This window comes from Oryza glaberrima, chromosome 11 (genome assembly GCF_000147395.1).
Source record: "Oryza glaberrima chromosome 11, OglaRS2, whole genome shotgun sequence".
In the NCBI taxonomy this organism is placed as follows: Eukaryota; Viridiplantae; Streptophyta; class Magnoliopsida; order Poales; family Poaceae; genus Oryza; species Oryza glaberrima.
The window spans coordinates 910,559-1,052,167 of record NC_068336.1 but is presented as its reverse complement, the minus strand read 5'-3'; the positions used below and the strand labels follow the sequence as shown (position 1 = coordinate 1,052,167).

Sequence of the window (141,609 nt, the reverse complement as noted above, 5' to 3'; positions counted from 1 at the left end):
CAAGAAAAATAACTCATGGAGCAAGACTACTTCTTTGTTTGCCTTTTAGTTGTATGTGAAGTTTATCAGGCTGCAGTTCACCCCCCCACTTTGGTAAAAAGACACCAACAGCATCTTGTATCATCCCATCATCATTTGTTAAGACGAATAATGGCAGATCAACTACTTGTCCTAAAAAGAGAAGCGCATTATTTATAAAATTGTCTTAAGAGCTTAATTTGTTTCAAGTAAGAAAAATGATGGGATGAGTATTAGGTTCAGACTTCAGTCTCAGAGAGGTGCAGGCTGTTGTCACAACAAGCTTTGTAGAGTACATTCAACTAACCACATGAACGTGGAGCCCAGGGATTTGCCAAGATATGCAAGGCACACCTAATCCAACATAACCTACTACAGTTCTCTGTCATCAGAAAGTTGAAAGTGTTTCTTGTGTTGTATTTATACCCCCCTTTTGGCAGTAGAATAGTCACAGTCAAAGTAATTTGCTTGAAATTTATTCAACAAAGTATATACAAATTTCACATAGTGAATTTGATATTTTATCTTGACTGATACCTCCTCCCTTTCATCTGCGGTAGTCTTTAGTGTACAACACATGCTTTTAAGACCTTAATGTTTTTAGGAAGCAAGTTGATAATTACAATTGTTTATACTTGTAACAACAAGGCTTGATTTTAGCATTGAAAGTATCTTTCCAGAAATAAAAACCTATTGAACAAAAAGTGGTCACACATAGGCAAACTGTCAAACATGGAGCAAGTATCTCAAGACAGTGATCTCATTGAAACTGTCCTTATTTCTTTTTCGTAAGCGCACAGGTCCACTTTTATCTTCCTTCACATGCTTAAAGGCTTAAAGCTATCCCTGCTGTTTCTTCCTACAATTCTCAACGAATCTGACTCTAAACTCCATTTCCTTTACTTTCCCCTCGACTCCTCTTGGTCTTTCACCCTACTGGAACGACTATACAGATTTAGCCATTAATCATCCACCTCTTCCTTCCTAACATAGGCCATCATCATCTGACAGTAAGAATCCAGAGGTGGGTGTGACAAGAAGATGCTGAAGAAACTGCTATCAAAGCCTAAGAGCAAGAAGAAGGAGGCTGCCTCCTCTGCGCTCCCCACTTTGGATCATCTCCATGAGGTTGTTCATCCCTTTTCTTTTATTCCTTTTCTATTCTCGATTACTTTGTATTCTGTGTTGTCTGCGCAGAAATTTATCAGCTGTGGGACTATTATCAAGCTATCTAATGTTAGCATGACGGGGTTGGGAGTTTATGGCTGCACAGTTTGAAGAGATAGCTAATTAGTTTTAGTATCCCCGAAGAAAAGCTTTAGTAAAAAAGAAGGGTTTATTTTAACAACTGACCACCTTGGAAATATATGGAAGCAAAACCTCATGACCATGCATTGCCCAAGTAAATAGGCAAACCAATCTCATGAAGCTACCCTGACCATCTTATGTTGAAGGCAGCAATGAATGTGATTGACTGTGTTTCTGTGTGTTCTTAAAATGGATCTCTAGAAGACAATACTGAATGAAAAAGCAATATCTTAAGTTCAGTTTTGACATGGCCAAACTTGCTAGCCAGTTGTATATCTTGACTGTTAGTTGCGCTGCATCTAGAAGAATATACTTGGTTGAATCTGGGATTGCTCTAGTCATTTTTATAAAGCACTTTCCTGTTAAAACTTACAAGGAAATAATAAGCTTATAAGCTACATTGTTGATGGTGACACTTCTGATGTACTCTTGTTCTTAGTCTTTATCACTATGATTCAGTCTACCTCTCAGTAGACATATAATAACTTTAAAAAAAATAGTAAAGTGTGTTTGAGGAAAAAAATCATTGCCTTATGAAAAGGAAAAACAAACTTCATATTAGGGTGATCGCTATTGTTCCAGCCTAGTCCCTGCTGAAGTGGTATCAATATTTATGCCTTCGGTTTGCTATTGCTGCATATAGTATCACAACAAAAATGATGTATAATGTTGAAGAGAGCCTTAGTTTAGCTAAAGAAGATGGAAATCTCTTATATTCTAAGGAGCTTTCAGCTGATACTAACGAGATAATTGCTCTAGTTATAAATAGAACTGATTTTTTTTATCTTATATGTACCATTTACTGCGGCCTAATTTTAATACAATTTGCATGTGCAGACTCAAGAAATGCTGGAGAAGAAAGAGTGCTTTCTTCAGAAGAAGGCTTCTGCAGAAGTTGAAAAGGCTAAGGATTATACAAAAGCTAAGAACAAAAGCGGTAAGCATTTCTTTCAAGAAATTTTTTTGTTTGTTAAGAAACATTTACACTTATATCACATTTTTTATGTAAATGTATATAATACATAAACTTGTTGAAGTTGTTTGTTTGTTATGCATTAATACTTGAAGAACTTTGCAACTAGGAGATTAAGAAGCCTGTAAAGAACAATAGCAGTTACCCTGTTTTGTTATGGCCAAATACAAGCTTCCTGGTCATGTCTTACATTACCCATCAACTCATGTATGATAAAGAGTAGAAAATATGTGGGTCAGTAATCTTGCACATCAACTCATGTATGATACAGAGTAGAAAAACTGTGGGTCAGTAATCTTGCATGTGTAGCTATGGTAATGGTTCCTTAATGATGAGAAAAATATTTCTCAAGCTTGTGACACTTCTATAAACTATATGAGAGAGTACCTGTTTGTTGCAGCTGCAATTCAGTGTCTAAAGAAAAAGAAGCTGTATGAAACACAAATTGAGCAGCTAGCAAATTTCCAATTGCGAGTTCATGATCAGGTGATGAGATATATGGGCGCATATTCAATCTTGACTTTTGAAGCATTCTGATATTCCAGAAGGTTGTTATAAATTCAAATTGACAGGAAATTGTTTGTTTTGGTAGATAATAATGCTTGAGAGCGCAAAGGCAACCACAGATACCGTTGATGCTTTGCGCTCTGGATCATCTGCTGTCAAAGCTATTCACCAGTCAGTGTAAGTCTCTGATTGCCCTCCATTCATGGTTTCTGAAATTGAGTCGTTAATACAATGAATTCAGAAGCATAAGATGCTCTAAATGCCAAATGTGTGTACATTTCTACTGTATTGTTGTTCCTTTTGTCTTTCACATTATGAACTTAAATATAGATACAAACTTATAGCATGTAGTTAAAATCAGCAAGAGTGTCAGTTAATCCATACAGGAGGCAACAGTCTAGTTAGCATCAGGCATGTGCTTGGATCAACTGATAACAACATTTCTTTCACAGGAGTATTGATGACATTGAAAATGCCATTGAAGAGGCAAATGAACACACAGAAAATATGAGGCAGATACAGGAGGCACTTGCAACACCAATTGGCGCTTCTGCTGATTTCGACGAGGTACTGTTCATCTATCTCTTTCCCCTCTGGCGTCAATTAAAACGTGTGCAAGATGGTATGATCTAACTCGAAATAGGCATGCCACCAAGACACAAAATACATAATTGCACACGATGCCAATTTTCTGAAGATGTTTGACTCTCATATTTTCTATTTTGAAGGATGAACTAGAAGCAGAGCTGGAAGATCTGGAGGAGGAAGAGCTCGACCATGAGCTGCCTGAACCACCTCAGACTACACGCATGGAACCATCAGCGAGAGTTACAACTTCATCTCAACCAGCCAATGATTTGGCTGAACTGACCAAACTTCAAGCAGAGATGGCGCTTTAATCACAGTTTGGAGGGATTTGTTTGTATTTTGCTGACATCCTGTTTGTGTAGTGTACTCGGAAATAACATGTTGTAAATTCAGTTTGTTGTAGAAAAAAACCCTTCCTTTTATAATTTGTTCTTTTCTGTTACCTTGCTTCCTAAACGCACGATTTTTTTTTTGCCTGGTACCCCATAAATGAGTTGAAATCGAAACCCTATGCCTGTGAATGAGGGAAGAGGAAGAAGCAGAGGTTTAGTAACAACCACACAAAATGCCCCGATTGGACTGGCTTCCAAAGTCTTATTAATTTTGTGTTGAAAAATTAGTTTCCAGTTTCATTCGTAGTTTTCTGTATAGTTGAGATATTTTTGCTATTATTCTTTGACCACTTGCTGGAATTGGTGTCAGCGTCACACTGTCACTCATACTTGTCCCAGGTAACAAGGAAAAGAAGAAGAGGAGGAAAACCTTAGTCATTGTGCTGAGTGCTGACTATGTTACTTGTATCATTGGGTCATTCAGATCAAGTTTCCTTTTGCATACACCACCATCACGAAGGCAAGAAATGCTAGTACTCCGTATTCAATATCAACAATAGACAGTAGTAGCATCTTTAAGCTAGAAACAGAACCAAACACGTACCAAAAATGTCATTTTCAGCTTCATCTTCACATTTGAGGTGCTCCACCTGAGTGTATGGGGCTCGCATCTGATGCTGGCTGCAACTGAAGCAGCATATGGGCAGCATATCCAACGTCCCAATCAATCAACAAAAGTTCCATCCGATGATCTTAGCTAGACAGCCCATTGGTTAGAATTTCCTGCCATTGAGTTAATTAATCATCCTTCAACACGAAAAAGCACAACATCATTTGGTCGGTCGGGCGGTTAGCTGAACCAATCCATAAACCCCCATTCTCATGCTAATGTCGTGTTAGTGTGTTGTTATTGTCGTTTTTATTTTCGACGCCATACGTGGATTAGTACAGAGTACAGACAACAGTTCCCTCCCTGACGCGTGGGCCAAACCTGGCAACTTCTTCTTCTGCTATGCCACGTCACACCGCCATGTGGGACCACGCTGATTGACTCATTGGTCCCACGTGGCAGCGAATCCCCCTCATCTCTCTCGCGGAGCTCGGAGAGACGAGAGAGAACCAGAGGCTTCTCTTCTCCCGCATCTCCCACCCTGATCTCCTCGCGTCGCGCCCTCCCCTCACCTCGAATGGCGATACCTCCTCCACCCACGCGCCCCAATCCCTAACCCTAGATCCCTCCTCCCACGCCCTCTCGCGCACGATCAATCTCCCTCTTCCTTCCTGTAGTGTCTCTCTCGCACTGTCCAATCTCCCAATTCATTATGGAGGCGGGGGCGGGGAGCAGCAGCGCCAAGCTGGTGGCGGCGTGCGTCATCGGCGGGATCGTGCTGGGGGCGTCCGTGGTCGCGCTCCACCTCGCCGGCCCCGTCGCCATTCCCGCCCTGCCGCCCGTCGACGCGCTCCGCCGCCGGTTCCGCCGCGGACGCCGGCGCCCCGTGCGCGTCTACATGGATGGCTGCTTCGACATGATGCACTACGGCCACTGCAACGCGCTGCGCCAGGCGCGCGCCCTCGGGGACGAGCTCATCGTCGGCGTTGTCAGCGACAACGAGATCACCGCCAACAAGGGCCCGCCGGTCACGCCCCTCCACGAGAGGTTCACTCCAAACCCTTTGTCATTTTCTTTTTAAAAAAAATTCTTGAATGATGCACGATGTAATCCTACCAAACTGTTACCTGATACTGGTTGTGCGCTTTAATAATGATTTAGGCAAATCAGCCTATAGGTAGTGAATTTTCCTCTACATATCTTGCAGTGTTCTGTGGGCATTTCAAGTTCTTAGGGGTAACTGTTGTGGGTTGTTCCTTATGGGCGATCTTTTACTTGGGTTAATGGTTTAGTCGAGAAGCTGTTGCATCAAACTTCCTATCTTCTGTTTCAATTTCAGCTGCACACTGATTCTGTCCTAATCATGGGGAATATGTTACTGCTTTTACTATTTCATAACTTAATTTGTATCGCACACTGATTTGTTTCAGTTTCGACTCTTTAGTTGCGTTCAATGTACTGTTGCACAATACAAGTTACTAGTGGAGCACTTTTATAGGGATATCCTTAGATTAGTTTTTGAAGCTGCGACGTTTTCCCCCCACACATCATATATGTGTCTGTCGGTCTTAATTCGAGCACTAGTCCAGTAATTCTATCTGGAAACTTGAAATTGCTAAGGGAAATGTTGTGACATGTGGGTTGTAGTTAGTCGTCGGACCAAGTTTCTGATAACTTTGGTGGTGGATGAGCTGCTTATGTTTCTCTAATTCATTTGAGTACGGATTCAATATCTGACAGTAACGAAAAAGATTAGCTCTATTTCTTTTGGGTGCCTGAAGGAGAAACTCAGAAAAAAAAAGGTTTGCTCTGCTGAAAGTACTAAACAATGAATTTTTGGTCTGTACATTCAAACAAATCCAAAAAACTTATTAATTCCTAACGATAAACCATACTAGACTTGCAGGTTTGGTTCTGCTCAGTTTGCCTTAAGTACCTGCTAAGTGATTCCTTGCTTTCCTTTGTCTTGTTGATAATCACAAGCTGCTCACATATGACATGGTATGTGTGGCATTTTAGATGTTAGGTGCTGCAACCTTTTTTTCCTCATTTAATCATCATCATGGTGGTTTAGCAACACTATAAATTTGTTATTTTTGCTGGTTTTCTTTTGTTGTTTACTGACTTTCATTGTGTCTGGTTTTCCAGTTTAGGAGTTACTGCACATATTGGTTTTTTTTTCTTTCTATTTTTAGTTGTGTTACCAATCTTACGTGTGACCTCATGTCGTATGGAATTTTAGGCATTTTTGTTCTTTTAGATTTGCAGTTTTGTTTCTTTGATTGTATTATGTATTATCATATATCCATATTTTCCACTTTAAAAAAAACCATTTTGTCTTGAATGATTTTTTTATGTTTTTTTTTCTGATATACAGGTTGATAATGGTCCGTGCTGTAAAATGGGTACACGATGTTATTCCAGATGCACCTTACGCCATAACTGAAGATTTCATGAATAAATTATTCAATGAGTATAATATAGATTATATCATCCATGGCGATGATCCTTGTCTGCTCCCAGATGGTACTGATGCATATGCTCTTGCCAAAAAGGTTGGTCGATTTAAGCAGATTAAAAGAACCGAAGGAGTGTCAACGACAGACATTGTTGGTACTGATTCTGTTCTTTTCTATTTTAATCATTAAAGTTTTTACTCATAGTGAAATTTAACCTAAAACTTCCATCGCAAGGGAATATATGGTTCTTGTTATGTACTACAACTTTACAAGTTATTTCTTTGGCTCAATACCATAGCAATTTCCAACATTACAATTATTTCTAGGTCAACCAAATAATTGTTTGTAGACAAGATCAGTGCCCACCTGATTTGTCCTGAAGTGGTACTTTAGGAAAACATTCAAACTATTGCTTTATTATTATATGATGAACTGATAAGCTATTAAGCTCTCCAGACAATTAACTACATAATTCCCTTCTGTATCAATAAATTGCTTATGGTCATGAATAGGTTTTATTTTCATGCTAACTGCCCAGCTCATCTTTCTAGTAAATAAACTACAGGAAGAATGCTTCTTTGTGTTAGAGAGAGATCAGCTTCTGATAGTCACAACCACTCTTCACTACAAAGGCAGTTCAGTCACGGGCATGGCCAGAAAATTGATGATAGTGGATCTGGAAGTGGAACTAGGATATCTCATTTTCTTCCTACATCTCGGAGAATAGTTCAGTTCTCAAATAGCAGGGTACAGTTCTTTACATTCTTTCACGGAGGATCATTTTCTGAACTGCTCATGTAAAACTTTGAATGTCATTTTTTTTTGAGATATCATATTTTTTGAAGGCATGAATTAAACATTGACAGCATAAAAATGCCTCATAGATGTTTTTTTTTTGCCTTTAAACAGTAGAGCGCGAGTTATTTGGCTTTCAGGATCCTGTTACCATTTTACTAATACTTTTGCCATTTGAAAGACATTTGTTGTTTGGTTGCATTCTTTATCTAGTAAACATTGAGTTGAATGACCTGACGACAAATGGATTATTTCACAACTTAGATTTGTTCTGAGGTTATATTAGTAAAGAATATAAGTTATATCCTTGAACTTCCAACAAGAACTAACATGCTGCTAAGCTCAACTATTAATTAATCATTGCATTAGTCGTTTATCATTTATTTCAAGCTGTTTACATTTGATACTATTCACTAGATAAAACTACTTGCTGAGTACGGCCACTTATTCTTTCTGTTGACTGTCAGCTTTACCTATGCAGGGTCCAGGTCCAGATTCTCGGATAGTGTACATAGATGGTGCATTTGATCTATTCCATGCTGGACATGTTGAGGTAAACGCAATGTCAAATGTCTGTCTCAGCATGTAGAGCAACTTGGCTATGCATTTGTTGGTTGTATGGTTTTACCTGTGTTTTTCCTTTTCCTTTTCTTTTTCTTATTGCAAGGGTGCAAACTGAAATGATCTCTCTAAGACATAGTGATTTGGACTTCCTGTGTATTTATAGTTTCTTCTACTTAGATATTACGCCTCGCTCGAGAGCTTGGAGATTTCCTGCTTGTGGGTATTCACACAGACCAGACTATAAGGTAATAATGATGGTTTTTTTTTTCCACTGTCTCAATTTTTCCAAGTTACAATGCTTGGTACTGTTTTTCAGTTTTGCATCTTAGTTTATAGTCAGGTTGTATTTGTATTGAAGCATAGCATCTCTACTCAATTCCGTCGTCATAACATTCTGTTTTTGGGGGCACTTGGTGTTTACTGTATTTGCCAGTTCAACAAGAGGACCACATCGCCCAATCATGAACCTCCATGAGAGAAGTTTGAGTGTTTTGGCTTGCCGTTATGTTGATGAAGTGATCATTGGTGCTCCATGGGATGTTTCGAAAGATATGGTTAGTTTTCTGTTCTACTTCATCATGATGCTCTCTTACTGTAGTAGGAATTGCTTGATGCAACTGCTAGTAATAGTTCATTGAACATGGCACAACTATGCATGCACAGTTCAAAGATTGAACATGATATTTATGCTACGCCAGCAAAAGCCTTGCTCACAGCTATTATTGATTTTAGATACAGATTAACAGATATGGTCGGATTTGTGCTTATCCATGATTTTCTGCAGATGCACGATTGCACGTAGCATTAATTTTATGTCACAGTCAAATAAACTAAAAATTTAGGAGCTGGCTTGGTTCCAAAAGTTTAATTTGATGTAGTCTAAGTTTCCGTTAGATATGTTGTTAAGAACCAGATTATGTATTTGTATGCAATATTATCATTGAAATTGACCATCTGAAATTCATACCCTTAACTGTTACTTATGATTATCAGGGTATGTGTCTTTGCAGTGTGGCTGGAGGTAGCTAATTTCCTTTTTCTGTGCAGATTACCACATTTAATATTTCGTTGGTTGTTCATGGGACAATTGCTGAGAATATGGACTTTATGAAGGTTACTTACTCAATACATTTTCTTAGAATATAAAGATGTATAGCATTGATCATTAACAACTGTTACTTGTGCACCTATCAGGATGATTTAAATCCATATGCTGTTCCAAGGGCTATGGGCATCTACCATAGACTGGAGAGCCCTTTAGACATCACTACTAGTACTATCATAAGGAGGATAGTTGCTAACCATGAAGCCTACCAGGTATGTTATCTAACATGGTATATTGGTGCTACGTCAAATTGGCAGGTGGGAGTCTGGTTTTTCTGTTTGGTGCATGCAGCATGTAGTAAAGTACATAATCCCAGTCAAATAAATGCGATTTGCCTGTTGTCTACTTCATATTAATGATGTGTGTACATGATTTATTATAAACCGATGTTTGTGATAATGTGTTAGTGTTTTCTTGAAGCCCTTTGCATATGCGCATTAAATATTTGTCTGTTTCTCTGGGACCAATTTTTTCATGCTATAACTACGCTCAGCAACATGTTGTTTGGTGTGGGGACTTGGTGTAGTTTGCATTTATTTATTCTGGTCCATTGATGTGCTGTGGTTTTGTTCATTTTTAGTCTGTGGTTTTGCTTTTGCAGAAACGGAACGAGAAGAAAGAAGCCAGTGAGAAGAAGTACTACGACAGTAAAAGCTTTGTCAATGGAGAGTAACTTAGGAACAGGTCTTGCATTAATGCTATTGCCCAGAAGTTTAGTTCACAACCTTCTGGCACAAATGCAGCGGTTAGATGGTCCACAATTTTACAGTCTTGTGGTAACTATTCTCATGTTGCTGATATAGCTCAGGAAACTTCAGATGCAACCCTGATGATGGTGCTGACTTGGGTGATGCTGGAGACCCTATTTTCCTGTATATGGGGCTTTGTGGCTGCCAATACCAGCTGTGTTATTTTGAGATGGGTAGTTTTTTTTTTTGTTTTTTTGTTCAGGATTGTTGTAGAGTATGAATGTTAAGCTTGATTAACTATTCCTGATGCTTTATTTCGGAGTTGCCAGGTATATGTGGCATCATCTTATGAGAGTCCTTTTCTCATATATTTTGGTACACTTCTGTTATGATCTGGAACTGAGCAACTGATATTTGTGTGGGTCGGTGACAGCAACTGTCTGGAATCTGGATGTTTTTTCAAGGCTGGGTTGGTGACACGTTGGGATCTTTATTATGATACACATTGATGTGTGAATCACTGGACCTTGACAAAATGGTTGCAAGCAGTGGCTGGCTGCCAAATGGTCGCAATCTGCTGGTTCAGTGTGGTATACGTTAATCGCCATGGAAAGGGATATGCTACCTGTGATCTCCAAACAGTAGCACACTGATGAGCAGCCGGGGCACGAGGCTCTGGGGCAGCCTGTGCCTGCTCTCCTGTAAGCAACTTACACTGTTTCTGGCCGCTGATTACTTGATTTGCCTGCCAATATATGTTGGCTTGGTTTGGCTTGGCTTTGATTTTGGACTGTGACACATGTCTAGTAGCTTTTGTGTGTTTATCACTCTATCTTGCTCACATGTGAATGGACCTGCAGAGCTATGGTAAATAGAACAGTACTACGTGTTATGAACACGCGTGACTTGATGGACTCGAGTGTCTGTTCTGTTTGGTACACCATTTCATTTTTTTTTTCTTGGAGGAGACATGCACTTTCTAGCTCCAGTTGTACAGAGTTTAGGTTTTATCCTTTGCTAGAGATGAGATCCAATCTGTTTTCATATGAATTTTTCTACTATGTTCCAAGCTGAGTAGCTGAGAATGTAGCTTGCCCCTGTGATGAATTAGAATTTTGGAATACTGAACTGTATATGGAGTGGAGTTGAAACTTGAACTTGAGGTAGAGCGTGACATGAAAAGAGAAAATGAAGAAATGTGCAAGTGTTTTGATGGTGTCGCCATGCGAATGCGATCCTGTGGGGCAAGGTGAAGAGATCGAGCTGCTGCATAATCCAACGACCGCATCTGACGACTGTCGCAGAGCCCATGGTCACTTATTATTTCAGAAATGTCATCTCGTCTCATCTCACACCTGGAATCCTGTACTACTGTTTGGTTTGGTTTCATTTCATGGGGCCGGACCTGGACTGGAATGCAAATGGAATCCTCAATCACTCACTTTGCTGTTTTTTCCCTTCCGGTCCCATGCTTAATTAGCATGTAGAAATAGACAGGATGATGCTGCTGGGGCCAAGTTGTCATTGAGGAAACCGTTGAGAATCAGGTTGGCATGGCTACCTCATCCATGGATCATTGTCTGTCTAGTGTGTAGGTTAAATGGGGGCCTTTACCACATCAGAAATGATCATACACTATGATATCAATTCATGGACCAGCTTCACACCCGTGAGCTTCTGAATGGGTATGGTCACATTCGATATGTTTTGGAAGAAGATTATTTTTTCTAATGTTACTACTATCTGTAAAATTTGTAAGATTGAATACAGTTGATTTGATTTTTTAGAAGTACAAGAACATCAGTGCTGAAAAGAGTTGAAGCACTATCTCATGTAGCATTTATCTTTTCACATCTTGGATTTTTATTTTGATTTTTTCAGATGTAGAACATATAATCCCTATGAGTTGATTTTTAGAAATGTTCAGAAAATTCTGTAATTTTTCACCGCGGCACTGTCAAGCTCCACTAGTGTACCAACTCATGGAATCTATCTCTGTCATTTCTATATTACTAACCATGTTTATAAACAATTTTACAGTTGATCAGGCCATCAAAGGATCCCTCTTTGCATGCATGCACAACTGAACTGAACTGAAAAAAATAAAATAAAATGCAGGTCAGCTTTAGTTTGTCCTGTGGCTAAGAGCAAGTTTAATAGTATGCTATAAGCCAATTATAAGTTTATGTGGAGGACAGAGAATTTGAAAAATAGAGAGAGTTGGTCTCATGCAAGAGCTAGCACTCACATACTTCAAGATAAATACATTTAATGTATAGGTGAGAGATAGAGAGAAGGAGAAAAATAGAGATAACCTTATAGCTAATCTACTGTATATGTTAACTCTAATATAAGTTATAAACCCATAGTTGGCTCTATTATTAAACTTGCTCTAAGCATGCACCTCATAACTCACAAAATTGGAGGGCCTAAAAGCCTCCAGCGAAGAGCTTTTTGGCGTGGATCGATCAGATTAGTTAATTATGATATCACATCAGTTAATTACTTCACTAATAATTAACGTATCCCAAGAACTCTCAAAACTTGCAACCATGTGCGGACACGCACTTGCAGGCCTAATTAATTCCTTAATCGCGTACTTGTCGCTACTAATCCATCACAAGGAGGTACGTAGCCGCTACCGTCCAATCGCTTCACGCGTATCATGACCCTTCTCATTACATGTTGACATGTAGCTAACTAGCAATGCATGCATCTAGGGATGATTTATCTACAATAATCGCTGACAATCTGTCTGATCGGCTTGAGAGATGGATTCCCACATGTTTAATCATGAGGTAACTACTAGTTCCTTTTTTATATAGGAGTAGAAAGCTTAAAATCACTCCCTTCAATCACAAGTGACGCTTTTACATTGATAAGGTTTCTAAAATGCAACTTGATTTGCATACAATTGTATTGTAGAAAATTTTACGAAAAAATAGCATATCTAAATGTTGAAGCAGATATATGTGTTTCTTATAGGTAGTGACAACTAAAACATGCTATGGCTGCACTGCCGATCGACTGCCGCCTATGGTCCGTGTGCTGTAAAAAGTGGCTAACCACCGGAAAATGGTACTCCATTAGTTGAACGTTCAAACTCGATAATGCCGGCCGTTGGCTGCACTACTAGGTTCAATAACGATAGGCATTTCTTTATTCGGTTATCTTTTTATTTCTTTTATCTCGCATGGCCAGCTTAACCTTTTGCTCTGGATCATACTCTGGATTACTACTGTATTTTAAGCCTGACAGTTAAAGGCCATGAGCTACTAAACGTAGTGACAGTTTTGGTGCTAAAGTTTATTCATAGTGTGATCTTGTGCCAAGTGCCATGACCAGGGTTGAAAATTTCGGACCGAAATTTCGGTCATTTCGGTCCCCTCCGATACGATATTACTTCGGCCGAAATTTTTCATTTTTTCATTTTTTTATGAATTTTGGTAATATTTGTTCAAATTCAACTAAATTTTATTCAAAATTTTCGAAATTTCAGAATTTCGGTGAGGTCCGATCAAATCGGCCAAAAGAAAGAGAAGAAAATGAAGATGATATATACTGCAGCCTGCAACCACTTGGCTTAGCTTGATCAGTCCCCAGTTGCTGCTGCCTGCTGCTGGTGTTTGGTGGTAGGCTCGGCCTGCAGCTACACACCCGTGTGATATGGTTGTGTGCACATGCTGCTGGACATGCATTGCATATTTGCATGGACAGATATTAGCCTATGCCCACCATCTTATCTTTTTCTGTCTGTGGTCCTTCCTCTTATAATGCTCCTTCTACAAGCTAGCATGAAGCACATTTCCTCAATCTCCCATTTTCATGCCAACTTGTTCTTTTTTTTATTGTTATTTTGATAAGATTTTTGTGTGTGCAAAGATAGGCAGCATGCTCTTATGGCACATTTTAGAACATAGGATTCTCAAAACAGGGAATAAAAAAAATGCATAGTATAGCGCTTCAAATCTTATGAATGGCAAAATACAGGAAAAGGAAAATTACATGAATAGTCGTTTAGATGGAGCGCATGAGATCAATAGAGATAGGCACAAAGGAAGATTTTCATGAGGTTGAATCTCATGTTAGGAATCCTCTAAAATTCCAATGATCTTGCCTATTTCTAAGGAATTTTATAGTATCTGTGGGAGCTAGTAATTCTTTTGTTCCAAAGGACCATGTTAGAAAATTTTTTGTAGAATTAATTTCTTAAAAAACTCCTTTTAAAAAAATCCTTTAATCCAAAGGAGCCTTATTTTATATTCTCTATTTTGTGTAAAATTAGACAATCTACTTTGTTGGTAGTAGAAGTAGAGTTTTAGTTTTGTTCAAGTGTGTGTTGATGCGAAAAACACACACTGGCATGAGAGATTTGCTTAACTCTAGTACTGGACCTAAATCTTGCTTTTGGGTTTAAGGGCGTGCCAGTTGGTTTGATCCTGCAACCAACAAGAAACAAGAAAACGAAGTTAAATCCTCAAACGATAGCTGATCGGCTAATGGCCGATGACGTCTCGTTTATAACCTAGCCGATGGTACGTAAGGTAGATCGGCAATGAAATATAAAGCAAAAGAAAGTTAGATCTATCCGACCGGCTGTAGATATTAACAATATATAATATGTATATCGAAATATGTTTAAACTAAGTGATTGGGATAGATCGGACAGCTTGCCGAGACAGTATAAATCACTTATGTCTAAAAGTACTTCAATATAAAGATTATATATGTTTATAGCATAGCCGATGTTGTAGATCTAACATGTATCGGCTAATACTCCGATACAACTTTATACTAAGATATCAATGCAAGTGAAATATATTAAACAAATATCAATCGATTGCTAAGATAACTTAACAGATTAACAACAAGCTCAATATATTTTACTATAGTGAGATCTTAATATAAAGAGCAGATTTAGCATATCAAATACATAAAATAATGAATAAGATAACTAAATCAGGTAAGATCGGCTGAAACTCCAATGCTATCTCTAATAGCAATCATAAAACAAGTTAGATATTATAATTCTAAATATTACTTAATAGGTCGGACCCAACCGATGCAGCATTAAGCATAAGGAGATGTATAAGATCTATACAAGTCGATGAAAGCCTTTCAAGATGGTAGATAAACTATATAATCTAATTCAACGTTGGTATCTAACCCTATCGGCTACCTTCTAGAAAGAGATGTTAGCCGATTTGAGGCTAGATAACAATATTAGTCTAGATTATATAGAATATATGATAAATCGACAACTTATATAAACAAGACTAGAGTATCATAGAGATGGAAGCACTAATCCCGAGAACACAAGCCATCATAACAAGTTTTACCTTGTCGTCGGAGATCGAACCGATGCAGTCTAACTCAAAAGCAAGAACTCGTCGAAAGTAAACTAAAACGAAAGGGTGGCGATGCACCGAGATTGTTATTGAACTGATTGTTAATTAATTACATGGGTTTGGGCTACTTTTATACCCAAAGTACATAATATGTCCCTGTCGGACACGACACCTATCTCTATTACAACTCAAAATGCAAACAAGTCCCTAAGGCGGACTCTTACCGACTTGAAACATAAGGAATTTACATAAAATAATCTAATTAATAGATACAATTGCCTTCTTTGGACTCAATCCATGCATGGCTATCCTCATGAGGCATATCAACCCAATCCAACAATGACTCCAATATCATATTGTCGGAATCGGCTTCATCGGCTACCCTGTCCGACTCGACTCTGCCGATGTAGATCGTAGCCTATTCGGACTTTAGTCCATGTGCACTCTGTTTCCGAAACATTCAATTTCTTTTGATTTTGCTTCGGTTTTATCTCTATCTCCAATGCTTGATTTACCAAATTTGATCGTTAACATATGCCCCCCAAGTCCGCGATATTTGGTAATGTTGTGGATTTGCCCAAATCTTATCTCCAAGAAAATCTAGGGCTTTCCGTTTTTTGACCGTTATGGCCCCGCTATAAGTACTAACTGTCACCCCCGAGAAATTTCACATCGTCACTTTTCGTTTCACCGCTTACATCACACCTGTCTTCTCTCTCTCCGGCAACTCCCTCGAACCCCTTTGGTGATCCGGAGGCGACTTCCCTGCAGTGGCGACCTCACCCGCGACGATGTCAACTTCCGCTGGTCCTTCTGCTGCACCATCGGCTGAATTCCCCGAGGTAAGTCCCCATCGGCTAGATCCCTTGTTCTTGCAGTAGATTAGTTCTTTCTTCGCTCAATCTGCCTTTTTCCTCTTTTCTTCTATAGAACCTTTCTCATCAGATCGCAATCCCAAGTTTAGTTCATCCCAATCAGTACTTTCTTGGTCCGATCGACAATTTGGATCCAACCGAGTTCATTAATGCCGAAACCAATAGGATCCCCTTTAGACTAGCCAATCCAAACTTAAGTCTTTGAAAAAATACCTTTAAGTCATGGCCATCAACTTAGAAGAGTTAGCCGGCTTGGTATAAAAGGGTATCGGCTAGCAAGGGTTCTCACTAGGAGGAAATTGGGATAGCCCAAGCCCTAGCTCTGATTGTAGCCAATATGGCTAAGGATGAACCTCTGATGTCGGTAGCTTCTTATTTCTGGTCCAATGCCATGAATGGCTTTCTGTTTAAACAGGGACCAATGACCCCAACTTTGCTAGACATAACCATGATAACTGGTTTAGACATCACTTCATCGGTTAATCCAGTCGGCTTGAATACCAAAACAAGTTTGACTTCAAAACCAGGAGCATAGGTGGTTGGTCAGGGTTTGTCTCATCAAACATGGGGAATGGAGCTGTTACTCCAAGAGAACACACCGCATTCCTTCTGATGTGGCTAGAAAAGTACTTGTTCTGTGGTCCAAGCTGTGGCCCAACTGTAAACTGGCAACACATAGCCGAGTCCCTAGTAGAAAAAAAAAAGGATTTCCATTAGGAAAATATCTATTAGGTTATTTATACCAAACACTGAACTCAACATCGGCTAGAATTGCTTCTGGATCAGCAATCGACATAGGTGGCCCTTGGTGGCTTCTTCAAATCTGGTCGAATTTGCATACTATGAAAGTTGTCGATAGACCAGCCCTGACAGAAGCAGATTTCCCAAGATTCGAACCAATCACCGATGAAAATAGGGAAGAAATAACCACACGCCGATGCATGTCTTTTGGAGAGGTAGCATCAACTAATGCTGGATCCAAACTGTCAGCCGATCCTTTCAGAGATTGGTTTGCAAGCTTCTACAATGGGTTCCCCAGGGATTCAATAGTTTGGTTTGCATATGCCGATTCTGATAGCTTTGAACTTCCCTCGGACTTCAGATTTGATGACATTAATTCTGAGAAGTTTGATAAGTCTAGAGAAGTTTTCACTACTGCTATCAGCCCTTGCATACTCTCAGTCGGCATACATCAGGGTAGAAACATCCAAGTTTCTTACGAATTCTATCACCCCATGAGTGCTGCCAGACAACTTGGATTGGGACAGCTGCCAATTGGTTTGTATTTTGCCGACAAGATCCAACATAGAGGGGAAATTATATCGGCATTAATAATGGATCGGCTGCTAAGCATCCAAGGACCTCCCCTTGGAAGTATTGATAATATTAAGCTAGCTTTGCTCAGGAGCACAGCATTTGACCGATGGTTGGTTGAATGGAAGAAACATTTATTCCATCAATCGGTTTCCATGTATCTCACTGACATATTCCCTGATGTTATCCCTCAAGTAAGAATTTCTACTTTTATCAATTTCCTTAACTATCTGCTGATATAAAAATTTATCCAATTTATTTCTTTGATTGCAGACCACAGAATCTTCACCTCCTCATTAGTGAAAGTGGTTTGGAGATCAATTATGCTGCAGGCCTTCTTCCTAATGGTGGTGGACTGGCTCCTCCTATCATCGGCTTCCATGCCCCCCAAGACAACAAGTTTGCTTCAAGGACAGATGAGAGAGCCTATCCCAACGGATACCGGAAAGAAGAAAAGAACCAAGCCATCGGCTGTAGATCCATCGGCTACCAAGAAGAACAAAACAAAGAAGCAAAAAACTTTAGCAACCGATGATCTACCAACTGTTGATCCAGATGTCGACAAATTTCTGGATGATGAAGCCATGGAAGAAGACATTGATGCAGCTGCTGCCGAAGTCAGTGACACTAGAGAACAAACACCTCCTGCCGATACCCCAGCTCCACAAAGAATTCCTCCGGCACCACCTCAACTAGCTCGGCATCCCAGGGTAAGTATTCTAATCAAAACTTGATGCTTGCAAGAATTTCATATCCCAATTTCATCATAACACTTGTCTCTGTAGAAGAAGAAATCGGCTGCCAGAAAGAAACCAATACTGCCTCCATCGGTAACTTATATTTTCTCATTTCCTTTTTATTCATATAAGCCGATTCCTAATAACACTTTTCTTTTTAGCCTCCTCATTCTCCAACTCCTGTTCAGCCTGAATCAAGTGAACACACCCCATCGGCTGTAGGAAGTCATCATGTAGAAGAAGCAGCAGCTCCAACTCCTGCTGTCCCTGTAAGTACTCATCTTGATCTTATATCGGCTGTTTAAACATTCGAACACTTTAACCGAATCTGCATTTTTCTTTCTTGCAGGTTTTAGCCGATATGTTCTCTTTTGACATAAGGCAATTCTGGGATGAAGAAGAAGAAGACACCTCAAGCAAAGCCTTAGCTCCTCTAGCCAATGATGTTAAGAGAACTCTTATGGAAATATCAAATCGGCTAGAGAATTCCTTGGATGTCTTGGTAGTCGATTGTGGATCAATCAGGGCCTGGTTCCACGAAATTCAAAATATGATCCCAAAAGACTTAGCCACTACGCTAACTCCAGCTTTTTATCTTGAACAACATCAATTCAAGTTGGAGAAAGCAAGACAAAGGATAGCCAATAGGCGAGAAAGAAAAGATCTAGAGGCAACCATCCAAGTCAATCGGCAATCTGTCAATGAGGAGAAAGCCAACCTAGATCAGCTATCTTTTGGCCCTTGTCGGGACCCCAATTACGATCCCTCTGTGTGTAATGTGCTAGTCCCAGATCAACGCTAGCACACACAGTAACAAAAGATAATATCACAATCACATCACGATTATATTAATAAATAGGAAACAAATATAATTTTTACATTGGTCTTATGACCAGATTTTATAATTTCTTTGCCACGCAGGGTCAAACAGAGATAAACAGAGGAAAAAGAGGCGACAGGCACCAACGACACACCACAGGCAATCGACTGGGGCACACAACCTATTCGACATTCTCAGCAACAGAACTTCTAGAAACAACTGACCTTCTCTGAAATTTGGTGAGACAACAAGGGTGAGCACATAAAGTACTCGCAAGTGTACGGGAATATGCAATATATGATACAAGGCTTCAAAGGACGGTTAGGGTTCATTTGCATAAAGGCATTTGCAAATTTAAATATAATAAATAGATATAAATTTAATTTAAGCAACATTTGCAATCACGACATTTTTAACCAACCAACCAACCCAAAAAGGATACTGTGTCCACACAGGACCAAAAGGTTCTATGTCCACACAGGACAACACATCTATATTCATTAATTCCTGCACACAGCTCTTTCCCAAAATTAAAACTTTCACAAATCTACCCCTCATGTGAAGTCACTGAGCATGTCCATAACCGAGGACGCGGCTATTCGAATAGATTGATACTCTGCAGAGGTTGTACAACTTTACCCACAAGATACAGTTCGGTGCCGCTAAACACCAAAGTGTAACAAAGCGTTTCCCCTACCTCGCCCTAACACCGGCTTCCCCCATGGGCGGTCCTCCCTACACCACACAGGTAAAAGGTCCCATGGTACAAACCAAAAACCTATCATCTAGCCACTTGGGCCGCCGGTGCCAAAGCTAAGCAGTGTACTAAGCTAGGTCCTTCCCATGAAAACATGTGGTTGCACGGTAAGGCTCAGATCAATGGCGCACGAAGTGAAGTCCTTAACTGACCAGGGCGACTTGCTTAAACTAAGGACCTCAAGCACACAACAAAAATGGAGCACACAGCTCTGGAGCACACCGCTCAATCGACCACACAGGTCAATGATAAGCACGCACACAGATGGCTTACCTCCCAGGTTCACACAGATCCACCATCGCCCCGGTCTAAAACATTTTCCACCATTTCATTACTACACACGGTGCAACACATGCCACCAAGAAGATAGCACACAGCCACACAATTTATATAAAAACAGTGATAAGTAGATCATTAGTCAATATTATATTTTGCTTGTAAACTAGTGTGAGTAGGGCTAAGCAAATCTAAGTACCCGAGTCCATACCCATATATGACTCACATGAAAACTAGGGTGACATGGCATGAAAGGTAATCAACAATAATTCAAAGGCATGGAATAATTAACAAGTAGGTTATAACTACCCACACAATAATTTGTGAAACAAATCATGCATATAATTTAAAACAATATAATTTTTCAAGTTAGGATCAACATGTTCAAGGGTACACTTGCCTTTACCCACAGGATCTTCAGACGAAATCTTCACCTGCAGCAGCAACCTCTTCGGCAACGGCGTCTACACGATTGCAAAAAGGAGAAAACAAATAAACAAAAGAAAAAGGCAGAAAAATAACATCAAATGAAGTAACCAAATAAATCAGGAAGTAGAGCTCAATTTCAGAATAACATAGGAGAAAGAATGGGTTGAATCTGAATTTGGACGGAGGAGATAGGACCAACGAAAGATTGAATTTAGAGAACATTTTCATGGAGAAGTAAATGAATGTTTCTGGAAAGTTTATTTGGGATTTCTGGAATAAAGGAATTATTTTTGGTGGACTAACGGGTGTGGCCCATCCATCAGTGGGATGATCAACGGAGAATTTGTTATAGGGAGTAGAGTGGTGGACTGATTACGTAGATGGCCGAGATTTATTTGTCGGGAGGGATGACTTGGATTGATTTGGGTATTAGGAGGTTTGGTCTAACCATGAGGTGTGCAACATGGTGCCGTGGAGCGAGCACATAATAGGCGTGGTGATGATAAAGCACCGGATGGTGGACGGATAGCTAAAGGGGCTTCAGGAGTCGGTTTGGAGTCAGGGACATCGAGGTGGAGCTCATCGGGATGCTCGATGGTCGCTCGTGGTAGGTTGGCGCGGGGGGAGGAAACAACAGATTTTGTCACAGCGGTGCAGCTGCTCACCAACCACGATGGTGACATGGCTGTGCACGAGAAGGAAAGAGAGGTGGCAACAATGGCTCAAACTCCTAGGGACAGTGGCAGCGAAGCGAGGGAGGATAGTGCCTGGGCATCAGCGTCTCAGCATACGTGAATAAAAAGAAAAAGGGCCAGCACTAGTAGGAATAAGAAGAGAGACAAGGCGCGTGGCGGAGGAAGATTATAGAGGCAGTACAGGGAACAAGATAGTAGAAACGGTTGCAACAACGACGGGTAGTCGACGATGTGGTGTTGGCGAGGATGACAGCGGTGGTAACTCCAGTCCTTCGCTTGTTTGGAACAATGATGATGCAGCCAACCGCTTGGTCGGCGTGGGAAGAAACAGAGTTGTGTTCCATATCGATAGTGGTATCGGAAGATAGAAATTTGGTGGAAAAGCTGAACGGATTTTCAAGAACATTTTTCTGAAATATTCGGAATTCCAACGATGTATAATTTTGTGGATTAACAAGTAGGGTCCATGAGTCATTCTCAGAGGGAAGTTATGGTGATGGGCACACTGCAGGCACAGTGACCACGGGCCATCCACTAGTAGTTTGGTGGCGCCGAGAACAAGAGGAGACACCGGGCTCATGGCGGAGGACGGCGATGATGCAGCGTTGTGATGGAACCGCAATGACCATGGAAAAGGGGACAGCAACAACGCTTTGGCAACCGTCCATAAGGAAAAGATAGCAGCAGCGGCATGAGCCCCTAGAAATAGGCGCTGCCAACAGGACAGGGAGGATTTGGCCAAAGTCGACCTCGCGGCAACATGTGTTTTTCCCGACTTTAGGAGGCAGCGAAGCAAGGAAGAGGAGTAGCAGCACAACGGCGTCTTGGCGTTGGTGAAGCAACGGTGTTGCATTATGGAGTGTTCTGACTGACAACGATGGCACAACTACGAGTGGGCGACGGCATGGAAGAAAGCAGCGGCACTGATGTTCGTTCACCCGAGGCGGCATTGGTGGATGTGATGGTATAGCATCACATATAGATGACCAAAAGGCCCGCCCGGCACGGCCCGGCCCATGCACAGCCAGGCACGGCCCACCAGCCATCGGGCTGGCACGGCCTGATCGGCACTTCGTGCCGGGCCGGCCCGAAGGCGCGGATGGTCCATCGTGCTTTTTTTAAATAAGTCTATTTTCCGTCCCTCCTCTTTGGGCTGTGACATATATATAGTGAAAATAAGTCTATTTCCGTCCCTCTTTGGGCTGACATATATATAGCTAAAATAAGTCTATTTGACGTCCCTATTCTTTCGACCGTGGTATATGATATGTCTATTTTTACTCCCTATTGTTTATGTGTCGGGCCTGGACTGCGGCCCATCGTGCCGTGCTAGCCCGGTCGTGCTGGGCCGGCCCAACGTGCCGGTGAAGAGGCCCAGGCACGGCCCGGTGGTTGGGCCGGGCCAGCACGGGCCCAACCCCTGACGGGCCGTGCCGTGCTTGGGCCGGGCCAAAACACCGTGCCGTGGGCCGGGCCGTCGGGCCTCGGGCCTTTTGGCCATCTGTAGCATCACACCAACAAGATGAAGAGTCTCAGTGTGCATGAATAAAATAAAATAAAAATTGGAGGGGCAGCGCTGCTGTATAGGGAAGCCAGAGCAGAGAGCATCTCAGCATGCGCGAGCAAAAGAAAAGGATTGCAGAGGTGTTGGTAAATATGTATAGAGGAGAAAAGGGGAAAAGTACAAGCAGCCATAAGATGGAGAGATGGTGAAAACAGAGCTAACCGATCGACGGTGATAGTGATTTAGTTTTTGATAAATAAAGGAGGAAATGATTATAAAAAGTGGAGGCAGTGCAGGTCCTTACCAACCACGATAGTGGAGACATGGCAGCAACAATAGGTGCTAGACGACGAGGCAGTGGCGTCTTTATGTGCACACGACAGCAACCCGACATGGAAGAACAGAAGAGCAACAGAGTGATGGCCTCTCAACCTGTGCAAACACCGGATGATGAATAGGAAGGAGGAAACGACCAATGGACTTGGATGCGGTGCAAGTGCTTACCATGACAGAGAAGTGGCAGCATGATGCTCGTATGATGACGGCACAAACTCTAGAGATGGTGGTGTGATGGAATGGGAATGACAATGATGAGGTGAAGACGACAGCGCAGAGGAGCATAGCAGCGGCGCATCGGCGGTTGAGGAAGCTCCCGACGAGGTGGTCATGTCCTCGATCATGCTTTCACATGGATAGCACATGGTGTGGCTGTTTGCAAGCGCTACCGTGGCTGAACTCCACCGGGCTGTGATGACAGAGCCTGCAAAATCTCCCAAGGCGATGGCAGTGAAGCGGTTTGGCAGGGCGCTGACCTATCCATGTAAAAGAAATAGAAGAGGGCATGGCACTGGGCAATTATACAGGACACGGGAGGTGGACGGTAAAAAGTGGAGGAGCCATATGTGCTGGAAAAATGGATCTAGCTCATCATGGTGATTCAATTTTTGTCATTGATGGAAAAAAAATGATTTAGGAGAGGAAGGAATTAGTGAGTAGATTGGAAGAAGAAGAAAAGAAACGGCTAATCATCCTCAGTGGTATCTGTGGAGGAGGAAGGTAAACTAGCTGGGAGATGAGAGGTCACCGGAAATTTGGGAAACGGATTCAGATCATCAAGGTAGTTTCATTTTTTGGCATTAAACAGTAAGATTGATGAGGGAGATGATAGATCTGTGATGGGAATTGGAGGATACATTGCTGCTTTCATGGAGAAAAAAACGTCGGATTGAAGACGAAGCAGAAACGGCGTGGCCGTGCGTGGGCAGTGGGGAGTATGGCGGCTTGGGTTGGGCTGGGTTTGGCCTGCTCATCTGATTGGGGTTTTTCTAGGCTCCTGCCCATGCACACCGAGAGGAATTGATTGGATCGACAGAAACAGAACCACAGGAGAAGAAGAAAGGAAGGGAGGAAAAAGGAAAAAGGAAAAGAGAAAATAGAAAGGAAGGAAAAAAAATAAAGATGGGAATTTTCTGGAAAATTCAAACATTGGAGGATTTTGGAATGTTTGGAATTTTTTTTTCTGGATTGGACACTTTGGAAAATTCCAGGAATTGAGCTCCACTTCCAAGACCCAAAGATAACCAAATAACTCCAATTAACAAACGATAAAATAAATGGCGGCGTTATTAATTTATTTAGTCAAATTAAACCCTTTTTCATTTATGAAATTTTCATTAAGCTATTTTAGGCGAATAAACACAAATGCTAAATTTCAAAATTAAGAAAATTAGAAGACACGAAAAACGGAACGTGACAGCCCTGGTCCAATTCAATCCAACACAGATCGGCTGGAATCTCGAAGGATTGAGCTCTTGGCTCAACTTGAGGAATGTAATGCTGAGCTTGCCTTAGCTAGCCGATTTGCCCAAGGCTATTGAAGAACAGAAGTCCAAGCTGAAAGCTTCCATTAAGCATCTAGCTGAAATGACTAAGTCCTTTAAGGTGATCCCTGAAACCGATGCTCAAGACGCCCAAGTAATTGAAGAAGTGAAGCAGATTAGGCAAAGGGCTATATCGGCTATCCAGAGATATATTGCTGAGTAATCAGCTTGTAATAGGACTGAAACACTTTTGTAATCGGCTCTGAACTTCTGGTGATGCCTATGTAATATATCTTCTCCTATGAACTTGTGCCGATTAATATAATTTTTTGCTTCTAAAGTCCATATTTTTGATTTGAAGTCCATATTTTTTATATGCATATGCCCCCTTAATTTTACAATGTTGAACAAACATTGAGAAAATTAAAAATTTTAACTAAGGGTGATATAACAAATATCGGCCATCACACATCGGCACAATCCAACCGATTATGATAAGAAAAAAAAAAACTTAGAGCGATACAACACATATTGGCTATCACACATCGGCTACACATAACAGATTATGATAAAAATAAAAAGTCTAAGGGCGATATTAATCATATCGGCCATCTAAAGGCGATGTCACAACATCGGCTATCATGCATCGGCACAACTTAACCGAATCATGAATTGATCCAAACACTTGGATAATATTTCTTCAAATGCTTCTCATTGAGAGCTCGACTGAAAACTTCTCCATCAAGTCCTTGCAACATGTAAGCTCCTTTACAAACAGACTTATAGATTTGAAACGGTCCTTCCCAATTCGGCAACCACTTGCTGAATTTGTTGTCACGGGTCCTAATCGGCAAAATCAACTTCCAAACTAACTCGCCTTCTAAAAAAGATTTTGGCACAACCTTCTTGTTATAATGACGAGCAATCCTTTCCTTATCTCTTGTTACCTTTTCCAAAGCATGCAATCTTGATTGTACTAATTCTTCCGACTCATCCACCATAAGATTATGATAATCATCGGCTGGCAGCTCATCTTGTAATTCAATCCTTCTCGAGCCGATTTTAATTCCCATGGCAACACTGCCTCATGTCCATAAACCAGCTTATAAGGAGGAACTTAAATCGAACCATGACAAGCCATCCGATAAGCCCATAATGCCTCAGCCAATCGGTTATGCCATTGCTTTGGATAATCGGCAATCTTTCTTTTTATCAACTTAATCAAACTTTTATTAGATGCTTCTGCTTGCCCATTAGCTTGCGCATAATATGGGGAAGAATTTAACAACTTAATTCCCATGCTTTCTGCAAATTGGACAAACTCATCTGACACAAAGATAGATCCTTGATTGGTTGTGATAGTCTGAGGAACGCCAAATCAATATATGATATGCACTTTGACAAACTGAATTGTATCCCCAGAATCAACTTTCTTCAAAGGAATTGCCTGAACCCACTTTGTGAAATAATCAGTTGCTACCAATATATATTTATGTCATTTGCTAGATGGTGGATTAATCTAGCCGATCATATCAATTCCCCAACCTCTGAAAGGGCCATGGCTTGATGATAGGATTCATAGCCGATGCTGGTGTTGTTTGAATTGTTCCAAACTTCTGACAATCTTGACAACCCTTGTAATATCTAAAACAATCCTCCAACATTGTCGGCCAAAAATACCCAACTCGCCGAAGTAACCACTTCATCTTGTGAGCCGATTGATGAGTACCACAGATGCCCTCATGCATTTCTCCCATGACAACTTTTGCTTGATCAATACTCAAACACTTGAGCAACACCCCATCAATCGTCCGATAATATAATTCATCCTCCAGCAAAACATATCTTAAAGCTTTGTACCTCACTTTCCTTGAAGCCGATTGAGAAGGACTTTTTAAGTAATTATAAACATCATACCTCCAATCATCGACTGTAATTGTGGCAACCTCTATATCAACATCCTTGACCATCGGCTTATAACCCGATGCTCCTTGAGCCAAATCATTAGCCTCAATATGTTGTTCTTGAGAAACATGTTTCAATGTCACCAGCCGAAAACCACCCATCAACTCTCGGCATTTCTCATTGTAGATCATCAATGTATCACTCTTGCACTCATATTCTCCAGCTAATTGACTAATGACTAGCAAAGAATCTTCCATGATTTCAATAGCATTGGCTTCAACTTCCTTCAAAAGTTGCAATCCCTTGAGCACTGCCTCATACTCAGCTTGATTATTGGTAGCATAAGGTTTAATCGTGTAAGCAAACTCAAAACATGCCCCCCTTGGTGATATAATAACCAAGCCGATACCACAACCATGAGTGCAAACAGATCCATCAAAGAATAATGTCCAAGGCACTATATCAACCAAGCCGATTGAATCATCTCGATGTTCAACAATAAAATCGGCTATAGCCTGCCCCTTTACTGCCTTGGGCGACTCATACCTGACGTCAAACTCTGTCAAAGCATAAATTCACTTTCCAACTCTCCCTTTTAATACTGGAGCCGATAGCATATATTTGACTACATCGGCCTTGCAGACAATAGTGCACTCGTTGGATAACAAATAATGCCTTAACTTAGTACATGAAAAATATAGGCATAAGCACAACTTCTCCAGTGGTGAATACCTTGTCTCTGCATCTAGAAGCCTTCTACTAAGATAAAAGATTGCTCTCTCTTTGCCTTCAAATTCCTGGATCAAAACCGAGCCGATTGACTTCTCATCGGCTGACAAGTATAACTTGATAGGCACCCTTTTCTATGGAGGAATCAATAATGGAGGGGAACTCAATTAATTTTTGATATTATCCAAGGCCTTCTGTTGCTCTGCCCCCAAGTAAATTCTTGATCGGCTTTTAACCTGAGTAAAGGTGTAAAGGGCTCCATCCTCCCAGACAAATTAGAAATAAATCTCCTAATGAAATTTATCTTGCCGACCAATGACTGTAACTTGTTCTTGTCCTCTGGAGGTTCAATGTTCTTGATTGCATTAATACTTCTTTGTGTAACTTCAATTCCCCTCTCATGAACAAGAAAGCCCAAAAATTGTCCAGCTGATACACCGAAAGCACACTTTGTAGGATTCATCTTTAGACCATTTTTCCTTGTTCTTTCAAACACTTTTTGTAAATCAGCTATATGATCATCAATTTCCCTAGATTTAACCACCACATCATCAATGTAGATTTCAACCAACAAGTCGATCAAGTCATGAAAGATATAATTCATAGCCCTCTGATGTAGCTCCAGCACTCTTCAAACCAAAAGTCATTACAACCCACTCATACAAGCCGATTGCACCAGGACACCTGAAAGCAGTCTTGTGGATGTCCTCTTCTGCCATAAAAATCTGATTATATCCTGCATTACCATCCATAAAACATATAATCTTATGTCCTGAAGCAATCAACCAATTGATCGGCAATCGGCATTGGGTATTCATCCTTAGGTGTAGCTTTATTCAAATATCTAAAATCAATGCACACCCTGAGTTTACCGTTTTTCTTAATAACTGGAACTATATTAGAAACTCACTCAGCATATCGACATGGCCGAATAAAACCATCATCATACAAATGAGTAATTTCGGCCTTTATAGCACCATACATATCGGCTTTACATCTCCTAGGTGGTTGTTTATATGGTCGATACCCTGGTTTAATAGGTAGCCGATGTTCAACAATCGATCGGCTAAGTCCTGGCATCTCAAAATATTCCCAAGCAAAACAATCTCTGTATTCTTTTAATAGCTCTATCAACTTGGTTCTAAATTCAGATGACAAATTCTTACTTATATATGTCGGCCTTGGTCTATCTTTTGGACCAATATCAACTTCTTCCAAATCATCGGCCGAGATGAAACCTTGTCCGAGCTTGCCATCGAGATCATCTACTATATCCTTGGTATAGAAATTTGAACCCTCCACGACGCCCTCAAAGCAACAATTGGGGCTCTCCATCTCCAATTGGCTGTATATCACAATCGGATACATTAGAAAATCTCCTTTCCAAACCTTTCCAGATAAACAATCGGTACTATCTATCTCCCAAATAGACAAATCGGCATTAGCAATGCTAACTGACCTGTCGGCTGGTACAACTTCTATCTTGTCACCTTGCCATTGGATCAAACTCTGGTGCATGGTTGAGGGAATACAACAATTTGCATGAATCCAATCTCTTCCAAGCAACAGACTATAGGAGCCCTTCCCATCGATGACAAAAAATGTTGTAGGAATAGTTTTGTTGCCGATTGTCAATTCTACATTTAAAACTCCCTTGGTCTCTGAAGGATTACCACCAAAATCTTTGAGAACCATGTTAGTCTTAATGAGATCATCCGAATTCTTGCCCAATTTCGTAAATGTAGCATATGGCATTAGATTCACAGCAGCCCCACCATCAACCAACATCTTGGACATCGGCTTGCCATTAACAAATCCCTTGAGATACAATGTCTTAAGTTGCCGATTTTCTGTCCCCTCTGGCTTCTCAAAGATAGCTTGTTCTGGTGACAAAACCAACTGAGCCAAAGATTCTTCAACTACATCTGCATCGGCATGGGCTTGACTAATTCCAAATTCAGCTGGTAACACAAAAACCATATTAACTGATGTAGATGCAACAGATTTTCCTTTAGCCAACCTCTTTACTTTGTCAGCCTCAATCTCATCGGCTGATACCACCTTGCTCTTCACACGCCACTCTTGCTTTGGCTTGGCCTTCTTCAACCGATGATTAATTTCCTCTTGTACCTCTTGGAATTGCTCCCTATTCCTCATCCTTTGAACTCTTCTCTTCTGGTTCTTGGTGAAAATACTAGAAGGACACCATTGCTTCTTGGTTCCATCTTCATCTTTAGAATGTTGAAAATAATCTTGATGAATTGGACCTAATCTCTGATGAACAGGCAACTTCTTCTGAAGCAACCGATTTTCCCTAGGATAGGATCGACTTGAACTTACAGCATGTCCCCTGTTAGAATTGCTGCATCCTGGGATCAAAATTGTTATCATCCCTTCGTTCCAGCAAAATCTGAAAAATTCGCAACTCCAATGGGGATCAAAACTGTTATCATCTTCATAGTACCTTTCTTCCTGCCGATCATGCTTTCTTTGATACTTGTTGATAATCCTAACATAATTGAGCTGTTTAGACCGATAATTCTTGCTATCGGCTGTTTTCCCACTTGTACGAACCATGTTCACAGGAAAAGGATTACCATCAACCTTCATCGGCTTCTAGGAATCATCAAATTTGATCTTGCCGTTTTCAATGGCCGACTGAATCTGCTGTCTAAATACCTTGCATTCATTGGTACTATGAGACCCAGTATTATGCCACTTGCAATATTTCTTCTTCCCCAATTCCTCAACCGATGGTAACACATTATTGGCTGGAAGTTGAATTTTTTCTCCTGAAGTAGCAAATCAAAGATCTTATCAGCTTTGGTGATATCAAATCATATTTCTCCTCTGCATAATTTTTCACCCATTGACAAGTAATAACCTTCTTACTTCTAGCCCACTCGGCCGCTGCTACTTCAGAATCATCTTCAGAATCAGATTCGGAAGCAAAATAATGGACATTGTTCACCTTCTTGAAAGCCACAACCTTCTTTGCTTCCTGAAATCTTTGCTCATGTACTCTTACCTTCTAGGCTAGATGAGCCAAACTTTCAAAGTCCTGAGCCGGAAACTTTTCTCTGATTGGAGCCAGCAAATCCTAGAAAGCTAGATCGGCTAACTGAGAATCTGACAAAACCAAGCTGTAACACCTGTTCCTCATATCTCTAAATCTTTGAATATAATCCTGAACAGATTCATCATGCTTCTGCCTGACTGATGTCAGATCAGTTAACTTCATCTCATGAACCCCACTGTAGAAGTAACTGTGAAATTGTTTCTCCAAATCGGCCAAACTATTGATAAAATTGTATGGCAAATTAGAGAACCATGTGAAAGCCGATCCAGACAAAGACAAAGGAAACAACCTAACCCTCAGAGCATCATTAGCCGATGCCTCACCACATTGAGCCAAAAATCGGCTGACATGTTCATAAGTCGACACATTATCTTGTCCTGAGAACTTGGCAAAATCTGGGACCTTGTATCGATGTGGCAGTTGAATTCAAGTCCAGTACGATAATATCATGCAAGTCCAGGTTGCACAGCAAAAATGTACGATAATATCATAGCCACACTACGTGGAGCCGGTGCAGCTGAAGGCACACATGCCACTGTCTCCGACGTGCAAGCAACTGGCCCATCCACGACAAGCGGTGCAAACTAGGCTGTGATGGCAGCTACCGATTCCATCGAGGCATGCAGGTCACCAAGGAGGCTGCAACGCTCACTGCTGCCACTTACCGCATGTAGCCCTCGAAGGAGGTAATCCCTTTACTGCACCATAATTTTATACACAACTATCACAAAGCTCTCTGATGACACAGTAAATGCATTACCACGTGCATTATCACATTGTTTAATTACCTTACATCCATTTGTTTTTTCAGCACATGCATCTATGTTTATCTCGTCAACATTGCAATTAGTGGGGGTACTCTATATTTATAATTATTCCTACATTTATTACATACTACCAGGGACACCGGAAGACAGGCGACACCACTAAGGCGGTCCCCCAGGACAGCTACAGCATCACCACCTACAACAAAGTCACCTGTTACCAGCCCCAAGAGCACTGATGAACACAAGGATAGGAGTACATCGCCACCAAAAGCTATGAAAAGGTCACCAAGGTCCTCGCCGGCTAGCAATGTGCACCCATCATCCCCACAGCAGGCGGACACGCAACAATCGGGGTTGGCATTGGAAAAGGGCACGCTTGAATAGCAAAGCCGACCTGCCGTCAGCGCAATGCAAGGCATGCAGACCGACGGAGGAACACTGCCATAGGACCAAGGCGGATGCTCGTTTGATGCGACTGCAGGCATTATACATGCAAGTAGCAGCCCCGAGCGGTCGAGCCATGATCCATCGGCGGCAGCCAATCCTGCCCTGTCAGCATCTGCACAAGAATACACTGAAGAGGGAGCGCAACCGCTCACAGGTATGGCCATGTTGCATGCATGTTATTCCTGCCATATATATTCACCGAGATGACCTTACATTCCATCGCATGCAGGCTGCCATGCAGGCACAGCAGGCCAAGGCAATGATGACCAGCAAACCATTGATCCTGCTGGAGTGCTGGAGAACACAACCCCACAGCCTACCTAGGTTACAAGCCCTACTTGTTTCTACACCTGAATTTGCCCTAGTAATCCATTTACTCTACCCTGATCCCAGCAACCATCACAGCCTGAACAAACTACTCAGTAATTGCATTACCCAGACATGTTTGCTTGCTTGCAATAATACATCCGTAGTACTATTAGTAATTGAATTACCTTTCACAATTCCAGTGACCATTTTCTCTACCCTGATGTACTTGCCCTAGTTATCCATTTACTCTACTTTAATCCCAGCAACATCACAGCCTGAACAAACTACTTAGTAATTGCATTATTCAGTCATGTTTGCTTGCCAGCAACAATACATCTGTAGTAATATTAGTAATTGAATTACCATGCCCTATTCCAGTGACCGCTGTAGTCCAAATAAATATTTTGGTAATTGCACTACTCTGACTAGAATTACCTGCTTGGCTTGAAGCAGGCAGTGGTGTTTCAAGATACAGGTGACATTGGGCAGCACATCCCCTCGTCAGAACCTGTACGCTGTCCTCGCAGGCCGGCCAGGTTTGTTTCACCGCTCAAGATTGGACACACACGCCCCCTCCCGGATAGCGTGAAAGTTGTTGCTCTTCGTGAACGCATTTTGAGTCCGGCCAGGTTTGGGAGGTAAATTTTCCTGTTACTAGTGTACAATTCCACAACCCTTATTTTTTAATTGCGTTATATATTGGGTCACGTGATACGATTGTGTACAATGTAGCGCCAACATCATTGAAGTTGGCATATCTGCTGCTACCGCCAGCGATATTGCGTCCTCGTTCACTGATGGTTCAATGAAAAAAGGCCTCTTCATCATCGATGCTTTCATAAATTTGATTCTGCATGATGAGCAGGAGTTTAGCCCGATGTCAGCTGGGGACCAAATCCTCCTGCCAACCAGTGTATCTGTAAGTTGTGATTTGTATTAGCATACATCAACACCTAAATTCGCATGTATGCATGCATTTTCTTTTCCCTTTACACTCATACACACCATGTGCTCAATGCAGAACCTGCTTAACTGTGATTACCTGGACCCACCACTCAAGGCAGACTTTAATGAGCAGTGTCTGGCAGAACACTTGCGTGAAGTCCTCCCACCAGCCAAAGACCTCCAATCCTGGAAGATGGTATGTTCTACGTGCAGGTTATAGTACCTGTTATACACCATAGCCACTGGACTCTGTACTGCGTCAACCGAAACCATGGGCGCATAGATGTCTTTGACTCCAACAATTACCCTGCTTTGAATACGGAGTACAAGGATCACCATGGTGACCTAGGGAGGCGTGTTGTGAAACGGCTCAGCGATGGGCTCTATGCAGCAGCCAGGACTGCCTTCAAGAGGTTTGGGAATCAGAAGCTGGTCAGGAACAAATGCCCAGTCATGCTAAAGCCCAATGATTGCGCATTTTTTGTCATGAGGTACATGGAGCTATATGACGGCAATGACTCCCCCCTGATACAAGCCGCTGAATCGGTAAAACCGCTACAACCATTTACGCTGCCGGGGAAAACCTTCAGCCACCTTATTTACCCTGCTGAATCTATTCTCATTTTGTGCAGGAGGAGTACAACGACTTGCGTTCGCAGATGCTGTACTACATGGTCTTCCACTCCAAGAATGCGCCTCTGCCACCGGAACTAGAAGAGCTATGACCCAGCAGCCCCTGCGCAGACTCAAGTGAATGATCAATGCATGTCCCTGTGATGTTGCCTTGTGGTCTTCTGTTTTTTTGACCAACAATGCTATTCATGTGATCCCAAGTACTTGCAATGGAACAACATACTGTTGCTCAACTAGTTGCATTTTGCTTTGTGTGGTAGCTTTAGTTCCTTCAAACTTGCTGTTATGCATTACTGACATTTACAGTGGAAGGCCCAGTAATCGATTTACTTCATGCACCTCATCATATCATGTGTGATTTTACCCTGTAAATCAATTACTTGAGACACAATCCATCATTCTGTCAACAAGTTTAAACAGCTAACGATGATAATAATTGCTTTACTAAAGATTTTACACGCATCATAACAACTCATGTAACCTAATTACAACAATCTCTCTGCCGAGCACTTCAGTTCCTTTTTAATGCGTGGAAATTGACCAGTAATTCGTTTACTGTGTTATGCCATTCAGTGTGCATGTCTCATTACCATCCTTGGCACACGTAGTAAATGGATTACCATCCTTGGTGCACGTAGTAAATGGATTACCACACTACTGTCATCACTTTCATCACCCCTGTTGGTTCTTTGCAACCAAACACGATAGTAATTCAATTACCAGAAGATCTCCCCCACACCCAATAACCTGGAGTAATCCAATTACAACAGCCCCACATGCGCTTTCATTTGTTTTGCATGTGTCCACTGATATGCAAACCCACAAAGTGTATAATTCCACAAGCCACACCCACACATTACACACAGCACCCAAAATGTATTCAACGTCCTGTTTTCAACAACTGCGAAACCATCTACACGGCACACATTTATATTCTGAAACCTGCTATTATCAAGCTGGCACTTAAACTAACATGTACTACATAACAAACATTTGATGTTAGGTTGGTGGCTTAACAATGCTATTGGCACGCTACACAAATTATGGCACATACGTCAATATGGACAGTGTGGAGCGTACACATCATAGGTCGGCGCCACTTCCAGAATCATCCTCGCCATCAATCATCTCTTCATCCTCGTCAACCCCATCATCCATTTCCTCTTCAAGCCTCCTCCTAACATTGGCTGAAACCCCCGCTATATGCTTACCACTGCCCCTTGGTCGGCCCCTCTTCCCTTTACCCCTATTCAACACCTTCTGTAGCTTGTCGAAGTTGTTGGGGTTCTTTGGGCAGGTAGTGCTGTAATGACCATCCTTTTTATGACACCACCCACAGACCCTATTGCAAACCTTCTTGCCCTTTGTGCCGAGGACCATCCCCTGTCCTGGTTCGGTGGCCATACCCTTTGTTCGTGACTTAGGAGGTGCAGTTCGGCTTATCTGGCTAGCGAGGTCATTTCTTTCCCCCTCTCCTTGCATTGTTGTTTGATCAACAGCAATGGATGATCCGGAACTGGACGGGACGCTTTCGACATGTATTCTCAAACTCTTCAGGCCTTTCAGCACCTCATCATATGCGTCCTGTGATTTGCTCCCAGCTTTTGCAACAGCCATAGCCTCGGTCATCAGTACTTTTGTTCTGTAACTCTCCTGCACACCGTCCGAACCAATTGTATTTTGGTCCCTTCTATCGAAGGGCATGTCGCTTTTCGCTTGCATAGTGTACCTACGGAGAATGTACTTGGCCGGGATGGTCTCAACCTGCACGTGGACAAATGCCCTAAGCAAGTGAGGGCAGAAAAGTCCTGTTACAAAAACACGAGCAAGCCAAAATTAGTGCGCTCAAATAAATAGTCTATCTCCACTCGATAACTAAACATAGGACAGATGTACAGTTCCACCAAACCTGTATGCTCCCAAAGCATGCACTCGCACTCATACTGCCCATCATCAACATTTGCAATTACTCAGAACTCCCGCTGGCACCAGTTATATTTTAGCGATCTCTTTGTGTGCGAGACGATCCATGTGTCATTGGATGCTTCACTTGACCTAATTTTGAATGACTTGCTATCGCCCAGCACCCCCTCAAATTTCTTGAATACTGCCCTAGTATATAGTCTTGCCAACTGCACCTCGAACAGCCAACGATTTGCAAAGCTGATTTCGGACTACATGAATCACATTTAACACTGTTAATCACTGCATTTTCTATAGTTAGTGACACGCTGATAGTTTATGCGCATATATATTGTTTCTTACCGTGCAAGCCCACTCCTCCGCTGCTTCCTTCTCCTTCCTTTATGTGAATGCATCGAGCATTCTACGCGCGAACCAGTGTAGCACTGTCTGGTGGTCAACAAACTTACGCTTTACCAATCTGTTTGTGCTCTCGCTCTGCTGCGTCGATGTCATCCGACCACAATAGTCTTCCGAAAGTAAGCTGGGATCCATTTCTCCCGGATTTCGTACAACCACTCCATTGTTCCCACGCCATGTAGTTCATATTTATCAATAAATTCTGCCCAGGCCCCTTCAAACTCCATTGGGGTATATGTTTGGTCAATACAAATCTCCATGTCACCCTCTAAATCTTCATGACGGGCGAATATAATCACGAGGGCATCTGCATGTTTGTGAAGTATGTGCCACCTGCACAGTCTATGTATGATGTTCTTGAAAACAAGAGGTATGGCAGCTGCCATTGCTGCATCCTGGTCTGCAAAAATATTTTACTCATTTACCACACAAGTTCACCATCATAGTAAAGTGCAAATATCATTGCATACTAGTAACCACACAACATCGCACTTTTTGCTTAATACATTACCTGTTAGTATGCATCGTAGTTCCGGCCAATCCGCCATGCAAGTCTTGAAAGTATTGAACAACCACTCGAATGACTCCTTCTCATCCCTAAGCAACGCACACCCAAACAACGTGTTTTGGAGATGGTGGTTTGAACCTACAAACATTGCCAATGGCATTTCATATATGTTTGTTTTGTATGTTGTATCGAATGTGACAACATCCCCAAAATCTGCATACACCGCCTAGCAACTTGCATGGCTCCAAAATAAATTCTTCAGAATGCCATCTTCGTCAAGTTGGGCATCCCAATAAAACTGAGGGTTATCTTTCTTGCACTCCTTAAAGAATTCTAGTAGCTTGTTTATGTCGTCTGCATTCTCAGCTCTCACATTAGTGGCTTTCCTGTTTAGTAACCAAATTACAAAGGACAATTTATTTCAACACGGTGCCACGATGTATGGATGTTTAATGCAATTCAATCGGCAAATGACATATGCAGGATACAAATCTGTTCTCAAGATTGCGTGAAGTGAATGGGATGTTCTCTTGTCCACCATGCATGTCAGCAAGCACTCCAATTAGGTTGTTCTGTGCCACCCTGTTTTCTTGCATGGTGTTCACAAACTCCATTATCGTGTCATCCGTGTGCTTATGGGATCTCATGTGCTTTACCGCTGCTAGAGAGGGCGTGAGCGGGTGGTTATGCTCAAGCACAACAACATCGTACACAACAGACGACACCTCACCATCAACCATCACATTTTTCACCTTCATGTATGCCTTGCAACCAGTTTTCTTTGTCCTATGGTTTCGCTCACGTTCAGATTCATCGCCTTTATAAAATTTATGATGCCCCTCCCTGGAGCAACATATTTCTCTTATAGTCTTCTTAGTTCTACTCTTCCTTATGTCAAACCCAGCATGGTAAGCATATTTCTCATAGAAATCATATACACTGTCATAGCCTTTGAATACCACATTTTGCTTCGGCACCATGTCATCATCCAGCCCACTACACTGCATTTAGTAAAACTATTACTACCCACCCGTACTGCATGCATAAATGCCATAGAGCATAGATCTGTTCATCCACAAAAATTTGTCCTTACAAACAACATATTAACTACTACTTACATGGGTGTACACTGCTGGCCGTGTTGGAGTAGAAATCTCATGCTCACGCAGAGATGGTGGCATACGGTTCGCATCCCGGCTGGTACAGACGACTGCCCCTCCTCACACTAGCTCATTGTGTGACTACCTAACACACGCTGTGGCGATGCAGATGTTGGCGGCAATTCACCAAAACGAGCACCACTGGAGTTCATCGTTGGAGGTGTCACTATGGCGCTTCAATTGGTCTTCCCACCGCATGGAACCGCACCCCTCCAAAATTGTGAAGTTGCCAAAGAATAAACCCACCCACACGCAATGGCAACAACCGACCAGATCGCCAACACGAAACAATCTTGTCATAACTTCCGTAGTAAATCACCATAATACGATAATTCATTTACCGACGAAAATGCCTACTTACAATGTGGCAGTAACCCAATTACTGCATTATGCGAACCACCTCATCCCGAAACAACAGTAACACATTTACAACAAACTCGGTCACTAACTATGGCAAACAATTTAACTACCCCGATAAATCGATTACCATATGCCTGGCTGTGAAAAGGAGCCCAATTAACCCACCAACGTAATAAGTAATCCATTTACCACCAGAAGGGAATGGGACACGTGTCGGTAATTGAGTTAGGTTAGAACCCCGTTTTTCAGAGTAAATCGATTACTATCGATTTTTTACACGCAGCGGTAAATCAATTACAACAAACTCCTTCACACAATTTATCTATACAGTAAATCAATTACCACAAGACTGGTTGCTAGAAGGTGTCCCTATATCCAACACTAATTGATTTACACGCAGAGGCGTATCTTTAACAACTACCCGGATTCAAATAGATCTAATCTACTTGGCACGAACGTGGGCAACCGAACACGGTTTTTGCGGACACTGGGCTTGACATGCGGTGCTCGAAACAATGTTCTGTGCGCAAGCACGCGGAATAGCGCTACCGCATAATATATTGCATTTCAATAAGGAAATTTACAGAATTATTGTTTACATCTTGTAACAAAGAAATTCATAGGCATATCTTTTAAAAAGAAAAAAGTACACATTTTCAGCGGCAAGCTCTGCTAGATAATTGTGCAATATATCTATTCCTATATCATCTTCGCAAATTCCTTCGCTACTTCCTTAGATCTTGAAGTGGGATTCAAGTGTCAGAATTCAGCCACTGATAATTTGAATCTACATAAGAAATTTATTATTACACTTCACAATTGCAATGAAATAATATTGACCATATATTACTTCAGCATATAAAATGCTACTATGAACATACATGAAACAACATAGCCATATTGTCCATTGTCTTGCAGTACTTCACACGGGTCTTACCGGTTATCGTTTTCCTTGAAACAATGATTTGTAACCACTTTACTAAACTAGTTCAAAGACAAACAAAAGTTGCTCACAGATCTAGCATTAAAGTGAGGCCAATTGCCACCTGAAAAATAGATTAGGAGTACTAATGTTCATCAAGATTATCAATGATCCTGTTAAGAATATAATTATCTGATAGTTTCATCCTCTATATATCTGAAACTGGAGAATTCTAATTGGTTTTTGGACAGATCATTTTATTACTAAGCTTCATGTTCCAAAAACAGAGTGGCACTAACCTTTGATACCATTGGAAACCCAGTGTGGTAGTGTCCCAGTCATCTTAAATATATTCTTGCAAACCTGCTTCAGAGGGGAAGAAAGACGATGTAGCACCAAAGAATCAAATAATGTATTGAAGCAAGAAGCATTAGTATTTAAGTCCATCTAAAGTAAACTATCTAACGCCATGTTTGTGGAGTGTTGACTGTACACATCATGCTTTCATGATTCCTCCAAACGTGCCTACACACCACAATAATTTCCTCCATACTACAGTAGAACATCTATAGTATTTTATTTTACTGTATCAGCAATAGTGTAATACAAGATTTTGGAAAAACACAGTGCTCAGGACTACCCAAGTGCAATTTATCACATAGTTTGCTGTTGAAAATGGAGGAAAATAGTTCGAATGGCACATTTCTTAACATTGAAAGCTACAGTTGACTGAGATATACAAATCGGATATCAGTATCCGCCACCACCATATAGAAGAATAAATGATTACTACTCCTACAATGGAACGAATACAGTGGGTAACATATCAAACTTTGGAGCCACACACCATAGAACAAAAACATAATATGCTATATATGCACTGGATATGTCAACAGTTAAACATCAAATATTTTTGCAACAGGAACTTCCCAATATGCATGTGAGCATGCACTTCTAAAAGATCTTACTACTCTTGCCAATGACAGTACAACTTCTATCAATCATCTGTGAAGGAAAATAAAAAGTAATTATGACCTTTTCCTATATAGCATTTCTCCAATAAATTGGAAAATACCCATAGAATAATTATGACTAACCAGAGAAGGCTGCAACCATAATTACCTTGCACCAAATGATGTGCTCTGTGAGTTCTTCTCCTGTGGGTCCATCTTTACAATCTTGTGAGCAGTCACATATAGTGATATAGAGTTGCTTTGCCTCATTCTCTACACTTAAAGCTGCAGTGTTAGTTTCTTGTCTCAGAACATCATTAGACAATAATATGTCTGTTTTACTTAACAAGTCATGGAAGAAAATAGATGACATGCAGAATAGTAGCTTAAGATTTCGTTCCCAGAATTTAAAGATATAGCACATGTTATTTTGAACTTTCATGCACAAACCACAACATGCTGATCCAAAATATTCTTCAAAGCTAGTGTTTTATCAAACAAGTCAACATTTTTTTTTTGCAATAAGAAATCAACTCGTATTATATTGGTTTTGCTCTTTTGGCCCTCTGTTGTGACCTTTAAGTAATGATCAGACATAACTCTGGATTTTATCGAAAAAATCGGTCCATATATACTGCCTGCTTGTCGGAGTCAACAACTTAATCCCCTTGAAAATACTGGCTAGCTGCATAAAAAGCTGTTCTGTTGATGGTGATCACCCAATGCGTGCATGAAGCTGAAAGCAATAAGCACTACTAATTCACAGATTTAGGGTTTTTTTTTTGTGGATGATCATGTTGGCAATAAGAATTTTGCAATTTCACGTGATCAGATAAAGTATGGAGAGGTGTGAAGAAAACATCAATAATCTGTGTAAGGACAAAATTTTCCTTTTACGGAGCTGGCAGGCAACTGTACACAATGAAGCTTCTCAAACACATGATGTGCATATCTGTGACAGAGAACTAACCATCCACTCTTACTGAAGAAGAATTTAGTCAGACAGTACATAAACCACAAAAAGGGTTCCTTTGGGTTCTTGTGATGTGCTCACCATGCGTACACGAGAAGGATGCAACAATCATACGTGTCTCGACCAGGGGCGGATCCAGGATTTTCAATCACCGGTGTCATTAGGTAAAACATATTTTATTATAGCCTAGCTTGATATAGTTCTAGATCCTTAATCGACGACTGGATTTGAAGTGTATATGTTAAACTATAATGGTTTAAATTTTTATAGTATTTCATAAAAGATTGGGAACAAAATAATTCATCCCAATATTATCAACATAATCATAAATCTAAATCATATATTTATGAAGCTTAGTTATCTATAATGTCCTACACGTGTTCTAACACTAGTGAATTACTAGTATAACATAGAAATAGATATCACTGATTGATAACAATTCGAGCAACTTACCATGTCTTCTAAGTATTAAAAAACATTTTTGCAAAATTTAATGCATACATGTAAGCTTTTTATCTGTTGCGCACTATTTCTATACCTTATTATTCTACATTGTTATCTATTAAACCTAAAAAGAAGTAATGACACATTTCACCGGGTTAAATTACTAATTGTTTAACATATCAGAACAAAGTAAAGTAACCAAGCAAGTTAGTTCTAACAATCACTTAGCAAAACTATGAGAAGTTGATTAATTAACTAAAGGAAAATAGGGTGTTTGCACGTGTAATGCTAACAATAGCATAACTGTTTTGCTTTCATAAAACAACGCACGTTTTTATTACCTGCTAATTGCATGAGCTGTAGTGAATTGGTCAATCTACCGGTGTCAGTGAACTTTCACCGATGGTGTCATTGGCTAAAAACAAATAGCATCGTGTAGGATTTGCAGAAGGGCATCGGTGTCAGCTGACACTGGTAGGAACACCGTAGATCTGCCCCTGGTCTCGACTCTCCAGCAATCAGATGTGTCTCGATCTTGCATCCTGCAAATACCATGAAGAAAGGGATGGGTGAGACAGGCTAGATAGATGGCCAGTTCTGGGGAGAGCCAGCGTGTGCGGCTGAGCACTTTACTCCTTCTCCCCCTTCCTCCGTTGCCGTTGGCGTCTATAGTCCCTCGACATCGCTCACGGTTCACCTGACGAGATCGATGTCGCTCCACCGACGAAAACTCCCCTTTCTCCCCTGCCACTTGCCACCGTGGGGGCTGCGACGAGCCGTCCCCTTTCTCATCGCCGAGATCTGAGTAGTTGAGAATACCAGATTGCAGTAGATGGGAAGCATAAACCTCAGTTGCTCGGGTGATGACTGATGAATCGTGGGTTCCTCCTGGAGTTAAGGAGGTGATGGGGTAGTTGGTGTTGGGGCTTATTATTAGGGGTGAAAACGGAGCGGATATTATCCGATCCGATCCGCTCCGAATCCGTCCGATGTGAGGATATGGTAAGGATTTTTAGATATCCGGCCGGATGCAGATGCGGATGTGGATATGGTATCAACGATATCCGACGGATGCGGATTATCCGATATTTTAATCGGATTATCCGATGTACTGTTTGGCGGATAATCCGCAACTTTCAAGCCACACAACAACTCTATTTAGCCCATTTTACATCAGGCGGCCCATCTAGCCCATCTAGTGTAACCTAATCCAATCCTCCCCTAAATCTCTCTCTCTCTGTGACTCATCTCTCGGTCCCTTCTCCTGCTCCCACACGCGCTGCCGCATGGCACCATTACCATAGGTGCACCGCGCCGCCGTTGCAGCCTGTTGGTGCCACCGCCGCCGCTCCTCCTTCTAGTCCGCCGACAGTGTGTTGTGTGTTGTGTGTTGTGTGTTGTGTGTTGTGTGTTGTGTGCTGTAAGCAGTGTGCTGTATGGAACTAGTGTATTGTGTGCTGTATGCAGTGTGCTACTGTGTTGTGTGGCTGTGTGCTGTATGCCTAGATAGCTGTATGCCTCATTGCCTCATGCGTGTCGTACTGATGAGTGAACTACTGAACTACTGAACTGAACACTATATTTTTAAATTTTAAGCAACACAGTGAACTGCTGAACTGAACACTTATATTATGTTTTTGATGGATGTGTTATATTAAGCAAAATTATATTATTGATGTGTTTTGGTTGGTTTTTCCTAGAGAGCTGAAATCATGTTCATATGTTGTTTTGCCATCGTATTGCGGCTAATTGTATTGCCGCCCTCTTGTTGTACGGATTGAATACAAACTTAACATCCGACAACTTTTTGTCCGTTTCCGAACCGAGTCCGCACCGACTCCGCACTGAATCCGACATCCGAAATAATCCGCTCCGCATCCGCATCCGCACGTCATCCGCACCCGCTTAATAAAAATGGTTTAGGATATGGTATAGCTATTATCTGTCCAAATCCGCTCCGCTTTCACCCCTACTTGTTATATCGTGAGCTGAAGATGTGGAGATAAATTAGCCGGTTCGTTAGATGTGAAATTTTGGCGGCAGTCTCTAGACGGAAAATCGAGATTGGCGGGAAGTATTTTCATGTAAATTGCTCATAAAAAATAGTACGGTATTTCTTTTTCAAAAAACTACGAGAGCCCATAAGTTAAAAAAATTGGTCCACATGTAAGTATTAAATTAAGGTAATTTTGATTTTGTTTATATATATAACATGAGATTTAATTCTACATTCTTGTTTTTGAGATGGAAGTTTGATCACAATTCTTTTATAAAATATAAATTTATAGAAATATAATAAGTTTATGAGATTAAGAAATTACTTTCAAAACAAAAATGTACATGTATCATTTGTTATGTGTGCAAACTATCATTTTCATTTATATTTAAAGTTATAATAATTTAGTTGGAACTTGTCTAAAACATTATATATTTTCTTGATCAAACGTATTAAATGGTAAACACATCCATTAATTTAATTCTATGTTATTTGACTTTACCATGCTCTACTGTCTCAATTGGTTCCTCGTCTATTGGTCTATTTTAGTCTGGCTATCTTCATAAATAGCTTGAAGTGCGAGTCCAAACATCTCATCACTACTTACTTCCTATGCTTTTCACAATCAATTATAGCTGTCTCTATTAGACACTAGCCATTCAAGTCAGCCTTATGTCTTCAGCGTCCTATGTGTAAGCTAGGGAAACCACGTGGCTACAAACATAGCATTTAATGGAAGATGATTTTTACAAGTTAAATGAAGCTTGTTTGTGGTTCGCATATTTTGGCTTAAATTTCATTATCAAAGTGCCCTCTAAATTCTTTAGAAAATTAATAAAATTGTTGCTGATACGAAGTTAATTGTCCATCCCATATACAAGCTTGTTTATTTTTCTGGTTATTTATATACAAGTAGCCTCTATATGTTTGTACCTAGATAGCGTCGTCAGCCGCTGCCATTGCTGTAAGGAATAACTAGATATTATCACTATGTGCCTCCTTCCATTCTCCTTCGTCATATTACATAGAAAAACGATATGTATACTTTTTCGTAAAATTTTATTTTCCACACATTATAAATAGCACCGTATATGAAAATTTGATATAGAGGGGAAGATTTTGTTTCATTAACATGGATTAAACTAATTTACTGATAAGGTGCGTACAAAATTGTTAAAACTTTATAGCATTCCAAATAAAACTACTAGTAATAAAAAAAGTTATTTCTAATTATTCTATTCCATTATCTAAAAAAAATAAAACTACTACTAATTTATTTCTTTATAGGTCCACCCTGTCAGATTTCCATCAATCTAGCTCTCTTGTGCCTGAAAAACAGAAACGAACTGATTTTGCCGCGGGTTTGCTCCAAAATTTTGTGTTCGTACGCTTCCTCCCTCAATTTGCCGGGTTTTCTTCTCCACTCTCGGAAGCAGTTATGGTCCTAACAGAGAACAAAACCCATCTCATCTCCTTGACTCCTTCCCTGTACATACCGACCCAATCTCTCCAGCCTTCGCAGCTTCTCCACAGAGGATGGCGGGGCCCGCCGCGGCCGACGGCACAATCCCTTGCAGCCCAGGCGACGTCGCCGGTGCGGCAGTGCCTCAGCCCTGGTCGCTCGTCCCCAGGGCAAGATCACCCGCCTCAACGCGCTTCTCCACGCCGTCATCGAGGTCAACTCCGACGCGCTCCAGCAGCCGGCGCGCGCCGACACCGCGAGCGCGCCTCTAGCCACCGCTACTGCGGGCCGCTCCATGGCGTCCCCATCCTCAAGGACAACATCGTGACGCGGGACCGGCTGAAAACGACGGCCGGGTCGTTCGCGCTGCTCGGCTCCGTCGCCTGTCGTGACGCCAGCGTGACGGCCGGCCTCCGCGCCGCCGCTGCCACCATCCTCGGCAAGGCAAACTCCTCCAAGTGGTCCAACTTCCGCCCCGTCCCGAACGGCTGGAGCCAAGACGCTGGTAACCCCTATCACCACCCTAAGCTGTCGTTTTTTTCTCCAGCATCTCGTCTTGTATGCAATGTGTTTGTGAAATTGTCCATAAAGAGCCCCATGTTGTCAACTGACGTGATCCGGTCCAGCCGCGCGGCGCTGGCATGAGTGCATCATCCGTGTTGAACGGGTGGTCCCTGGCGGCTTTGCCCGCGCGCATCCCCTATGTTTTCAGTTTCAGCACCAGCAGCAACCACCTCACCGTGATGGATTCACTGGCTGAATTTGTTCCTGCCAATCAACGACCGCTTATCATAGTAAGAACTTGCTGAATTTGTTTCTGCCAATCGATGGCAGGTTACAATAGTTAGCACTCTATTTCTTTATGCACACCACGAGTTCGATACTTTGGGCCAGTGCAAAATCGTTGGTCTTATTGTTTCATATTCTTGTGAACTGACTCACCGCTGTATACTTTTGTGGATTTAGGTAGCTCCAGTTAGCTACTCACAGGAAGGTCATTTGCATCTACTAGAAGCTGCAGCATGGACGTGGTATATATATTTGCAAGATCTGGTGAGAACACTATTTAATAATCCCAAACACCATATTAGTGCTGGCAGTGATTGTCATACTATGTGCACACGATCTATTAGAATTTGTTGAACCCAAGCTTTGGCTATCTTGCTCATGCCATAATTGTTTGGAATGTCAGATTACATTAGGAGTTGATGAAGTAAGTGTTCGAAACGTGCAAATCCATGTCATCATCCACCAGCACTGCCCCCTCACTATTACTATTCTCTACCATATGTACTAGTAATTATTATAGTTATACAGATGAAGTAAGATTTCATGCTGGAACTTTCTTAGGAATAATATGCAACTTGTGACCTTTTTTTGCTAGAATTATTGTTGTTTTGAATGAAGAATTGATGGTTGCAATTGGCCGATTTCTGCTAACCAGTGAATCAGTAAGGTATGAATGGATGCAAATTCTGCTAAACACATAGCTATTTTTATTCAGGATAGAGCTGCGAACTACGACATGAATAATACTCATATGTACATGAATGTACATGTTAATACATACATTAGGATAAATATAATAAATAACTAGATGAATGGGTAGTGTGAACTAGCCTAGCAAGTTCTGTTTTTTAAATCGTTTGGTGGAAAATCTGGCAGTTTTTTTATCAAAAGATATGTGAAATGATGTAGACACTCCCAGTCTTATATACAGTCCTCATCAAGGTTGTTCATGTTGCTTAGGATTCTATTCATTCGTCCTTATCTTTTTTTTTTTGTTAGTAACAACATCTTTGTACCATGATCTAAGCTTTCAGGCTGGTATAAGTATAATCAGCCATCTGTGGCCTTTCAATTATTCTAATTATGCATGTGTACAAGATTGTCCTTTTTTATTCAATTCAGTGATCTCCAAGGTTGCATGTAAGCTTTGTCCACTAGATCATGGATCCAACACAAGCCTCCAGGTGCTGTTAACCTCATCTCTACATATTTAGCGACAAACTTTGTGTGAGATGAAGATCAAATTGTATAGTCAAATATATTCACTTGTGGTTATTAAATTTATAACACACCTACATTACCTTTACTTTCTATTTCAACACAGCAAACTATGGATTTAAATGCTAGTAAACAGACATTGCTTTTCTACAGACCATTTATGAGCATTTTTGGTAGAATAAAGGAGTTTTCATATGTGGAAAAAAATATCTTGAAACTAAGATCTGATCCAATGGCCATTTAACAATTGTGTGAATTAGTGATTATTACAGCAGAAGTGTGTGATCATTGAGTATGTTTATTAAAATTCTTTGAAGTGGTGGAATTTTTTTACACTGCCACCACATGTTTGTCACTGTTGTTGGTATAGAAAATACAAATTTTCATCTATGTGATATCAACTGTTTATTTTCAGGCCCATTCTTTGGTTTGTCAAGGTGGGAAATTCAAGTAAAGGCTTGTTTTGATAACCTCTTTTGCAGGATTTATTTTCAATTTGTTCAAGGCTGTTGGTATTGCACGGAGGAAATTCATTACCTACTTTTTTTTTAACCTTGCAATGTCATATTGATAACCCATGTATCCCCGCAAAAAAAATATTGATAACCCATGTAATCATGTCATCAACTCATGTGATATTTGGAGTGCCTTGGAGTGTATTGGCTTTGAAAGCTTTGCTATCCTGTATTTCCCATGGTTATTCATCAACAGAGATTGCACATTGTTGCTTTCTACTCTGCTAGTGGAGGGTATGTTAATTAAGTCCATTGTTGGTGGATGATTATTTGATTTTTGACCATGTTAATGGATTAAACTAAGATCAACATGCTATCTGTAATATATATATCTGACTTCATATGGAAATTCGATTGTATATTAAACAATGTTATGAACTCCAAAATAATTTGCATATTGAGAACTGCACAAGCTCAAGGGAACTTTAGTCTGGTCTATTATAGAAAAATGGCAAAAACTGAGGTGATTAAAATGAGCGGTATGAGAGAAAATAGAAGAGTAATACAATTTTTAAGTAAACAATGCAACGGAAAGTAAACGGTTGATGTAAATCTCCGAACAAACGAATACAGTAGACATGTGAGTTCGAATAGTTTGCTCTATGGTTAGCAGTTTCCTTTTTTTGTATATATATTTGGAGACATGTCGCAAATCAGAGTAAAAAAACAGATTTGCTAAAAATATGTCGCCAGTTTTTTTGTCAAAAAATAGTTGATTTTGTGATAGTACGATTTACATCGAGATTCGTGCTAGTGCAAAGTGTCGTGACGGAGGGTTGAACCCAGAACTTCCAAGTCGGCAGACAGAGCTCCTAACCAACCGAGCACGGTATTGGCATTCACTTTATTGCCAAAACAAATTAATATTGAATTTTGAAGTACTTATACACTAATTACCCCCCACATTCACTTACACGGTACTTACGCTATAATTACATATGTAATTTATTCACTTACACGGCACTTGCATATCACTTACACTATAATTACATATGTAATTTAGGGACTTACAATGTAAATACATGCTGACTATTTTTTAGTGAAAAATATGGTTCCATAAATATAGCTACTCCCGTAAAAAAACACACAAAGTAAAATTATCGCAACATAATCCAAACACAGCCATGCGCTTTCGAGGTGCCACCGGATCGCAATGCTTGCGATATACATGTTTGAGCCCAGATATTATTATTATTCTTTCTAAAAAAACTTGGACAACAGTTGATAGTGTGATGGCGCAAAAAAGAAAGTAAAATCATTTACATGCACCTAGCAACACCAAGGTATACTTGCCCACTTGGTTGGTTGAGAATTGCGTATGCCAAAGGTCTAGAGTTTAACTCCCTCCATAATAAGCAACACTTTTTTACCATATATTTGTTCACTGTTTCAGCATTCATAACATTGTGTTACTTTTGTTCACTGTTTCAGCATTCATAACATTGTGTTACTATAGGCGATAGCAACATATATGTAGGTATTACTATACAGTTCAAGTGTAACATAACTCATATGTTTTATAACACACAGCTTGTGTTGCTATTGAACTTTCTTGTAACATATGTCTTAAAGTGTTACAAATTTATATTGAACTATCTTGTAACATATGTCTTAAAGTGTTACAAATTATGTTACAATATATAGGTTCTGTAAAATGGGTGCACGATGTCATTCCAGATACACCTTATGCCATAACTGAAAATTTCATGAACAAATTATTCAATGAGTATAATAAAGATTACATTACCCATGGTGAGTTTAATATAGATTACATTATATGGTGATGATCCTTGTTTGCTCCCAGATGGTACTGATACATATGCCCTTGTTAACTAATATATAGTCATATTTCCTCCAAAAGTATATAGTCCGATCATAAATGGTATGGACATTATCATGCCGAAAACCACCCTTTAACAACAAAAATGACAAAAGATAACAATTTTAAGACATATTATTGATTTGGTTATAAATAATTAACTCTGATAATTAAATCTACCAGTAGAAACTTACGCCGTACTTAGGACGTCTGCATGCAATCCATATTCCTTGGCAAATATAAAGGATGAAATAAACTGAGGTATTGCAGCATACACTCATTTCATGAGAAAAATAAAAAATATGAAGAAAAAGTTAAACAATTGATCACAATATATCTTGTTTTCAAAAAGAAAACAGTGACAAAAAATAACTGATTATAATTAAAAAGATTAATGAATTAATTAATTACACTCATTTAGTTTTTAAACTTCATAACACTTGCAAATTTCACTCGTAAACTAGTAGCAGTTAATTGTGTGTACTTGTATGATGGCTACTCGGAGGACATCACCACGGATGCCAACGGCAGCGGATCCTATGGCCATGGTAGTGGGCCCGATTATGAACTTTAGAAAAAGGCCCAGAAGTGCACACTCCATAATCCTTTCTTGCTAGCCCATGAATAATCCTTAGGAAAAATGAAAGAAAACAATAAGCTGGTTTAGTACTTTTAATGTAAATGTGTATTTTTTTCTTGGCATACTGTGGACAGAGATATATTATAACCCTTACATACATATAGACTAAATGACATACCGCTATATGTTTAGAAGTGCATGTGTGCAAACCTACCCATATTGAACATAGCCAGCCCCAGCCCTGATCTTGACATTATTAGCACCGACCCCTCCAAAGCTGGTGGCAAAGTGAGGTGCGACCTGCAAAAATATTAGGCACAGTTGTATATATTAGTACATATAGATTAATTATATTAATGAGCATGTACTTATGGGGATACTTATTACTCATTTACCTATTGGAGATGCAAGCCCAGGAGATGCCGATTACACTAGCATATAGATTAGGATTACAGGCTAACTTATGTGCCACCGACTTGAACAGCGGTACCCTGGCACCATTCACCACTGCCACTGACACTGCCTCCTCCCCCCTGAGATCTTGGTTCGTGGCATCTGAAACCCCCTCTACGAGGCTTTGCATATCTTCGCTGGTACCCGAGCTACCGACGACCATATCATCATCTATGAAGGATCCTTCTTCATAACTGTTAGACTCGTCATGAGCGTCGGAGACGAAAGCTTTCCTTACTTCCAGGACCACCACGAGTGAGGTGAGCCACACTATTGCCTGGAAGATTGATAGTTGTACCACAATTTGCCCTGCCCAGTTGCCATACATGGCCCTCGCCATGGGCACGCCCACAACCAAAGAATTGGTGAGTGACGCAAGAGAAAAGCCGCTTATACACCAGTCGGTGACAGCGGCGCATAATCCCTCTTCCCGGAATTTCAACATAACACCAATGCTGATTGCGGCGACTATAATTAACTTTGCTATGCTATCAGCCGCTATAAGGCTGTACCTCACATTGTAGGGATCAAGGTGGAGGGTAAATTCAAAGGTGAAAAATGGAAAAGCAAACCAAACGACCATTCTATTTATTGCTTCGGAATCTTCTGCCGTGAAGATTTGCCACCATCGCCTGGAAGAGCAGTACCCCAATGCAAGGGCGAAATAAAGCGGTGTTATCACGGACAATATTTTTCCAATGTCCACCCACCCTATCATCTTGAAATTGGTGAAAAAAAAGATGAACAACACTAATACTTCCTGAGAATGTTTAGGTCGACTAGTGAACACTGATATCTCATGACGACTCGATATCATATATATAGTGAAGACTGATATCTCATGGAGATATTGTTGAGATCATGCCGTTACAAGTTTGTTAAGCATGCGCGAGCCAAATGCGGTGAGCTGATGATGGCGACCGTGAAAAACCAAATTGTGGGATTTGTTTTCTTCCTAATCACCCAAACTTAAGGATCTAACCAAATTGTGGGATTTGCTTTCTTCCTAATCACCCCAACTTAAGGATCTAATTGTTGAGATCATGCCATTACGAATTTATTAAGCATGCGCAAGCCACATGCAACAAGCTGATGATGGCGACCGCGGAAGCGACTATGAAAACCAAATCAAACCAAATCGTGTTTCTCTTGCAGAATGTAGCGTGTAGTTTAGGAAAAACTGTATTTGGGATTGCAGCTTAGAGCATCATCAGAAGCATCCTAAAATTCTATCCCCAACATTTCAGTTATGGTAATTCTAAACAAGATTTGAGGTGTTAAAATTTTTATTCCTGCAACAGATTAGCTATAATTGATTTCCTAAAAACAAAAAGACTGAGCCCTTAGAAAACTTCCAACAGAAATCAGTTTCCACTCGTCGCTCTCATGAGGTCACGCTCGCGCGCGTGCCCCTTCGTCGCCCCTCTCCACGCAGTACCATGCCGGCAGATCAACCTGACTGGTACACGTGCACCCCCAGTTTTCTACATGTACACCAGCAATTCCAGCAGGCAACAAAGCACCAACTAGCAGCAAGCAATTTTTGATCAAAATCCCCGGAATACCACACAGGGAATGATATCAAGATGCTGTTGGTGATGCTCTTAGGTATCACATTCTAGTTTTTTTTTCTCTTTTTATTTTTAGCTGTATTACCAACCTTACGTGTGACCCCCAGGCAGTATGGAAGTTTAGGCATTTTTGTTCTTTTAGGCTTGCAGTTTTTTTTCTTTCCCATATTTTTCACACAAAAAAAAATCTCATTTTATTTAGAATGATTTTTTAATGTTTTCTTTTCTGGTATGTAGGTTGATAATTGTCCGTGCTGTAAAATGGGTGCACGATATCATTCAAGATGCACCTTATGCCATAACTGAAGATTTCATGAACAAACTATTCAATGAGTATAATATAGATTACATTATCCATGGTGATAATCCTTGTCTGCTCCCAGATGATACCGATGCATATGTCCTTGTCAACTAGATATATAATCATATTTCCTCCAAAAGTATATGACCTTATCAACCAGATATATAATCATATTTCCTCCAAAAGTATATGTCCTTGTCAACCAGATATATAATCATATTTCCTCCAAAAGTATATATAGTCCCACCATGAATGGTAGGGACATTATCATGCCCAAAAACACCCTTTAACAACAAAGACAACGACAAAAGATAACAGTTTTAAGACATATTATTAATATGGTCATATATAATTAACTCTGATAATTAAGTCTAATAGTAGAAACTTACGCTGTACTCAGGACGTCTGCATGCAATCCATATTCCTTGGCAAATATGAAGGATGAAATAGACTGAGGTATTGCAGCCTGCACTCATTTCATGAGAAAAATTAAAAAATATGAAGAAAAAGTTAAACAATTGATCACAATATATCTTGTTTTCAAAAAGAAAAAAGTGACAAAAAATAACTGATTATAATAAAAAAGATCAATGAATGAATTGATTACACTCATTTAGTTTTTAGACTTCAGAACACTTGCAAATTTCACTCATAAACTGTCACATTCCACAGGTTTGGATGTATGGAAAACTTGGAAATGGTCACATTGCTGCCATGGATGGCAATGAGGTGCATATTTATACATGAATAATGCCTACTTTGATGCCCATATACTAAGTACTAGCTTGCTGAAAAAAAATTATTTGAAAGCAAATCTGATTTGAAAGCGTTTTATGCAAATAAAACTTGCCTTATGCTAAAAAGAACCATATATGCCTTCCTTGGATATATGCCATGCATGTAGTGTGTTAGGATTGCCTTGTGCTTGCTAGTACATTATTTTTGTAATGTACTGACTCTTGCATTTGTTGTTGTATTGTTGTTATTTAGAGATGGTTGCAGGTGAAGTCACTCCAGAGGAGGATGACTTCTTTGGTGATGATTCGTTCTTCCAGGATGGTTCTCGCTAAGGTCTACCCTAGTCAGTTGCATAAAAGATCTTTTAGGTAGAAAATGCTTCCGCAAACTTAAATATTTGGCCGGTCGGCCATAAGTATCTTAGTACTAAGCCCTTGTTTAGATTCCAACTTTTTTCTTTAAACTTTCAACTTTTCTGTCACATTGAACTTTCCTACACACACAAACTTTCAACTTTTTTCTTCAAACTTCCAATTTTTTTCAAACTTCCAATTTTGGCGTGGAACTAAACACAGCCTAAGTTGTGAGAATTTATCTAAGTCCCAGAACCCTCTATATTTGGATATCAAGTGCTTGGATGAAAATGTTTAGTGTGTTCCTTATGTTAGGAAAATATTAAACATGACTATCAGTTAAAGATATTTGACAAGTCGTATATCTTTAGCCATTTATCAAGTCTCCTGAATGTGTAACACATCTGGTCGCTACCTTCGTCTGGTTTGATGGGCACATCTCAGGCTGAAGTTGACTGACAGGCTAAAGGACCAGCAATATCTCTAATATCCTTCTCTCGAAGTGTCGGATGTCTTATTATGCTTGATGGGTGAATTGAACCATTCTATTCAACTATCAAACATAATAAGAGGTCCGGAGTGCTTCTGACATAAACTAGTACTCCAGTAGTTAATTGTGTGTACCTGTATGATGGCTACTCGGAGGGCATCATCATGGATGCCAACGGCGGCGGATCCTATGGCCATGGCAGCGGGCCCGATTATGAACTTCAGAAAAAGGCCCAGAAGTGCAAGTCTTGGTCCACACTGCATAATCCTTTCTTGCTGGCCCATGAATAATCCTTAGGAAAAATGAAAGAAAAGAATAAGCTGGTTTAGTACTTTTAATGTAAACATACATTTTTTTTCTTGACATACTGTGGACAGAGATATATTATAGCCCTTACATACATATAGACTAAATGACATACTGCTATATGTTTAGAAGTGCATGTGTGCAAACCTACCCATACTGAACATAGCCAGCCCCAGCCCTGATCTTAACATTATTTGCACCGACCCCTCCAAAGCTGGTGGCAAAGTGAGGTGCGACCTGCTATAATATTAGGCACAGATGTATATATTAGTACATATAGATTAATTATATTTATGAGGATGTACGTACGGGGATACTTATTACTCGTTTACCTATTGGAGATGCAAGCCCAGGAGATGCCGATTACACTGGCGTGTAGATTGGGATTACAGGCTAACTTGCGTGCCACCGACTTGAAGAGCGGTAACCTGTCACCATTCACCCCTGCCACTGTCACTGCCTCCTCCCCCTTGAGATCTTGGTTCGTGGCATCTGAAACCCCCTCTTCGAGGCTTTGCATATCTTCTCTGGTACCCAAGCCACCGACGACCGTATCATCATCTATGTAGGACCCTTCTTCATGTCTGTTAGACTCGTCATGAGCGTCAGAGACGAAAGCTTTCCTTACTTCCAGGACCACCATGTGTGAGGTGAGCCACACTATTGCCTGGAAGATTGATAGTTGTACCACGACTTGCCCTGCCCAGTTGCCATACATGGCCCTCGCCATGGGCACGCCCACAACCAGAGAATTGGTGAGTGACGCAAGAGAAAAGCCGCTTATACACCAGTCGATGATAGCGGTGCATACTCCCTCTTTCCAGAATATTAACCCAACACCAATGCCGATTACGATGACTATAATTAACTTCGATATGCTATCAGCTGCTATAAGGCTGTACCTCACATTGTAGGGATCAAGGTGGAGCGTAAATTCAAAGGTGAAAAAGGGAAGAGCAAACCAAGCGACCATTCTATTTATTGCTTCGGAATCTTCTGCCGTGAAGATTCGCCACCACCACCCCAATACAAGGGCGAAATAGAGCGGTGCTATCACGGACAAGATTTTTCCAATGTCCACCCACCCTATCATCTTGAAATTGGCGAAAAAAAGATGAACAGGATTAATAGATCCTGAGAATATCCAGATCGATCTGAAAGGTACTGTATTAATGATATACTTACTACATAGAGTCGATAGATGAACACCGATATCTCATGGAGATAATCCCCTCCAAATAAAAAGTCACACCTCACACCTCATACCTTTCTCCTCCTCCAAATAAGAACTCACACCTCATGCCTTTCTTATTCTCCTAAACTTATGGGATCTAATTGTGGAGATCATGCCGTTACGAGTTTGTTAAGCATGTGCGAGCCACATGCGACGAGTTGATGATGGCGACTGCGAAAAATCAGATCGTGCGATTCATTTTCTGTTACGGAATGTGTAGCATGGAGTCTAGGAAAAACCGAATCTTGGGATGACAGTGTAGGTATGGCATTCTAGTTTTTTTTTTCTCTTTCTATTTTTAGCTATGTTACCAACCTTACGTGTGACCCTAGGCCGTATGGAATTTCAGCCATTTTTTCCTTTTTAGGCTTGCAGTTTTGTTTCTTTCAATGTATTATATAATATTATCATATATCCATATTTTCCACTCCAAAACAAAATTCTATTTTCTTTAGAATGATTTTTTTTAAGACCAACTCATGGAATCTATCTCTGTCATTTCTATATTATTAACCATGTTTATAAACAATTTTACAGTTGATCAGGCCATCAAAGGATCCCTCTTTGCATGCATGCACAACTGAACTGAACTGAACAAAAATAAGATAAAATGCAGGTCAGCTTTAGTTTGTCCTGTGGCTAAGCATGCACCTCATAACTCACAAAATTGGAGGGCCTAAAAGCCTCCAGCGAAGAGCTTTTTGGCGTGGGATCGATCAGACTAGTTAATTAGCTATGTTGACATGTAGCTAACTTGCTATGCATGCATCTAGGGATGATTTATCTACAATAATCGCTGACAATCTGTCTGATCGGCTTGAGAGATGGATTCCCACATGTTTAATCACGAGGTAACTACTGGTTCCTTCTTTAAAATCCCTCCCTTCAATAACAAGTGACGCTTTTATATTGATACGGTTTCTAAAATGCAACTTGATTTGCATACAACTAGATAGGTGAGCCGCGCAATTGCGCGGCTAGCATCCATACAAAATTATTTTTTTACATATGATTTTGCTTAAAATTAGTTAAATAGCTATATAATTGTCTTAGGACTTTGAAAAACCGAACCTTATCATCTGCATGTTTCTAATTTTATAGTTTTTGAAAGTCACACTAGGCGCTACCTCGTACTTATTTGTTACCCTTTTATTTATTTGCTCGATCTACTACGATTTCTATTCATCCTCCTTGCAACTTTTAAAATTGGATCTTATAAATTCTAGAGTTTATTGCTCGATCTACTACGGTTTCTATTCATCCTCTGTCAAACGCCGTCACTCGACTCCCCTAAGCCGTCCATCGCCTACTCTTTTTATTGTCATTGGGATTTATAAAATCGAACATAATTATCATCTGTGTACATTTTAACTTTCTAGAAGTCCCGGCAAACCATCCGTAGCTTTGTTATTGTACTCCTCTATGACCCATCCGTTGCCTTCTCTCTTAATTATCAGTGAGATTTTAAAAATCGAACATGATTACCATTTTGGTTTAATTTTTACTTTCCAAAAGTCTTGCCAAACACCGTGATTGTGCTGCTTAACAGCTTGCCCGTCATCCCTTCTCTTAATCATCACTGGGATTCTATTTGATTTTTTTTTAAATTTAATCACTATAATTTTGACATGCTATCATCTAACAATTATTTTTTAGTAATATTTAAATTCAATAATATGATAAATAGATACTACTTGAACACTTTGGAAGTCATATCAAAATCCAATTTGGGGATGTATTTTATTTTTAATTTTATTTTTAATAAATATTTTTAATAAGTAGATGGACTCTGCTTCTAATATTCTTTATTTTTAATTCTGAATTTTAGTAATTTCTAAATTGCATTCCTACCTGACCTCTTTCGAATTCGTAGAATTCATATTGAAATCAAAATTTGGGATTTATTTTATTCATAATTCTAAAATTTAATTAATCCTATGTTGTGTTCTAAATGCACTCTCTTCCAATATTTTTTAATTTAGAATTTTAGTAAATTCTAAATTTTTTTCCTACTTGAACTCTTTGAAAATCGTATTGAAATCTAAATTTGGGATTTATTTTTTAAATTTTTAAATTTAATTATTTTGTCTTTCTTTCTAGATGAACTCTTTTTTCAATACTACTTATTTTTAATTCTGAATTTTATTAATATTTAAATTGTATTCTTACTTTAACTTTTATTTTTATTTTTCTCAAACTTATTTTTTAATTTCGTTTGATAATATACTCAGTAAGGGGCAGGTGTGGACTGCATGGATGTCATGTGCGGTTGATTGCGCATTAGACATACTCCAATCAAACAGTTGATATATATTTTTTATTTTTCTCTAATTAACGTGGTAATTTCTTAAAGGTTTAGACATCATAGCAAAACTGATAAGCTTCCTATGCGGTATACAGGAGCCGGGTTTGATATTTTTTAGGTGCATGTATGTTAGTTTTTTTTACGATCTAGATTATATTTCCAATTTGCGTGCTAGTCATCAATCTATCAAAAAAATGTATGACATTTAATTTTCTCCAGGAGTGCTAGGCTAGCTATTTACGAATGCATATGGCAGTGAGGCATGCACTATTTATTTTTCTTAGTACTCTACTTTTCCTTTTTTTTTTCTTCGATGGTTAATTGGATCTAATCTACAGTTCAATCACTCATTTTTTCATTCCTCAGGGAACGGTCCAGATTAACTCTATGAAACCCAACGATCCAGATTCACCCCACCTCCTTCCCGCAAAAGATCGCCCCCTCCCCTGCCCCGACCTACGCCCAAACCCCAACCCGCGCCTCCCCGATCTACCCTAATTTCTCTTCTCTCCCTCTCACGCGCCGCCACCCATCCCTCTGTCGTCGTCGCATTCGTCCTCGCCCAGCAGCGGAGCGCTTGGTAGGGCGAGGCATGGCGCACGCCATACCTCGCGCCGGCCGGCGACCACGAGTACCGGCCCCTCTCAGCGCACTCATGCTGGGCCACAGCGGCCGAACCATATAACCCATTGCTGGTCCACTTGTGTCGTGTATTCGTATTTCTCATCAAGTGAGTCGAGACTGCGGCTGCATCCTGGAGACTGGGACGGAAATCAGCAACAGCTAGCAGCACGAGCCACGCTCACGTGTGGAGGCAGCAGTAGCTTAGTTGGGAGCTTTTCTCGATGAAAGAAAGAAATGAAACAAGAAATAGAGGAATAAGATCCCAATTTTCTAGCATCCATCCAGGAACAAGACCCCAATTTCTAGCATCCATCTATCACTGTCAAATAAAACATAGGTAGTTTGCTAAATTTCATGTATTTGATGGACTATGAGATATTAAAGTTGGATGCAGAATCATATAGCGTGCAACTCTTTTTCGATATCATATTATTACTTTGTAGTTTTTTCGCTATATATTCCATGTTTGTAACATGAACATTGATCTATTATATATAACTTTTATCTATTATAAGTGCAATCTCGAATGACAAGGATTTTAGCCCTCGCAGCCTCGCAATGCCTCATTTTTTGTCCGTCCTCTGCCACTGTCCTTGCCCAAATCGGCGCCACCGCCCCTACCACCGGAAGCCCTTTCATCTCTAGGTCGCTGCCGACGCCTTCCACGCCGAGCTGCTCCTCGCCGCCACCGATCCCTGCCGCCGACACCTTCCACGCCGAGCTGCTCCTCACCGCTACCAATCCCGCCGCCGGAATCCCTTTTGTCGCTAGGTCACCACCGCCGCCTTCCGCGCCGATTTGCTCCCCGCCGCCACCGATCCCCATTGCCGCCATCACGCTCTCACCATGCCTCTACTTTACGCTCCACATCTCATAGCACAGGTAATGTGGCTCTTCTTGAAGCAGTGGCATTGTTCTGTTCTTTTTTTTTTTACGGTTTTGGGTATATTACATCTAATTTGTCCACTGGGTTCAGTAAAAGTGTAAAAAACAAAGCAGAAGGATTCTCTATATCCAGTTCATAATTGGGAAGAATGTCATCTGATAGTATATAAGTGAATAATTTTACATGTAATACCTAGATTGGCTTATCATCTGTTGATTCCCTGGAGAGCTAATCAACCCATTGAATTGTTTTGCCACTTACCAACTATACCTGATTAAATCAGTAGTCAAACCTTTTACTTGTTTTCAAATTCAAACTTTTTACATTTTGATTTGATATTTCTCTATTAAATCTGAATTGCACTGGTTCTCATTGCTTGTTTCTCTCAGTCATGATCCATGTTTCATGTGTAGTTACCAACACTTTTTGCTTCCATGCTATCACTAGGAGAAAGAATGATAATGTGGTTATGCACAGTTCTCATTTAGCAAAATCACACCAAGATAGAGAATGGTACTGTGTTTATTAACACATTTGAAGATCCATCTGTTATAGCTTGTTTGTGAATGTTGGGGCTTTTTTTTTCTCGATGTTCTGTTCTCTTTTCTGCCAGCAAATATGCAAACCAATATGTTAATTCATTTGCCTGTTTGCGTTTAAATGTTGTGTCTTGATTCTGATGTTTAATCCAATGTCGTAAAATCACTGCCAAATTAATAATCAAAATATAGCTATGCATTGTGGTGAAGTCATGCTCACGATGAGATAGAGCTCAGCTGCTAATTTTAGTCACTAATTTTGGTAAAATAAACTATGCCGAGGATATCTTTGAATGTGAGGCTACTAAAATTTCATGATGATATACTCCACTTAAAATATGTTTATTTGGGTTGGAAAATCAGGACTTGACAACAATTTCTTCTGTTCCTTTTACTGGTCATTTTACTGGGCTGAATATATAAGATGGAATTGCTTAGTGGTTATTGGTATTTGACCTGAAATGGATGCCTTGAGATGATCACAGATGGCGGTCTTGTAGGTTATCCATTGCCCTGTGATATGCATAGATGTCACCGTGAAAGGAATGGAGCAATTCTTAGATTAATTATATGGAGTCTTAGCTTCAGTCATACATGGTAGATGCATTCCTGTCTTAAATACATTAGAATTGGCATATAGAGCATCAACAGGCATCAAAGAGGCCTATGAAAGTTCTTTCAATTCAAGTACGAATAAATAGTATATTATAAAGACTAAAACTTATTTGGAACCAGCACAGAATACTATTGTTTGTAACTTTCCTTTGGAATAAAGTATGGCTCATACAGATCAATAATTCATCTTTCCATCAGTGGTGCTTGTCCTTTGGAAAGAATTGCTGATAATTCGATGGAACGTATTGATCTTAAGACAATCAGGGCTCATAATATTGTTTCTAACTTTATGTCAATTGAGAAAATGAATGCATCGGGCAGCACAAGTGCTGATATATAATAGATATGTGCATACACATGCTTTTACACATTAATTTTCATGTTGTTGCTAAATATACATTGATGTGTGCATTCCTGATAGGTTGATGGGAACATTATAAGGAGGTGCTAAAAGTCATGGACTGCAAGTTATCTTCTACCCTATAGTTCAACAAATGGTTTTACTCATTCATCGTGTGACACATCCAACGGTCTAAAATTATCTAATGAATCTGGATCCAACGTCCCAAATCCGCGTGTGTCCCGCGCCTCCCTCTCGGCCGCAATCACCGCACCACCTCCCCCACATCTGCGCCTCTCCCGCATCATCCTTCTCTCACGCACCTTCCTTTCTCCCGCAACCGCCGCACCCCCACCACGCATCGCCTCCACCACCCTCATCAGCTCCACAAATCATGCCACCGTCGCTGTCCCGCTCATCGCGCCGAACCGCGCTGGAGTCACCGTCGCCGTCCCCGTTCCCGCCCCTCCGCCCATCTCATCGATCCACGCCGCCAGAGTCGCTGTCTCCGCCCCCGATCCATGCCTGTGCGCCCCTCAGATCACCGTCGGCCAGAGTCGCCGGGCTCGTCGTTGCAAGCTGATCCCCTCCGCCATTGATAGGAGGTCCAGAAACCCTCCTCCCCTACCGGATTGAATTTAATCTCTTTTTGAGTTAAGCAAGAGCATTGGTTTTTTCCTCCTCCAGTTTGATTCTTGCAAGTTCTGGAGACTGATACAATTATGTAAAAATTGAGGTGGCATGGAATTCAAAGCCATGTGTAGAAGTTAGAAATAATACTTCTGCTCATACACACCAATCCTTTGCTCTACTGGAGACTCAAGTGCAATATTGAATCCATCAAGAGCATAACAAAATCAAATAATAGAGAGGATTGTAACAGATTACCCCATCAAGTTGGTGAAATAAAGGAGCAATTAGGACGACCAATAGATCAGCTAATGGAACACATAATGAACAGAAATTCCTTAGACCTTTGTTGTCGAAGTGACAACTGCATACGTCGAAGGACGTGGTTGCTCAATAGTTCTTGGAAACAACGAAGTGTACTAATTTAAGGATTTTTCTTTTGAATGCCCCTTTACATGGCCCTAGGGGTCTATTTATAGTCCTATTACAGATCCCCCTATTAGGGTTTAGGTTTTACAGGGGAATTTACATGGTTGCCCTCATGAGAGGGACACTTGTATGGGCATACAATGTAATTGAGATACATGGGCCTCCAATGGGCCGGTTGGCGAACGTTGGCCCACTGGCCAATGGGCTAGAGCGGCTGGGATGGCCCCTTGGGCCTCCTTGGAGCTGGGCTTGATACAGCGAAGTCATCCTCCTTCGGCATGCACCCTTCACCATTTAGCCTTCGCCCAGGACGCATTTGGACTTGCAGGGTCCCAACGCGACTCTTCACCCTTCGCCGCCTTTGCCCCCATAGTCTTCGCCATGGGGCTTCGCCCCGACGAACCTTGACGCCTTGAGTCTGAATCCTCGCTGGTTGCATGGTTTCGGCAGGTCTGGTCGAAGGGTCTCATGACATACCGCCAACAAGCCCCTCACAGACAAGGGTGAGATAGGAGCTTCGGCCGAGACCATGCAAACCATGTGGTATGGTATGAGGCGCCCCCTTTCGACCGACGCTCCTGCCGAAACCTATTTTGGGTTCCTGCAAAGAATGTGTGCATTGCGTGTACATGTATTCTTGCGGTTAGTAATGTTTTGCAGCTTTTGCCTTCTACGAACGGCGAAGCTGTCCTTATTCTTTCACTGGGCCGAAATGAACAGTGATGGGCTTTCCTTCGTGGGCTTGTCCCTATGCGGCTCGGTTAATGGGAATTTACCGTTTCGCCTACCCTTATGACGCGTGGCGGCTCATGATTGGGTGGGAAGGCGAACCGTCGCCTGGGTGGGCTATATATTCCCCCTTCCCCTTTTTCACCGCTGCACCCTCGTCATTTTCACCGCGAGCGCTCTCTCTTTCTCTGTACTTCCCTTTCACGGCGCCTTTTGAGTCATTAGGTCTTTCGCCCATTCTCCCTTTTCACCACCGCGCACACTTTTCGCCATGGCTCCTCGCAAGCCGAACCCAACCTCCGCGACGGGCCCCGATCCCGGCTGGATCGACGATGACACCACCGCCTTTTTAGGAGCTTAGCTCGTGGACGATGACGAGCTGGTGAAGTTGGTCAGCTCCGGCGCAGTGGTGGAGGGGCAGGCCTTCGCTCCGGGAAAGGCCGTGGTGCCGAAACCCGGCGACAACCGGACGGTGGTATTCGTCGTCTTCTTTGAGGCGGGGCTTCGATTTCCGTGCAACATGTTGTTTCCGGAGATCCTTCGCCTTTTCCAGGTGGTGCTCCCCCAGCTAAGCCCATCGGCACTCGTCCGTATCGCCATCTTCGACTGGGCGTGCCGGACCCCGGGTTTGAACCGAGCGCCGATCTTTTCAGCACCGTGTTCTACGCCCCAGTGAACTCGAAGACGGTGGTCACTCCGGCCGGGACGAAGAAAACAGCGTTCGGGAGTGTGAACTTTAATGTTCGCCCCGAGCGCTCCGATATCTAGCCGGTGAATGCTGCCATGTCGAAGTGGGATCGCCATTCGGTGGCGAAGTGGTTCTACCTCTCCATCCCATTCGAGGCTGGGTCCGATGCGGCGAAAACCCTCCGGAGGCGGCGTAGGGCGATTGCACCGAACAGGAAGCCCAAGGTCGCCGTCGATGGCGCCATGGAAGCCCGGTTCGCCTTGCTGCACAAGGTCTGCTCCCGCCTTAGCTGTCGCGACTTGGTGGAGGAGTTCTGCATGCTTCGCATTTTCCCCCTCTCCCAGTCGTGGCAAGTCGAGGTCGATGGCTTGCCGAAGCTCGTCATGCCTGCGGGGGCGAACGGTGAGTCTATGCTTTTCCTATGTGCATCTATGTTTCGCTCTTTTTCCCCGTTCGATGCCTGATGTGGTGACACTTCTTGTTTTCGTAGTGTTGACTCTTGCTCAGGCCGACACCGAAGCCCGAAAGTTGATCGGCGACATGTCGGTCGCTGAGTTCAGCCAGCTGCTATCGCGGCAGGCGGCCAGCCGGGCGAACCGGTGTAGGATCGAGATGTCGACTAGAAGGGGGGTGAATAGGCGATATAAAACTAAATGACACCTAATCAAAACTAACCTAAGTTGCTAGGCTCGGTGAGGATCAACTCTAACTAAACAACTAAGTTATGTTTTGCAAACCTAGGGTGATAGTGGCTCAAATATATCTCTAGGAAAGTAAATCACACTCCTATGTCAATGTTTAGCAATCATAGGATGATATGATCTCAAGTATCTCTCTAGAAATGTAAATTGTACAAATGTAAATGCCGGTAAAAAGAAACAGACTAAAGCATCGGCTGTTGATACATCGGCTTTGGCTCCGAAGAAAAAGGCCAAGAAGAAGAAATCCAAGCCAACCGATGATTTGCCTGCCTTAGATCCATCCATAGAACAAGCCTTGGATGAAGAAGAGATCGAGGAAGATGTCGACCAAGCGGCAGCCGAACTGAGTGACTTAGGAGAAAAAACATCATCGGCTTCACCCAAACAGACTCCTCCGACTCCTGCTACTCCAGCTCAATTTTCAAGGGTAAATAACTCATCTTGATCACTTCTTGAAAATAACTTATATAGCCGATTGCTTATTGGTCTTGTGTTTGCAGAAAAAGAAAACTGTCATGAAGAAGAAATCAACACCAGCAACATCTAAACCAGCTCATCCGGTAAGGTGTTATCTGTAAAATCCTTTAAGTTTGATTATAACCGATGTTAATTAACACTTGTCTTTTTCAGCCTCCTCCTCCTTCACCTCATGTGCAGCCGACGCCATGTAATCGTACTCCATCAGCTGCAGGCAGCCATAACATTGAAGAGGAAGAACAACCAGCTGCTCTTGCCATCCCAGTAAGTCTTTCATTGTCATAAATCTTAGATCGGCTACATAACTTATTTCGATATTTAACCGTCTCTAGTTTTCTCTCTTGCAGGTCTTAGCCGATCTATTCTCTTTTGACATCAAAGATTATTTTGATGAAGAGGCAGAAGAAGAAACCACACGCAAAGCTTTAGCCCCTCTGGATGAAGATGTAAAGAGAACTCTTGCTGATATATCTCATCGGTTAGGGTCATCATTGGACAGCTTGGTAGCCGATTGTGGTTCAATCCGGGATGATTCAAAGAAATTCAAATTCTGATCCCAGATGATCTAGCCAACATTATTACTCCAGCCGTGTACCTCGAGCAGCATCAATTCAAGCTGGAAAAAGCCAAGCAAAGAATAGCCGATCGTCGAGAGCGCAAAAATACTAAAGCTACAATCCAGGCCAATCGGCAGCTTGTGCACGAAGAAAAGTCTAAGCTTGATCAACTGTCTGAGGGTCCAATCCAGTTGAACATAGATTGGCTTGAAGCTCGCCAGATTGATCTAATAGCTTAACTTGAAGAATGCAACGCCGAACTGGATCTGGAGAAGCAAAACTTAGCCAACCTCCCAAATGCCATCGAAGAACAAAAATCCAGACTTAAATCGGCTATCAAGAATGTGGCTAATATGACCAAGTCCCTCAAAGTCATCCCTGGAACCGACGCCCAAGATATCCAAGCCATCGAAGAAGTAGATCAAATCAGACAACGGGCTGTGTTGGCTATCCAGCGTTACTTGTCTGGATGATTGGTCTTGTAATAGGACTTAGCAAATTTTGTAAACGGCTAGAAAGACTTGATACTCCTTTTGTTACTAAACTGTTGTGCCGATTAACATAACCTTCAATTTGCTCAAAAATTCTGAATTGCTCAATTTTCAATTTTTTGCATATATGTGCCCCCCTAATTTTGCAATGATGAAGACATTGATAAAATTATGAATTGTACCAAGGGCGATATAACCATATCAACCGTCATATATCGGCAAAACACAGCCGACTATGATAACAAAACGTCTAAGGGCGATACAACCTATATCGGCCATTGTACATCAGCAAAACACAACCGATTACAATAAGAAAACAGCTAAGGGCGATATAGCAATATTGGCCATCTCAAGGCGATGTAAATACATCGGCCATCATGTATCGGCAATAACCAGCTATTAACAGTGAAATTTGGTAAGCCTAGAGTAGTCATCGGCTTAGAGTCAGCATCGGCTTCGAAGTCCTGAGATTAGCCGATGAGAGTTGTCAAGTCGTCAGTTGTCGGATTCTTGTTATATTCGGTTAAGGAAATTGATCTACAAAAGGAAGCTTATCCAGAAGAGATCGAGTTCAAAGAGAATGTGGCATGGCAAGTTATCTATTAATTAGGAATAGTTTGTTAGTTTCCTTCTATCTTTAGGATAGTGTGTTAAGTGTCCTATAAGGACTTTATCTTTTCCTTTTATCTTTAGGAAAGTTTCTTTCTTGTCCGACAAGGACTTGTATCAACCCATGGGTATAAATATGTACACCCGGGGTCTATGTAATCTATCTCCACGATTAATACAATTCGGCGCATCGCCACCTTTTACCTTTTCTACTTTATTTTATCGTCCAGCGGGACTTGGCACCTGACGCGGGGTTGCATCGGTCTTCGATCTCCGGAGAAGGGATAAGTCCAATGTTCCGTCGGCCCAGGCAATTGTCTCATCTACGTCGGCGTTGTTCAAGGCTACATCAGTACATTCGACCTCTTGGATTACTCTGGTTTGGATGATATATTTGCCTACCTATTTATCATATGTCTCTATTAATCTAGTCTTAGCATATCAATTTAGCTCTATCGGCTGCTTCTCGTTTTAGGGTTTCTGCCGGTATCGGCTAAATCGCGTTGCTAGATTAGATTAGCTTAGACATCTACCACCCTGAAAACTCAGTCAACGGCTTGATTGTCTAGATATTATGTTTCTTTTCATACTTAGTGCTGCATCAGTTAAGTTTGATCTACTAAGTCGTGCTTAGAACCATAATCTCTAGCCTGCTTCTTGATTGCCAATAAAGGTTTCATCGGGGTTTCAGCCGGTGAGTTATCTGGACGTTGCATCGGCTCATAAGGATTGCATATATAAGTTGGATTTAGCTGATGACAACAAAGGTTTCACTGTTTAATCTAATCTTGTGGATTTCATGACATCGGACCTCCAGCCGACGTGTGCTTTAACCTTCGGATCGATGCTTATTTATCATATCATTGCTAGCCGATTGGTTTATACAGGATTATATTATTATTTTATTACATCATCATCAGCCGATTGCCTTTATATCATTATCTACATTGGACATATAGCCGATTGCTTAAACCCTATCGCTATCGGCTGGTATCAGCATCGGCTATTGTCGGCTATCGACTGGAAATACTCCATCGGCTTGTCAGCCGATCGGCTGTTTTGTCTACTATTTGCATATCTTGTCAGTTGTAGAATCAAACTGACTGGCACGCCCGCATCTCATCAAGATTTGGACCTGCACACGAGCTAAGCAGATCTCCCAAGCCGGTGTGTTCGATTTTTTCGTCAACACCAGCCAATCATGCATTAACCCAAACACTTGGATAATATTTCTTCAAGTACTTGCCATTGAGCGCCCGTCCATAAAATTCTCCATCAAGTCCTTGCAACATATAGGCTCCTTTAGACACAACCTTATGGATGTGAAACTGTCCTTCCCAATTTGGTGACCACTTGCCGAATTTATTATCACGAGTTCCGATCGGCAAGATTAGCTTCCAAACAAGCTCTCCTTTAGAAAAAGACTTAGGCACCACTTTCTTGTTATAATGCCAAGCAACCCTTTCTTTATCCTTGGTAACTTTCGCAAGAGCCCTCAATCTTGACTGAACCAAGTCCTCCCTCTCATCGGCCATGAAATTATAATACTCATCGGCTGTCAACGTATCCTGTAAATTTGTCCTTCTCGAGCCGATCTGTCACGTCCCGAAACGACCCTAAAATATATCCTTTAAAATTATGCCTAGAATAATTAAAATCCGTGTGAAAGCCTCCAAAAATTAAAATGTGCAAAGTAAAAGTCAAACAAGGCTTAGAGGATTTTTGTATATTTCCTAAAAGCCTAAAATGTGTAAATAAATTTTAGTGGAATTTTCAGAGCACAAATAATAATTTTTAAGCAATAAACAAAGTTAAAATGATTTTATAAAAAGAAAAACCTTAAAATCCCCCCTCCCCCTCTTGGGCCGGCTCGGCCCATCTCCTTCCCCCTCTCTCTCCTCTCCCCGCGGCCCACTCGGCCCCTTCCCGCGCGCGCACCGCTGATGGGCGGGCCCGCCCACCACCCTCGCTGACGGGTGGGGCCCACCCGTCATCCCCGACCTCCTGCCGCTCCCGCCGCCTCGCCCGCGCCTAGCGCCGCCGCCGCCACGAATCCCGCCGCCTCCCGTCGTCCCTGCGTGCAATAAAGTGGGGCGGATTTGCCCCCACAAATCTCGCCGGCGCTATTGATGGCGGCGGGACCTCCCGTCCCGGTTTCCTTCCTCCTCGGCCGCCCTCTCCCCCTTCCAACCCTATTTAAACCCTGCCCGCACCTCCTCCGTCCGTTTCCGCCTCTCGTCGCCCTTCCTCCTCTCCGGATTTGAGCTTGCGACGTCGCTCTCTCTCTCCGCCATCGCCGCCGAGCTCCGGTCCGCCGCCGTCGTCGCCCCAGACCGCCTCCCACCTCGGCGCCGCCTCCTTCGGCTTCGCCGCATCCTCGCCGACCTCGTCCACCTCTCCGTTTCGGTCGCCGACCGCCGGAGCACCGCCGTCTCCGTCGACCCGAGACGAGCCACCGCCTCCCTCCGCTCCAGCTGCCTCCCCCGTCGCCGCCGTCGCCCCGGGGTGAGCCGTGGACCGTCGCCTCCTTTCCCCCTTCCCTCCCCTCTCTCGGCCGCCGCTCCGCTGCGCCGGTGGTCACCGGCGGCGACCATCGGGGCGTGGGCACGCCGCCTCCTGCCGACCGCGCCGGCATGGCCGCCCTCGGGCGCGCCGAGTGGCTGCCGCGTGGGGCCCGGCCGTCAGCCGCCCGCGCCCTCGGGTGTGGCTGACGCGTGGGGCCCACGGCGCCGGCCGGTGCGAGCCCGGGTGCACCCGGTCCACCGTGGACCGTGAGGCTGCCGCGTGGGCCCCACTCCCGTGGACCTGGTCCGCGCGCCCCTCCCCCTCGGCTGACGCAATAAACCCTTTTTAAATTAAAATTTAAATGAAGAAATTCGTAAATATTCATTTAAAGAGCATATAAACTTCAAATGGCCATAACTTAGCCATTTGAACTCGGAATTGGACCGTTCAAGTCTCTAATTTTTCCTTAAGAAGTCAAGAACCCATTTTTGTGCTTCGTTCCTGCTTGTTATGTGGAGTTTGTTAGAGTAAAAGCCCTTTTCTTTTCCGTTGGTCGTGTAGACGCTGCAGCTTCGGAAGATCCGCTCTTCGTGGAGGTTGAAGCCGACGTTTGGGAAAGTGAGCAAGGCAAGTCACATCATCCTTGAACATATTGAATCCCAGTTTATAAAATTTTTTTGATTTAAATTATTGCATTACCGCTTTATTTAAATTCCCGCGTTATCACTGTTTTATTTAGCCATGCCTATTTACCTTTGTTATGACTTTATTATTGTTATTGATATTATTACCTTGTTCACCCTAGAATAAACAAAACCCCAACTAGTGGGCACTCTACTCAAGGTTCCCCTGGTATGAATTTAGGTAGATGCTTCGCTGCTTAATTAGGCAACATTAGGTGGTTTTACAACTCTAGACTTTGGGAATATTCATATCACCTGGACACTATGGAATGGTTGGATTATTGTGGAATTGGATTCACACCTCCCCTTCTATTCAAAATCCTCAAAATGGTTTTAGGCTGGGCTCGGGGTGCATGGTTTTGATAGTAGCACCTCGGCCATATAAGGACCGGTCTTCGGGCCTCTGTTGCAAAGCACTACCGTACTTCCACATGTCTAGTGGGTAAGGCTTAGTTTGTGGCTCAGTCTGGTTATAAACAAAAGTACACGGATGGAGATGGACGAAGTCGGGGGTCGATGGACATCTCTAGGGCAAATGAAGGCTACACGAGCTGCGGCCCGGTAGTCGAGATGTCATGGCACAGGGCTGGTGTCCTGCTGCTAGGGGCTCAGTCATGCCTACCTGTCCCGGAGGTTCCGGCCGTAGGTGGGGTTGGGTCGGTACTCTTGTCTATAGCTAGGATGGGTTGGAAACTATGTCACGTCTTCCTTCCGTATACCGTGGTGGTATGTGGCACGTGGTTACACGTGAGGAAGATGTGTCTTGTGGGTAAAGATGTACACCTCTGATCAGAGTATAACCTATTCGAATAGCCGCGCCCTCGGTTATGGGCAAGCCGAGCAATGTACCCAAGTTAGTGTTTTAATTTTTAAAACCTGCTTAACAATTAAAATGTGGAATGGTTGGCCTGGGTTGGCTTGGGACGAGCTGGGACCCAGGGTCAGGTTGCCAATTCGGTCTGAATCATCGTAAGCCTTGGGTTAAGGCAGGTTCGTGTGGGTTCACAGCCTTGATTAAAAATTTTGGATAGCTCTAGTATCGTATTTACAAAATAGCTTTGAGCAACTATGTGTCTTTTAATGCTGTTTACTGCAAACCCTAACCCGTTATATTATAACCCCCTTGTACTCCCTTGCATTTATTCTGCACTTATGGGTGTGTCTTGTTGAGTACGGTGGTTGTACTCAGTCTTGCTCAATTTTTCCCAAACCCAGAAGAGCAGCCCCTGGATGATGAAGGCTTTGGTGTCTAGCTCGTGCCTGCCGTCAAGCGCCTGTGGTCGTCGCCCTAGTCTTCCGCTGTTTCCCGTTTGTCTTTATGTGTGCTGGGCCTTCGCCGCCCATGTAATAAAGTAACTATTTACGCTTCCGCTTGTTAAACTCTGTATTGTATCAACTTTTGGTGTACCTTGCCTCCTGGGACAAGGAATAATACACGCACGTAAGGAACGCCCGCTGGGTTATTTCCGGTCGTGACACGATCCTAATTTCCCATGGTAAAACTGCCTCATGTCCGTACACAAGCTTATAAGGAGGAACTTGAATTGATCCATGACAAACCATCTGATAAGGCCATAATGCTTCGGCCAGTCGTGTATGCCACTGCCGAGGATAATCAGATATTTTTCTCTTAATCAATTTGATCAAACTTTTATTAGATGCTTTGGCTTGTCCATTGGCTTGTGCATAATATGAAGAAGAATTCAACAACTTGATACCCATACACAAGGATTGATCCCTGGTCAGTTGTAATAGTCTGGGAAATACCAAATCGGTAGATTATATGCTCCTTGACGAATTGTATAGCATATCCTAAATCAACCTTTTTCAAAGGAATAGCCTCTACCCACTTGGTCAAATAATCAGTTACAACCAATATAAATCTATGCCCCTTGCTGGAAGGTGGATTAATCTGGCCGATCATGTCCATACCCCATCCTCTGAATGGCCACGGCTTGATAATAGGATCATATCCGATGCTGGTGCTCTTTAAATTGCTCCAAATTTTTGACAATCTTGACATCCTCTATAATATCTGAAACAATCTTCCAACATTGTCGGCCAAAAATACCCTGCACGCCAAAGTAACCACTTCATCTTGTGAGCCGATTGATGAGTAACACAAATTCCCTCATGTACCTCACCTATTACAACCTTTGCTTGATCGGTACTCAAACACTTGAGCAACACTCTATCGATTGTTCGATAATATAACTCATCATCCAACAAGGTGTATTTTAAAGCCTTATAACGCAATCTCCTCGACGCCGATTGGGATGGATTTTGCAAATATTGAAATACATCATATCTCCAATCGTCGGCTGTAATCGTTGCAACATCTACCTCAACATTTCTCAACATCGGCTTATATCCCGATGCCCCTTGAGCCAAGTCATTAGCTTCAACATTCTGCTCTCGAGAAACATGTTTCAAAGTTACCAGCCGAAACCCACTCATCAATTCTCGGCACTTCTCATTGTAGACCATCAATATATCGTTTTTGCCTTCATATTCTCATGTTAATTGACTGATTACTAACAAAGAATCACCCATAATTTTGACAGCATCGGCTTCAACTTCCTTAAGCAATTGCAATCCTTTGAGAACCGCTTCATATTCAGCTTGATTATTAGTTGCATAAGGCTTAATAGTATAGGCAAACTCAAAACTCGCCCCCCGAGGAGAAATTATAACTAAGCCAATACCACAACCATGAGTGCACACTGATCTGTCAAAGAACAATGTCCAGGGCATAATGTCAACCGAGCCGATTGAGTCATCACGGTGATCCACAATAAAATCGGCTATAGCTTGTCCCTTATTTGCCTTTGGCGATTCATACCGAAAATCAAATTCTGTCAAAGCAAATATCCACTTGCCAACTCTTCCCTTCAAAATTGGAGCTGATAGCATGTATTTGGCCACATCGGCTTTACATACCACAGTGCATTCATTGGACAATAGATAATGCCTTAACTTCGTGCAAGAGAAATACAAATATAAACACAACTTTTCCACATGAGAACACCTTGTTTCTGCATCTAAGAGCCTACGACTTAAGTAAAATACAACCCTTTGTTTCCCTTCAAGCTCTTCAATCAATACCGAACCAATCGACTTGTCACCAGCCGATAGATATAATCTGAACGGCACCCCTTTCTGTAGGAATCAGAACCGGTGGGGAACTAAGATATTCCTTGATATTATCCAAAGCCTTCTGCTGCTCTGCCCCCCAAGTGAACTTTTGATCGGCCTTCAATCTTAACAAAGGTGTAAAGGGTTCTAACTTTCCTGATAAATTAGAAATAAACCTTCTGACAAAATTTATCTTGCCGATCAACTCCTGCAACTTCTTCTTGTCCTCTGGAGGTTGAATCTTCTGAATTGCATTAACACTCCTTTGAGTCACCTCAATCTCCCTCTCATGAACAAGAAATCCCAGAAACTGGCCAGCCGACACACCAAAGGCACATTTTGTTGGGTTCATCTTTAAGCCATATTTCCTGGTTCTCTCAAAAACTTTCCTCAAATCGGCTATGTGATTTTCTAGTTCTTTTGACTTGACTACCACATCATCAATATAAACTTCAACCAACCAGCCGATCAGATCATGGAATATGTAATTCATAGCCCGCTAATATGTAGCTCCAGCACTCTTCAAACCGAAAGTCATCACGACCCATTCAAACAAGCCGATTGCACCAGGACATCTAAAGGCTGTCTTATGAATATCTTCTTCTGCCATAAAGATTTGATTATATCCTGCATTGTCATCCATAAAACTTAATATCTTGTGTCCTGAAGCAGCATTGACCAACTGATCGGCCACCGGCATTGGGTACTCATCCTTCGGGGTAGCTTTGTTCAGATCCCGAAAATCAATGCACACCCTGACTTTGCCATTTTTCTTGATAACCGGAACTATGTTAGAAACCCATTCAGCATATCGGCATGGCCGTATAAAACCAGCGTCATACAAACGTGCAACCTCAGCCTTGACAGCCTCAAGCATATCGGCTTTACATCTCCTTGGTGGTTGCTGATATGGTCTAACCCTAGGTTTGATGGGAAGCCGATGCTTGACAATCGATCGGCTGAGTCCTGGCATCTCATGATATTCCCAAGCGAAGCAATCTCTGTACTCTTTTAAAAGCTCTATCAACTTGGTTCTGAATTCTCCGGACAAATTCTTACTAATGAATGTCGGCCTTGGTCTATCTCCTGGACCTATGTCAATTTCTTCCAAATCATCAGCCGACATGAAACCCTATCCTTGCTTGTCATCGAGATCATCTACTGTGTCCTTGGTATAGACATTTGAACCCTCCACGACGCTCTCAAAATAATAATTTGGGCTCTCCATCTTCAATCAGTTGTATATCACAATCGGACACTTTTAGAAAATCTCCATCCCAAACTTTTCCAGATAAGCAATCAATACCATACATCTCCCAAAGAGCTAGATTGGCATTAGCAACATTAACTGACCTGTCGGCTGGTACAATTTCAATCTTGTCACCTTGCTATTGGATTAAGCACTGGTGCATGGTTGAAGGAATACAACAATTAGCATGAATCCAATCCCTTCCGAGCAACAGGCTATAGGAACCCTTCCCATCGATGACAAAAAATGTTGTAGGAACAGTTTTACTGCCGACTGTCAGCTCCACATTCAAAACTCCCTTAGTTTCTGATGGATTACCACCAAAATCCTTCAGAATCATGTTAGTTTTGATAAGATCATCTGGATTTCTACCTAATTTTCTGAATGTAGTATATGGCATTAGATTTACAACAGCTCCTCCATCAACCATCATCTTGGACATCGGCTTCCCATTGACAAACCCATTGTTGTACAATGGCTTGAGATGTCGATTCTCTGTCCCTTCTGTCTTCTCAAAAACTGCTTGCTCTCGAGACAAAACCAATTTAGCCGAAGCTTCTTCAACATCATCAACATCGGCTTGCCTAGCCTCGAATTCTGCAGGTAACATGAAAACCATATTTATTGAGGCAGATGTACCAGCTTTGCCCTTAAGCAACCTTTTTGCCTTGTCAGCTTCGATCTCATTAGCTGTTGCAACCGTGCTCTTAACACGCCACTCTTGCTTGGTCTTTGTTTTCCTCAGCCGATGATTAATCTCCTGTTGCACCTCCTGAAAATGTTCCCTATTCCTCATCCTTTGCATCCTTCTCTTCTGATTCTTGGTGAAAATGCCTGTAGGACACCACTGTGTATTCCTATTTTCATCTTCATCATGGCGATAATCTTGATTCACAGGGCCCAACCTCTGATGAACAGGTACCCTCTTCTGACTCAGCCGATTACCTCTATTGCTGGATCGGCTTGAACTCCCTGAGTCATTGTTGCATCCAGGACAATCCTATATTGATGGCAGCCTCATATCTTCATTCCAACAAAATCTGAAGAACTCACATTCCCAATGAGGATCAAAACCACCATCATCTTCTTCGTAATATTTTTCCTGCTGCTTGTCATGCCTCTTCTGATATTTGTTGATAATTCTAGCCGAATTCATCTGGATATTTCGATTTTTCCCCCCATCGGCTGTCCTCCCAGAAGTGTGTACCATGTTAACAGGGAAAGGATTACCATCAGCCTTCATCGGCTTTTTTGAATCATCGAACTTGATCTTTCCCCCTTCAATGGCCGCCTGGATTTGCTACCTAAAAACTTTGCAGTCGTTAGTAGAATGAGAACCACCTCCTTTTGCCTAACTCTTCAGCCGATGGAATCACATGACCAGCAGGAAGCTGAATCTGTTTCTCCCGAAGCAACAAATTGAAGATCTTGTCAGCCTTGGTAATATCAAAGTCAAACCTCTCCTCTTTTCCAGAGCTCCTCAGCCATTGGCATGGTATGACTTTCTTGCTCCTGACCCATTCGGCTGCTGCTACTTCGGAGTCATCATCCTCTTCAGAATCATACATATAAGGATATACATGATTGATCTTCTTGAAATTCTTCTTAACTTCAGCAAATCTTTGCTCATGTAAAGTCACCTTCTGTGCAAGATGTGATAGGCTTTCAAAGTCCTGAGATGAAAACTTTTCCTTCATTGGTGTTATCAACCCTTGAAAAGTTAAATCGGCTAGCTGGGAATCTGTCAAAGATAAGCTGTAACACATATTCCTCATCTCCCTGAACCTCTGAATGTAATCTTGCACAGACTCATCATGCCTTTGCTTGATTGCTGTCAAATCGGACAATTTCATCTCATAAATCCCACTGTAGAAATAGCTATGAAACTGTTTTTCCAGATCGGCCCAACTATTGACAGAATTATATGGCAGAGAAGAAAACCATGTGAACACCGATCCAGACAAAGACAAAGGAAACAATCTAACCCTCAAGGTGTCAACAGCCGATGCCTCACCACATTGAGCCAAGAATCGGCTGACATGTTCATAAGTTGAAACATTGTCTTGCCCTGAGAATTTTGAGAAGTCTGGCACCTTGTATCGGCTAGGCAATGAAACCCTTTCAAACCACTCAGGGTAAGGATGCCGATACAAGTTTCCAGTGTCCTTTGGTTTTAACCCAAACTGCTCCCTCATCACATCTGCAATCATATCAGCCCATGGCCCTTGCTGAGGTATTCCTTGCGTTTGCTGCTGTATCGGCTCGAACTGATTAAACTGAGGAGCAAATTGAGGCAATTTTGTTTGCTGGTACTAAACATGAGGTGACGGAGGCTGATATTGATAATTCAAATTACCTCCTTGATAATTCTAGAAATTCGGCTGAATATTGTGCACCAAATGTTTAGGAACAACTTGAGGTACGACTGACTGATTGGCCTGCACATTATGGACCAAGTGCTCATGAACTACTTGATTTGCAGCATGCTGCCTTGGCCGATTCCTCAGCCTAGCCGATGCATGTTGCAAGTTTTGCTGTTGAATCGGCCGAACCATCCGCTATCTTGGCAGCATTTGCTGAATCGGCATTGACTGGATTGGGTCGGCTGTTGGTGGATTTGGTAAAAACATTGCAGCAACCTGCTCCTGAGTCAGTCGATTGACACTTTGCCTAGCATGTTGTGGTTGTTCTCTGGTCAACAATCTAGGATTTGAACGCGCTGATGAAGACTAGAGGGGGGGGTGAATAGGCTGTCCCTGAAAACTTAAAAACAAATCGCAACGGTAAAATTCAAATAGACCCGGAACTTCCTGGTAAGGAACTCCGAAACTTCCGGTCTCCCAGGCCCGGAACTTCCGGTGTTCTAAGACAGGAACTTCCGGGTAACAAAACAGAGATGAAATTTAAATTTCGAAACAAGAGACTAAGCCAATCTTCACAAGATGGTGCACAGGTATTCTAAGCAGAGGATATATCACAGAATCATCCATAGAAACATCACAGAAAGAGACAAGAGCGATTTTTTCCCGAAGTTCGGATCTTGTGATCCTACTCTCCGTTGAGGAGCTCCAAGAGCTGGGTCTCGATTAACCCCTTGCCTCACTTGTGCAAAAACCCAGAGGAAATCCACAGCCTTCAACCCCAAACACCCCTAGGCAAATTTCTAGAATTGAGTGACCACCAAGATCCAACTCAACCTACTTCTAGAAATCCACCACAAGTGTGGGTTGCTCTACTTTGAAAGCCTCTAGAATCTCAGCACAAGAACTTCACTAACTTACCTCGTTCCCTTTTGGAGGAGAGGAAATCCTTCACAAACTTACCCGGGACATCCACAATTTGCAACGGATTCTCACGGGCAACACCTAATCGTCTAGGAGATCATCTCCAAGAGTAATAAGCACCGAGATGACAGCCCATGAGATATTCCAAGTGCTCACCCAAGATCCTAGTCTTCACACATCTCCAAATCTTCTTCTTTCCCTCTCAATCTCTCTTTCTCACAAGAATTAGGCTCTAGATTGAGTGGAGAAGGCAAGAAACACTTGGGAGAGGCTAGCAATAGCTCTAGGTTCGAAAAGTGAAAGTGGAATCGCCAAAGAACCCCGGTGGTTGCTCCACATAGACTAACTCCGAGATTGGTCCATTGAGAAAGGCACTCTTGACATCCATTTGGAATAACCTGAAATCATGGTGAGCAGCATAGGCTAAAAGAATTCTAATTGACTCAAGGCGAGCGACAGGTGCGAAGGTTTCACCAAAATCGAGACCCTCGACTTGGGTGAACCCTTGCGCAACTAACCGGGCTTTGTTCCTTACAACCACCCCATGTTCATCTTGCTTGTTGCAAAAGATCCACTTGGTGCCGATGACATTTTGCTTGGGTCTCTCCACCAAAGTCCATACTTGATGGCGGGTGAAGTTATTCAACTCCTCTTGCATAGCCATCACCCAATCCGGATCACCAAGCGCATCTTCCACCCTGGTTGGTTCCAAAGAAGAGACAAACGAGAAGTGTTGACAAAAACTTGCGACACGAGAGCGAGTAGTTACCCCTTTTCTTATGTCACCAAGTATGTTGTCGACAGGATGATCTCTTTGGACAGTGTGATATATCCTTGGATGGTGCACTGGGGGGACCTGAGCCTGATCAGAATGCTCTAAAGTGCCCTCAACATCGATCTCATCCACTTGTGCCGTTGGCACGTCTTCACTGCCACTGATCCGGAGGTTCCGGACTGTAGAACCCGGAACTTCCGGGCCTGGAGATGTCCGGAGGTTCCGGTCAATAGGACCCGGAACTTCCGGCTCAGCAGACACAGCACTTGTAGGGCTATTGGATGTCGATGACGGAGGTTGATCCCTATCTTCTTGGTCATCCTGCGTCTCGACTGGTCGTATGTCTCCAATAGCCTTAGTACCTATAGCTTGATTTGGATCCACATCCCCTACAACATGTACAACAACTTGCTCTCCTTGGGAGCCATTAGATTCATCAAATGTCACATCCCTAGTGAGTTCAACAATACCGGAGGTTTTGTTGAAGACACGATAGGCATGTGCATTTGATTCATAGCCAAGTAAGAATCCCTCATCCACCTTAGGTGAGAACTTAGATGAGCAAGGCCTCTTACTTAAAATAAAACATTTGCCCCCAAAGACACGAAAATATGAAACATTAGGCTTCTTACCACTCAAGAGCTCATATGAGGTTTTCTTTAGGATCTTGTGGAGGTACAAGCGGTTGATGGCATGACATGCGGTACTCACGGCTTCCTCCCAAAAGACATCCGAAGTCTTGTACTCATCAAGCATTGCCCTTGCGGCTTCAATGAGGGTTCGGTTCTTCCTCTCAACAATGCCGTTTTGGGGAGGATCATAGGGGGCGGAGAACTCGTGCTTGATTCCTTCTTCATCAAGAAATTCCTCCACTTGAGTGTGCTTGAATTCTCCTCCATTGTCGCTTCGCACCCTCTTGATAGTGAGATCATAGAGATTTTGGGCTTGCTTTGTGAAGCGCTTGAAGACATCTTGAGCTTCGCTTTTGTCATGGAGAAAGTACACCCAAGTGAAGCGTGAAAAATCATCAACAATGACGAAACCATACTTGTTACCTCCAATGCTTATGTAGGCCACGGGCCCAAATAAATCTATATGAAGAAGCTCGAGTGGTCTTGTTGTAGTCATGATGTTTTTTATAGGATGTGGACTCCCAACTTGCTTCCCGGCTTGGCAAGCACTACACACACGATCTTTCTCAAAAGAAACATTAGATAGACCAAGAATGTGTTCCCCTTTTAGAAGAGATGCCAAATTCCTCATTCCAACATGGGCTAGCCTACGGTGCCATAGCCAACCCATAGAGGATTTAGCAATCAAGCATGCCTCCGGATTCACTCTATCTACGTCGAAATCAACGAGATAGAGATCACCCTTTAACACACCCTTGAATGCTATGGAAGAGTCATCTCACCTAAAAACGGTCACATCCACATCGGTAAACAAGCAATTAAATCCTAACTTACACAATTGAGACACGGATAATAAATTGTAGCTTAATGAATTGACAAGGAGGACATTAGATAGAGATTGATTCTTGGAAATGGCAATCTTACCGAGACCCATTACCTTTCCTTTACCATCATCTCCAAAGACAATATTTTCACGACTTCCACCCTCCTCATCAAGACTTGTAAACATACTCCTCTCTCCCATCATATGATTGGTGTAGCCACTGTCCACAACCCAACTTGAGCCACCGGAGGAGTATGCCTACAAAAGAAATCAAGCTTGGGATTTAGGAACCCAAACTTGTCTAAGTTTGGGTCCCTTAATGTCAGTCACCAAAGCCTTTGGCACCCACACACAAGTGCGGTACTCATCATTGTAATTCCCATTAAAATAAGCAGCCACTTTGCCCTCTGAATTTTTGGAAATTACATATGAATCATAGTAAAGACCCTCTGGCCGGAACTTTCTGGCATTATAACAGGAACTTCCGGCCAGCCACTTCGGCCTATCAGAAGCCCGGAACTTCCTGACAAAATGTCCGGAACTTCCTATCTTACAGGGCAGGAACTTCCGGTCATTTTGCCCGGAACTTCCGGGTGTCTGACCAGTGAGGGGACAAGTCACTTCACTTGCTTGTGGAGCTTTTCCTTCTCTTACAAACATCAAGCATTCTTTCCCATTTACCATCACACGCTTAGACACAGGACTTCCACCAGAAAATCCGAGCCCGTGTCCATCCTTGTTAGGATGAGCGGTGATGGTCTTTTGAATGGTATGTCTTCATGCATCCATATTTCACCAATGTGCCCAACCTTTCATTCTCTTTCTTAAGAGCTTGCATAGCATCAACATTAGTAGCATAAGAGTTCAAATCAATATTGTAACACCTAGCACAACCATTGCTAGTAGATGGGTTAGAAGAATTAGAAACCACATTTGGTTGAGAAGTGCTATTCCAAAGAGTGTCAAATTGAACTTCAAGATCTTTATGACTTTTGTCTAAACTAGCAAATTTCTCTTTAAGAGTTTCATTGACATCCCTAAGGCTAGCTAGAGAACCATTAGCCAAATTAAGCTCATTAGCTAGTTGTTCATTTTTAGCACATTCTTTAGCTAGGCTCTCCTCTAAGGCAAGGTTTCTTTTCTTCTCAAGAATAAGTAATTCTTCTTGCCTTTCGAGAGATTGTTCTTTACTATCCAAAGCTCTCATTAACTTAGACAAATGTTGCATAGCGGGTTTACTAAAGCTCTTAAGCACATCATCTAATTCATTATCACTTTCCTCATCACTAGAATCAACATCAAGAGAGGTGTAAAAGGGCTTTTGAGTCATCACCTTGTGGCCTTGGGCCATGAAACAAGAGTAGTGGTAGGAGTCGTCATCGTCATCACTCAAGTTGTTGAAGAGACGTTCGTTGCTTGAAGAAGATGACTTGAAGGCGACGGTAGCAACACCACCTTCTCCTTCAACCTTGTCTTTCGGCTTGGGCTTGGGCTTGACCTCAGGATCTTCTTCATCTCCGGAGTACCACACCTCCGCCATGTGTGCCTCCGCCACATGAGCACGCTCCGGCTTCTTCTTGCCTCCCTTAGCTTTTGCTTCATTTGACTTGGGACAATCGGCAATGAAGTGGCCGTATTCGCCACAATTGAAGCAAGCTCTCTTTGATTGCCTCTTTCCCTTGTCATCATCCTTCCTCCCTTTGCCATAGCCACTCTTGCGAAGAAAGTGCTTGAATCTCTTGACAATAAAAGCCATTTCTTCATCTTCACTTTCTTCACAACTTGACTCTTCTTCTTGTTTTGCCTTCAAAGCTACTTCTTGATTTTTGATCATGGCGGCATTCTTCACCATTTGCCTCACTTCACGAGCTTCCACTTCTTGCATCTCATGAGACACAATTCTTCCAAGAATGTCACTTGGGGTGAGCCTCTTGAAATCTTTCCTTTCCCGTATCATTGATACAAGAGTGGGATTTCTTGGACCAAAAGCACGGAGAAGTCTCTTGACCACAAAGTGATTTGTCATGTCCTCACTCCCAAGTCCTTTAATCTTGTTGACAAGGATCATCATCCTATCATACATCTCTTGTGGTGTCTCCTTGTCATCCATTACAAATCTTCCAAGCCTTCCTTCCAATAATTCAATCTTGGCCTCATGAACGGCGGGTGATCTCTCGTGAGCCAATTGCAAAGTATCCCATATCTCCTTGGCCTCCTCAAGACCATCAAACTTGTTGAACTCCTCCGGACTCAAGGCGGAGAGAATTGCATTGGAAGCTTGAGCATTGCGGTGGATGAGTTGCTCTTGCTCCGAAGTGAGCTCCATGTCATCATGGGGTACATCAACACCTGTACAAACAACTTTCCAAATACTTGGATGCAAAGAGATTAGATGCAACTTCATCTTGTGCTTCCAAGCGGCGTAATGTGTCCCATCAAATTGAGGAGCACGCCCGGAAGGCACGGAGACAAAGTTGTGAGGGGGAATGGTAAGTTTGCTATAATCAAAAGGTATAGTAGCTCCCTTGGGTAATCAAGTTCCCTTGCTGCTCGCTCCATCTTCATTTCCATTTTCCCCATTCTTTCCCCCTAAATCCGACATCGTGGATCACTCAAAGCGGTGAAGCTTGAATCAAGAGCACCTTGCTCTGATACCAATTGAACGCATTGATGAAGACTAGAGGGGGGGTGAATAGGGTGTCCCTGAAAACTTAAAAACAAATCGCAGCGGTAAAGTTCAAACAGACCAGGAACTTCCTGGTAAGGAACTCCGGAACTTCCGGCCTCCCAAGCCCGGAACTTGGACAGATGGAGTATTTGCAAAAAAGGACTCCAAGGGAAACATGACACTTGGTTCACACTAAGAGTACTTGATATATCTCAGAGCATCACCTGGAACCCCTCTTAATAGTACGGTTTTTCTTAAAAACTCGATTTCAAAAGATAAACTATCCTATGCACTTCTCGAGTTCCGGTCCGCTTTGATTTTGTACTTTTTGGGGGGGTCTTCAAGCATCCATCTACCACACCTTGGACTAATGCACCTGAAAGCTACTCAATGAGCTCATTAGTCCCTTAACCATATTTGTCATTAATCACCAAAACTCACTAGGAGGATTAATGCACTTTCAGCATTGACCATCTGTCTTGGTGCCGATGATGACGCAGTTGGTGCAGTAGTTGAAACTGATGCCATCGGCTGGATTGGTGGTACACTAGTAACACCCTGTTGATTTCCTGTGACTGAAGGCCGATAGTTCGGAAAAACACCTCCTGGTAAATAAACTGGCCCTGTAGTTTGATGCTCAGCTATCGTACCATCGACCACAGTCTTCACCATGTTTGTCAAAGTGTTAACTAGCACTCCGGATTGGTTGATCAGAGCATGTTGGACGGCGTAGTCGATCTGATCTTGAAAGTTATTAAACTATAATTGCTCTTGGTTGCCATTTTCACCAAGATCTTCAACTGCACCATCTTGAGAGACATTACCTTTGTCGCCTGAGCCAGCTGCAATACCTGCATTGCCTGGAGAAGAGCTTGAGCCAACCTCATCGGCTGCAACTACCTTCAGCTTGTACTTCTGGACGATTGTGCCTCTGCGGGTTTCTTGAAAAGAATTCATAAGCTGATCCTTTACATTGCTCATCATTTGTTCAAGTTCACCCCTTTGTTCAGCCGTCAGGTTATCCAATGTAACTGGAACTATGTTGCTGGGGTTCACTTCAGTTGATGGATTCGCAGCTCCCGTTTTGGTAACGGGAGGTTTGACTCCTGTCCCTGGTGACGGTGGTGGTTTTTCGGCCATCGGGAAGAAGTCGTTGAAACTCGTGTCCCACCGGGCGTGCCAAAAATGTGTTGATGTGAAAAACATGAGGTCTGGGAGATCTGCTTAACTCCAGTGCAGGTCCAAAATCATGCCTTTTAGGTTCGTGAGCGTGCCAGTTGATTTGATCCTGCAATCAACAAGAAATAAAGACAAAGAAACCGCAGTTAAATCCATAAATGATAGCCGATCGGCCAGTCACCGATGACATATCATTTATTCTTGAGCCGATGTCATGTGTGAGTCGATCGGCAGTTGTGAATAAGTTAAAACTAAATCTATTTGATCGGCTGTAGATGTTAACAGTACATAATCTTTATGTTGATATATGCTTAAATCAAGTGATTGGGATAGATCGATCACCATACCGAGGCAGTATAAATCACTTAGATCGAAATAAATATTAACAATGAGATTATAGATGCTCACAGCATAGCCCATCAGATAGATCTAGCGTGTATCGGCTAATACTCTGATACCACTCTATATTAAGATATTAAAGCAAGTAAAATATACCAAACATAGAGCTTAATAAACCTAAATGCAATAGGATCTTAACCTAAAGGGAAGATTTAGCATAACAATTGAGCATATAAGACATAAAGGTAAATCAGGTAAGATCGGCTGAAAGCTCGATGCTACTCTAATCAGCAACCAAGAAGCAGGCTAGAGACTATAGTTCTAAACACGACTTATGAGGTCAAACTCAACTAATGCAGCCATAAGTATAAAAAGAAAGACAATATCTAGACAATCAAGCTATTGGAAGCTTCATAGAGTGGTAGATATCCTATATAATCTAAGCCAACGTCGATATTTAACCTAATCGGCTGCTTCCTAATGATAGATATTAGCCGATTGGAGGTTAGATAACGATATTGTCGGAGATTATATAAGATACATGATAACTTGACAACTTACATAAACAAGATTAGAGTATCATAAAGATGGAAGCACTAATCCCGAGAACGCAAGCCGCCATAACAAGTTTTACCTCTAGTTGAAGATCGAAACCGATGCAGCTCAACCTGAAAGCAAGAACTCGTCGAAACAAAACGAAAGTAAAAGGGTGGCGATGCGCCGAGATTGTTGTTGAACGTCTGTTGTTGTATTACATGGGGCTCGGGGTCTATTTATACCCGAGATTACACAATATGTCCTTGCCGGACACGACTCTTATCTCTAACAAACTCTAACATACCATAACTCTTTGCGGCAGACTTTTGCCCACACTTATCTCTAAGGAAATTACATAAAATATCCTAATTAATAGATACAATTGCCTATTCAGGACTCAATCCAAGTGTGGTGATCCATGCGAAGCACATTAATTCAATCCGATGACGTACACTGAGTTGTATTGTCGGGATCGGCTCAATCGGCTAACCCTGTCTGACTCGAACTCTGCCGATCCTGGTCGTAGCCGATTTAGATTCCAGCCGATTCTTGCTCTGTTTCTGAAACAATCTTGATCTTGGATTCCGCTTCAATCTAATCTTTATCTCCGATACTTAGATTACCAAATTTGGTCGTTAACAGCGTCGCCTCATCCAATCCCAATCTTGATCTTGGATTCCGCTTCAATCTAATTTTTATCTCCGATACTTAGATTACCAAATTTGGTCGTTAACAACGTCGCCTCGTCCGGTCTCCCGTGCACCTACCCCAAATCCCCATCTCGCTGTGGTCGTCGTCGCCGCTACGTCGCCTCGCCAGATCCGCTGCCGCCGCCGTGGTCGTCGTCGCTGCTCCCCGTCGCCGCCAGATCCGCCGCCGCCGGTGCGGAGGCCGGACTCGTGCCGCTTCGCCGTGGTCGTCGTCGCCTCGCCAGATCCGGCGACCCCGCGCCCGGATCCGGTGAGCCCGCCGCCGCCAAGCTCGCCACGCCGTCGACGAGCTCGTCTGCGCCGTCGTGGGGAAGGAGGATGGCGGCGTCGAGCCATCTCGCCGTGGTCGTGAGGAGGACAGCGGCGTCAAGCCATCCGCCCTCACCGCTGCTCCCCGCCACCACCACCGCTGCTCCTCGCCGCCGCCAGATCCACCGCCACCGCTGCTCCCCGCCTTCGCCAGATCTGCCGCCGCCAGAGCTCAAGCAGCACTGATCTGCCACCGAAGGTAGAGGGAAAAGAGAGGGCGACAATGGCGGGTTGACTGGGAGAAAAGAGAGGGCGACGACGGCGAGAGGGCTCGGGGGAGAGAGAGAGGGGGGAGGCAGAGGGAATAAAAAAGAGAGGGAAGAGGCTGACAGTGGGTCCGGTGGTGTTTAGGGGTGCATATGTACATCTTTTAGTTGCTATAGGGTCCAAAATAAAAGGTTTTAATAGGTTTGATAATAAGATACACCGTAAGGGCTGACATAGATAGTGACTGAAATACAAAATATATTTTTAAGTGGTTTTTACTATAGATAGCATGGTTTTTATGTGGTTCTATCGTACGTGGCGTCTTAAAGACCCACTGGTGGTTGTGGCCACCATCGTACATGACCTGAGGCGTTCATCTCCCCCCACCACCGTTCATCCCACCCGCACGCGCACACAGCAAAGCAAAACCAAAGCAAAGCAAAGCTTCGTTTCCGCTGCCCCCCACAGGCCACTGGAGGAGGAAGAGCACGCAGCATCGCCTCTCTAGCGGCGGCGCATGGCATAGGCATCGCCTGCGCCCCCCCCCCCCCCCCCCCCCCACCCCGCCCAAGAATGAGAGCTTGGGCCTCCACTACAAGAGAGAGACCCACCACCACCACCATCAACAACAGCAGGAGATAGATGGGCAACTGCGGGACGCGAGAGGAGAATGCCGTCGTCGCGGCGCACGCCCAAGGTATTCTTCACTTCCTCCTTTTCCTCGGATTGATTTCTTTGGGGGATTTCCCAGTGATTGTTTTCTTGGGATGCTGGTTGTTGGGATGGGATCTCGGGTTGGATGATCTGAATTTCATCAAAAAAAATTGATCTTGGTGGTTATTTCTGGGTTCCCCTGATCTCTAGGACTCTAGGTTGGTGGGTTCAGTGGGGAATTGACAAAAGCACTGTCTTTCCTTTTTGCTATATATGATGACCTATGGCTTATTGGGACCTTTGGATGGGTGTTCTGGTTGCAAATGTTGATTCTTGTTAGGTCTCCAAATCGGCATTTTGGTACTCTCGGGTTTAGCTTTGATTAAAATCCGATATCAACATTTGCTCCAAATGTTCAACATTGTTTTTCTGTTAGTTGCACATGGGGATTCTGGGATTTTTGTTTACAGTCTACATTTGATCAACATCCATTCTTTTTTCCTTTTTTTTTTTTGCGGGGAAGCCTCATCTCCTTAAGCTTTCTGGTGTGGTTGCTCTGTGATTTCTTCTCTGCTGCATATCCTTATCTTCTTGGTTGCTGTATCAGAAATTCTACTTCATTGTGTTCATAGGGACAATTTACAGGCACTTCCCCCAATAGTGCTGCAATTTCTGTGCTATCTGCTTCACTGAGGCACTGTTGACTTTCAGTTTAACAGAAAATAGACTTATGATCCTGCAAGTTGGAAAAACATAATCACTTCTTGCAGTTTGCTGCATTGTTTAAGCAATTTGGAGCCCTTCTTTTTTATTGCATGCAACTGTGCAGTAGATCTGGTCTCCTGGTCCTGTTTACCTCTTGCTGTAATCAACTTGCCCATGTATGTACTTTTTTTACAGTATTTTTAAGTAGAATACCATTTTATAATTGCTAGGAATCGCCAACGCTCGTTTCCAGTAGTTCTCTTGTTAGTTTGTGATTATAGCTTTCCTAAACGTATTTCAGCAGGATTAGCTCTCTTTCATCCAACCATCTCTGTGAATGCTCAAAATTCAATATGAAAAAAAAGCTTGCCTTTTATCTTATATGTATAAGAATTTATGGTAACCTTAATTCGTTTTTACCTTGACTATTTTTTCTTTCTTGTTGAAATGTCATCTTCTCAGTTCAGCAGCTCCACTTGCTACAACATCCTGTCAAGAAGGAAAATACTATACGTACGATCTTTTGTTACGATCCAAGTACGATCTAACGCCGTGTCATCTGCGTATGTTTTTTCGCGTGGGACCGAAACTTGCAATCGTCAACAGAGAGTAGTAGAGAACGTTTGATCGTAAAGCAATCGTAAACAAAATGTCGTATGTATAGCGGTTCTCTCTGTCAAGAATGCTGTTGCAGAGAGGAAGCACACCCGCATCTCATCAGATATGAGTGATCCTTAACACCTAGGAAAATTGAAGATGCCAAGAACATCTCCATATACACGTTATGTGATTGACTTCACATTGTTTGAACTCGAGACCATCACAAAGAGCTTCCGTGCTGACTACGTTCTTGGTGAAGGAGGGTTTGGGACTGTTTACAAGGGCTACATAGATGAGAATGTCAGGGTTGGTCTGAAGTCACTACCTGTTGCAGTCAAGGTGCTCAACAAAGATGGACATCAAGGACACAGAGAATGGCTTGTGAGTTGCCATTAGGTCAAGGCCGCCGGATATGGTGCTAGGAGCTCATGGCCGCCAGATCTGGTCAGTCCGGCGACTCAGAAACGAGGAGAGTCGATAGTGGTCTGGAAGATGACGGTGGCTTCGATGAGAAGAGGAGGAAGATGGGAAACAATGAGAAAGAGAGGAAAGAGGATGGGGAAGGAGCAAATGAGACAGTGGAGGTGAGCGGACTGCAGGCGTTGCATCGCGCGAGGCACCCGCCCCTGCATCCGCTCATCCAGGTTGAGGAGCGAAGCTCATTCCCCGTGTTCCTCTAGAGCCTGGCTGGGGAGGGAATCCTGCATCCTTAGGGCTTGGCTGAGATCTTCGAACAGGCAACCAAACAACCCGAAGTTGCATGGGCGGGTGCGAGCCAAAACACATGTAGGCAACCAAACACACCCTATGGTTGCCATCATATGCTCACCACATGTGGCTCGCATGCTTAAATAACTAACGGCATAATTAGATCACTTGGTGACGACGCATATCGGTGTTCTCTATATATACTATCGACTCGTAAGTATATATTTAATACACATTTCATCTTTTATTTTCACCCATTTCAAGATGATAGGGTTGGTGGACATTGGAAAAATCTTGTCCGCGATAGCACCGCTCTATTTCACCCTTGCATTGGAGTACCGCTCTTCCAGGCGGTGGTGGCGAATCTTCACGCCCACAACCATAGAATTAGTGAGTGACACAATAGAAAAGCCGCTTATACACCAGTCGACGACAGTGGCGCATAATGCCTCTTCTCGGAATCTTAACCCAAGACCAATGCCGATTGTAGCGACTATAATTAACTTTGATATGCTATCAGCCGCTATAAGGCTGTACCTCACATGTTCGCTTGGTTTGCTCTTCCCTTTTTCACCTTTGAATTTATGCTCCACCTTGATCCCTACAATGTCAAGCTCCACTAGTGTACCAACTCATGGAATCTATCTCTGTCATTTCTATATTACTAACCATGTTTATAAACAATTTTACAGTTGATCAGGCCATCAAAGGATCCCTCTTTGCATGCATGCACAACTGAACTGAACAAAAATAAAATAAAATGCAGGTCAGCTTTAGCTTGTGTTGTGGCTAAGCATGCACCTCATTACTCACAAAATTGGAGGGCCTAAAAGCCTCCAGCGAAGAGTTTTTTTGGCGTGGATCTATCAGACTGGTTAATTAGCTATGTCGACATGTAGCTAACTAGCTATGCATGCATCTAGGGATGATTTATCTACAATAATCGCTGGCAATCTGTCTGATCGGCTTGAAAGATGGATGCCCACATGTTTAATCATGAGGTAACTACTGGTTCCTTTTTTTTATAGGAGTAGAAAAGCTTAAAATCACTCCCTTAAATCACAAGTGACGCTTTTACATTGATATGGTTTCCAAAATGCAACTTGATTTGCATACAATTGTATTGTAGAAAAGTTTATGAAAAAATAGCATATCTGAATGTTAAAGACGATATATTTATTTCTTATAGTACTGACAACTAATATATGCTATGCTAGCTAGTTCGGCTGACGTAAATTTTTATTTGTTTGAATTATGGGGGGTTTAACCAACTCCTGAGCAGATCAGGCTGTAACTTGAGCTCTGCCACTAACAGTTGCACTGCCGAGTGCTGCCTATGGTATGTATGCTATAAAAAAGTGGCCAACCACCGAAAAATGCTATTAGTTGTACGTCCGTACTCAACAATGTCATTGGCTCCATTACTAGGTTTAACAAAGATACAGATGAATCTTGCCTTTGGCGTTCCTCGTTCAATCAACTCCTCTGCATTTCCAAGCACATATAGCTACTGAGAAAAATAGATCACTATCCTAGGGTAAGAAAAAATGATCTCTATCGTAGGAAAGAAAAATATGGATGATGTGTAAGCAAATGATCATGGCTTGGAGCCCTCGCATGTTCTCTTCAACTGTCACTGCTCTGCTGTACTCCAGCAATTTCTTTACTCGGCCATCTTTTTTATTTCTTTTGTCTCGCAAGGCCAGCTTAACCTTTTGCTCTGGATTACTACTGTATTTTAAGCCTGATAGTTAAAGGCCATAAGCTAAAACGTAGTGACAATTTTGGTGCTAAAGTTTATTCATGGTGTGATCTTGTGCCATGACTAAATTCTGAGCAAAAGTGAACCATAAATTGGAACCCAGTTAGTACATAAGGAAATCCACTTCATAAGAGTATAATTGAACTCCTTTAAAACGCAAGAATTTACCGGATTCCTTCGAAATTTGTCTAAGATTCCTGTGTGCAATTAAAGAATCTCTAGTTTTAGACAGACCCTGGCCCTGATGATCTGATCTACACGAGTTCCATTTACAACCTTAACTACCTTAAAGGCACTTGACAACAATGTTAACTACCTTAAGTTGATTTGTTCATTTCATCGGAGAGGGAGGGTCCCTGCAAGGCTGCAATTGCATATGCAGTAGCAGCTTTAACTTGTGATAAGAATGCGGGTGGTGGTGGGTAGTTTGCATTTATTTATTCTGGTCCATTGATGTGCTATGGTTTTGTTCAGTTTTAGGGCAAGTGTAATAGGGAAAATATGCCTACTATTAGCCACTTATGTCAGCTCCTTTTGCATTGCTGGAAGAAAGAGGGAGTGGAGAGAGAGAGAAGCGGTCGACTAAATTGACGACGGCTCCGCACGGGCGCCTAGACACAGCATGCTGGCGATGGATGTTGTGATTGGTGAAAAGATTTGGTGAGAGATAATTAAGGTGGGCCCACATGGAAAGAGCATATGTGATTGGTAGATAGTCTAGGAGAGAGAACCAAGGCTTGACCCACATTGAGAAAAAAATTAATGACTCGGTTAATTTTTATATTATCTTTAATGATATGGAAATAACATGTACTCTCTCCGTCCAAAAAAAGACAAACCCTGGGTTTCCGTGTCTAATTTTGACTGTCCGTCTTATATGAAATCTTTTTATAATTTGTATTTTCATTGTTGTTAGATGATAAAACATGATTAATATTTTATGCGTGACTTGTCTTTTTATTTTTTTTCATAATGTTTTTAAATAAGACGGATGGTCAAACGTTGGACACGGAAACCAGGGTTTGTCTTTTTTTTTTTTTGAGACGGAGGGAGTAAGTATCTATTAGATGGCATTAGATGGCTGCTTACTCTCTTATTAGACTTGCCCTTAGTCTGTGGCGTTGCTTTTGCAGAAACGGAACGAGTACTACGACAGTAAAAGCTTTGTCAATGGAGAGTAACTTAGGAACAGGTCTTGCATTAATGCTATTGCCCAGAAGTTTATATCACAACCTTCTGGCACAAATGCAGCGGGTAGATGGTCCACAATTTTACAGTCTTGTGGTTACTATTCTCCTGTTGCTGATATAGCTTAGGAAACTTCAGATGCAACCTTGATGATGGTGCTGACTTGGGTGATACTGGAGACCCTATTTCCCTGTATATGGGGCTTTGTGGCTGCCAATACAAGCTGTGTTATTTTGAGATGGGTAGATTTTTTGTTCAGGATTGTTGTAGAGTTTGAATGTTAAGCTTGATTAACTATTCCTGATGCTTTATTTCGGAGTTGCCAAGTATATGTGGCATCATCTTGATCTTATGAGTCCTTTTCTCGTATATATTGGTACACTTCTGTTATGATCTGGTACTGAACATTATCAAACTGATATTTGTGTGGGTCGGTGACAGCAACTTTGTCTAGAATCTGGATGTTTTTTCAAGGCTGGGTTGGTGACAGTTGGGATCTTTATTATGATACACATTGATGTGTGAATCACTGGACATTGACAAAATGGTTGCAAGCAGTAGCAGGCTGCCAAATGGTCGCAGTCTGCTGGTTCAGTGTGGGACACGCAAATCGCCATGGAAAGGGATGCGCTACCTGTGATCTCCAACCAGTAGCACACTGATGAGCAGCCGGGGCACGAGGCTCCGGGCCAGCCTGTGCCTGCTCTTATGTAAGAGCAAGTTCATTAGTATAGTCTACTACTAGCTCCAATTCATCTATAGCTAATCTAATAGTCGATTCATACAATAGTTACTTACTATACTATTAATACATGGTCTCACCTGTCATACACACACTGTGTCTTGGAGTCCGTGCTGCAGCTGGCTACAAATCTGTAGCCCGCTGTTCTTCTCTCTCCTATTTTATCTCTTTAAAATATATTTATAGCTGTCTTATAGCCTATTATTGTACCCGCTCTAAGCAACTTACACTGTTTCTTCTGGCCGCTGATCACTTGATTTGCCTGCCAATATATGTTGGCTTGGCTTTGATTTTGGACTGTGACACCTGTCTAGTAGCTTTTGTGTGTTTATCACTCCATCTTGCTCACATGTGAATGGACCTGCAGAGCTATGGTAAATAGAACAGTACTACGTGTTATGAACACGCGTGACTTGATGGACTCGAGTGTCTGTTTCTGTTTGGTACACCATTTCATTTTTTTTTCTTGGTGGAGGCATGCACTTTCTAGCCCCAGATGTACAAAGTTTAGGTTTTATCCTTTGCGGTTACTGCTAGATCCAGTCTGTTTTCATATGAATTTTTCTACTATGTTCCAAGCTGATTAGCTGAGAATGTAGCTTGCCCCTGTGATGAATTGGAATTTTGGAATACTGAACTGTATACGGAGTGGAGTTGAAACTTGAACTTAAGGCAGAACGTGACATGAAAAGAGAAAATGAAGAAATGTGCAAGTTTTTTGATGGTGTCGCTATGCGAATGCGATCCTGTGGGGCAAGGTGAAGAGATCGAGCTGCTGCATAATCCAACGACCGCATCTGACGACTGAAAAAAAATAAAATAAAATGCATGTCAGCTTTAGTTTGTTCTGTGGCTAAGGCCATTTCCAACCCAATAACTATGATGCTGTCCATAACATTAAATAAGCTGTTACCTACGATGAAAAATGATATGGCAAGTGAATAAATGAGGAAAGAAAAGAAAACCATGTCTTGCATGAGACATGGTTTCTACACAACATCCAAGACATCATGTGAGATAAGTAGCATTAAATTTAAGTATAAAATAGTGGTGTTTGTATTGTAAGAGAAGTGTCTAGTACAGTTTTTTTTATGATGTAAAATTTATGGAAATTATATATAGTGTGTTGGGTTGAGAATGGCCTAAGCATGTACCTCATAACTCACAACATTGGAGGGCCTAAAAGCCTCCAGCGAAGAGCTTTTTGCCGTGGATCGATCAGACTAGTTAATTATGATATCACATCAGTTAATTACTTCACTAATTAACATATCCCAAGAACTATCAAAACTTGCAACCATATGCAGACACGCACTTGCAGGCCTAATCACGTACTTGTCGCTACTAATCCATCACAAGGAGGTACACGTAGCCGCTACCGTCCAATCACTTCACACGTATCATGATCCTTTTCATTACATGTTGACATGTAGCTATGCATGCATCTAGGGACGATTCATCTACAAGAATCGCTGACAATCTGTCTGATCGGCTTGAGAGATGGATTCCTACATTCTTAATCATGAGGTAACTACTGGTTCCCTTTTTATAGGAGTAGAAAACTTAAAATCACTCCCTTCAATCACAAGTGACGCTTTTACATCGATACGGTTTCTAAAATGCAATTTGATTTGCATACAATTGTATTGTAGAAAAGTTTATGAAAAAATAGCATATCTGAATGTTGAAGCAGATATATGTGTTCCTTATAGGCAGTGACAACTAAAATAAATATGCTATGCTAGTTCGGTTACAGTAGTACTAAATTTTTATTTGGTTAAATCATAGAGTTTAACTAAGGCCGTGTTTAGTTTTAAAGTTTTTCTTCAAACTTCTAACTTTTTCATCACATCAAAACTTTTCTACACACACAAACTTCCAACCTTTCCGTCACATCATTCCAATTTCAACCAAACTTCCAATTTTAGCGTGAAATAAACACAGCCTAAGTGTTGAGCCAACTTCCGAGTAGGTTGGGCGGTAACTCGGGCTCCGTCACTCACCAATTCTCTAGTTGTGGGTGTGAGATTCGTCACCACCGCCTAAAAGAGCAGTACCCCAATGCAAGGGTAAAATAGAGCGTTGTTATTGCGGATTATATTTTTCCAATATCCATCCACTCTATCATCTTGAAATTGGTGAAAATAAAAAAAATAAACTATATATTTAAGATATACTTACAATCGATAGTATATATAGCGAAAAATGATATGCGTTGTCATCAAGTGATCTAATTATGCTGTTAGTTTGTTAAGCATGCGAGACATATCTGGTGAGCTTATGATGGTGACCGCAGTTTGTTAAGCATGCGAGCCGCATGTGGTGACCTTATGATGGCGACGACAGTTTATTATGCATGCGAGCCATATGATCACAGTTTGTTATGCAGTTTGTTAGTTTGTTGCAGCACAGCCTTTTCTTCTCCTCCTCCTCCAGTTAACGGTTAGGCTGTATTCGGCAATGTTTTTGATTTTCGCACGTACGCTTTTCAAACTACTAAACAGCACGTTTTTTTACAAAATGTTTCTATACAAAAGTTGCTTAAAAAATTATATTAATTTATTTTTTAAAAAAATTATCTAATATTTAATTAATCACCCGCTAAATAGTACTCCGTTTGATCACGCGCTAAATAGTCCTCTGTTTTGCGTGCCATGAGTGAAGCCCAACCCTCCCTCCCGAAAGCAGCCGCGTTCCTCCACTATAAGAGAGAGAGACAGACCCACCATCACCACCACCATAAAAAAACACCAGGAGGAGGAGGAGATAGATGGGCAACTGCGGGACGCGAGAGGAGAATGCCGTCGTCGCGGCGCACGCCCAAGGTATTCTTCACTTCCTCCTTTTTCTTGGATTGATTTCTTGGGGATTTCCCGATTCGGGGTGGTGATTGTTTTTTTTGGGATGCTGGTTGTTGGGATGGGATCTCGGGTTGGATGATCTGAATTTCATCAAAAAAAAATTGATCTTGGTGGTTATTTCTGGGTTCCCCTGATCTCTTGGTTGGTGGGTTCATTGGGGATTTCTGCTTCATCGTGTTCATCGGGACAATTTACAGGCACTTCCCCCAATAGTGCTGCAATTTCTGTGCTCTTTGCTCCACTGAGGCACTGTCGACTTTCAGTTTAACAGAAAATAGAGTTATGATCCTGCAAGTTGGAAAAACATAATCACTTCTTGCGGTTTGCTGCATTGTTTAAGCAAATTTGGAGCCCTTTTTTATTCCATGCAACTGTGATCACAACCAGTACTCCCTCCGCCCAAAACAAACTCAATTCCTGAATTTTCGTATCTAATATTTGACCGTCCTAAGTTATAGTGACCTGAGTAGTACCTCAAGGTACTGAGTTCAAATCTCCTATGAAGCGAATTTCAGATTGGGTTGTTTGCGGGGCTAAGTTCCCTATTTCAATGGCCGTATATATCCGGTTGGATATAGAGGCCGGATAAAAAATATCCTTCTCTAAAAAAAAAAAAGTTTGACCGTCCGCCTTATTTAAAAAAATATGAAAAAATTTTAAAAATAAGTTAAACATAAAGTATTATTCATATTTTATCATATAACAATAATGAAAATACTAATTATAAAAATATTTTATATAAAATGAACGATCAAACAGTGATACGGAAACCCAATAATTAAATCTTTTTGGAACGGAGGGAGTAGGCATTATGGTGGGCCCGAGGTGGGTCCCACTGAGCATATTGCAAGTTGGAGTATATGAGAGGAAGGGGTATTAAGAGTATGCCCAACAGATCTTCTATCCGGCCTCCGCCACCCATCCTTTGTTTAGCGTATGAAGTGAAAAATCATGCTCCAGCAGATTCTTCATCACACACTCTATTTTTGGATATCCTTTAAACCGAGTCCTGTGCAGCCAAATTTGGTATTTCTCTCTACTCACTCCATCCCTCAACTGCCCAGTTTCCACGATTCGCGCCGCCATCCGGACTCGTGGGCAACAGGGAAGAGAGAGAGAGGACGTGAAGATCGCCGGAGTGGAGGCCCCGCCATCCTCGCAGACTGCGACCCGCGCTGCGCCGCCGCTCACAGTGCCCCGCCGTCCGCGCCGACCGCGACCTGCGCTACGCCGCCACCCGCGTATCGCTTCGCCGTCGGGCCAGCCAAGCTGTATCGCTGCTCCATCGTGAGTCTACTCGCGCCGCCCTGCCCTGTCGTCCCGCCGCATCACCCGCTCCGCTCGCACCGTCTGCCTTTCGCCTCTCGGTTGGAATCAACGAGGAGCGATGCATATCTAGCAGTTTTGTTTTTCATTCTTTTTTTTCCTAGCTAGAGGATAAGGTCTGTTCCCTGGCGGTGTCTCGTCTCTCGTGTGTTTCTAAACAGAGGATTAAAACTGTATTCTCGAAGTGGTAACTATACAGTTAAATTGAAATATATAGCTCTTAAAAAAGATTGATAGAAATATATGGGTACTGGGTAGTTAAAAATATTAGTAAAATATAGAATAATGTGATATGGATGATTTGTTGGAGTAGGTAAATATATGGAGGAGGAATCTTTTTAGATTACCATCTAAATGGAGGTTAAAATTTAGATGAAATGATGGGATGCTCTAAGGTGGGCCCCACATTTTAATAAAGTACCTTACCATCCCAACCACCCTATTCTCTCTCTAGCCGGCAGCCACCCAAAATTTCCCCATCCTTTCGGCTTCTCCTCACCCACCGGCCACCGATGACGACGCCGCCGGCAGCTCACGCTCGTGGATCCGTGATGGCGGTGGTGCTCGCGGCTGGTGGCCCGCGGATCCAACAGCCGTGGAGGCGCTCATCGGAGGAGGATGCGTCGGCGCAGCGCTCGCGGACGACGAAGGTGGCAGGTCACGAGCGGATCCGCGATGGTGGCGGCGGCGGCGGCATTCACGGGAGCGGATCCAAGGAGGCGCTCGTGTACGGCGCCGGCGGAGCTCGCGCTCGCGGATCCGCAGCGGCCCTCTCGGACGGCGTCGGTGGCGCTCGCGGTTGGCTTCGGCGACAGATCTCCGGTTGTGGCGGTGGGGCCTGCGGGCGAAATCCGGCGGCGGTAGGGCTTGCAGCACAACTCCACACAGCTGCTCGACTGCTCAATACTTCCCCTCCCCGGGCCTTCTTCCTCTTTGTTTCGTTTCCATGGCGGCAATCAACAGAACTGGAGAGAGAACTAATTTTTTTTAATCCTTGTGGCCGGTCCTTAGCCATAAGGACGGCTCATCCAAAAGCCTCCTAGAAGGATCACCTCCACAATGTATAAATGCTTCTCAAGGGGCTTAAGACCCTCCTTATTTCTACATTGTGCATGCCCTAATCAACTTGCCCATGTATGTACTTTTTTACATTATTTTTAGGTAGAATACCATTTTATAATTGCTAGGAATCGCCAACGCTCTTTTCCAATAGTTCTCTTGTTAGTTTGTGATTATAGCTTTCCTAAACGTATTTCAACATGATTAGCTCTCTTTCATCCAACCATCTCCGTGAATGCTGAAAATTCAATATGAAGAAAAAAAACATGCTTTTTATCTTATGTATAAGAATTTATGGTAACCTTAATTCGTTTTTACCTTGACTATTTTTTCTTTTTTGTTGTTGAAATGCCATCTTCTCAGTTCAGCAGCTCCACTTGCTACAACATCCTGTCAAGAATGCTGTTGCAGAGAGGAAGCACACCCGTATCTCATCAGATATGAGTGATCCTTCAACACCTAGGAAAATTGAAGTTGAAGATGCCAAGAACATCTCCATATACAACGATGTGATTGACTTATTGTTTGAACTTGAGACCATCACAAAAAGCTTCCGTGCTGACTACCTTCTTGGTGAAGGAGGGTTTGGGACTGTTTACAAGGGCTACATAGATGAGAATGTCAGGGTTGGTCTGAAGTCACTACCTGTTGCAGTCAAGGTGCTCAACAAAGATGGACATCAAGGACACAGAGGATGGCTCGTGAGTTGCCAACTTGTTCAATATTCACTATGGTTGCCATCATAAGCCCACCACATGTGGCTCGCATGCTTAAATAACTAACGGCATAATTAGATCACTTGATGACGACGTATATCGGTGTTCGCTATATATACTATCGACTGGTAAGTATATCTTTAATATACAGTTTATCTTTTATTTTCACGAATTTCAAGATGATAGGGTAAACAACATTGAAAAAATCTTGTCGCAATAGCATAGCTCTATTTCGCCCTTGCATTGGGGTACTGCTCTTCTAGATGGTGGTGGCGAATTCACGCCCACAACCAGAGAATTGGTGAGTGACGCAAGAGAAAAGCCGCTTATACACCAGTCGACGACAGCGGCGCATAATGCCTCCTCTCGGAATCTTAATCCAACACCAATGCTGATTGCGGCGACTTTAATTAACTTCGATATGCTATCAGCCGCTGTAGGGCCTTATAGCGGCTGATAACATATCAAAGTTAATTATAGCCGCTGCAATCGGCATTGGTGTTGGATTAAGATTCCGGGAGGAGGCATTATGCGCCGCTCTCGTCGACTGGTGTATAAGCGGCTTTTCTCTTGCGTCACTCACCAATTCTCTGGTTGTGGGCGTGAATTCGCCACCACCATCTAGAAGAGCAGTACCCCAATGCAAGGGCGAAATAGAGCTATGCTATTGCGACAAGATTTTTTCAATGTTGTTTACCCTATCATCTTGAAATTGGTGAAAATAAAAGATAAACTGTATATTAAAGATATACTTACCAGTCAATAGTATATATAGTGAACACCGATATGCGTCATCATCAAGTGATTTAATTATGCCGTTAGTTAAGCATGCGAGCCACATGTGGTGAGCTTATGATGACGACCACAGTTTGTTAAGCATGCGAGCCGCATGCGGCAGATCGTGTGATTCATTTTCTGTTGCGGAATGTATTATATATTATCGTATACCTATATTCTTCACTAAAAAAAATCTCATTTTGTTTATAATGATTTTTTGTTTACTAACCATGTTTATAAACAATTTACTGCTGATCAGGCCATCAAAGGATCCCTCTTTGCATGCATGCACAACTGAACTGAACAAATATAAAATAAAATGCAGGTCAGCTTTAGTTTGTCCTGTGGCTAAGTATGCACCTCATAACTCACAAAATTGGAGGGCCTAAAAGCCTCCAGCGAAGAGTTTTTTTTTTTTGGGCGTGGATCGATCAGACTGGTTAATTGGCTGTGTCGACATGTAGCTAACTAGCTATGCATAATGCATGCATCTAGGGATGATTTATCTACAATAATCGCTGACAATCTGTCTGATCGGCTTGAGAGATGGATGCCCACATGTTTAATCATGAGGTAACTACTGGTTCCTTTTTTGTTATAGTAGAAAAGCCTAAAATCACTCCCTTCAATCACAAGTGACGCTTTTACATTGATACGGTTTCTAAAATGCAACTCGATTTGTATACAATTGTATTGTAGAAAAGTTTATGAAAAAATAGCATATCTGAATGTTAAAGAGGATATATTTGTTTCTTATAGTAGTGACAACTAAAATATGCTATGCTAGCTAGTTCGGCTGACAGTAGTAAATTTTTATTAGTTTGAATTATGGGGTTTAACCAACTGCTGAGCCAACTCCTGAGCAGATCGGGCTGTAACTTGAGCTCTGCCACTGACGGTTGCACTGCCCGAGCGCTGCCTATGGTATGTATGCTGTAAAAAAGTGGCCAACCACCGAAAAATGCTACCCGTTGTACATCCATACTCAACAATGTCATTGGCTCCATTACTAGGTTTAACAAAGATACAGATGAATCTTGCCTTTGGCGTTCCTCGTTCAATCAACTCCTCTGCATTTCCAAGCACATATAGCTACTGAGAAAAATAGATCACTATCCTAGGGTAAGAAAAAATGATTTCTATCGTAGGAAAGAAAAATTATGGATGATGTGTAAGCAAATGATCATTGCTCGGAGCCCTCGCATGTTCTCCTCAACTGTCACTGCAGTGCTCCAGCCATTTCTTTAGAGCATCTCCAACCGCCTCTCCATTCCACTCTCCAAACTAAATTTTAGCTACTCTGAGCAAAAAATACACTCCAGTAGAATGACTATCCCACTTGACAAAAAATAGCCATGGCCAAACATGGGCTCGAGCTAGCCAAACTTAGCCAGCCTTTGGCCACCCTCAGCCATGGCCATCCGTGGGCCCCACCAACTTTTTCCCCTCTCTCCCCACTAGCCGCACCATCCCTGCCCTGCCGCCCCTCCCTCCCTTCGCATATCGCCGGCGCCGCGGCCGCCCTTCCTCCCTCTGCTTGTGCATGCCGCCACCATGGGGAAGGAGGCGCGCCGTCGCTATCTTGCATCTTCTGCCTGAGCTCACCGTCGCCGTCGGCCTTCCCGGCGGAGATGTTGGCGTCGTTGTCCAGCACCGCCGTTAGCGCCTTCCGGCCCCTCCCGCCCTTCCTCCTCGGCTGCTCCCCGCTGTCACCATGGAATCCGGCGCACACACACACAGAGAGAAAGAGAGAGAGACGAGGGTTTCGAATCGGAGGAGGAGATGGGAATGGCTGGTCGGTGATCTGATTCGCTTGGGGATTTTATAGAGGTCAAGAAGGAGCGCCTCGGCTTCATTGCCGCCAGCGAGATGGTACCTTGGCGAGCGGAGCGGAGACCGGCAGCGGCCACCTCGACTGGTCAGCGCAGCGAGCGGAGCGAACGGGGCGGTGCCTCGCCGCGCGTGGCCACTGCCGCCCGCTGCCGCTGCGCGCCTCCTCCGGATCCCGCTACTCCGACGACTGGAAGCTCGCCGTCTCCTCCTCCAGCAACTGTCGAGGAGGACGAGGCCGGCGAGGATCCGTCGTCGCCATCGCCCTGCGTTGTCCACCGGAGAGGATAAAGAGGATTGTGAGGAAAATGGAGAGAAAATGGAGAAGTATGAGGAAGAAAAAGAAGGGTTGTAGAGGCTGACACGTGGGTCCCATTGTCATAGAGTTAGAATAGAGAGGGTGAATGAAGAGACTGTTGGAGTAAACAACGAGTTTGACTTGACAAATTAGATGAAGAGTTAGCCAAATAAATATTTAGAGAGTTGGATTTAGAAAGACAGTTGGAGATGCTCTACTCGGCCATCTTTTTTTATTTCTTTTGTCTCGTATGGCCAGCTTAACCTTTTGCTCTGGATTACTACTGTATTTTAAGCCTGACAGTTAAAGGCCATGAACTAAAACGTAGTGACAGTTTTGGTGCTAAAGTTTATTCATGGTGTGATCTTGTGCCATGACTAAATGCTGAGCAAAAACGAAACATAAGAACCCAGTTAGTACATAAGGAGATCCACTTCATAAGAGTTCAATTGGACTCCTTTAAAACGCAAGAATTTGCCGGATTCCTTCGAAATTTTTCTAAGATTCCTGTGTGCAATTAAAGAATCTCTAGTTTCAGACAGACCCTGGCCCTGATGATCTGATCTACACGAGTGCCATTTACAAGCTTAACTACTTTAAAGGCTCAGGCACATGACAGCAATGTTTAACTACACAAGTTGATTTGTTCATTTCATCGGAGAGGGAGTGTCCCTGCAATTGCATGTGCAGTATAGCAGCTTTAACTTGTGATAAGAATGCAGGTGGTGTTGGGTAGCTTTTGCTAATTCCAAGGTAGAAGATCTCCTGCCTGATAGTATCTCCTTTCCTTCTTAGAGCAAGTTTAATAGTATAGTCAACTACTAGCTTCAAATCATCTATAACCAATGTAATAGCTAATTTATATAATAGTTGCTTACTATACTATTAATACTTGATCTTACCTGTCATACATACATTACGTCTTAGAGTGCGTGCTACAGCTGGCTACAAATCTGTAGCCTACTCTTCTCTCTCTTTTTTTATCTCTTTAAAATATATTTATAGCTGGCTTATAGCCTGCTATTGTACATCCTCTCACATGCATCCATGCAGCTCTCTCTGCTGCACTGCATGCTCGTCTTGTTGCCTTTGCTCCTCTCCCCCTCTTGTGATCGTGGAGTGCAGTTGATGGCCAAAAGAAAGAGAAGAAAAATAAGATGATATTGCAGCCTGCAGCCACTTGTGGTTGTGGAGTGCAGTTGATGGCCAAAAGAAAGAGAAGAAAATGAAGATGATATATACTGCAGCCTGCAACCACTTGGCTTAGCTTGATCAGTCCCCAGTTGCTGCTGCCTGCTGCTGGTGTTTGGTGGTAGGCTCGGCCTGCAGCTACACACCCGTGTGATATGGTTGTGTGCACATGCTGCTGGACATGCATTGCATATTTGCATGGACAGATATTAGCCGATGCCCACCATCTTATCTTTTTCTGTCTGTGGTCCTTCCTCTTATAATGCTCCTTCTACAAGCTAGCATGAAGCACATTTCCTCAATCTCCCATTTTCATGCCAACTTGTTCTTTTTTTATTGTTATTTTGATAAGATTTTTGTGTGTGTAAAGATAGGCAGGATGCTCTTCATTTTTAGGGCTCATTCAGAACATAGGATTCTCAAAACATGGAATAAAAAAAATACAGGAGTAGAATGTCTTAGCACTTCACATCTTATAAATGATAAAGCACGAAAAAGTTACACGAGTAGTCATTTGGATGGAGCACAAGAGAGGGATACAGATAGATACAAATATTTTCATGAGGTTGAACCTCATGTTACTAATCCTGATTTTGGCTATTTCTAAGGCATTTCTTTTGTTGGCAAGTTTTTCATAGGATTCTTTTCCAATAAAATTCCTTCAAAAATCTTTTGATCCAAGGAGCCTTATTTTATATTCTCTTATTTGTGTAAGATTAGACAATGTACTTTGTTGGTAGTAGAAGCAGAAAAGTTTGTAGTTTTGTTCAAGGGATAAATGAGAACAAGAAAAGCTTGTTGATATACAGTTCCTCTTAGTTTAAATGGATTTACTACAATTGTCTCTTCTCTATCTTAGAAATCTAGTATAACATTTTAATAAGATTTCATTTTGAGCTTACCATATTTCCTATTTCTGCTGAGACAAGAAATAAGTGGCTGTACTATCATGCATGCATGGCTTATATCATGGCCCAACAGTATTGTATCACTAAAAGGGGAAACATGGAAAAGAAACATCCTCCCAAGTCATGATCCGATTTTGTTGTACCAAAAAGAATTGAAAAAAATTGTGTTGGTCATAACAATAAAGCTTTTGGTGTTCATCCCTACAGAGCTTGCATATCAAGAAATGTGACAATAACAACAGTGCAACTAATCTTCTAGAATAATAAAAGTTTCCACAGGCAAAAAAAAAAAAGAGTAAATTTCATAAAACTAGTACTTTGATCAATTTATCACAAAACTACAGGTTTAACGCTAAATTTATCCCAAAACTACAGATTTAAGATGTAATATCACAAAACTACAGATTTAGTAACAAAGTTATCACAAAACTACAGGTTTATTGATAATTTAATCACATTACTTGAACAATTATATGTCCAACATAACATTAGTACTAAGGATTTAAGCCCTAAAATCTGTAGTTTTGTGATAATTTTATTATTAAATCTGTAGTTTTGCGATACTTAGTCTTAAACCTGTAGTTTTGTGATAAATTTATTGTTAAATCTGTAGTTCTGTGATACATCACTTTAAATCTGTAGTTTTGTGATAATTTAAACAAAGCACATGTAGTTTTGTGAAATTTACTAAAAAAACAGCGCTAGCTCCAATGATTCTCTCTCTCTTTTTTTGCAGAAAAAATAAACACAATTTCCCTTTAATTTGGTTTCATCAAATCCATAAGTTATGTTACTTCACTTGTGAATGGAAATTATCCCAACAAGAGGAATCTTTGGGAGGTGGTGGATCCCATTGCTCATGGTTCGTACTTTTGTAGTACATATATGGTACTGGTTTCCAAATAAATCCATCAACTCAATTATTACGTACGTAGGTTGTTCTATGATTTATGCTACGTGGAGTGAGACTTTATCTAGGAACAGAGGAATTTCACATAAATCAAAGTTAGGGCCTGTTTAGTTGGTAAAAAAAAATTACCCCTACATATCACATCGGATATATGGACACACATTTGAAGTATTAACGTAGTCTAATAACAAACAAATTACATATTCCGCTAGGAAACAGCGAGACAAATTTAATAATCCTAATTAATCCATCATTAGCAAATATTTACTGTAGCACCATATTATCAAATCATGGCGCAATTAAGCTTAAAAGATTTATCTCACAATTTCCTGGCGAACTGTGTAATTGGTTTTTTTTTTACATTTAATACTCCATGCATGTGTTCAAACATTCGATGTGACAGCGTGAAAATTTTTATTTCGGAACTAAACAGACCGTTAGAGTAAAAATATATTAGAAGTTGGGAATAATGTATTTTTCATTTTGCAAAACACAAATATTACCATGAGAGTGTTTATCAAAGTGAGGCTCTACATATTGCCACATCATATTTATACTTACGTGGAGGAGAGAGAAAAAACAGACTACAAATTTATAGCCAGCTGCACCATGAGTTCCAATAACCTATGTGGGATAAAAATGTGAGGTATGCATTAGTGGTGTAATATGTATCTATAGGCAAATATTGTATAGATGACATGGGTTAATTTTTTAAGCTAATACCCCCTCCGTATTAAAATATAAGAGATTTTAGATGATGTGATATATGATCATGAATCTAGATAGGATATATTACATCCATTTAAAATCCCAAATATTTTAGGACGGAGGGAGTAGATGATTTCCGGTTATGGGGGCTGTCTAGATGGCATTTGACAGAAAAACACCTCACAAATCATACGAATTCTGGACCGTTGGATCGCTTTAAGATTCGTGCTGCAGTTCTAACCCTAACCCCTCTCCCTCCCCTCGTCATTCCAGGCTGCCGCCGCATCTCTCTCGCATGCGGGCTGCCTCCGCCGCCGCCCCACGCGCCGCCGCCCCACGTGCCGCCGCCCGGACTCGTCGGCTGGCCGGAAGGGGTCAACGGCACCGGCGAGCCCCCCCTCCTCCCCTCCCCCGGCCGGCCTCCTCCCCTACCCCCTACCCCCTCTCTTCCTCAACGGACGACGCGAGTGCCCCCGCCCCGCCGTCTTCCCCGTCTCCGGCGGCTTCCCGCCGCCGGATCCGCCATCACTAGCCACCGCCTCCTAACCACTAGCCGCCGGATCCGCCGTCTCCTAGCCGTTTTCCCCCGCTGCCGACGCCGGCCCACTGCCCTCCTCCATCCCCGCGGCTTCGGCACCGCCACCGGCACCTCGCCGCCCGCCCGTGTCCACCGCCCACCGCCGGGCCGCCGCCTCCCACGGCCATCTCTCTAAGCCCAGCGATCCCCCCTCTTCCACCTCCCCCCAACCCCCCTCTCACCCCCATCCCAACCCGGGACCCTAAACCCTAATTCCATTGTTGTTGTCGGGGTCGCCGGAGTTGGAGGAGAAGAGCTAAGGTCGCCGGAGCACGAATCGCAAAGCAAATCCCATAGTTAGTAATCTGCATGATTTTGAGCTCAAAAATCATTCGACAGCCATTTAGCAATTCCGTTATGGGTTATTAAACTTGTTAATATGTGGTTAGTATTAAAAGGTGATTAACCAACCAATCCATGGTGTAGTGAAATGGCAGTGCTTTTTAAAGGAGACCCACACCAAACAGCAGCAGAGAGCAGAGTCTCTTGCTCCCATCTATCTCTGTCTCTGCCTGTCAATCTCACGCACACCAGCACAGCCTTTTCTTCTCTTCCTCCTCCAGTTAACGGTTGCTGCCCCCCTCTCGCTCTCCCACCACCGTCCATCCCACTTCCACGCGCACACAGCAAAGCAAACCAACACCAAACCAAACCAAAGCAAGCTTCGTTTCCGCTGCCCCCCCCACAGGCCACTGGAGGATGAAGAGCACGCAGCATCGCCTCTACCGGCGGCGCATGGCATAGGCATCGCCTGCCCCCACCCCGCCCCCGCCCAAGAATGAGAGCTTGGGCCTCCACTACAAGAGATAGAGACAGACCCACCACCATCAAGAACATCAGGAGGAGAAGTAGATAGATGGGCAACTGCGGGACGCGAGAGGAGAATGCCGTCGTTGCGGCGCACGCCCAAGGTATTCTTCGCTTCCTCGGATTGATTTCTTGGGGGATTTCCCGGTGATTGTTTTCTTGGGATGCTGGTTGTTGGGATGGGATCTCGGGTTGGATGATCTGAATTTTATAAAAAAAATTGATCTTGGTGGTTATTTCTAGGTTTCCCCTGATCTCTTGGTTGGTGGGTTCAGTGGGGAATTGACAAAAGCACTGTCTTTCCTTTTTGCTATATATGATGACTTATGTTATTGGGACCTTTGGATGGGTGTTTTGGTTGCAAATGTTCATTCTTATTAGGGCTATTCCAAATCGGCATTTTGGTACTCTCCGGTTTAGGTTTGATTAAAATCTGATATCAACATTTGCTCCAATTCTTCAACATTGTTTTTCTGTTTGTTGCATATGAATGTTCAACATTGTTTTTCTGTTTGTTGCATATGGGGATTCTGGGATTTTGGTTTACAGTCTACATTTGCTCAACATCTTTTTTTTTTCCTTTTTTTGCGGGGAAGCCCTCATCCCCTTAAGCTTTCTGGTGTGGTTGCTCTGTGATTTCTTCTCTGCTGCATATCCTTATCTTCTTGGTTGCTGTATCAGAAATTCTGCTTCATTATGTTCATCGGGACAATTTACAGGCACTTCCCCCAATAGTGCTGCAATTTCTGTGCTCTCTGCTTCACTGAGGCACTGTTGACTTTCAGTTTAACAGAAAATAGACTTATGATCCTGCAAGTTGGAAAAACATAATCACTTCTTGCAGTTTGCTGCATTGTTTAAGCAATTTGGAGCCCTTTTTTTATTGCATGCAACTCTGCAGTAGATCTGGTCTCCTGGTCCTGTTTACCTCTTTCTGTAATCAACTTGCCCATGTATGTACTTTTTTACAGTATTTTTAGGTAGAATACCATATTATAATTGCTAGGAATCGCCAACGCTCGTTTCCAGTAGTTCTCTTGTTAGTTTGTGATTATAGCTTCCCTAAACGTATTTCAGCAGGATTAGCTCTCTTTCATCCATCCATCTCTGTGAATGCTGAAAATTCAATATGAAAAAAAAGCTTGCCTTTTATTTTGTTTGTACGAGAATTTCTGGTTACCTTAATTCGTTTATACCTTAACTATTTTTTCTTTCTTATTGTTGAAATGTCATCTTCTCAGTTCAGCAGCTCCATTTGTTACAACATCCTGTCAAGAATGCTGTTGCAGAGAGGAAGCACACCCGCATCTCATCAGATATGAGTGATCCTTCAACACCTAGGAAAATTGAAGATGCCAAGAACATCTCCATATACAATGATGTGATTGACTTCACATTGTTTGAACTCGAGACTATCACAAGGAGCTTCCGTGCTGACTACGTTCTTGGTGAAGGAGGGTTTGGGACTGTTTATAAGGGCTACATAGATGAGAATGTCAGGGTTGGTCTGAAGTCACTACCTGTTGCAGTCAAGGTGCTCAACAAAGATGGACATCAAGGACACAGAGAATGGCTTGTGAGTTGCCAACTTGTTCAATATTCACTATGGTTGCTGATGTCCGTTATGTACATGGATACGCGGAACATTAACAATTACTCGTACAAGAACATGATATATCTTAATTATGTAAATTATGGAAAAATATTTGTTGATGCTAACTATGTATTTCACAACAAATCAACAATGGCACATGCAGCATTTAGTTATACTCAAGTTAACAAGTACGCTAGCAAATAAATATACCATGCAAAATTCTGCTTTCATGTTTCTTAGTTTGTCCTTTTTGGAATAGAAAATTTCTCAAGAAGCTACAAGTCATAGTTAGAATGATTCATTGGGCTTGTATCATGAAGAAAAATGTGCACACTTGATAGGTTGATGAAGGCTAAAGTATTAATTTCATTGGCCGAATGCATGTAGACTGAGTCATACTGTTAAATAGCATATTTCTTGAAAGTTTACAAACAGAACAGTGTATCTACACATGCTACAAACAGAACAGTGTATCTACACATGCTCGGAATAGGTGAAATTCTATTTCTTTTTTAAAGGAGAATAAGCAACATGTCCATAAACGAAACATGATGCATTGAATTTGACTAAGCAATTTTGGCAGTTTTCGGGCATATTATTAACTTGGAAATTCATTACCTTTTCATTCTTGTCGTTATGTTAGAAGAATTATCAAGAAGTAACTCATCTTTTGTTTCTTTGTCAGACTGAGGTTAGGTTCCTTGGGCAGCTAAGACATCCAAATTTAGTCAAGTTGATTGGGTATTGCTGCGAAGATGACCACAGGCTGCTTGTGTACGAGTTCATGTTTCGAGGAAGTCTAGAAAACCACTTATTCCGAAGTAAGAATCCAACTCCTTTTCATCACTTCATGAATGATATCATGGCTGAATAGTTTCTGTGATCACACTTTTTAAATATAAATGTTTCTCTCTATAATGCAATCAAGCACCATAGCTGAAGTTGACCATATTGTGGATAATAGAGTTGCAACGTTGTTCTATTAAATATCGTTGATATGAGCAAATGATCAGCGCTCTAGAACCTGGTATGGTAGGATTTCATTTCGACTTGCTGTTCACAAGGATTCCAAATTGTCCAGAGCTTTTTGACTGAACAACCGATTTAACTGTTCGCTGCTAGACCCTCAGTAAGTTTAGGCCCTCTTCATATTTATCATTCTTGGAAAACCTTATTGACGTGTTTTTAACAAGATTGCCCAAAGTGTCCAGTTAACCATCTGAATGATTTTCTTTGTTGGTATACTTAATAGAATCATTCGTGATAGTTAACTACCATGCATAGAGTATGCGAGCGACCCATACTTATCTGCTAAATATCTTCTGTATTTTTTCTTCCAAAATATATGAATACTATTGAATACTGGCATGTATGATTTGAAATGTTGGCACGGTATTTCATTAATTCATTTGTAGGTTAAGTAAATTATATGCCAAATAGGCCCAACACTGAATATTAGGCTGACTAAAGATTATGCTCAACTATATTCTTTTTCTTGTACATTGTGGTGAAATTGTATTCGAGAGTAGGAAATTTCCTGACATTGTCTGTGCTTTTCATTTTTCTTCTCAGGGACAGCTACTCCACTATCGTGGGCTACTAGGATGTCGATTGCATTAGGAGCTGCCAAAGGGTTAGCTTGCCTCCACAATGCTGAAAGGCCAATTATCTACAGGGATTTCAAGACATCAAATATTCTGCTGGACTCAGTTGAGTAGCATTTCTTGCCAATATCTTGTTTTTTTTCCTTTCTCTTCTATGCATCTGTTGGGAATATGTAAATATTTTTCATAATAGCATTTATCTTTTATTTGCACTTACACAGGATTATACTGCTAAACTCTCTGACTTTGGTCTGGCAAAAGCTGGCCCAGAAGGCGATCAAACCCATGTATCAACTCGGGTGATGGGAACATATGGTTATGCTGCCCCTGAATATGTGATGACTGGTACTGTCCTCATTTTATCTTTTTTAAGTTTTCTTCATTTTTTTTTTCTGAATAGCGTTATTACCCTTCATCAAAATGTGACCAGAAAGTTTACTAAGTGATATGCAAGTATGCAGTTTCTGTTTTGCCCTTGCAATTTCATCTGATGTATATATACCTATTGGGCAGGTCACTTGACTGCTAGAAGTGATGTCTACAGCTTTGGTGTTGTCCTTCTTGAACTCTTGACTGGGCGTAAGTCCATCGACAAGTCACGGCCCAGCAGGGAGCATAGCTTGGTTGACTGGGCCCTCCCGAAGCTGAACGACAAGAGGAGGCTTCTCCAAATCATTGACCCAAAACTGGAGGGACAGTATTCAGTTAGAGCTGCCCACAAAGCCTGCAGCCTAGCATACTACTGCTTGAGCCAAAACCCAAAGGCGAGGCCTCTTATGAGCGACGTCGTTGAGACTCTTGAACCATTGCAGGGCAGTGGTGGAAGTGATGGAGCTGTTCAATCTGTTCTTGGCAGTGGCCTTCCGAGCTACAGAGTAAACCGCAGACTAACGATGAACAGCGTCCACTGTAGGGCGCTTCCGAACCCCAAGTGCTCCCCTGCTGTCCCAGCATGCAGGGTGAGATGAGAGTGTGCTGTTTCAGTTGCTCCTGGAATAGGTTCAGTTGTACATTGCAAGTCTAAACCGTGGATGGTGCGTGAGTGTGCACATCTGCGCTGTGTGCTTTTGGGTTTTTTCTTTTTTTTTTTGGCTCTCTCCCCCAGTTTTCAACCTGTAAATTTGCTCTGCATGGTGGTGCTTGTAAGGCCCTCTAATTTTCAGTGGTCTTATGTGTTGTTGACTGTGTTTTGCCCTGCCAAAACCGGCAAGGTTTAACCCCAGAAATGAAAGGCTGAACTAAGAGTTGAACGATGGTTGCTATGCTACTGAAACGTTGTCTGTCATCTGCATCTTGTTCCATGAATTGCCTACTTTCTTTGTGCATTTTTTGTTGAGCTTTACTTTCTGATATTAAATTGCTGGTGTTATGGTGTGTTTGTTTTCCTGACGTAGTGGTCATCTGTATTGCTGCTGTGAATCATTGTATAATTTGGTCCTATATACCTTATCATGATGTTATCAGTGTTTCTCGTATTCAAGGCTGCGTCAGTTTTGCACTCCAGGTGTTGTGTTTTCCCACGTCAACACTCTGTTTCACTCATTGTCTTTCTGTTCTTTTATTGTATACAGAACCAGTCATTATCTGTTCTCTTTTTTTGCTTTTGTAATTAACAAGGAGCCCTCATTGTCTTGTCATCTGTCATCCACCATATTACTCCATTCCTAATTCTAAAGATGCCGACTCTGATGCAGCACTATGATAAATGTTTGGTCTCATCAGTCGGGACACTGATAACAAACAGCACTTCAGAGTGCTAAAATACAGTAACCATAGATTCCGCTTAATCTTTCAACTGAAAACTTCAGTCTAATTAACCATATTTTAAACCAAATTAATTAGCAGTTATTTTTCTGAGTCTATAACCATGTATATACTGTCTGAAGTAGATTCAGAGAATGTTTTAGAATTAAGGCAAAAAATTGTTAAGCGTATGGCCACCTGTCTGTTAGTATAATGCTGCAGTAAAGAGTAGTAATAAGCATATATAGACAACAGTGGTAGTCATTTTCAGTCACAAAAATACATACACTCTTATTGTACTGTAATTCACATGGTGCCCTTGAGCCATGGTCATCATCACCATCATCACTCGCACTTGCGTCGAAGGAGTGATTAGGAGATGGTTTTAGAATTAAGGCAAAAGATTGTGTGTGACGTGGATCAAGCCAGATAAGCATTTCAATGTTTTTATTTTTGAGAGAGAGCAGGGATAAGCATTTCAATTAGCAAATGAAAGGTGTCTGCTATAGCTTTTTCTGCAAGGACAATAATTAATGAATCTGAAAGTGTGTCGTCCTTGGAAGGAAGATGGAAAGGAAGAACCACTCATTAATCAAACAAGTGTCACAAATTGGATCACTGACTGCCTGACTGGACAGGAATGTTGGTGCATTATCATGTCATAACTAAAAGATGCATGAAAATCAGTGAGCAATCATTTTCAAGAAAAATCATCAAGTGCACTGTTCCATTGTTGACAAGCAAGGTTTTTCGTCACAAAACAATTAAAACCGTATCCTTCCAAGTTCCAACATACAGGAAAATCTCTATAGGATGTGACTTGGTTAATTATCTAGTTACTGCTAGAGAGTTGGCGAGAATCGGTTGGGCACACAAATTAATTTGGAGAACAAAGAATGAATTAAACTAGAATCGGCTGTGCACACAAATTAATTTGGAGGACAAAGAATGAATTAAACTAAGTTCATAAAAGAAAATAATCAGAAGAGCGAAAAATACAAAGATCAGATGCGACAAGGACCAAGGTTGCATTGCAAACCATATTTGTTTGCTGGTGATATCTGTTATATGCAACTTTAGAGAGCCAGCAAATGACGTATCTCTACCTAAAGAAAGATATTCCCCTTTGGTATTGACACAAAGGAACATCAATCGCTCTCATTAACTGGCACGCACAACGGTTGCTTCATCTGTCAACTGCTAATTAACTTTCTGAAACGCTGATGCTTTTTAATCCTCTTCTTCCCCGGCCCATGCATATTCTCTCTGCTTTAATGGTGTGAAATTTCAGAACAAGAATCTAGTTTCCGCATACAGAGTTCCAGAAATTTCCGACTGGTCATCTCATCGATCATCCGCGATTCTTTTTTTAGTTTTCGATGGTGAACAGCCACACCGCTAGCTAGTTGACACATGTATGCAGTAGCAATATCTTGTTAGCTGAAAAGGAAGCAAGCAGGAAAGCAGCAAGCAGCTTTGTTGCCAAGCTGCTTGGCAGGTCACATTTTTCATTTCCGAGTTGATTAATTTGCAACCATCATGCATCCATGCAATTAACTAGTTATTTAAGCATATTAGTAAAATTGTGTGCAGTTTTTTTTCAAGGGGAATTGGAGCTATCAATTAGCCATGTCATGTGTAGGTGCGTTGCCTTGCAGATTATATAAATACGAGTGAAATTGACTTGAGGCGTCGAGTTGCCTTATTGCCAAACAATAGTACTATTCATTAGTAGTAGTATATCTGACCCAAAACCCAACCGTTTCCCCCTTTGCATTGCATCTCAGTGTTCTTCCATTCTTTCCAGAGAGACAAAGTAATTGACCATGGCAAAAGATCCTCATGTCTCCATCTCTCTCACCGGCCTCGCCATGGTCGTCTTCCTCATCTTCAGCTCCTCCTTCCTCCAGGCCGCCCAAGGTACGTACACACCTTCATCTTCACCTGCTTCATCATGCATCATGGTGATCCTTCCAAAAGTCGATCGGATTCCATTAATTGATTTTCATGCATGCAGGACCAGACAAGAAGATGGTGATGAAGTACGACGTGCCGGTGAAGAGGTTGATGTACCGGCCGGCGGCGATCGGCACGGAGGCGGCGGCGTACGAGCCGTTCGAGCTGTGCATGGGCTGCCGGTGCTGCGCGTCGTCGAACGCGAGCAGCTGCGTGGACACCCGGTGCTGCTACGCCATCGACTGCAACATCCCCGGCAAGCCCTTCGGCGTCTGCGCCTTCTCCCCCCACACCTGCGACTGTGGCGCCACCAATTGCACCAGCCAGCAGCCATGACCACACACCTCTTGCTGCTGCTAATTCAATTCGATCTCTTCCATGATCAATATGCATATGCGCCTGAATTATTCAACGGTTTTCTGATGCGATTGCAAACGTATTAAGTTTTTTTTTTTTCAGAGATTCTTGGGACTAGATATGCTTAAGGATGTCATTGTTCCTGACACGGGCATGTTGATATCTGAATGTTTAACTGCAAATAGAATCTTCAGAAAGGGATTAATTCTTGATCTACCAGTTCCACAAACAATTTATTCGTGCTTTAAATCTGGTTTTTGCATTCTCTCTTATTAGAGAGTTAATTTTAGGGTGTGATCTGATTAATTGCTGTAGAACCCACTTTGATGTATGGATATGGTTGTGTAGACTACTAGCTAGACTGTAGAGAAAAGGCCGCTGTTTTGTTTGACTATTGGTGGACTAGTACCTAACACTGTTGTTGTTTGTATCCCCTTTCAAAGCCTGAATACTACAGTACGTGCCAAATAAATGATCAGCATTCAGCAAGGTGGATGGTCTAGAAATCAAGTTGGGCAGTCACAGGCCGGCACACGCTTGATTTGACAATCACTTGTTAGGTGGAAATGCAAATGAATTGTAGGTACAAACCCACAATGTTAGTAGCTTAATTAGCTCATCAGCTAAACGCCTAAACCTACTCTGAATTAACTTGAAATCTGAAACATACGTGATCGAGGGTACTCATTTCAGCACGATTAAGCACACAGCAATCAAGGTGCTAATATATAAGATGAAGATACTCTGTCTGCCTGTCTGTAAGTGTCCCACATGCAACTCGATCATCGCCCTAGAAAACACATCTCTGTCAGGCCTGAGCAACCACTGTTGTTTTGCAAATAAAAATTCAAATTCTCCTTTATCCGATGATTCAGCATTGGTTTCACTGATCTGAACTAGCTACGAGGAATGGTTAGCTTTGTCTAACAACTTCCATCTGTTTGAGCTTTGTGTTTGCAGACAAATCATGTATTGTATGGTCGCCGGGATCGCCACGGATCAACCGGTGCAGTGCTCCACGTACAGCACACCTATATATACTGCAAAATGGATACGGTGTTTGTTGGAAAAATATTTTGTAGAAAACACATATGTAGTAAAAATATGTAAACTACCTTTAGATCTAAAAATGAACACCTAAGATTTATACACATCATCGAGAGTAAAATTTTACTCTCAGACAATTTTTTGCTCATGGTTGAATTACGAGTAAAATTTTTACTCTCGATAACGCGGACAAATATTAGGCGCCCATTTCATAATTCAACGGTATATTTCTAGTTTGTATTACATATTTTCACCCCGAGGGTAAGTTGTTTCAAGCTGCTCCTCTGTTTTTTACTACTCCCTGTCAATAGGTTAATTAAGAGAGACATAACTCAATGTCAAAACAAGCTTACCTACCTCAATAACTACTAGGAAAAAGTACACCAAAGGTCCATCAACTTGTCATCGAGTTACGAAATCATTTCCTAACCGCAAAACCAGATATATGATATCCGTCAACTTACATAACCGTTCACTTTAAGTTCTTCGATGGTTTTGACCTTGGTTTTATCCGACGTGACAGCTGAGTCAGCGTGGACCCATGTAGGCTCCACATGTCAGGGTGTCCATGTCACCTTTCTTTCCCCTCTCCTCTCCCTTCTTTCTTCCGTCTCTCTTGCTGTTCTCACTCGCCCGAGCACGTTGTAGGAGGCGCGGCCGGGGACGACGCCGAAGGAGGACTCCGCGGAGGCGAGGGTGGACTCGACGTCGTCGACGCGGCTAGCACCGAAGAGCGCGGAGAGGAGACGTTGGAGCGGGCAGCGGGCGCGGAGTCGGAGAACGCGCGGAGGGTGTCGTCGGGGCTCGAGAAGAGGGAGATGGCGCGGGCGAGAAGACCGGGGGACGCCGCGCGGAGTCGAGGAGGGCGCAGAGGAGCGAGGCGGCGAGGTCTAGTCGGCGGAGGCGCTGGAGACGGGACGCAGCGAGGGAGAAGAGCAGGCGGGAGCCGTGGAGGCGCGGGTAGTCGTTGGGGCGGGAGAGCGCGGTGGCAACGATGGAGTGGGTGCGGGCTAGGTTGGCCTCGCCGCGGACGGTGAGCTGGAGGTCGAGGATGGAGGAGCACGTGGAGGCGGGGGGGTAGGGGTCGAGGTGGGCAGCGGCGGGTGATCGACGTCGGGGAGCGTGGAGAAGCGGCGGATGAGGTGGGCGGGGACACCGGCGGCGGGGAGCGGGTTGGGGTGGCGGCGGAGGAGGGAGGCCATGGTTGAGACTTGAGAGGAATGGTGGTTTGGGAATTGGGATCTCCCCTCTTTTTTCTCCCTTCACTAGGGGAACTCGTCGAGGAGGGCGAGGCCATGGCGGCAGTCACCTCCTCCCCTTCTCCTGCATCGCCGCCGCCACCGCCGCGGTCGGGTCGCCTGTCGTTGGCCGCCGACGCCCTCCTCCGCGCCTGCGGCCCCTGCAACTGCCGTCTCCCCTTCTCCTGCGTCGCTGCCACCACCGCGTCGCACGTCGCCGGCCGCCAACGCCCTCCTGCTCTCCCGCCTCACCCGCGGCCTCCTCTCCACTCGCCGTCCGGCCTGCAGAATCCCAGATGAGAAGAGTGAGAGAGAGAGAGGAGGAAGGGAGAGAAGAGGGGAAAGAGGGAGGGTGATGACGTGGACGCCCTCCTGCATATAGTGGCCTGGCCCACGGAAGGCCTGTCCATTAATATGGGCCTTAGCCCTTCCTCTTTACCGAAAGCTTCACCTTTTGAATTGAGCCCATATGAACAAATAAGACACTATCCATTTTTTTCCTTAAAGATAATAGAATTCATTTTAGTCTTTACTTTTTCTAAAAAAACTACTCCCTCCGTTTCCCACCGTTTCAACTTTAAGTCAAAGTCAAACTATTTTAAGTTTGGCTAAGTTTATAGACAAATATAATAATATTTATAATACCAAATTAGTTTTATTAAATCAATAATTGAATATATTTTCATAAAAAATTGTCTTGGTTGAAAATGTTATTATTTTTTCTACAAATTTAGTCAAACTTAAAGCAGTTTGACTTTAACCAAAGTCAAAACGTATTAAAACCTAAAACGGTAGGAGTATAACCAATTATATAGAGGTTACAGAACGAACGATCAGGAATCACGAAATTATAATTAAAAGAATAATTAAAATCGCACCATTGATGTCTATACATTTCAATCTTTAATTTCTCGGCACAGTGGCATGCACTCGCGTTACCTCCCAAAAAGCTCAAACAGTTTTGATTTCGACATGCATAGATACAAGTTGTGGACAACTTCTTCAGGTACAGTGCTTACGTAGTTCAAGATTTCTTTATGATCTGCTTTTTTCTTTTTAATTATGGCCTTAATTTGATACTAGTATATATCAAGTGGTTCGCAACGCAATCAAACGAAAGTTGCAATCACGCGGGAAAAGCAGCAATGCTGAAATAGCTAGCTAGTTAGGCCTCTCCGGTGCTACACCGCACCAGCGAGGATTTGTGCTTGCGTGAAGCATGGTCGCGCGCCCTAGCAGAGCCCCTCGGCCCCAAACAAAGACGCGAGGAACTTTCTCGCAGCGAGTCCACGCGTGGCAAGTTCCGTGCGCTGTGGAGCGCGTGACCCAGACGCGTCATACCCTCACGTCGAATCCCCATCGCGAAATCCCCGATTCACCCTAAAAAATCCTCTCCCGCCGCAGCTAATCTCCTCCTCCCGCCACCGATTCGTCCGCTCCACCGATATCCCAAGATTTCCCCAATCAAATCCATGCCTGCTAATCAAGAACCGAAAGAAATCAAGGTGGGGAAACAAATCAAGAACCCAAAGAAATCAAGGTGGTGCAAACAAATCAAGAACCCAAAGAACAAAATGAACAAAAAGAACAAGAACGGCGTCCACCGCCTCCTTCCTCCTACCCGTCTCGTCAGCCAGCCACTGCTGCCGGGGACGCCTCCCGCCGACGCCGCCGCGCCAGCCACTGCTGGGGACGACTCCCGCCACCGCTTCCTGTCGGCGTCGCTGCGAGGGAGGAGAAGGAGGAGAGGCAGCGCGAGTAGTACTCGAGGAGAGGAGGCGAGTGCAGTTCGGGAAAGTGGAGGCGATGAAGTAGTACTCGATGCGATGATTCCTTTTTGTGGGGTCCACCGGCTGTGGGTTTGGTACTCTAACTATGGGTGCTTGCACTATATGATGGGTGTACTTGGACTAAGTTTTGAGGCTAAGGCTATGAGTTCCATAGCTTACACTGTGAATGGCCTTAGCTTTCACAGTTCTGAAACTATTTCTCCTCTTCTTCTGTACATAATGTACGGACACTGCTGAGTGTCAGCACAACAATTTGATTAATGATACATAGGAGAATGTTTTATGCTGAGCATGTAAATTGTTGAATACTTCCACATTAATATGCACGTAGTATGGGATTAAAAGCCAACACAATGGTAAACAAATTTCGGTATGGTATATCCTTCCCCTTATGTCTTGAGAATATGAGATAAGTTTAGTTAATTAATTTGGTTTTTTACTCCAATTGGTTAAAACGGATGGAATAAAATGAAAACTAGCTGGTGGCCCGTGCAATTGCGCAGCTAGCACCATACAAAATTATATAATTTTTAATATGGTTTTACTTAAAATTTATTAAATAGTTATCTCGTTGTCTTAAGACTTTGCAAGACCAAACCTTATTATCCTCGTGTTTTTAATTTTATAGTTTTTAAAAGTCACATTAGTTGCTACCCCTTACTTCTGTCATATCCTTCTTTATTTGCTTGCTCGATCTACCACGATTTCTATTCATTCTTCTTGGAACCTTTAAAAATTAGATCTTATTGTTTTTAGAGTTTATTATCCCATTGGGCTCGTTTTTATAATTTCTAGAAGTCCCATCAAACGCTGTCATTATACTCCTCTACAGCCATCCACTGTCTCTTCTCTTTATTGTCATTGATATTTTAATTAAAAATCAAACATAATTATTGTTTTAGTTCTTTTTTTTTACTTTCTAGAAGTTCCGCCAAAATGTCAACGACTTTGTCACTGTATTCCTCTACGGCTCGCCTGCTGCCTACCTTCTTTATTATCATTGAGATTTTAAAATCAAACATGATTATCATTAGGGTTTATTTCTTTACTTTTTAGAAGCCCGGACCTTTAAAAATTGGACCTTATAATTTTTAGTTTTTAGAGTTTATTGTCTTATTTGGTTTTATTTTTTAAATTTTTAGAAATCCCGTCAAACGCTGCCACTATATTTCTCTATGACCCGTCTGCTGACCATTTTTTATTGTCATTGGGATTCTAAAAATCGAATATAATTATCGTTGGAATTTATTTTTTACTTTCTAGAACTCCCACCAACCATCGGCAGCTCTGCCATTGTACTCCTGTACGATTCGTCCGCTGCCTCTCATTTTTATTATCATTGAGATTTTAAAAATCAAATATGATTATCATTGGGTTATTTTTTCTAGAAATCCCGCTAACCACCTTGACCGATTGCTTCACGACTTCTCAGTCATCCTTCCTTTTAATCGTCATTAGCATTCTATTTGGTGTTTTATTAATAGTTTTTAGATATCCCATCAACCGCCACCACTCTACTCCTTTATAGGCATGTTAATTAATTAATCTCGTCATGTGTTATAGATTACTGTGAAGATTAAAATAAATCATAATTCCAATAATTGAACTTCCCATGGTAATATACTAATATGTGCTAACCTCACTGTTTGTTTAATGTAGGTTTAGAGAGTAATATGACATGCTAAGCTGCTAGCATCTCATTGATGTGCTAATTGGGTTTAGTCAATAAGATGGATGCGTCCAACACCTCGCATGCATGTGTTATCGTCGTTTGTTTTTCATGTGTGCACGCATCATATTGTCATGGGTATGGTGCATGAGACAGACACGGATGCTAGTTTTACATGTCATTACATTACTACTCAGTTACCGACTTACGACTTAGCTTAATCAGAGGAAAAATTAGATTTCTATTCTATTTATATACTGTTAGTATTATAGTCGTATAGTTGGATTTCCTATAAAACCTTTTCTATTTAGAAATATATTTTGTCTTTTTTTTTCCTTTTCCCTCTTATTAACGTGAACAAACTTTCGCGTTTATATCACTTCAAAAATTAATTTCCTATTCTGATTTGGATGCAAGGTCAGTGTCTGTGTCAGGATGTCATGCAATTGGTTCAATTGCTATACGGTTTCACACTCGTATCCGTTTCATCTCTTTAACTTTTTAAATTTTAATTAAATCTTAATAGTAAATATTCAGGTATACCACAATCCTATGCATGGTTGGTATTTTCTTTATTTTGTTTAATTAACGTGATAATTTCTTTAGAGCGAATATAGCACAATTTAAGCGCATAAATATTTTATTATACATGCATGTATAATTAGATTTAGTGTACAACACTTATCTTTGTTTCTATAGATAAAATTGTAGCATTGTAATTTAGTCCTACCATAACCTATTGGAATATATTTTAATCTACCTTTGAGCGTTTAATAATGCTTGTTCTTTCGTGGATGAACATGCATGACTCTAATTACCTCTAACGCCATATGAATGTCCGATTCTAATTGCAAATCTCACTACAAATTTACAGGCTCAAATGGCTATACACATGCATGCAAATACATGCATGTCAGACTCCTAGTCAAATTAGTCCAAATACATGCATGTCCGATTCCTAGTCAGTCTCTCTAGATGTTTTTTTTTGTTTGAACTCACGTATTTTCCTGCTTGATCTAGTCCATCAAAATCTAGACAAATACGATCCAACGACACATATATTTTTCTTTTTCTTCGATTAACGTGGGAATTTCTAATCCCCACAGCGAACGTGGTGCCTCCTTTCAAAGTTGTTTTAATAATATGATAAATAGATAGATAGATAGATAGATAGATATGCGTTAAGATTTACATGCATGGGTTATATTTGAATTATAACCTGTGAAACAATATACCTTATTATATTTAAGTAGAAAAATGATTTTTTTTTAATAATAGTATCAACGATGGGTTTAATAGATTCATGCGGACCGGTTTGCGCAAACCTTTTGCGAGTTGGACTTAAAAAATTGGCTTACAACTTTTACCCCACCTGGCCCACATCCAGCATACATACCTTTAAAATTTTCTATATATAAAGTTTTTATAGAGAATCTAAGTTTCTACTAAAATGTCATAGCTAAATCAGAATTGGATGTGTCCGCATACATGCATTTTGAAAATGTTTCTCGAGGAAAACTTTGTGTATAATAAAGTTTCTATGTGAAAAAAAGTTTTGGTGTATAATAAGAAATGTAAATACGTGCTTCTGATAAAATTCACTTAAGTAACGTGCACACGCTGTAAAATCAAAGGTGTTTTTATTATTATTCTGTGATGAACAATTGGCATTGGAGATTATTGGTTTTGTTATTTGGAATTAATTCACGAAGTGGTTTTGGAGATGATTGGACTTTACAGGTGAATCGCATGTTCTGTTATTTCATGTGACCGGTCAGACCGGGCTCTGGTAGCCAGTCAGACCGACGGTATGCGCGCGGTCAGACCGGCCAGCCCGTGGTCTGACCGGCCGACTCTGTGTCGGTTTCGGTTTCGGGTTGTTTGTTTGGATATCCATGATTATTTCATGATTATGGCTTCTAGATGGATACTATACGTATGTAATACTGTTGTTTGCTTTTAATGAATCAGGTTATGATAGCTTGGTCTCGGAATATGGTTTCTTTGTTTATTTCATGTGTAGGTGACTCGATGCCTCGGGAGAGTATTTGCGGTGATGGACCGGGAGTCGGCTTGGCGATAAGACGACATCCGTGGTGGTCAGAGATCATGCGGGATACTTAGGCTAGAGTTGATGCACGTGGTTGATGGAGATTCCATATGGCATACGATGGAGTTATTGTGTGCGTATGGGATGCGGAGTCGAATTTGGAAGGAGTCCAAATTTAGTATGATTGGTTATGTAAAGTTTGTTTCTTGTACTAGAGGGTTTCCTAAGGTGTTTAGGACTCCTAGTATGAGTTTGGTTCGTGACTTTAGGCTGCCTACCTCGGGTATAAATAGAGGGGGAGCGTGAGGCTTCCCGGTGTCGCTTTTGGAGAGCAATTGAGTTGAGTTTTGAGTTAGGGTTTCGAGTTTAGTCGAAATTTTTGTAAGGAGTGCTGTTGGTGCACTTTGTAAACACAGAGAGAATCAATAAAGTCGTCATCTACTTTAAGAGTTCTTCGAGTTGTGTTTCACCGGGTATCGGCGGTCTAACCGGCGACACACCGGCGGTTAGACCGGCGGCATCGTGGCGGTCAGACCGGCGGCGGCGACAGCGAGCGGCAGCTAATCTCGGCGGTCAGACCGGAGATTCAACACCGGTCAGACCGGCGGCATCCACCCGGTCAGACCGACAGATCAATCTCGGTCAAACCGACTTCCGTCGATTTCGAGGGTAACTTTTATTTCCACTAAAAGTTTTCGGTTTTTGGGTATACCAACCATTCACCCCCCCTTTGGTTGGCTTAGTTATTGTGATTCGATCCTACACACGCATTAGACTTTTATTAACAGAGTGCGTATGACTCTATGGTCGTTAAGTCTTTTTTTTAAAAAAAAATATTTTATTCAGTTTTATCTACAACTAAAATCAACATCGGATTTAAATTTTCCTGACTTTCCTCGGAAAACAATCGAGACTTTTCAGTTTTGCTGTTTTGGAGTTGTACGTTTCCTCTACAAACGAAATGGAGCCAATTCTTCTGCCTGTTTTCTTTTTCGCGAACGCTTCCTGTTTTTTACTAGCCCCTAAAATGGATGATCAATCGTACCAACAAAATAATAAACCCTACGACACGTTATTGCATCATCGACAATTGATCATTATTATGTCCGACTCGTTACATACGACAGATGATGTGATTAATTAAAACTGCAATTTGCAAATAACAATTACCACATCTTTAACGAATTCCGCCATTTAAGTAGCTAGTTCACTAAGTGTAATTAAGCGCTAACTAACCATTTGGCTAGTGCACTGGTAATTACTAAACTAAGGAGATTATGATCAAGTTGTAAAAGGATCCAATAAAGCGATTACTTATTAGAACTCTAATTAACCTGTTCAACCTAACCTTTTGTCATTATTTTGGTTTGGAGTTTGTGTTGTCTAGCGTGATTAATCATGCGTGTAATGTGCGAGAGGTGCAACTTAACGAATCTTGTCTCGTTGTCATTGGCCAGAGTCATAATTAAACACAGACGTGCATTTCGGTTTTTGCTGTGTTAATTTGTCATAAGATTCACCAAATGGTTCAATTCTCACTTATGCTCTGTTCACGAGTCTCTGTCTCTTCCATAGCTCATGGATGCCAGGGCGGCAGGGCATGTTCATCTCAGTCATCAACTGACGAAAGTAGTACGTATGATCAGTCGACAAATTGTTCGCAAACCTTAATTTGGTGGTATACCTGTATTCTCTTTTCACTAGATATTACAAAAAAAAAAAAAGAAGATCTCTTTCTTTTTTACGGGAGAAGAGCCGGTGAGCAGGCGGCAATGAGGCGGAGGAGCGCGGCGTGGGCTTCGGGAGCGTAGGGGCGTGACGATGAGGTGGAATCAAGATCTTTTTTACCGTAGAGCTGTGGAAGGATCTCCTTGTAAAAAGAAGTTTCGTGAACCGATTCAACAATCCAACGGTTTGTATTGTCTGGAGTGAATACCCGACGGCTCATGTTTATTCAATGACGTGGCCATAGTAACTTTGCAAGAAAGTTTAGTACTTTCATTACTTTAGATTAAAAAAAATGATTTGGAGGGAGGGACCTTCCTCCAAACATTTTTCTTAAAAAAAGAAATTTTGAGCGTATTGTGGATTCAACACGGGACCGTAGTATTGAAATCACATACCCCTTGCCACTGCGCTATCAAGTGCATCTCATTAGATATTTCTGTTATTGAGAGATGGAATACAGAATTGTGTCACTAGGATCATTTGCATATCAAATTATCAATGCCAAGTGGCAGTGCCAACTTTTGTGTGTGCAAGCAACAGATCTTGACATAAATCATCACGAGGAAGATAACATTCCAAGTTTCGGATTCTGTAACCTAGATATAGAAATGTCTGTAACTTACTAGCATAGGCCGGTGGTTGTCGAATAAATTAATCCTTTGTTGAGCATCGCAAGGGAGTGTGTGGGGTATGATGAAATCAAATTCATGGCTAGGAATATATAGGACTTAGGAGGACCCTTCCATGGCCAAATTGTGCATTGTCAGGACTCAGGACATGCTTTTCATAGCTTTAGATGGAGCTTTCATCCATGTTTTTCAAAGAGCAATTAGCAAGCAATAAAGGATCCAAGACCACAGAATTGGATTAAGTTACGGCCACTAGCGAATTGTCTATGCATTCATATGCGAAAAGCGAGGGTTTATTGACTGCTGTTGAGATATTGTGAGCAATTAACCAGATCGATGTTACGCATGCGCGACTGTGACCTTGCTAGGAATACTCCACTTCACCCACCCACTAAAGCAAAATTACTTCTTTTTTGGTTTAGCAGAATCTTGGGCTTTAATTGCACGAGTAATTATTCCAAGCGATTACTGATTACTGGGTAAGGAGAGATCAGCAGCGTGCTTGGGGAAATAATGAGATGTATGCTAAGATGGACACAGCGATGGAGAGCAGCCTAGTGCAAATGAGTGACATTGGACTATTTATACAAGACAACTGTTCTTGTAGGAAGATGAAATGGACGGTAGGAATCGCAAGAAATTAAACTTAGGACATCTGGAAAGATCAATTGGAAGTTTCCGACACTCAATTGCACCCTACATAACAGTTAGAACTGACCGAATCAAGTCAGTGTGGTCATATGCATGCAGGCATGTTGGAGTAAAAAAGAAATTAATTGTCAGTATAACAGCGTGTGCATTGACTGAGTAGTTGCAGTTTACCCAAGTATTATCACGTTGTGACGAGCACAAGTAGTACTAATTAACAGTGGACCAAATGAAACCGTGTTCCGCGGCTCATTCCTTTGTTAGAAGCTAGCTAGGTAAGGTTGTTCTTCCTTTGCAAGCAGGCAGAGGAATATATGGCGCACATTCAGAATGTTGAGATGCCACGCATTCATGCAGCCACATATATAGATAGATAGATGTACACGCACGATCGACTCACACACACGGTTAAAAGAGGCGCATCCATCCATCGGTCGAACTCTGAAAAGGAATCATCAGTCGTTGCTGCATCATTTGTCATATCGGTTATTCAGAGACCGGAGGAGTATATATAAGCAGGCGAGGCCGGCAATGACGAGGTCAGCACTGACGAGTTAAGCATTGCACGCGCACTACATCTCTCGTCCAATGCCAAACTCTCTCTCTCTCTCTCTCTCTCTCTCTCTGCAGATAGATAGGTAGATCGCATCGCAGCGAGGAAGAAATCGATGAGTCGGATACACCCTTCGAATCAACGCCAAGATGCCGCCGCATCAACGGCAGCAGCGCGAGCGGCGGTGTACACGGTGTGGAAGAGGTCCAGCATGGGCTTCCAGGGCACCGACGGCTTCTCCGTCTACGACCACGCCGGCACCCTCGCCTTCCGTGTTGACAACTACTCCCGCCGCCGCAAGCTCTTCTCCGGCGACCTGCTGCTCATGGATGGACATGGCTCGCCTCTCCTCGCCCTCACCCCACAGGTATATACACTTGTCTATCTTCTAATCATTCATGATTCATCCCCTGCAAAATCTTGCATTTGCATCTCAGATTAATTAATTAATTAATTAATTAATTAATTACCTCCTATAGGCTATATTCATGCATCTTTGTGGTTGTATACTAGTATTATCTGACACCTGACAATCAGTATAATATTTACGTACGGTTTCGGTCGATATATTGAGTTAGCTGTTAGCATGCATGAACGATCGTCGATCGATCGTCAATTCATCATACATTCAACCGATCGATCGTCAATTCATCATACATTCAACCAAAAATCGTTTATATTCTGCTCGTCAATCATCCTCGTCCGAATGTAGACTTCATTTTACATATCTTCTCTCAAGATATAGAACGATCACCAAGTTTGCTTCCAAAACTTCACTGAAGACTTTTAAATACTGCAAATCCTGCTTTGCCGAGAGCCCTGAGAGTAGTGTTTCGTCCATCTACCCGATCTTTCATTTTCTCGATTTTTTTTTAAAAAATGTATCTCCAGGTTTTCACTGTTTCCTCAAAATATTCACCAAATCACAAGTATATATATGTTTGTCTCGTCTATTTGTCTCACAAATACTAAAAGATACCATAGCTCACCAAAAAGATTTAAGGCAAATTATCATGCATGCCGACGGTTTTTAGGCAAATGCTATCAACTACCTCCACTAATACATCTAGCTAGGAAAATAATTAGTCTAAACACTTGCAGACAAAATCAGCTGACCAAAGACTAAAATGCATTGCTTTCATCGTTCCAGCCTCGGTTATTCTGATGCTGTTTTGCTTTAATTTGCCCAAAATCCCATATAGAGTTAAAATCAAAACTTAAAAAATGGAGAGGTTACAATACAGAGTTTGATTTATCCGCTAGTTCATTCTACTTTCCGACTGAAGTTTTGTTACCTCTTATTACAAGTGCAGCAGATGGGCCAAAGAACAGAAACCAACCATTAATAGAACCCATGGGGAGTAAGTAAGAACTAAGATTTTTCTTTTCCTTTCTTCTGTTGCAACAGATTATCAGCATGCATGACCAATGGAATTGTTACAGAGCGTCAGAAGAAGGCCAAGGCAAGAGGACAAGATCACAACAACTCTTCTCAATGAGAAAATGCTCAGTTATGCAAAGCAGTCATGAAGCAGAAGTGCACATGTCAGGATGTACCCATGCTTCGTCAGATCGTACTGGCCATGTTCCAGGCTTCTCAATCGAGGGCAGTTTCAGGAGAAGAAGTTGCAAGATCCGCAACAGCGTCGGTGAGGAGGTCGCAAGGATAAGGAGGAAGAAGGCTGGAGCAGCATCGTTGTCACTGACTCTTGCTGAAGATGTTTTCAGTCTTGAGGTCCAACCGAATGTAGATTGTGCGATGATCATGGCTTTCGTCATTGCTCTCGACCGGATCTGCTGGAAGCCATACACACCTATGATCTGTTCTTCATAGTTCAAGGTGATGAGCTCTATTTGACATGTAGGAAAATAGATGTTTCAATTCAAGTGAAATCGACGAATTAACTCAAGAAGCTAGTATGAGACTGTAGTCACTAATTGTACTGTCGATTGACTGGGACTAACATAACATGTAACTTGTTCTAAATTTGACTACTTATGAAAGGAAGATCGAATTTGCAGATTGAATCAAAATCTCTTGCTTCCTCCTACTGCAACTTTTTTTTTTTGAAATGCCTGAAACATGCATTTCAAGTTGCAGTAGGAATTTCCTACTGCAACTTGAAATGCATGTTTCTTTTCCCATGTGGTTCCTTTAATCCACTTGTTACCAATTGTGAGCTGTTACCAACTGTTTGGGCAGTATCATTTTAATGCTATCCACCTAGAAGCACCATCAGAGCAAAGCACTATTCATGCCCAGGACAATGCAAAGGACAAAAGTGACCAAAGTTTGTTGAATCCTAAAAGAGAAATGCTCAAAATAATAGAATTAAGATATAAGCAATGACTTCAGCTACCTTTAGCAGTATAAAGCAAGTTGGGCATACTCACACTGAAGAAGAGGCAAAACTAGTGTCCTCCACGAAGAGAGAGCCGGAGAAGGAGATGGTCAGTATCCATGCTTACGTGTTACTCGATTTCTTCAAACCAGCACTGTGTTTCATTTGCATTGTACATGTGCTTAAGATTTGCAGTCCCTCTCAGAAAGATTCGAAAGATATCGACAATATACTGCAATAAGATAGCGTGTTAGTGTACTAAGAAAGTTTTGTTTATACCAAATATTAGAAGAATCAATAATATGGACAAATCCCAGGGAATATTACAAACAACTTATTTGTCTTATACTCACCAGTCTTTATTTATTTAAGACACTTTTGATTTGTTTGCTAGATGCATAAACAACAAAGCATGAAAGCAATACGGTAATAACACATATATGGTTATTAATTGTCACGCCCTGAACTAGCCCCGAACGGAACTAGCCCGTGACGCTCCAAATTAACCTGTTAATCGATACCAGTCCCAGGAAACAGTGCTGGTATCACAGGAAGATAGAATATCACAGCAACAGAGGTCTCTTTATTACATAGTAGGAGTATAGTCATGTTGAGCTGCGGACAGATCCCGAGCTCACAACTGCATTACAAAAGGGAAAGCGGAAGCCAAGACTTGGACCAATCATCACAGTCACGACTTGGGAACTAGACCGAAACCCTAAAACTCATCGTAGCCGACTTGCTCCTGGAAGAACTCCTCGTCAGCGGGATCCACTTCATCTTCTTCAGCAACTGCGGGGGGGGGGGGGGGGGGGGGGGGGGAGGGGATTATTTATATAGAGCAAGGGTGAGTACAGGAGTACTCAGCAAGCCATGGGAATTAAGTGTTTAATGCAGGCTTCAAAGGAAAGGATGTTGTTTTTGCAATTGATTTTATTTAAACTCCTTTTTGAAACAACTAAGTGAGTGCTTCTCAAATGACACGGATGAGGCAGTGCGTCTCGTCCGGTCGGAGTATGTGCAATGTATCAGTTTTTGAATTGATTCAAGGTTGGCACCCGGCTAACGGCTTTCAAACGGCCACTCGGGCTTGGCTGATCCCATCAGCTGCAGATTTTCCAAACATCGAACCCATTCCACAATAGGATTTTCACAAGCAGTAGTCAAACAAAACTACGCTAGGAATCACCTCACATCCGCCCATGACCGTGGGCACGGCTGTTCGAACAGTTTAATAACCTCTGCAGAGGGGGTACACTTTACCCACACGACATTACTAACCCGGATCACCCAGCCCATGCAGAACGGCCACGTCTGGAGACCTTGAGGCTTTCATGACAAGGCATTTTGAAAGCCGACACAGGTTCACCATATGCCAACGAGAGGGGTCCCAGACCGACATCAGGTTAGGTCCCAGACCATACTGTGCCAGGAAGCCCGGGGGTTCTCCCCGGCACCACCCCGTTGAATCCACATGTCTCTTGGCATCATGGTTCCCCCGATTAGCTAGTTACTCAGCCAGGGGGTGTCCTATTCCACCCATGTGGTCGCACTTGCCTTATGTTCGGATGAAATTCCAAGGAAAACGGTCCTTAAGTGCAAGAGCGGGAAACCGCACTCCCGATACGTTCCCTGATCCGCGATTTTGGAAATTCATTTAGTTCGCAAGCACCGACCCAGGTGTCGAGTTTTTCCAAGTCTTTTGTAAAACCCCAAGTTTTACCCATCGTTGGATATTTTAAATTTGAAGGGAGGTGTCCCGATGCGCGTGCCCGAAGGCCCGTGCATCGAAGCACAACAGTCGACAAAGGAGGTTTAAGTGTTCAATAATTCAAGGAGGGTAATTGCAGCAATTAGGATTGGGGGCCGGCAGGCTATCTCGCAAGCCGCGGCCGAATTACTTGTGTAAATCCTATTCATGCAATATTTGCGGAAAAGAAATACTTAGATTTAAATTATAGGTGCAAGATGATCAAAGGTGACTTGCCTTGCTCGAGATCTTGAGCTTGATCCTCGAAATCCTCGCACTGCGGGTCTTCGGGCTCCGAAACTACACGCGAAACGGGACTACTCAACAAACGGCGAAAATAAAGCCCTATTATTGACCTCTAAACGTGCCATTAAACAGATCTCGAGATTTGAGGAATTTTGGAAGTTGAACGGAGTCAAACGGACATACGGTTGAGAAGATATTGAATTTCTAAGATTATTGGATTTTTGGTCTAAAGGAAAAATGATTTAATTAAACCCTTTTGAAAAAGAGAAAAGAGGGAGGGGAAACAGACTTCCTTCGGGCGGCTAGGGCGCGGCCTGAGAGAAAGGGGCGGCTCGGCCGAGCTTAATGGGCCGGCCGGCTCGAGAAGGCGGCCCAAGGCACACGCGGGAGGGGAGGAGAGAGGGAGCCGGTGGGCCGGGCTCACCTCGCGTGGTCCCGAGTGGGACCCGCTTGTCGGTGACACGGTTCACCGTGCGGAGGGAGCACGCGGCGCGCGCTAGGGTTTGGGGGAGGGACGCGGTGCACGCGCGCGGCTCGCGGTGGGTGCGGTTGCGGCGGGCCCACGCGCAGCCTCACGGCTCGCGGTGGACCGCGCGCGCGAGCGGGGCGGAGGGGAGCGGCAGACCGGGGTCAGCTTGACCGGGTCGCGGCCGAGGTGGCGCCGACGTGGCGCCTAAGTGGCTGCCACGCGGGTCGGCGGGAGGAAGACGACGACGTTGGCCGGAACGGACGGCGGACGGCGGCGGCGAGCGGCGGGGTGATCTACAGCGATGCAGGCAAGGGCGAGCGCACCGGGAGGTTGCACGGGACGAGGGGAGACGAGCCAACGGCTCGGATTCGCCGGAGGGGGCTCGACGGCAGCGGATTGCGGCGGCGGCAACCGACGGCAAGGGAAGGGGGAAACGGCGACGGCGCGACGGCAGATCGATTCGGGCGAGCTAGAGCATCTACGCGACTCTGGGAATCCGTTTCTAGCGTCGGATTGGACGGAGACACTACGAGAGAGGCCGGCGACGTGTGAGCGCTACGGAGCACGGGCGGCGACGGCGGCGAGCACACAGCGAGCGGCGGCAGCGTTCGGGGCGGCGCCAGCTAGCTACGGGGAGGCTATACAAGCTTCTACCGAAAACTAAGGGGAAGAGGAGGAACGAGGAGGGAGAACGGGGAGATGCCCTACCGAGACGAGGCGGGCCGCTGTGATGAGAGGCCGACGGCACGGGAGTGATCTCTCCGACCTCGGGCCGGGGAAGAGGAAGAAGACGAGCGCCCGGAGTCCCCTTCCGCGTCCTAGCGCGCACCGGCTCCTCCGGCACACGCAACGGCGGCGGTCGGCGATAGAGAGACAGATGGGACGACAATGGCGCGGTGGAGCGAGGGAGAATGGGAGAGGGAAAGGAAGGGAGGGCGCCTTGGTTTAATAGGAGGGCAATGTCGGTTTGGAAACCGACCTAGGGCGGTCAAGGAGCGAGCTGGCGCTTGGCGGTTGCGGCCAAAACGGCGACAGGGAGGATGACGCCGGCGGGGAGAAAAAGGAAGAAAAGGAAGGGGAAAGGAGACTTGCCTCTTGCCACTTTGGGAAAAGAAGGAAGGAGAGAGAGAGCGACGAGGCAGTGGGAGGAGCTCTGCCTCCAATCCTTGGGAGCATGCGCGGTGGTGGCGGGGCCGGGTCGTGACGACGGCGATGACGGCGGGGGCGGTTTGGAAGGGCGCAGCTACAGGGCGGCAGGCGCTGACGGCGGCGGCGACTGGCCGGTCGGCCACCACGGCGCGCTCGCGCGCGGGAAGCAACGGCGCGGGGGATTCAAAACTCGGGGGCGGGGCTCGCCGGGGAGAGAGAGACGGGGAGTGGGAGAGCGAGAGAACGTGAGAGCGGAGAGAGAGAGAGAGATGGCGCTCGGCTTGGCGTCGGCTCACGCGCACGCGCGTGCGACGCACGTGCGGGGTGAGGGAGAGGAGGGCTGAGGGGGGGAGAGAGAGAGATGCGCCGAGAGGAAATCGGCCCACCGAACCTGGGGGAGGCAAAATAGACTTTTGCGGAGGAATTTGATTTGGGAAGGATTTGGATTCGGAATTTGAATTTGACGATAGATTGGGGATTCGAGATCAGGGATTGGCACAGAGACTGACAACAAGCAAAGAAACAGATTTCGCAATTAGGGTTTTTAGAATTTAAATTTTCCCGCTAGGCGCCACGACGGAACGGGCGCTACATTAATACGGAGTTGTCAGAAGGAATAAAATGGTTTCCCATCAGCAAGAAGCAACTTAACAACTAAGTATACAAATTAAAATGAATAGTTTGATCAAGGTGGAACAAATTTTAGCAACTCTGCAGAAAATCATTGTTTGAGTTTTGCAAAATCTAAGTCTTCTATCTAACTTCTGATCACTAAAAAGTTAAGGATGAACGGAACGTCCATTGGTATATTCACAAGTTCACATAATACATTCTGGAAGCGACATGCATAGGATCCAGCCTCTAATTGGTAGAATGAAAGAGGAACCCAGTAGATATATTGCTGAATACGGGGAGACTGAAACTAGTGCAGCACACCAATACAACCGAATATTGTAGAATTATGTCAAAATTCTAGTGTAATTCCTTATATTTGTGGGCAATGTCACAGGTGGGCTGCCAACATGTATGAATTACAAAAGAGTTATTCTATACTTAAGGACTCTGTTTCTTAATTTACATATAAAGTAGAATGAAATGTCACTGTTTAAGGGTTCCTTTGGAAGACAGAAACTATTCAGGAACTTTACATAAAGCAATTCATGTCCCGTATGGGTCAGGAAATAAAGTCCCATGTTGCAGTGATCATCTCAACAAAAAAATTCCATAATACCTCGTATTATACCCCCCAAAAGCTACATAAACAGTACTGACACAGCTTTTACTCATATGCATTATATTCTGACATGATATATTTCAGATTTCAAAAGAATGCCCTTCGAATAGGGCTGGTGTGATCCGTACTACTTGGTTTATCATTTACAGAAGAAGTGTTCTCTGTACCTAATACATTGAGCATCTACAAAGGAATAAACATATTATCTGGCAGTAAAATATGTACACAATGCAAAATAAATGAGATGAAAAATAAGGAGTTCAATATTACAAAGTAACGGCTACACATATATTACAACAGAATATCAGGTAGTATGCACAATACGATTAGTATAATCATCTGATATAAAAACACAACAAATTAGTGTAATATGTAAAATGCAGCTGTGAAGCTGAATGCTAGAGGAATAGTGAAATCCACACAAAGTTAAGTAGTATACATAGACATTTTCTAGGAGAAAAGAGCACGATATTCTTTGGCTTCTTGGGCCATTTCTTCCATCGTTCTATCTTTTCTTTCAATATCTAGGTCCAATGTCTCATTTTTTGCATTCATCTGTTATGAACAGAGAGATTATTCAGATTTATTTGATGGAGTATCAGATGAAGTGAGAGTTGTTCCAAGCAGCATCACTAACCATGCCATTATTGTTATCATTGTTCTCAAAATCTTCCTTCCTTCGGGGAACGATGTGAACGTGAACATGTGGAACTGTTTGGCCAGAGTGAGGTCCGTCCTGATAAGTAGCAATATTTATTCAATTTCATGCCCGGCGAAAAATTTATTCAACTTCATATCATACACAATAGAAGATAAAGTTAGTTTTCATTAGTTTTTACAACTTTTCATTAAAAAATGTTACGAACATACTAAATTGTGATCTGAAACCACAATTTTGTGAGCAACATCATACTTGTCATGCTCACACGAATTTAGTTATAACATTTCTTAAATTCAAAGTGAAAGACCTCACAGGTTACAAGATAAATCGAACCTGAATTGTGAATGTGAGCGAAGAAGCCCTGTGGTACTGCTCAACACGTGCACCAATTTCCTTTGCCATGATCCACAAATCACTTGTCTCATCAGGACTAAGATCAGCAAATCGTTTCACAAGACGCTTTGGGCATACAAGAACATGTATCATTTAAGTTAAGGAAAAGGAGGGGGGGGGGGGGGGGGGCGTTAAAAGTCTTAGGCTATCAAAATTGCAGTGCCACATAGTAATCCATCATAGGACAAAGGCAACAAGAGCTGAGTTGTCAGTTGTCACCAGGGATTAACTGAAGTAATTAGCACGACCAGAAATTAACACGGTAAAGCAGGTAGTATTAATTGTCTTGAAACAGAAAGCACAAATGCACAATACCCCTTCGGAAGGCAAAAAAACAAGTGAGCACTGTGATGTACTCCACTGCCATTTTTCAATGAACCGATACCGTACATTACTTATATAGTTTGTTGGTGTAAATAAGTGATGTTCCTAGGACCCATTTGTAAATGTTAAGAGAATAGAAAGGAGGAGATGTGGGAACAGGGTAGTAACCCTGAAAAAACCCCAAATTAGACAATATGGTATCAGAGCCGAGCTCCTGGCGACCAGCGGCGGCAAAACCCTAGCCGGCGGCGGCTGCGGCGGCGGCGGCTGCGGCGCTCGTGCCGGAGCAAGACGAAGTGGAAGACGGTGTGGAGGCGACCGCTGGGACTCGCGGGGTGGCGGCGCGACCTACGGCGACAGCGGCTGAGCGGCGTGCCGGGGTGGTCGGCCGGTCACGCGGCCGTGGCGTGGGGGCGACGGCGCAGGAGTGGTGGCGGAGCTGCGACCAGGTGAGCCGGCTGGCCGCTGTTGCTTGCTGTTGCTACCAGCCGCGGCTGGTTGCTGCGCTGGGGCTGGTTGCTGCGCCGGCACGGAGGACGACAAGAAGGGCACCGGCTGCTGTTTGCTGCTGCTGTTGCTTGCTGTTTGCTGCTGCTGTGGAGAGAAGGGACTGCTGTTTGATTGCTGTTTGCTGCTGCTATTGCTTGTTTGGTGGACTGCTGCTGTGGAGAGAAGGGAAAAGAGAGGAGAAGGTTGTTGTTGCTTGCTGTTGGTAGTGTCTTGTGTGCTGAAAAATTACAGGATTAGAGAGCAGTAGCAGGTGAGGACTGAGGAAGCTTAGAAAGGGGGAGGGGAAATGTCTTCAGGGGTTGGAAAGGAGGTTGTAGATGCCTCCTCGGTGGTTACTAAGGGTGATATGAAAGATTTGCTAGAGAATTTGTTGAAGATGGGCATGATAGGTCCGAAAAATGTAGCAGGGGGATTCGAACTGAAACTAGAATTGATGCCAAATGAGTTGAGATTGGAAGGGAGCAAAAATTATTTGAGTTGGTGTAGGAGAGCTCAATTAATGTTGAGAGCAAAGGGGGTGGATCATTTTTTGCAAGAGAGTTGTGAAGAGCCTTCTGATAAGGAGAGCCAAGCATGGAGAACGTGGAATACAACAAATTCCACTGTGGTATCTTGGTTGATGACCTCGGTGGCTCCTTCTATTGGTAGGATGATAGAGACTATTCAGAATGCAGCAATTGTGTGGAAGACATTAAGCAACATGTATTCAGGAGAGGGAAATGTAATGATGATGGTTGAGGCTCAGAACAAAGTAGAAAATTTGAAGCAAGAAGGGAGAACAGTCCAAGAGTACGCTAGTGAGTTGCAGCACTTATGGGCAGATCTTGATCACTATGATCCTCTACAGTTGAAGCATGAGGAGGACATTGTGATTGGAAATAAATGGATGCAGAGGCGAAGAGTCATTCATTTCTTAAAGGGGTTGAACAAGGAGTTTGAGGACAGAAGAGCGGCTATGTTCCACCAGGCTACATTGCCCACTATGGAAGAGGCTATTTCTGCTATGGTGCAGGAGGAGATGAGGTTGAAACTGATGAGAGGTACAAATCCTACAAGATCAGCATACACTGTGGTTGATAATAGAGAATGCTACAACTGTGGACAAGTGGGTCATGTGAGCTACAATTGTCCCACTCCTCGGAACATTGGCGGTAGGGGGTTAATTCGAGGAGGGTATGGTGGATTTGGTGGAACCCGTGGTGGATTTGGAGGAGACCGTGGTGGCTTTGGGGGGAACCGCGGTGGTAGAGGAGGTCGTGGTGGAGGTCGTGGTAGGGGCAGAGGTGCTCCTCAGGCCAATGTAGCCATAGAGGAGGGTAAAGCTATTACCCTAACAGGTGAACAGGTGACACAGTGGGAGGAATGGCAGAAGAACAAGATCAATGAGAGCTCCAACACCACCACTCACTTTGGTAACTTCGCCAACTACGCCCAAGTGGGCGAAGGTACTCAGGCCCATGCACTTGCATCTACTTACAGACATCCTATAGATTGGATCATAGACTCAGGAGCATCAAAGCATGTCACAGGATTGCATAATACCTTCACATCATACACCCCTTATGTCCACTCTGAAACTATACAAATCGCTGATGGTACATCCAAACCTATTCATGGTATAGGGTCAGTAGAGTGCACATCATCAATGAACTTATCCTCTGTCTTGCATGTTCCTTCCTTTCCAGTAAACCTTCTCTCAGTTAGCTCAGCTATTGACCAACTCAAGTGCATTGTTGTATTTGATGAGAACTCTTGTCTGTTCCAGGAGAAGGGGACTGGGAGGAGGATTGGGACTGGAGTCAGGCGTGATGGGTTGTGGTACATCAATCATGAGGAGCTGGGGCTAGCTGCGGTGGTTGGAGATGTTGAGAAGGAGATCATTTTGCTTCATTGTCAGTTAGGACATCCATCTTTTGAGATTTTGAGTAAGTTGTATCCAGATCTCTTTAGTAAAGTGGATAAGCATAGATTGGTGTGTGATGCTTGTGAGCTTGGAAAACATACTCGCTCTACATATGTTGGGATTGGTCTTCGTAACTGTGAGCCTTTCATATTAATACATTCTGATGTTTGGGGACCATGCCCAGTTACTTCTGTGAGTGGTTTCAAGTGGTTTGTCACCTTTATTGATTGTCACACTCGTATGACTTGGATTTATATGCTTAAGCACAAGAGTGAGGTCCTTCGTTGCTTTCAGGACTTTCATAAATTAGTGACAACTCAGTTTGATGCAAAAGTTAAGATTATTCGGACTGATAATGGAACAGAATATATCAATAATGAATTTGTGTCATATATCTCAGATGAGGGGATTATTCACCAGACTACTTGTCCTGGTACCCCTCCTCAAAATGGTGTAGCTGAGAGAAAGAATCGACATTTGCTAGAAGTGGCAAGATCTTTAATGTTCCAGATGAATGTGCCAAAGTACCTATGGAGTGAGGCTGTGATGACAGCTGCATATCTTATCAATCGCATGCCTTCTAGAATACTTGGTATGAAGTCCCCTGTTGAACTTTTATTGGGTAAGCGAGAGTTCAAGGTCCCTCCAAAGGTGTTTGGTTGTGTTTGCTTTGTGCGAGATCATCGACCTTCTGTTGGCAAATTGGATCCTCATGCAGTAAAGTGTGTGTTTGTTGGCTATGCCTCAAGTCAGAAGGGGTATAAATGTTGGGATCCCATTGGGAGAAGACTGTTTGTGAGTATGGATGTGACATTTCGTGAATTTGAGCCCTATTATAAAAGTAAAGGAGATCTTGACCAATTTCTTGAGGAATTCTCGACTGTCATGGAGGTTGATAGTCGAGAGGGGGAGATAGAGAGAGGTGACACACATAGGAAAAATGTTGGTGACAAGAATGGGGAGACAGTGGTGGTTGGATCAATACCATGCTCTATTGACAATGCAAGTAAAGAAGCAGTGGAAGTTATTGGAGATACACAAGACAATGATAGAGGAATGGTTCATCATGAGGAGGATGGAGAAGATGGAGAAGATGAAGAAGTGGTTGTTGGGACAATTCCATGTCCTATGGAGCGAGCCGAAAGGGTGAAACAAAAGGATGTGCTAGTCTACCAAAGGAGGCGGTTTGATAGTCAGGGGGAGAAAAGAAAAGGGTTAGTGCAAAGTCAAGTTGAAGAATTATCACATCCAGAATGCCCAGTCCCAGAGTGCCCAGTCCCTGAATCCTCTCAGAACCTCTCTCCTACAGTCTCATTGGCTCCCCTTGAGATAATTGGTAATACTCCTCCCATTCTTGAACAAGTAGAATTACCTCTTGCACAGCGTAGAGAGACTAGATCCAATGCTGGTAGACCTCCTATACGTCTTGGTTTTGAGCATCTTAGTTCTATGCATGATATTGCAAACTATATCTCATATTCCCATGTTTCACCGGCATACAAAACATTCATTGCATCATTACAGACAGTGCCCATACCAAAGGATTGGAAGTGTGCAAAACAAGATCCAAGGTGGAAAGATGCAATGAGAGAAGAGTTGAATGCCCTTATGAAGAATAAGACTTGGGAGCTTGTAAAACTTCCACCAGGAAAAAAGGCAGTGGGATGTAAGTGGGTTTTTACAGTGAAGCAAACTCCTGAAGGGAAGGTGGATAGGTATAAAGCAAGATTAGTCGCAAAAGGCTACAGTCAAACATATGGAATTGACTATGATGAGACATTTGCACCGGTGGCAAAAATGGGTACAGTGAGAACTTTGGTATCTTGTGCAGTGAATTTTGGGTGGCCCCTCCATCAGCTTGATGTGAAAAATGCATTTCTTCATGGTGATTTACATGAGGAGGTCTACATGGAGATTCCTCTAGGATTTGGGAATAGCCAGACAGTTGGAAAAGTATGTAAACTCAAGAAATCCTTGTATGGGTTGAAGCAGTCTCCACGTGCGTGGTTTGATAGATTCAGGCGCGCAGTGTGTGATATGGGGTATTCTCAGTGTAATGGAGATCACACGGTATTCTACAAACATAAGGGGACATACATCACCATCTTGGCTGTGTATGTTGATGATATAGTGATCACTGGTGATGATGTAGAAGAAATCAGGTGCCTGAAGGAAAGGCTGGGAAAGGTATTTGAGGTAAAGGACCTTGGTGCTCTTCGCTACTTCCTTGGAATTGAAATTGCTCGTTCATCAAAGGGGATTGTTCTCTCTCAGAGGAAGTATGTGTTGGATCTATTGACAGATACAGGAATGCTTGGGTGTCGTGCGAGTGCTACACCTATTGATAGAAATCATCAATTGTGTGCTCAATCAGGTGATCCTGTTGATAAGGAAGCATACCAAAGGCTGGTGGGACGCTTAATCTATCTTTGCCATACAAGACCTGATATCTCCTATGCAGTCAGTGTTGTGAGTAGGTATATGCATGATCCTCGAACTGGTCACTTGGATGTGGTTCATAAGATTCTTAGATATCTGAAAGGGACTCCTGGAAAGGGGTTGTGGTTCAGGAAGAATGGACACCTAAATGTAGAAGGATATTGTGATGCTGATTGGGCGAGTAGTATGGATGATAGAAGGTCTACATCAGGTTATTGTGTGTTTGTTGGTGGTAATCTTGTTTCTTGGCGAAGCAAGAAGCAGGCAGTGGTGGCTCGGTCTACCGCCGAAGCAGAATATAGAGCTATGGCTTTGAGTTTGAGTGAGATACTGTGGATGAGGAGCTTGTTGATTGAATTGCGAGTGTTAAGAAGTGATACTGTGATGCTTCATTGTGACAACAAATCAGCCATCAACATTGCAAACAACCCTGTTCAACATGATCGCACTAAGCATGTGGAGATTGATAGGTTCTTTATTAAGGAGAAGATTGATAGTGGGGTACTTATGCTAGAGTATATCAAGTCATGTGAACAACTAGCTGATTGTCTAACTAAGGGGTTAGGTCCTAGTGAAATTCAATCAATATGTAACAAGATGGGTATGATTGATATCTTTTGCCCATCTTGAGGGGGAGTGTTGGTGTAAATAAGTGATGTTCCTAGGACCCATTTGTAAATGTTAAGAGAATAGAAAGGAGGAGATGTGGGAACAGGGTAGTAACCCTGAAAAAACCCCAAATTAGACAATATAGTTCAGTGCAGAGTCTTTCTTTCTTTCTTTCATTCCTTTTTTACTTTTGAAACAGAGGCACATTTCATTGATGAATAGCAAGAGAAGTTTTTTCTCTTTTATAATAATAATAATAATAATAATAAGGTACGAGAAAGTTGAGAGCAGATATTACCGCAATGTGAAGTAGATACTAGAAGGCACTAAATGAGAGAGAAGAGTAAAGCAGCTGTGCAAACACATAATTGGCAGACATAAAGGATATGACCTGCAGGGACAAGATTGGAATAGCATGACGAACAAACAAAGAAGGAGAGAGCAATCAGGAATGATAGATTTGTTCTGAGGAGAGGAAATAGCTAGGTACCTGGGCGGGTGGGTCGGATGTTGACGATGGCGAAGGAGAGGGGCGAGGTGCGGAACACCTGCCGCTCGTCTATCTCGTGCGGACCAAACCTGTACTTGCTTCCCGCGACCGTATCCATCTTCTATCTCTTCCTGGACGGCGACGGCGATCGAGATGGAGAAGAGGAAGAAGCAGTTGAGTTGCGTTGGGTCAAATGGTCAATGGTTGTGGGACTGTGGGGCCGGGTCAAGTCAAGTCAATGATCTTGATGGGCTCTCCCTCCCACGGTAGAAGCAAAGAAAGCCCATCAGAAATACTACTACTATTCAAATCAGGCCCATTAATTGTTGTCACTTTCTCTATCTGATTTCCACTCTGAATTGACCTGGTCACCCTGCGATCTTCTGCTTTGAATAATAAGTAGGGCGATGCATGCATGCCAGCTCCCTCACGCTAAGCCAAATCCCAATCCAACGTGCCCTGCACTGTTTGTCTACACCTTCACTTCTATTCGTTCCTAGCTAGTAGCAAATTAAGCTGCATGTCCTTTTCGCCGGCCCATTTCAGCTGCTCTCACTCTCTTGCATTAATAATTAACCCAATCTGCAGACTGCAGTGCAGGCAAAGCTAGGCAGCCACGTACGTCCATACGTTGCATCGCCCATCGATCGACCGATTAGCTATCTAATTGGCCCAACTAAATCTTGCTTTGCTAGCTTGAGCTTCCCCTAGCTAACATAAGCTATAGCCTATAGCTTCCTCCCCCTCTCAAACTTAGTTAATTACTTCCACCAGCCTCATCAAGCTATAGCTAGCATGAGAAGGACACAGATACACCCCTCTCATGGCGGTGGCGGCGGCACCGGCGGCCGTGCACGTCGTCAGGCGGCAGATCAGCCGGTGGTGTACACGGTGTGGAAGAGGTCCAGCATAGGCTTCCAGGGCACCGATGGCTTCTCCGTCTACGACTCCGCCGGCAAGCTCGCCTTCCGCGTCGACAACTACTCCCGCCGCCGCAAAGCTTTCGCCGGCGACCTGCTGCTCATGGATGGCCACGGCACGCCTCTTCTCTCCCTCAGGCCGCAGGTCGATCACCTTCTCATTCACTTCATTACTTCTTCTCTAGCTCTACTCGTTTATTGCTTTAGCAGCGACCTGTTTACTGATCGATCAGTTTAGTTTGCTAGTTTAGATATCTGTTTACTGATCGATCAGTTTAGTTTGCTAGTTTGGAATCATGTATATATCTTAAGATAGGTTGGGACTTGGGATTAGCGTCTTTAATTCTCTTTCATGCATTTCTCACTTTAATTCTTTCCTACCATAATATATAGACGATGGCCGTGTGCTTACTGCTTCTGCTTTGCTTTCAGTCCAAAAATTTAGGGTACTTAGATAAAGAAATTTCAGGGTACAAGCTAGCTAGCTGCAATATTTATACAATCTATCAAACTACAATATCCATATATACATGCGCATCAAGTTTGCATCTCAACTTAAAGATTCAGTCTTATTATTTGTTGCTTTGATCAAAGCTTTGCTGCTATATTAATCATGCAGCCAAACATGCGTTACCTATTCGAGGTTGGAATCCAACCGTTGGATATACATATGCTTAATCTCCAATGTATAAAATTATAGCTTTGCTTCCTTGTTTCCGTTCTCTGATGATTTGATTAAAAAAAATCCAATTGTTTGAGTCCTGAAAGTCTCAAACGACAAATTTTACTGTACTCATCTCATATGCGGTCCTAATTAACTCTTAAAAAATCTTTTATGATCAGATATTGACCAGTCAAATCAAAGAAAGAAAATCTATATACTAGTATGTTCCATGCGTCATTCTCTATAATAATTGAAAGATTGTACAGTATTGATAAAAATATTTAATTAATTTAGTCTATCGAGTAGGCCGACATGTCCAAGCAAAATGCAACCAAATCCAAAAACAAGCAAACAAAATGCTTTTATCATAATAACATATTATATATTGTTCTTCAACCTTTATGAGCTTCACATTAGATCTCTCCATTTGCAACTTGCAATTTTCAGTTAAGTGACAAAGAAGTAATAAAAGAAACGATCTGCATGATTCGTTGTCAACTTTTCTTTAGCACTCTATTTTTGAACTAAGCAATGTAAAAACAGATAATCAGCGTAAATTAAAAAGTAATCTTCATCGCTCTAATGTGAAAGATATTGTACTATTGATAAAAATATTTAATTAATTTAGTCTATCGAGTAGGACATGTCCAAGCAAAATGCAACCAAATCCAGAAACAAGCAAACAAAATGCTTCTATCATAATAACATATTATATATTGTTTTTCAACCTTTATGTGCTTCACATTAGATCTCTCCATTTGCAACTTGCAATTTTCAGTTAAGTGACAAAGAAGTAATAAAAGAAACATGATCTGCATGATTCGTTGTCAACTTTTCTTCAGCCGCTATTTTTGAAACTAAGCAATGTAAAAACAGATAATCAGCGTAAATTAAAAAGTAATCTTCATTGCTCTAATGTGACAGATTCTCAGCCTGCACAATCGATGGAACTGTTACAGAGCACAAGAGGAAGAAGGCTTGGACAGCACGAGCTCTCCTTCAGTGTCACAGCAGCAAGTCTTCTCCATGAGGAAGAGCTCAGCTCTTCAGAGCAGCGACGAAGCAGAAGTTTTCATGTCAACAAGAACAAGTGGTGACAGCCAATTACCTGATGCTTCTCCCAGCCCCAGCTTCAGAATCGACGGCTGCTTCTCCATGAGGAGCTGCAAGATCCGTGGCAGCAACGGCGAGGAGGCGGCGCGGATCACGAGGAAGAACGCCGGCGTGATGTCCAGACCGGTCAGCCTCGGCGACGACGTGTTCACCCTCGTCGTCAGGCCAGGCGTCGATGTCGCGGTCGTCATGGCTATGGTCGTTATCATGGACCGTATCTGCCGGAGGCCCTACACACCAATGGCGTGTTCATCATCTGGAAATTCAGTAGTTCATAGTGGAGAAATCATCAAATCCAAGGAAAAATACCATCTAAACCGCAGTAGTAGTAGTTTGCTGTAAATTTTATATATTGCAGCCGAGATGTAACTAAGGTTGTGCTAAATTTTGTGTATTTGCAACTATTTCACATGAAGAAAATTTGCGAAAAGTTCAGGCTTTATAAAGAGTACGCATAATGTGACCTCAGAGTGCACATTTCTAGCAAGAGAACGACAAGCACTTCTATTCTGAGTGGATACCTGAGGCACTATATTTTTTGCCGAAAGAACTACTTTTGCATTTGCAGATGAGAATCTCCTGCTGACGGAGATGAAGCATGCATACTACCTAGGAGTATATATTCCAGCGAATATTTGCAACAACGTACTCAACACAACAATAGCCTCTAAGCAGCAGAGACAACCAGTGGTTGGTATGCAAGCCAAGCAAACCAGGTCACACGACTACGACAGAAGCTTACTTGGTGTTGATTACCTAGTACACCGGCAACAATCCCAGCCAACAAGTGAGGGGCTCCAGATAGCTTACCGTTACCAAATCCTCAGGTCTGGTGCAACAGTCACATCCCACTTCAGAACACAACCAGCCAAATTGCCAATCAAATTGTTCTTTACCACTTGTCAAAGGTAGCTACAGGCGTATCAAAATTGCAACTTATGGCATATATGCATAATCAATTATTCTGTTCAGTGCATCTTATCATCTCAATGGCCCTCTTA

At 42.5% G+C, this 141,609-nt stretch overlaps 10 protein-coding genes, 1 long non-coding RNA gene and 1 pseudogene across 28 annotated transcripts in view; 7 read left to right on the top strand and 5 right to left on the bottom strand.

Moving 5' to 3' along the window:
- LOC127753853 (vacuolar protein sorting-associated protein 32 homolog 2-like) overlaps positions 1-3,835 on the top strand; it is a 4,350-nt gene extending 515 nt beyond the window's left edge. For 2 of the 6 annotated variants that reach the window (XM_052279301.1, XM_052279304.1), the window contains exons 3-8: positions 1,030-1,146; positions 2,164-2,263; positions 2,700-2,785; positions 2,892-2,983; positions 3,259-3,373; positions 3,535-3,835. In XM_052279301.1, coding sequence (XP_052135261.1) covers positions 1,060-1,146; positions 2,164-2,263; positions 2,700-2,785; positions 2,892-2,983; positions 3,259-3,373; positions 3,535-3,705 — 651 coding nt within the window. In that variant the 5' untranslated portion in view covers positions 1,030-1,059 and the 3' untranslated portion in view covers positions 3,706-3,835. Of the gene's footprint in view, positions 1-806; positions 1,147-2,163; positions 2,264-2,699; positions 2,786-2,891; positions 2,984-3,258; positions 3,374-3,534 lie in introns of those variants that run through there. The other 4 variants (XM_052279300.1, XM_052279303.1, XM_052279302.1 and 1 more) reach the window with 3 other exon arrangements.
- A 983-nt stretch (positions 3,836-4,818) lies between these two features.
- On the top strand, positions 4,819-10,336 carry LOC127755263 (ethanolamine-phosphate cytidylyltransferase-like). Its single transcript, XM_052280921.1, has 9 exons — positions 4,819-5,383; positions 6,714-6,949; positions 7,361-7,542; positions 8,072-8,143; positions 8,332-8,399; positions 8,588-8,708; positions 9,202-9,267; positions 9,349-9,471; positions 9,861-10,336. Exons 1-9 carry the CDS (start codon positions 5,049-5,051, stop codon positions 9,930-9,932), a joined length of 1,275 nt encoding a protein of 424 aa, XP_052136881.1. The 5' UTR covers positions 4,819-5,048; the 3' UTR covers positions 9,933-10,336.
- Positions 10,337-17,865: 7,529 nt separating this feature from the next.
- LOC127754580 (uncharacterized) lies at positions 17,866-19,024 on the top strand. Its single transcript, XM_052280156.1, has 4 exons — positions 17,866-18,195; positions 18,271-18,315; positions 18,384-18,491; positions 18,572-19,024. The coding sequence occupies exons 1-4, from the start codon at positions 17,866-17,868 to the stop codon at positions 19,022-19,024; spliced, it is 936 nt and encodes a 311-aa protein (XP_052136116.1).
- A 1,419-nt stretch (positions 19,025-20,443) lies between these two features.
- LOC127755625 (uncharacterized) lies at positions 20,444-23,972 on the bottom strand. Its single transcript, XM_052281316.1, has 3 exons — positions 23,208-23,972; positions 23,008-23,135; positions 20,444-20,539 (listed from the first exon to the last, which is right to left on the bottom strand). Exons 1-3 carry the CDS (start codon positions 23,402-23,404, stop codon positions 20,493-20,495), a joined length of 372 nt encoding a protein of 123 aa, XP_052137276.1. The 5' UTR covers positions 23,405-23,972; the 3' UTR covers positions 20,444-20,492.
- Positions 23,973-48,791: 24,819 nt separating this feature from the next.
- Positions 48,792-50,529, bottom strand: LOC127754576 (probable auxin efflux carrier component 5a; annotated as a pseudogene).
- Positions 50,530-52,068: 1,539 nt separating this feature from the next.
- Positions 52,069-54,828, bottom strand: LOC127755439 (probable auxin efflux carrier component 5a). The gene is made up of 5 exons (XM_052281119.1): positions 54,756-54,828; positions 53,903-54,663; positions 53,722-53,807; positions 53,399-53,556; positions 52,069-52,149 (listed from the first exon to the last, which is right to left on the bottom strand). The coding sequence occupies exons 2-5, from the start codon at positions 54,661-54,663 to the stop codon at positions 52,069-52,071; spliced, it is 1,086 nt and encodes a 361-aa protein (XP_052137079.1). The 5' UTR covers positions 54,756-54,828.
- A 30,022-nt stretch (positions 54,829-84,850) lies between these two features.
- On the top strand, positions 84,851-109,350 carry LOC127754395 (probable serine/threonine-protein kinase PBL8). Of its 8 annotated transcripts, none has more exons than XM_052279911.1 (8): positions 85,093-85,156; positions 94,744-94,966; positions 96,428-96,723; positions 106,321-106,362; positions 107,066-107,201; positions 107,953-108,089; positions 108,206-108,329; positions 108,498-109,343. In XM_052279911.1, exons 3-8 carry the CDS (start codon positions 96,505-96,507, stop codon positions 108,950-108,952), a joined length of 1,113 nt encoding a protein of 370 aa, XP_052135871.1. In that variant the 5' UTR covers positions 85,093-85,156; positions 94,744-94,966; positions 96,428-96,504; the 3' UTR covers positions 108,953-109,343. The 8 variants fall into 8 exon arrangements, with proteins under 8 accessions (XP_052135869.1, XP_052135866.1, XP_052135872.1 ...); XM_052279910.1 differs by lacking the exon at positions 85,093-85,156 and adding an exon at positions 93,531-93,643; XM_052279906.1 differs by lacking the exon at positions 94,744-94,966 and having other exon boundaries at positions 84,853-85,156; positions 108,498-109,342.
- Positions 88,524-99,902, bottom strand: LOC127754398 (uncharacterized). Of its 2 annotated transcripts, none has more exons than XR_008012821.1 (2): positions 99,434-99,902; positions 88,524-88,611 (listed from the first exon to the last, which is right to left on the bottom strand). It is a non-coding gene; the product is annotated as an uncharacterized LOC127754398 (long non-coding RNA). The 2 variants fall into 2 exon arrangements; XR_008012820.1 differs by lacking the exon at positions 88,524-88,611 and adding an exon at positions 98,540-98,627.
- A 1,677-nt stretch (positions 109,351-111,027) lies between the features above and the next one.
- LOC127754397 (uncharacterized) lies at positions 111,028-112,272 on the top strand. Of its 2 annotated transcripts, XM_052279914.1 has the most exons (4): positions 111,028-111,225; positions 111,321-111,369; positions 111,535-111,647; positions 111,745-112,272. In XM_052279914.1, the coding sequence occupies exons 3-4, from the start codon at positions 111,554-111,556 to the stop codon at positions 112,017-112,019; spliced, it is 369 nt and encodes a 122-aa protein (XP_052135874.1). In that variant the 5' UTR covers positions 111,028-111,225; positions 111,321-111,369; positions 111,535-111,553; the 3' UTR covers positions 112,020-112,272. The 2 variants fall into 2 exon arrangements, with proteins under 2 accessions (XP_052135874.1, XP_052135873.1); XM_052279913.1 differs by lacking the exon at positions 111,321-111,369.
- A 10,968-nt stretch (positions 112,273-123,240) lies between these two features.
- Positions 123,241-125,418, top strand: LOC127755100 (protein LURP-one-related 5-like). Of its 3 annotated transcripts, XM_052280739.1 has the most exons (4): positions 123,241-123,378; positions 123,470-123,759; positions 124,701-124,753; positions 124,836-125,418. In XM_052280739.1, exons 2-4 carry the CDS (start codon positions 123,508-123,510, stop codon positions 125,224-125,226), a joined length of 696 nt encoding a protein of 231 aa, XP_052136699.1. In that variant the 5' UTR covers positions 123,241-123,378; positions 123,470-123,507; the 3' UTR covers positions 125,227-125,418. The 3 variants fall into 3 exon arrangements, with proteins under 3 accessions (XP_052136699.1, XP_052136697.1, XP_052136700.1); XM_052280737.1 differs by lacking the exon at positions 123,241-123,378 and having other exon boundaries at positions 123,386-123,759; XM_052280740.1 differs by lacking the exons at positions 123,241-123,378; positions 124,701-124,753 and having other exon boundaries at positions 123,386-123,759; positions 124,801-125,418.
- Positions 125,419-125,864: 446 nt separating this feature from the next.
- Positions 125,865-138,089, bottom strand: LOC127753655 (bifunctional bis(5'-adenosyl)-triphosphatase/adenylylsulfatase FHIT-like). 2 transcript variants are annotated; one of them, XM_052279067.1, is made up of 4 exons: positions 137,911-138,089; positions 131,577-131,724; positions 131,220-131,318; positions 125,865-125,966 (listed from the first exon to the last, which is right to left on the bottom strand). In XM_052279067.1, exons 1-4 carry the CDS (start codon positions 138,027-138,029, stop codon positions 125,865-125,867), a joined length of 468 nt encoding a protein of 155 aa, XP_052135027.1. In that variant the 5' UTR covers positions 138,030-138,089. The 2 variants fall into 2 exon arrangements, 1 of the variants encoding a protein (XP_052135027.1); XR_008012665.1 differs by lacking the exons at positions 125,865-125,966; positions 137,911-138,089 and adding an exon at positions 130,908-131,137 and having other exon boundaries at positions 131,577-131,599.
- Positions 138,090-138,584: 495 nt separating this feature from the next.
- On the top strand, positions 138,585-141,072 carry LOC127753653 (protein LURP-one-related 8-like). Its single transcript, XM_052279066.1, has 2 exons — positions 138,585-138,976; positions 140,420-141,072. Exons 1-2 carry the CDS (start codon positions 138,707-138,709, stop codon positions 140,948-140,950), a joined length of 801 nt encoding a protein of 266 aa, XP_052135026.1. The 5' UTR covers positions 138,585-138,706; the 3' UTR covers positions 140,951-141,072.
- Positions 141,073-141,609: the final 537 nt, after the last annotated feature.

What these genes read in the sequence shown, in the direction of transcription:
- LOC127755263 (XM_052280921.1), top strand. Translation starts at nt 5,049, where the DNA reads ATGGAGGCGGGGGCGGGGAGCAGCAGCGCCAAGCTGGTGGCGGCGTGC. An exon ending in GTCACGCCCCTCCACGAGAG is followed by an intron (nt 5,384 to 6,713) that starts GTTCACTCCAAA and finishes TCTGATATACAG; the next exon opens with GTTGATAATGGTCCGTGCTG. An exon ending in TCCATGCTGGACATGTTGAG is followed by an intron (nt 8,144 to 8,331) that starts GTAAACGCAATG and finishes TCTTCTACTTAG; the next exon opens with ATATTACGCCTCGCTCGAGA.
- LOC127754580 (XM_052280156.1), top strand. Translation starts at nt 17,866, where the DNA reads ATGCCCCCCAAGACAACAAGTTTGCTTCAAGGACAGATGAGAGAGCCT. An exon ending in AACTAGCTCGGCATCCCAGG is followed by an intron (nt 18,196 to 18,270) that starts GTAAGTATTCTA and finishes TTGTCTCTGTAG; the next exon opens with AAGAAGAAATCGGCTGCCAG. An exon ending in AACCAATACTGCCTCCATCG is followed by an intron (nt 18,316 to 18,383) that starts GTAACTTATATT and finishes TTTTCTTTTTAG; the next exon opens with CCTCCTCATTCTCCAACTCC.
- LOC127755625 (XM_052281316.1), bottom strand. Translation starts at nt 23,404, where the DNA reads ATGTGCTATCCATGTGAAAGCATGATCGAGGACATGACCACCTCGTCG. An exon ending in GCTGCCACTTCTCTGTCATG is followed by an intron (nt 23,136 to 23,207) that starts GTAAGCACTTGC and finishes GTGTTTGCACAG; the next exon opens with GTTGAGAGGCCATCACTCTG. An exon ending in TGTCTCCACTATCGTGGTTG is followed by an intron (nt 20,540 to 23,007) that starts GTAAGGACCTGC and finishes GCAATCGTGTAG; the next exon opens with ACGCCGTTGCCGAAGAGGTT.
- LOC127755439 (XM_052281119.1), bottom strand. Translation starts at nt 54,663, where the DNA reads ATGATAGGGTGGGTGGACATTGGAAAAATCTTGTCCGTGATAGCACCG. An exon ending in TGGGCTTGCATCTCCAATAG is followed by an intron (nt 53,808 to 53,902) that starts GTAAACGAGTAA and finishes ATATTATAGCAG; the next exon opens with GTCGCACCTCACTTTGCCAC. An exon ending in GCTGGCTATGTTCAGTATGG is followed by an intron (nt 53,557 to 53,721) that starts GTAGGTTTGCAC and finishes ATTTTTCCTAAG; the next exon opens with GATTATTCATGGGCCAGCAA.
- LOC127754395 (XM_052279906.1), top strand. Translation starts at nt 85,102, where the DNA reads ATGGGCAACTGCGGGACGCGAGAGGAGAATGCCGTCGTCGCGGCGCAC. An exon ending in CACTACCTGTTGCAGTCAAG is followed by an intron (nt 96,724 to 106,320) that starts GTGCTCAACAAA and finishes GTTGCAGTCAAG; the next exon opens with GTGCTCAACAAAGATGGACA. An exon ending in CAAATATTCTGCTGGACTCA is followed by an intron (nt 108,090 to 108,205) that starts GTTGAGTAGCAT and finishes GCACTTACACAG; the next exon opens with GATTATACTGCTAAACTCTC.
- LOC127754397 (XM_052279913.1), top strand. Translation starts at nt 111,554, where the DNA reads ATGGCAAAAGATCCTCATGTCTCCATCTCTCTCACCGGCCTCGCCATG. An exon ending in CTTCCTCCAGGCCGCCCAAG is followed by an intron (nt 111,648 to 111,744) that starts GTACGTACACAC and finishes TCATGCATGCAG; the next exon opens with GACCAGACAAGAAGATGGTG.
- LOC127755100 (XM_052280739.1), top strand. Translation starts at nt 123,508, where the DNA reads ATGAGTCGGATACACCCTTCGAATCAACGCCAAGATGCCGCCGCATCA. An exon ending in TCCTCGCCCTCACCCCACAG is followed by an intron (nt 123,760 to 124,700) that starts GTATATACACTT and finishes TCTTATTACAAG; the next exon opens with TGCAGCAGATGGGCCAAAGA. An exon ending in ATTAATAGAACCCATGGGGA is followed by an intron (nt 124,754 to 124,835) that starts GTAAGTAAGAAC and finishes GAATTGTTACAG; the next exon opens with AGCGTCAGAAGAAGGCCAAG.
- LOC127753655 (XM_052279067.1), bottom strand. Translation starts at nt 138,029, where the DNA reads ATGGATACGGTCGCGGGAAGCAAGTACAGGTTTGGTCCGCACGAGATA. An exon ending in ATCCGACCCACCCGCCCAGG is followed by an intron (nt 131,725 to 137,910) that starts TACCTAGCTATT and finishes AACTTAAATGAT; the next exon opens with ACATGTTCTTGTATGCCCAA. An exon ending in ATGATAACAATAATGGCATG is followed by an intron (nt 125,967 to 131,219) that starts GTTAGTGATGCT and finishes ATCTTATTGCAG; the next exon opens with TATATTGTCGATATCTTTCG.
- LOC127753653 (XM_052279066.1), top strand. Translation starts at nt 138,707, where the DNA reads ATGAGAAGGACACAGATACACCCCTCTCATGGCGGTGGCGGCGGCACC. An exon ending in TTCTCTCCCTCAGGCCGCAG is followed by an intron (nt 138,977 to 140,419) that starts GTCGATCACCTT and finishes CTAATGTGACAG; the next exon opens with ATTCTCAGCCTGCACAATCG.